This window comes from Bombina bombina, unplaced genomic scaffold, assembly GCF_027579735.1.
Source record: "Bombina bombina isolate aBomBom1 unplaced genomic scaffold, aBomBom1.pri scaffold_1026, whole genome shotgun sequence".
NCBI lineage: Eukaryota > Metazoa > Chordata > Amphibia > Anura > Bombinatoridae > Bombina > Bombina bombina.
In genome coordinates this window covers 1-110,643 of record NW_026510723.1, presented here as the reverse complement: position 1 = coordinate 110,643, position 110,643 = coordinate 1, and the positions used below count along the sequence as shown (strand labels likewise).

Sequence of the window (110,643 nt, the reverse complement as noted above, 5' to 3'; positions counted from 1 at the left end):
GATCTAAGTCTCTTCTCATAATGGTTTCCAAAGATAAAATCCAAAAGACTTCTAGTTTATTTAACTTTTCCTCCCTGTTACCACCCCTCTTCCAAATAGGAACATGGTCAGTCCCTTGAATAGTTAGCTTTGTAATGTCAGAGTTATGTAGTGTTTTAAAGTGTCTGGACACAGGGGTATCAGAGAACTCATCTTCAATTGACTGAAGATGTTCCTGATCTTTATAGGGGGTTTAATTTTTTCTACATACTGTTTTTCACAAATTAAACATGTTAATAGATACACCACATGAGTGGTAAAACAGTTTATATAGAAATTGATTTCATGTTCCTTTTGTGTAGTGCTAGATCTAAACCTATTGCCCTCCGTTACATGATTACATGTTTTACAGATATTTTTTCTGCATTTGAAGAAACCCTTTCTTCCCTTTAACCAACTTTTGTAAGTTTTAATTGGTAAGTCAGATGGAGATAAATAATTGGCTAAGGTTTTTCCTTTTTTTAGATACAAATTCCACCCCTTCCTGGACAATTTCTTTAAGGATCGGACCACATTTCAAACTTTTTGAAACAATTTTAGATGTAAACAAATATGTTCGCAAACTTACTTTGCAGAAACATTTTTATGGTTTGGATGGGCAGATGTCACAAGAACAACAGGATTGCCTAGAGGGGCATAATGATATAAGTGATAAATCTAATGACATTATCTTTTTCTGAAATCTGTTCTGTGAAAGACCTACAAGAACTAGGGTAGATGAAAAGGAAGTTAAACATGGCCACCGAAAAAAAAAAGCACATTTTATCCTATACATACACGTCCCAAAATTATGGACATTTTTCAAAATACAGTAGAGGATAAACTTATAATACTTAGTGATTCAAACTTGAGCAAAACTAGGAAATATTCTAATTTAACACACAAAGAAAAGCAAGCTTTAAAAAATTAACTGATAATGAAAATCTTAATCAGACCTTCAGACAAGGGTGGCAATGTGGTTATTTTAAATAAAGCAGACTACATTGCCAAAGCCAAAAGACAACTCAGTGATATAGAGGTGTTCTGTAAACTTAAAGATAACCCCACGCAACAATACAAAAATGAAATTGTAGGAATTGTTCTCATAGCAAAACACAACAACATAATTACTACATCAACTAAAGAGGCTCTTATACCATCAAATCCAGTAACTCCCATTTTTCATTACTTTCCCAAAATGCATAAAGACCCAGTAACACCACTAGGGCGACCAATAATCGCAGGAATAGACTCATTAAATTAGCCTCTTTCTGATCTTATAGACATGTTTCTACAACCACCAGGGAAGGGCCCGTTGAGTTATATACAGGATACTATTGCATTATTAAGAAAATTAAAATAAGTAAAATGGAAATCGAGCTACAGATTCTTAGTAGTAGACATTGCCTCATTATACACCTGCATTCAGCACGACGAGGGTCTGACAGCACTTGAATTCTTTTTTTACTCTTACAGTAATTAAGAACCAGCTACTAAAACATTTCTATTAATAGCGTATAGAATATCTTCTTACACATAAATTCTTATGTTTGGCAATGAATATTATCTCCAGAGACATAGAACAGCCATGGGGGCCAAGTTTGCCCCCTCCTACGCCAACCTTTTTATGAGTTGGTGGGAGCTGTTCCACGTCTTTGGAGATAATAATCCCAGATATATAGATGATTTGTTTTTTGTTTTTGATGGAGATTCTGCTGAAGTTGATCTATTTTGTGAATATTTGAATGATATTACATTTGGAACTAAATTTCTAGGAGAACACAATTCAAACTCTATTCATTTTTTTTAGATTTAACCATTTATGCAAATGAAGTAAAAGGTACAATAGATACAACTCTTTACAGAAAGCCTACTGCAGGCAATACCATTTTGCAATTTGATTCATGTCATCCTAGACATGTTCTAAGAGGAATCCCGAAGAGAAACTGTATTGATTAATTACCACAAAACTTTAACAGAGGGGTTATGAAGAACAAACATTAACAAAAGTTAGAGATAGTATTGAAGAAATGCCTAGAGAAGAACTTTAGAGTATAAGAACAAAAGGTCCAAACAAAATAATAAAAACATAAATAAACAAAAACCTAAGTTTATTACTACCTACAGTACTGATTACAATAAAATCTGTAAGATTATTAAGGAAACCATTCCAGTATTATACTCTGACCCGATCCTTAAATAAACTGTCCAGAAAGGGGTGGAATTTTGTATCTAAAAAAGGAAAAAACCTTAGCCAATTATTTATCTCCATCCAGACTTACCAATTAAAACTAACCAAAAGTTGGTTAAAGGGAAGAAAGAATCTTTTCAAAACGCAGACAAATTATCTGTAAAACATGTAATCATGTAACGGAGGGCAAAAGGTTTAGATCGAGCACTACACAAAAGGAACATGAAATCAATTTTTATATAAACACTCATGTGGTGTATCTATTAACATGTTTAATTTGCGAAAAACAGTATGTAGGAAAAGCGAAATGCCCTATAAAGGACAGGTTTTAGAACATCTTTGGTCAATTGAAGATGAGTTCTTTGATACCCCTGTGGCCAGACACTTTAAAACTCTACATAACTCTGACATTACAAAGCTAACTATTCAAGGGATTGACCATGCTCCTATTTGGAAGAGGGGTGGTAACAGGGGAGGAAAAGTTAAAAAAAACGAGAAGTCTTTTGGATTTTATCTTTGAAAACCAGTAGTCTTCAAGGACTCAATTGAGAAGAGACTTGGATCTCTCTACTTAAAAATACACAGTATATTTTCCTTTTATCTCCCTTTCCCACCCTTTTTCATTCAGTATCATACATATTACACAGATTCTCGTTTGGGGTTGTCTTTCCTCTGTAAAAGCTGGAATATAAGTTCTTGTATATGAAACCTACATGTATTTGTCACTTAAATTATTCCTAATAATACATCCATTAGGTACGATTTAAGTTTATGCACCTATTGTCTGATTGTGACATGTATTCTGTATATATACAAGTTAAATCAGAGTGTTATTTGAATATAGAATGTTTTCTCAATTTTTGAATATAATTACATTCAGGTTAAAATTAGTGCTAACTTAGGTGATGTTTAGAATATTTAAGCTTTTACAAGCAGTTTCTTTAATATCACATAACTTGAATAGATTAGTCCTATTCAAATGACTATTTAAAATAGCATTATCATGTTTATTGTTTTGTATAGGTTTAGTTTGCTTTAATTCTCTGTAAAATATTAAATAATCCACTATTCATTGAGTCTTTACCTTTAAATGCAAAGCGCTTCAGAATTCCATTGTTAGCGCTATATTTACAATCATGAAATGCTTATGATGCTTTAAATCACTGTTTTCTCTGTTGTAAATTATTTGTACCTACTAATGTATCAAAACAAATTGCCCCAATAATGCATAAACAATCCATGTTGAGTTACTTTCTTATATTGAGCAGTCAAGCGGTTGTTTTTCAAATATGAGTAATATGCCTTTAAATTTTCAAGCTATAAATTAAGGTTTGAACAGGTCAGTAATCAAGCAGTGACCAAGTGAGCATGCTCACGAAATGCGTCTGTGTCTGACTTTGTTTGCACAACAGGTTGGTTTTATCTGTGTGCTATCTGTGCTGTATCATGCTTTTAATTTTTGCTAAATACATTTTTGGACTTTTAAGTACGAGCGGATCCAGGTTTCTTTACCGCAGTGCGCTTTACCTTGGACTTGCATGGAAGTTGTATATCAGGAATGTCCCAACTCCCTATCTCTTGATTTGTAAGTTTCACAATCTTTATTACTTTTAGCTCAAAACACAAATTTGAATATTTACATGTATGTAAGCAAGCACTTATCTTTTTTTTTTTTCAATATAATCTTTATAAAAGTTTCCAAACTGCATTATCTGCAACAGAAGTATTAACATATTCAGTAACATAATGAGGCATATAGTAAGTATCAAGTATAACATTTTCAACTAGAATGATTTTATCAACAGTGCTTGACTGGTACTAAGACGTACATGGAATTGGAGGAACCCCATTTTTATATAATGTATGTACTGGAGATATAATAGTAACTCCATATCACATTAAAGTGAAGGTAAAGTTTTACCTATCTCTATACACAAATTAATTATTCCCAGTTTAAACAATATTATCGCTAACTTCTTTTCCCCAAACAATTATATATTTAGAAAGTAATCATGTTTTATATTTCCCTACCGTGCCGCTCCTGACTCCTCCCATCAGTAATTTCCTTATTTCCTTATTTCTGCCTGAATGACATATAGAGCAGCCCAATCTGCTCTATATCCATCTCTAAAGCGTGTTCATGAGGATACAATGAACTGCGCATGCGCATAGAGTCGTCTACTGTTAGCAAGGCGCATGCGGTAATCCTCTGTTTTTCACAAAGGGCAGGCGTCATTCGTCTCAGCTATAGATATCCTACATACATTTCCAATAAGCATGCGCAAAACTGAATCATGCTTGTCTTACAAGACTAACAAATTCTAAACGCATGCGCAGATCATCCAGAAGCCGGATGACATAAATTGACGGCTGCCTAACGGCCAGATTACAATTGGTTGATAAAAAAACGTGACCTGCAAGAATAAAGAAGAAGAAAACACTGGGTTGAATTTACGGCTAGAAAAAAGTTAAGTATAAACGGCGAAAACTCACTTTATACTTCTAATTCATTTAGGGGGACAAGTAAAAATAGATAAAGAGAAATAGCGAACTTTACCTTCACTTTAAGTAGAACAAATATCTTCCTATAATATTCTTTCCTACTATGACAACTAGGGAACTACTCATGGATCCCGTTATGAACATTGGACTTGACTTACAATTTTAAGGACATTTATCTAGAAATTTGATCTGCCTTGGAGCAAGAAAATATAGACAAGTTACATAATAGACTTATATAACAGTATTAGACCCCTCAATTGTTTTACCTCATACTTAATGTTGAAAACAGAGAGATAGCGTGCTAGATTTTAATTGGCTTCACAATAACCAATATTGCGACCATGCTAAGTTTATATGTGTTGAGTTTTTGTGAATGAAGACCTAGGGGTCAATTTAAGTGCCAGGGGGACATGATTAGCTGTAGCGAATCATGTCCGCCGACATCGCTAAATGCTGACAAGCATACGCTCTCTGCATTTAACATTGCACAAGCATTTCTTGTGAAATGCTTGTGCAATCTTCCCTCCTGCAGATTTGCATCCAATCGGCCCCTAGCAGGTGGTGTCAATCATCCTGATCAGATCTCGATGGTTAGCAGTTTGCAGCCTAAAAGGTGGTGGAGAAGTTAAGGAGTAGCGGTTTTACGACAGCTGCTTCTTAACTTACATTTCAGTTGATCCTGAAACTTCGGGCGTTGAAAGCAGCATCCGCTGCTTGTTAAATATACCCTCTAGTGTAAAGGGTAACAAAATGTGCACTAAACACAACAAAAATACATTAAATAAAATTAGACACTCATATCTAAACTATCTGATAAAAAATATTCATATAAATATAATTTTTTTTATAAGGGTTAACAGGTATATGGCATATGACCCTGATGGGTGATTAGCCGCGCTTTACAGGTACCCCATACATACATACATACATACACTGTACATGTATATATAGTTATATATACTGTATATATATATATATATATATATACACACACACACATAAATACATATACAAATACATAACTAATAAAGGGTCTATATATATATATATATATATATATATATATATATATATATAAATATATATATATATATATATATATATATATATAGTAGAAGGGGTGTTTCCAACATCGCCTTCCAAAAGAAACTCATTGTGTCTAAAAATACCCAAATGAGTGAACTGTGTTTAAAGAGTAGCAGTATTGTTACTAATCTGCTCACCTGTAGGATCACAGGGATCAATGATCAATGATGAAATGTAATTAAAAGTTTCCCATCCAGGTGCAGTTTTTCTTCCCAGGTGGAAATCATCCTCTTGTTTATAAATAAGAAGACTGAGCAGTCTAATTAAAGACTGGGGTGGTAGTGTTGGACTCCCCTTCTGTTTCCACTCTGTATGTGTGGACAGAGGGTAGATAGAAGGGGTTTTCCAATTTACTATGAGCTGATGTGTGTGTTTGAATAAAAAATAGACTTTTTTAGTAATTTAAAAAAAAGGTAAATAAAAATAGGAATAAAAATATATAAATAATAAAAAATATGTTTAAGAACATATTGATATATTGGGGCTGCCTAAAATGCTGAAGATATATATTAATAGTAATATACTAAAAAAGATGCAAAAACAGTGCAAGATGCTACTGTACTGACCGCTAGCGAGTAGGTGCCTGGCGGCAAGTCGGACACCGGATGTGACATCACAAACGTGCGTCACGTGCCTTACCGCGTTTTGTGAGCGTCCCAGCTCACTTCTTCAGAGGAGTACAATCTGATGACATCCATTTAGCCCTTAAGTAGGCTGTTAATTGCCAATCAGGAAAGTTGATTGTAGCAATACGGACTAATTTATGCGATGAGTATTTACCATCTTAAGCTACATTTAAAGTGCAAACCGATGATTGTGGGCGAATTTTAGAATGGATCAAAAGGAAGTTGTGTAAATTGTGTTTGTAATTTTATTGCATTAAAATTGTGTCATCAATTATTAGCCTTATTACATATGATTGTAAATATATGTGTTTTAAAAACAGCGGTATTATAAAAATGTTTACTTTTTACTATATTCTATGGTAAATTGTCAGTCTTTTAGTGGAATTAGATTCAAGACGGTCTGTCACGTTTGCATGGTTACATATTATATATAATGTTTAATGATTCATCTATTGGAGAGTAAACTATACATTATAAATATGATGTGTATACACTGAAAAACGGTTTTGTGCTTTCATACTTTTTTGCTACTTGAGAGACGTTAGATTTAGCATACTTTAAAGAATAGATAGGTTAAATAATATATATATTATTCTATATATATTGTTTTATATTATAAACACTAAAACTCATGCAAATCACTTTAATTCTAATACTAACGACTTTCATAATCATAAAGGGGATACGCGATTTGAAAATAGACACCAAGAGTTTAATAGATTCCAAAAACCCAGTACCGATCAAAACAATCATGAACAAACACATTTTTTAGGCTTAAGAGAAAGGAGAGAATCAATACAGAAACCATACATTCCACCAAGATTCAGGGCAGAAAGACAAGAAACAGTCTTTCACAATTTCCAAACACTACAGAGATCAACCCCACAAGAAGGATAAAAAGAAAGTGGGGAAGAGGATGTAGAGCAGGAAAACAAAAACAAGCAAAGAAGAGAAAATTGGCAAACAAGACAGGGATCAGTTTGATTTCAAATGAATTAACCAAAGTAAAAAAAAACGTTATCAAATAGAGAGCTAACAGAGGGAGAAGAAAACCTCCTGAAGAAAGGTCTTTCTTTTGCCCCAAGCAAAAAAACAGATGCCTTATCATTATTTGTTGACTGTAAAAAATATAACAGGAAAATAATCCTACAACGACACTTTCAAAAGAATGACAAGGGACAAAAATAAAGTTTAACAACTTCCTCCCAATCAGCAGCAAATATAGAAACAAATAACATTGTTTCACTAACACAAAGTAACTTACCTACATTAAGTCTTTTACAGTCAAGAGATCTAGAAACATTTGAAACAATAGAAGAAGATAAAATAATCAAACAGAGTAACTTTAGACCCAAGTCTGTGTTTTATCTAAATCATTCAAAGGGCCAATATGTATCACTCTTTAAAGATTATCGCCTAGATTTAGAGTTCTGCGTTAGCCGTCAAAAGCAGCGTTAAGGGGTCCTAACGCTGGTTTTGGCCGCCCGCTGTTATTTAGAGTCAGTCAGGAAAGGGTCTAATGCTCACTTTCCAGCCGCGACTTTTCCATACCGCAGATCCCCTTACATCAATTGCATATCCTATCTTTTCAATGGGATCTTCTAACGCTGGTATTTAGAGTCTTGGCTGAAGTGAGCTTTAGAAATCTAACGACAAGACTGCAGCCGCAGAAAAAAGCCAGGAGTTAAGAGCTTTCTGGGCTAACGCCGGTTTATAAAGCTCTTAACTACTGTGCTCTAAAGTACACTAACACCCATAAACTACCTATGTACCCCTAAACCAAGGTCCCCCCACATCGCCGCCACTCTAATAAATTTTTTTAACCCCTAATCTGCCGACCGCACACTGCCGCAACCTACATTATACCTATGTACTCCTAATCTGCTGCCCCTAATATCTCCGACCCATATATTATATTCATTAACCCCTAATCTGCCCCCCCAACGTCGCCGCTACCTTACCTACAATAATTAACCCCTAATCTGCCGACCGGACCTCGCCGCCCCTATAATAAATGTATTAACCCCTAAACCGCCGCACTCCCGCCTCAAAAACCCTATAATAAATAGTATTAACCCCTAATCTGCCCCCCCTAACATCGCCAACCCCTAACTTCAAGTATTAACCCCTAATCTGCCGACCGGACCTCGCCGCTACTATAGTAAATGTATTAACCCCTAAAGCTAAGTCTAACCCTAACCCTAACAACCCCCTAAGTTAAATATAATTTAAATCTAACAAAATAAAATAAATCGTATTAAATAAATTATTCCTATTTAAAGCTAAATACTTACCTGTAAAATAAACCCAAATATAGCTACAATATAACGAATAATTATATTGTAGCTATTTTAGGATTAATATTTATTTTACAGGCAACTTTGTATTTATTTTAACCAGGTACAATAGCTATTAAATAGTTAAGAACTATTTAATAGCTACCTAGTTAAAATAATTACAAAATTACCTGTAAAATAAATCCTAACCTAAGTTACAATTAAACCTAACACTACACTATCAATAAATTAATTAAATAAACTACCTACAATTATCTAAAATTAAATCAACTAAACTAAATTAGAAAAAAAAACAAACCCTAAATTACAAAAAAACAAACACTAAATTACAAAAAAACAAACACTAAATTACAAAAAATAAAAAAAGATTACAAGAATTTTAAACTAATTACACCTACTCCAAGCCCCCTAAAAAAATAACAAAGCCCCCCAAAATGCCCAAAATGCCCTATTCTAAAATAAAAAGTTTACAGCTCTTTTACCTTACCAGCCCTTAAAAGGGCCTTTTGCGGGGCATGCCCCAAAGAAAACAGCTCTTTTGCCTGTAAAAAAACATACTATACCCCCTCCAACATTACAACCCACCACCCACATACCCCTAATCTAACCCAAACCCCCCTTAAAAAACCTAACACTAAGCCCCTGAAAATCTCCCTACCTTATCTTCACCATGCCGGGTATCACCGATCCGTCCAGAAGAGGCTCCGAAGTCTTCATCCTATCCGGCAAGAAGAAGTCCAGAAGAGGCTCCGAAGTCTTCATCCTATCTGGCAAGAAGAGGACATCCAGACCGGCAAACATCTTCATCCAAGCGGCATCTTCTATCTTCATCCATCCGACGAGGAGCGGCTCCATCTTCAAGACCTCCGGCGCGGAACATCCTCTTCTCCCGACGACTACACGACAAATGAAGGTTCCTTTAAGGGACGTCATCCAAGATGGCATCCCTCGAATTCCGATTGGCTGATAGGATTCTATCAGCCAATCGGAATTAAGATAGGACAATTCTGATTGGCTGATTGAATCAGCCAATCAGATTCAAGTTCAATCTGATTGGCTGATTGGATCAGCCAATCAGATTGAGCTTGCATTCTATTGGCTGATCGGAACAGCCAATAGAATGCGAGCTCAATCTGATTGGCTGATTGAAACAAAACAGAAATAAACTTTTTGGATGTCCCTATCTTCATTGAAAACAACAAGATCGAAACCAAAATCTATACCAAAGACACAGACACAAAGGGTTATCTCCAGGCCACCAGTAACCATCACAAGAGATGGATAAACAACATCCATACCACAAATTTCAGTGTATTAAACGCAATTGCTCAAAAAATAATGATTTCGAACAAGCTACAGTCATTTTAAAACAGAAATTATACAGCAAGAAATATAAGAAATATAATAATATCAACTGTAGATATGGCCTATAAAAGAGTAAACTTGGTTGAAAGAGAAGAATTACTTATAGCCAAAAACAAAAATAAATTAGGGAAAAAGACTGGTGAAACAACAGCTTTACCTTCAAACCAGACACCTAGATTTATAACCATGTTTAACAGTGGCACCAAAGATATTGAAAAAATACTGAACAAGCATTGGTACATTTTAAAAAGAGATCCCCTATTGAAGGAATCATCACCAGAAAGACCAAAAATCACTTATAAGAAAAATCTGAATTTTAAGAATATATGAGCACCGCTTAATTAAAGACCAATAAAACACAGAAAAAAGAAAATTGGCTAACAACTAACACAAAAGGGTTCTATAAATGCAACAGAAAAAACTGTGTATGCTGTAAACACATCAGCAAGAACAAAGAAGAAAATAAATGGATTACTGATGGGGAAAATAACAAATACAAAATAGAAAGTTTCATGAATTGTAAATCTCAGTATGTTGTCTATCAACTAACCTGCAGCTGCAATGAATTCTACATAGGAAGGACAAAGAGAACCCTATAAACTAGGTTCCTTGAACATATAAAAAATATTACTAGTGACGAACCCGAATAAGGAATAGGGACCCACTTAGAAGAATTTCATAATAAAAATGGAAAGGAGCTAAAAATAAAAGCTGTTGAACATATACCACATACAGGAGGTATGAATAGACTACTACAATTAAGAAAAAGAGAGACCTTCTGGATATACAAGCTCAGAACCAGAAAACCATATGGGCTAAATACAGATATAGATTTAGCAGCCTTCCTTTCCTAATTGTGGAAAATCTAAAGGGAATAGTCTTTATAGCGCACACACTATGGAATAAGACTTTGGCATTTTGAACATAATAATTAATTAATATATCAATATGAATGTATACAGGGAGTGCAGAATTATTAGGCAAATGAGTATTTTGACCACATCATCCTCTTTATGCATGTTGTCTTACTCCAAGCTGTATAGGCTCGAAAGCCTACTACCAATTAAGCATATTAGGTGATGTGCATCTCAGTAATGAGAAGGGGTGTGGTCTAATGACATCAACACCCTATATCAGGTGTGCATAATTATTAGGCAACTTCCTTTCCTTTGGCAAAATGGGTCAAAAGAAGGACTTGACAGACTCAGAAAAGTCAAAAATAGTGAGATATCTTGCAGAGGGATGCAGCACTCTTAAAATTGCAAAGCTTCTGAAGCGTGATCATCGAACAATCAAGCGTTTCATTCAAAATAGTCAACAGGGTCGCAAGAAGCGTGTGGAAAAACCAAGGCGCAAAATAACTGCCCATGAACTGAGAAAAGTCAAGCGTGCAGCTGCCAAGATGCCACTTGCCACCAGTTTGGCCATATTTCAGAGCTGCAACATCACTGGGGTGCCCAAAAGCACAAGGTGTGCAATACTCAGAGACATGGCCAAGGTAAGAAAGGCTGAAAGACGACCACCACTGAGCAAGACACACAAGCTGAAACATCAAGACTGGGCCAAGAAATATCTCAAGACTGATTTTTCTAAGGTTTTATGGACTGATGAAATGAGAGTGAGTCTTGATGGGCCAGATGGATGGGCCCGTGGCTGGATTGGTAAAGGCCAGAGAGCTCCAGTCCGACTCAGACGCCAGCAAGGTGGAGGTGGAGTACTGGTTTGGGCTGGTATCATCAAAGATGAGCTTGTGGGGCCTTTTCGGGTTGAGGATGGAGTCAAGCTCAACTCCCAGTCCTACTGCCAGTTTCTGGAAGACACCTTCTTCAAGCAGTGGTACAGGAAGAAGTCTGCATCCTTCAAGAAAAACATGATTTTCATGCAGGACAATGCTCCATCACACGCGTCCAAGTACTCCACAGCGTGACTGGCAAGAAAGGGTATAAAAGAAGAAAATCTAATGACATGGCCTCCTTGTTCACCTGATCTGAACCCATTGAGAACCTGTGGTCCATCATCAAATGTGAGATTTACAAGGAGGGAAAACAGTACACCTCTCTGAACAGTGTCTGGGAGGCTGTGGTTGCTGCTGCACGCAATGTTGATGGTGAACAGATCAAAACACTGACAGAATCCATGGATGGCAGGCTTTTGAGTGTCCTTGCAAAGAAAGGTGGCTATATTGGTCACTGATTTGTTTTTGTTTTGTTTTTGAATGTCAGAAATGTATATTTGTGAATGTTGAGATGTTATATTGGTTTCACTGGTAAAAATAAATAATTGAAATGGGTATATATTTGTTTTTTGTTAAGTTGCCTAATAATTATGCACAGTAATAGTCACCTGCACACACAGATATCCCCCTAAAATAGCTATAACTAAAAACAAACTAAAAACTACTTCCAAAACTATTCAGCTTTGATATTAATGAGTTTTTTGGGTTCATTGAGAACATGGTTGTTGTTCAATAATAAAATTAATCCTCAAAAATACAACTTGCCTAATAATTCTGCACTCCCTGTACTAAAATTAAAAAAATATAACATGTTCCCATTATTTTATAATATAAAACAATATGAATAGAATAATATATATATTATTTAACCTATCTATTCTTTAAAGTATGCTAAAATTAATGTCTCTCAAATAGCAAAAAAGTATGAAAGCACAAAACCGTTTTTCAGTGTATATTCATAATGTATAGTTTACTCCCCAATAGATGTATCATTAAACATTATATATAATATGTAACCATACAAACGTGACAGACCGTCTTGAATCTAATTCCACTAAAAGACTGACAATTTACCATAGAAAATAGTAAAAAGTATAAATTTTTCTAATACCGCTGTTTTTAAAACACATATTTACAATCATATGTAATAAGGCTAATAATTGATGACACAAGGATAATTTACAATAAGTCTTTTTAATACAATAAAATTACAAACACAATTTACACAACTTCCTTTGATCCATTCTGAAATTCACTCACAATCATCGGTTTGCACTTTAAATAAAACTTAAGCTGGTAAATACTCATCGCATAAATTAGTCCGTATTGCTACAATCAACTTTACTGATTGGCAATTAACAGACTACTTTAGGGCTAAATGGATGTCATCAGATTGCACTCCTCTGAAGAAGTGAGCTGAGACGCTCACGAAATGCGTAAGGGACGTGACGCACATTCGTGACATCACATCCGGATATCCAACTTAGATTTATTATAATAAGAGTTTAGTTAGAATGTTAGAGTTAGATAGGGTTATTATACTTAATATATATATAATATAATAACGATATTAACTATATGAACCCTAATATAATTAGGGTTAATATAGTTAATATATATAATATAATAACTATATTAACTATATTAACCCTAATTATATTAGGGTTAATATAGTTAATATAGCTGGCGGCGGTGTAGGGGATTAGATTAGGGGTTAATACATGTATTATAGGTGGCCGCGGTGTAGGGGGATGTAGATTGTAGGCAAAAGAGCAGTTTACTTTGTGACAAAGCCCCGCCAAAAGCCCTTTTAAGGGCTGGCAAAAGAGCTGTTACTTTGGGGCATGCCCCGCAAAAAGCCCTTTTAAGGGCTGGCAAAAGAGCTGTTACTTTGGGGCAATGCCACGCAAAAAGCCCTTTTCAGGGCTATTTGTAGGGTTAGACTTAGGTTTAGTGGTAGGGATAGTTTAGTATTTTAGGGGTTGAATAATTTAATATAGATGGCGGCGAGGTAGGGGGATTAGATTAGGGGTTAATAATTTTAAAATAGATAGCAGCGGGGTAGGGGCTCACTTTAGGGGGTAGGTAAGGTAGATGGCGGCGGTGTTAGGGGCTCACTTTAGGGGGTTATAGATTTAATATAGCTGGCGCCGGTTTAGGTATTAATAACTTTATTAGGTAGCTGCTGTTAAGTTGTTAATACATATTTTATTGTTAGGCTAGTGAGGGGGGGATAGCGGATAGAGGGTTAGACGTGTCGGGCTATGTTAGGGAGGCGTGTTAGACAGTGCGGATGATTTAGACTTTAGTCAGGTTTTATAGGCGCCGGCAGTTTCTAACGTGCCGCAAGTCACTGGCGACGCCAGAAATTTGTACTTGCGCAGATTTCTGGACATCGCTGGTTTGTCAGACTTACGGCACGTTAGCATCTGACGGCGCCATATATGGGATAGCTCGAGTTGCGAGCTGAAACTGCGGGCGACGCCGGTTCCCTCGCTTGCGCCGCAAACTGCGATCTATATCGGATCGCGCCCCATTTGTCTAATTGTGTTCATGTAATATATACCGACTGTGCAAAGCCACTGGGAAACTTCTCAATTGTTGGGTTTTCTAATGAATTAGATTTGCTTTACATTTGAAAAAACATTCGGCTAGATTTAGAGTTTTGTCGGTAACGACCCGCGTAGCTAACGCTGGCTTTTTTCTGGCCGCACCTTTAAAATAACTCTGGTATTGAGAGTCCACAGAATGGCTGCGTTAGGCTCCAAAAAAGGAGCGTAGAGCATATTTAACGCAACTTCAACTCTCGATACCAGAGTTGCTTACGAACATGGCCAGCCTCAAAAACGTGCTCGTGCACGATTCCCCCATAGGAAACAATGGGGCTGTTTGAGCTGAAAAAAAACCTAACACCTGCAAAAAAGCCGCGTTCAGCTCCTAACGCAGCCCCATTGTTGTCTATGGGGAAACACTTCCTACGTCTGCACCTAACACCCTAACATGTACCCCGAGTCTAAACACCCCTAACCTTACACTTATTAACCCCTATTCTGCCGCCCCCACTATCGCTGACCCCTGCATATTATTTTTAACCCCTAATCTGCCGCTCCGTAATCCGCCGCTACTTACATTATCCCTATGTACCCCTAATCTGCTGCCCCTAACACCGCCGACCCCTATATTATATTTATTAACCCCTAATCTGCCCCCCACAACGTCGCCTCCACCTGCCTACACTTATTAACCCCTAATCTGCCGAGCGGACTGCACCGCTATTATAATAAAGTTATTAACCCCTAATCCGCCTCACTAACCCTTCAATAAATAGTATTAACCCCTAATCTGCCCTCCCTAACATCGCCGACACCTAACTTCAAACATTAACCCCTAATCTGCCGACTGGAGCTCACCACTATTCTAATAAATTTATTAAACCCTAAAGCTAAGTCTAACCCTAACACTAACACCCCCCCTAACTTAAATATAATTTTAATCTAACGAAATTAATTAACTCTTATTAAATAAATTATTCCTATTTAAAGCTAAATACTTACCTGTAAAATAAATCCTAATATAGCTACAATATAAATTATAATTATATTATAGCTATTTTAGGATTAATATTTATTTTACAGGTAACTTTGTATTTATTTTAACCAGGTACAATAGCTATTAAATAGTTAAGAACTATTTAATAGCTAAAATAGTTAAAATAATTACAAAATTACCTGTAAAATAAATCCTAACCTAAGTTACAATTAAACCTAACACTACACTATCAATAAATAAATTAAATAAAATACCTTCAATTACCTACAATTAAACCTAACACTACACTATCAATAAATTAATTAAATACAATACCTACAAATAACTACAATGAAATAAACTAACTAAAGTACAAAAAATAAAAAAGAACTAAGTTACAAAAAATAAAAAAATATTTACAAACATAAAAAAAATATTACAACAATTTTAAACTAATTACACCTACTCTAAGCCCCCTAATAAAATAACAAAGCCCCCCAAAATAAAAAAATGCCCTACCCTATTCTAAATTACTAAAGTTCAAAGCTCTTTTACCTTACCAGCCTGAACAGGGCCCTTTGCGGGGCATGCCCCAAGAAATTCAGCTCTTTTTCCTGTAAAAAAACACATACAATACCCCCCCAACATTACAACCCACCACCCACATACCCCTAATCTAACCCAAACCCCCCTTAAATAAACCTAACACTAAGCCCCTGAAGATCTTCCTACCTTATTTTCACCATACCAGGTATCAACGATCCGTCCTGGCTCCGATATCTTCATCTAAGCCCAAGCGGGGGCTAGACATCCATCATCCGATGGCTGAAGAAGTCCAGAAGAGGCTCCAAAGTCTTCATCCTATCCGGGAAGAAGAGTAGATCCGGACCAGCAACCATCTTCTTCCAAGCGGCATCTTCTATCTTCATCCGATGAGGACCGGCTCCATCTTGAAGACCTCCACCGCGGACCCATCTTCTTCCGATGACGACTTCCCGACGAATGACGGTTCCTTTAAGGGACGTCATCCAAGATGGCGTCCCTCGAATTCCGATTGGCTGATAGGATTCTATCAGCCAATCGGAATTAAGGTAGGAAAATTCTGATTGGCTGATGGAATCAGCCAATCAGAATCAAGTTCAATCCGATTGGCTGATCCGATCAGCCAATCAGATTGAGCTCGCATTCTATTGGCTGATCGGAACAGCCAATAGAATGCGAGCTCAATCTGATTGGCTGATTGAATCAGCCAATCGGATTGAACTTGATTCTGATTGGCTGATTCCATCAGCCAATCAGAATTTTCCTACCTTAATTCCGATTGGCTGATAGAATCCTATCAGCCAATCGGAAATCGAGGGACGCCATCTTGGATGACGTCCCTTAAAGGAACCGTCATTCGTCGGGAAGTCGTCGTCGGAAGAAGATGGGTCCGGGGTGGAGGTCTTCAAGATGGAGCCGGTCCTCATCGGATGAAGATAGAAGATGCCGCTTGGAAGAAGATGGTTGCTGGTCCAGATCTACTCTTCTTCCCGGATAGGATGAAGACTTTGGAGCCTCTTCTGGACTTCTTCAGCCGTCGGATGATGGATGTCTAGCCCCCGCTTGGGCTTAGATGAAGATATCGGAGCCAGGACGGATCGGTGATACCTGGTATGGTGAAGATAAGGTAGGAAGATCTTCAGGGGCTTAGTGTTAGGTTTATTTAAGGGGGGTTTGGGTTAGATTAGGGGTATGTGGGTGGTGGGTTGTAATGTTGGGGGGGGGTATTGTATGTGTTTTTTTACAGGAAAAAGAGCTGAACTTCTTGGGGCATGCCCCGCAAAGGGCCCTGTTCAGGGCTGGTAAGGTAAAAGAGCTTTGAACTTTAGTAATTTAGAATAGGGTAGGGCATTTTTTTATTTTGGGGGGCTTTGTTATTTTATTAGGGGGCTTAGAGTAGGTGTAATTAGTTTAAAATTGTTGTAATATTTTTCTTATGTTTGTAAATATTTTTTTATTTTTTGTAACTTAGTTCTTTTTTATTTTTTGTACTTTAGTTAGTTTATTTCATTGTAGTTATTTGTAGGTATTGTATTTAATTTATTTATTGATAGTGTAGTGTTAGGTTTAATTGTAGGTAATTGTAGGTATTTTATTTAATTAATTTATTGATAGTGTAGTGTTAGGTTTAATTGTAACTTAGGTTAGGATTTATTTTACAGATAATTTTGTAATTATTTTAACTATTTTAGCTATTAAATAGTTCTTAACTATTTAATAGCTATTGTACCTGGTTAAAATAAATACAAAGTTACCTGTAAAATAAATATTAATCCTAAAATAGCTATAATATAATTATAATTTATATTGTAGCTATATTAGGATTTATTTTACAAGTATTTAGCTTTAAATAGGAATAATTTATTTAATAAGAGTTAATTAATTTCGTTAGATTAAAGTTATATTTAAGTTAGGGGGGTGTTAGTGTTAGGGTTAGACTTAGCTTTAGGCGTTAATACATTTATTAGAATAGCGGCGAGATTCGGTCAGCAGATTAGGGGTTAATAATTGAAGTTAGGTGTCGGCGATGTTAGGGAGGGCAGATTAGAGGTTAATAAATATAATATAGGGGTCGGCGGTGTTAGGGGCAGCAGATTAGGGGTACCTAGCTAAAATGTAGGTGGCGGCTCTTTGCGGTCGGCAGATTAGGGGTTAATTATTGTAGGTAGCTGGCGGCGACGTTGTGGGGGGCAGGTTAGGGGTTAATAAATATAATATAGGGGTCGGCGGTGTTAGGGGCAGCAGATTAGGGGTACATAGCTATAATGTAGCTGGCGGCGGCGTGCGGACAGCAGATTAGGGGTTAATAAGTGTAGGTAGCTGGCTGCGACGTTGTGGGGGGCAGGTTAGGGGTTAATAAATATAATATAGGGGTCGGCGGTGTTAGGGGCAGCAGATTAGGGGTACATAAGTATAACGTAGGTGGCAGTCGGCAGATTAGGGGTTAAAAAAAATTAATCGAGTGTCTGCGATGTGGGGGGGCCTCGGTTTAGGGGTACATAGGTAGTTTATGGGTGTTAGTGTACTTTAGAGCACAGTAGTTAAGAGCTTTATAAACCGGCGTTAGCCCAGAAAGCTCTTAACTACTGACTTTTTTCTGCGGCTGGAGTTTTGTCGTTAGAATTCTAACGCTCACTTCAGACACAACTCTAAATACAGGAGTTAGAAAGATCCCATTGAAAAGATAGGATACGCAATTTACGTAAGGGGATCTACGGTATGGAAAAGTCGCGGCTGAAAAGTGAGCGTTAGACCCTTTTTTGACTGACTCCAAATACCGGCGGTAGCCTAAAACCAGCGTTAGGAGCCTCTAACGCTGGTTTTCACGGCTACCGCCAATCTCTAAATCTAAGCCATTGAAAGCCAATGTGGAGAGCCTGACACATTTCTACTATTTGATTGAAATAGACACCTAAGATTGTTATGCAGGAAATTACCTGTTTTTGAATCCATAAACTTGCTTGAACTGTATAATTTGAACCTTTGTCATGGAAAGTGCACACAAAGCTGTTAGATTGTTGGGTTTGGAATGTTGCCAAGAAGAAAAAAAAAAAGAAAAAAAAGTGCAATGTCCTTTTAAAAACTAAGATTATTATGTATTAGATAACTTACAAGTATTGATTTTTAAACTCACATGAACTGTTCTGCTTGATTTCACAAAGCTACACACAGTGTTATTGGAGCATTAGCTATAGAATGAGGCTATACTACTATGTGCAACACCCACCTCATCTGTATTATAAATATGTCCTCTCAAAAAGAGCTTTACATTTATCACAGTAAAGGGGAGTCCAGAAAATATTAGCAGCAGGATATACTCTGGGTAAGAGCATTTATAATGGATTCCTTTCCAGCTGTTATTTTTGTACTTACATAGGTTTATATTGAACTAATTATAATTAACATTTTAGCATTTAAAATTAAACTTATATTAATGATATTTGCTTTCTGATTATATCATTCTTGTGTGCATATTTGTAGAATTATTATTATTTTCATTAATAATATTCTTTTTGCTATAATTTTATATTTTTTAAAAAAAAAAATGATTGCAGAATAATATAAAATAAATATGTCGATTGTCTGATAGCTCCACAGACAGAATAACAATTTTGTAATAACATAAAAGTCAAAAAGATCTTTTGTCTACCCACTATCAAAATCATGTACATATATGAATTTATTCAACATAGTTTCCAACAATATAGACATTGTAAAATTAATTATTATTATTATTATTATTATTATTATTAAATCTTTTGTGTGATATCATTCTCCCATTCTTATTTAATTCATTCCTGTAACCTATGTTCTGCAATACAATTTTCATTATTATAATTAACATTTCTTTGTATTGCACAGTAAAATTCCGCACAAAAAAAAATGTTTTGTTCCAGGGCATAAATTACATTTGTTACATATGTATAGAGCTGCATATTTATTTTAATTGTGTACATACTCATCATCAGTATATAGCACACTATATTCATTAAGTATAAATACTCACTGTTAAACAATTCAGCATGTTCATTTTTAGTGATTAGATACATTGCATTCTTATATTGAGTAGCAAGTTTGGTATTAGTGTTTAAATACTCAACATCATTATAAATTACCAGAAAGTAAACAGTATTATTGTGTAGCTTGATGTGTTTCTTATCAGTGCATAGATACCTGTTATTATTTTATAGCATAATATAATTATATGATTATCGCTGTTTACATATCATTATAAAGCTTTTCTGTTTTTACAGTGAAAACTCTCCATGATTTTACAGTGCAGAATGTACATTATAAGCAAATAGATTGTCAGAAGACAAGATCATTTGACAACCCAGCATGTTTGTACACCCAGAATAGTTATAACGCACAGAACATTTATTGTTAAATAAGAAGGAGAAAGCACAATTGGCTTCTATGTCATATTTACAAGGACAAGTATGGAAGCTGTAGTAAGTGTTAGGTAACAAAGGGCAGCAATGTCATATAATCCAAAAAAGCTAACTTTTTTAATAAAAATAGAGAAATCAAATAACATTTTTAAAATTAAAAAAGAGAAATCAGATGTTTTTTTATTGAAGCCACTGTGTAGAATCTCGCACCAATTTCGCTTCCTGCAAATGTGGTGCTCTCTCTGTATGCCACAGATACTATAAAAGGCATCTATCTGCCAAAATCTGCCTATAGTACCTGTTATTAGAAACCTGTCCATAACACCTGTCAGCCAAACCCTGCCTATAGTTCCTCTCAGCCATACCTTGCCTATATCATCTGTCAGCCATAACCTCCTTATAGCTCCTGTTAGTAATAAGCTGCCTATAGTACCTGTTAGGCATAATCAACCTATGGTATCTCTTAGATGTAACCTAGCTATTGTACCTGCCAGTCATAACCTGCATGTAACTCCTGCTAGCCATAGGCTGCCTATAGTACCTGTTAGGCATAATCAACCTATGGTATCTCTTAGATGTAACCTAGCTATTGTAACTGCCAGTCATAACCTGCATGTAACTCCTGCTAGCCATAAGCTGCCTATAGTACCTGTTAGGCATAATCAACCTATGGTATCTCTTAGATGTAACCTAGCTATTGTAACTGCCAGTCATAACCTGCCTGTAACTCCTGCTAGCCATAAGCTGCCTATAGTACCTGTTAGGCATAATCAACCTATGGTACTTCTTAGATATAACCTTGTAACTCCTGCTAGCCATAAGCTGCCTATAGTACCTGTTAGGCATAATCAACCTATGGTACCTCTTAGATGTAACCTTGTAACTCCTGCTAGCCATAAGCTGCCTATAGTACCTGTTAGGCATAATCAACCTATGGTACCTCTTAGATGTAACCTAGTTATTGTACCTGCCAGCCATAACCTGCATGTAACTCCTGCTATCCATAAGCCGCCTATAGTACCTGTAAGGCAAAAGCCGCATATAGTACTTCATAGCCATAACATGCTAAATGTACTTGTTAGCCATTACCTGCCTATAGTACATGTCAGCTATAACTTGCCTATTGCTCCTGTTAGTCATATCCTGCCTAAAGCATCTGTCAGTTAAAAACTGCTTATGGATTCAGTTTACCATAACTTGCCTATAGTAGCTATCAGCCATTACCTGCCTTTAGTACCTGTTAGGCATAATCAACCTATGGTATCTCTTAGATGTAACCTAGCTATTGTAACTGCCAGTCATAACCTGCATGTAACTCCTGCTAGCCATAAGCTGCCTATAGTACCTGTTAGGCATAATCAACCTATGGTACCTGTTAGATGTAACCTTGTAACTCCTGCTAGCCATAAGCTGCCTATAGTACCTGTTAAGCATAATCAACCTATGGTACCTCTTAGATGTAACCATGTAACTCCTGCTAGCCATAAGCTGTCTATAGTACCTGTTAGGCATAATCAACCTATGGTACCTCTTAGATGTAACCTAGCTATTGTACCTGTCAGCCATAACCTGCATGTAACTCCTGCTATCCATAAGCTGCCTATAGTACCTGTAAGGCAAAAGCCGCATATAGTACTTCATAGCCATAACATGCTAAATGTACCTGTTAGCCATTACCTGCCTATAGTACATGTCAGCTATAACTTGCCTAATGCTCCTGTTAGTCATATCCTGCCTAAAGCATCTGTCAGTTAAAACCTGCTTATGGATTCAGTTTACCATAACTTGCCTATAGTAGCTATCAGCCATTACCTGCCTTTAATACCTGGCTTTAATAGCAGTTTGTTATAACCTGCCTATAGTAGCTGTTAGCAATAACCTGTCTATAGGTCGATTCCATCATAAACTGTCTAGAGAACTTGTAAGCCACACTGCCTATAGTATCTGTTGGTCATAACCTGCCTGTACTCTGTGTTAGCAATAACCTGTGATATCACCTGCTAATCATTATCAATCAGCTAACCATCTGCCTTGTGGTACAGAAGTTGTCAACAAATGATTGCTCGTCTGACTACTGTTGGACTCTAATTTCAGTTCACCTATTTCCTGTCTCTGGCCTTGAGCCCATATCTTTAGAACCTCTCAGCAAACAAATCATTGGCAATATCTTCTTTTAATAACACCTTAGTCTTTCTAGTTGTATTTGCTTGCAACATATGAGTTTAATAAGATCTCAATTAGAAATTGAACATTGCTATATTATTTGTGTATATAACACATTATTATTATTATTATTATTATTATTATTATCATAATTTATTTTTATAGTGCTGTCAAATTCCACATCTGAATAATCTCAATACACCTGTAGATTATAAAACCTTCACAATAGGGCTCTTCTCATCTTGTTTCGTTTAGTCTGTTTTGTGTATTCGTATTTCTTTTTTACCATGAATCAGTATCACCATGTACCCTTTCTCGTATACTACATGCTACAGAATGGGGACTTTTTACTAATACATTTTCATAAAAAACAGTTAATTATTTGATATCTTAGATATAATTAAAAAAATGTTTCCTTTTGCAGGTGTTGCTGAAGACAGACATGTTTTTTACTGATCCAATCACACTAGTCCTATCTATTATTATTTGCCTATGTTTGATATGTCTTCTGTATGGCTGGAATAACAATGTTTACAAAAACTTCCCTCCTGGACCAAAGCCTTTGCCATTAATTGGAAGTTTGCATCTCATAAACCAGAAGGAACCCTTTAAAACTTTTATGGAGGTAATTTATTTAAATATAAATTGAAATTTAAATGTAATAAATAATATTTAGCTGATCACAAACGTTTAGAAAAATGTCAAATTATTTATCTATAAAAATCTCCATAGACTTCGGTGGTGGTTTTCTGTAGGAATTTTTTTTTCATAGGATTGTAATCAACCCCACTGGGTTTTAGTAACCAAAACTATTGTTATCACTATTATTGTTGGCATGTTATATATGACAAGTGATTTATTGTTGTTTCTCTGAAATATTTATGGTAGCATGAAAACAAAGTGCTGTGAATGTCTAACGGCTTTGGAATGTTTTAACTGTTTCCAGCTTCTGACAAATTAAGGCTAATATTAAACGGACAGTAAACACACAGTTTGAGAAATGTCTAATTATGGGATAGATTACAAGTGGAGCGCTAAAATTTTAGCTCTATTGAGCACTATTTGCTCTTAAGGTAAATCAATAGTGCTGGTATGTTATCTCTGATATTACAAGTTGAGAGTGAAAATATAGCACACGAACAAAAGACCCGGGTACACTAACATCTGTATCCATCTAAGGCGAAATTTATTTTTCTCCTTAGACTTTTATGGGGAGCTAAAAATAAGCCTTCTAATGTTTTTTCTTGATAGCTAACCTGAAGGTGCGCTAGGACTACTGTAATAAAGCCAAAAGGTGTGTTAAGGATACTTCATATACCTATGTTTTTCACTTTCATTTTAAATATATATATATATATATATGAGCAAAATTAGGTACCGGCACACTCTTAATGTAGCTTTAAACAAGAAATTTTATTGCAACAAGACTAAAACAGCAGGTAAGCGCCTATCATTAGTGATGTTGCGAACAGTTCTGCCGCGAATAGTTCGCAGCGAACATAGCATGTTCGCGTTCGCAGCGGACGGCGAAAATATGCGATGTTTGATCTGCCCCCTATTCGTCATCATTGAGTAAACTTTGACCCTGTAGCTCACAGTCACAAGACACATTCCAGCCAATCAGCAGCAGACCCTCCCTCCCAGACCCTCCTACCTCCTGGACAGCATCCATTTTAGATTCATTCGGAGCCTGCATTGTTAGTGAGAGGAGGGACAGTGTAGCTGCTGCTGATTTAATAGGGAAATTGATAGCTAGGCTAGTGTATTCAGTGTCCACTACAGTCCTGAAGGACTCATCTGATCTCTGCTGTAAGGACAGCAACCCAAAAAGAACTTTTTAGGGCTAGATCATCAGTCTGCTTTTTTTTTTTTTTTTTTTTCCCTGTGTAATCTAATTGAAGCCTGCCTGCTAGCTCAGGCTCACAGCGTATACTGTGCCCACTTGCCCAGTGCCACCACTCATATCTGGTGTAACAGTAGTGTACATTTAAAAAAAAAAACAAAAAACTTTTTTTTAATTTGAAATAATAGCAGTCAGTTTCCTTCACACGTGTGCGTTTGAGGTCCTGCCAGGGCACAGTGTGACACCAGTGCAAGTCATATCTGCTAAAACAGTAGTGTACATTTTAAAAAAAAAAATCTTTTTTTAATTTGAAATACTAGCAGTCAGTTTCCTTCACACCGTGTGCGTTTCAGATCCTGCCAGGGCACAGTGTGACACCAGTGCAAGTCATATCTGCTAAAACAGTAGTGTACATTTAAAAAAAACAACAACCTTTTTTTAATTTGAAATAAAAGCAGTCAGTTTCCTTCACACCGTGTGCGTTCCAGGTCCTGCCAGGGCACAGTGTCACACCAGTGCAAGTCATATCTACTAAAACAGCAGTGTACATACATTTAAAAAAAAAAAAAACTTTTTTATTGTGAAATAATAGCAGTCAGTTTCCCTCACACGTGTGCGCTCCAGGTCCTGCCAGGGCACAGTGTCACACCAGTGCAAGTCATATCTACTAAAACAGTAGTGTACATACATTTAAAAAAAAACAACCTTTTTTACTGTGAAATAATAGCAGTCAGTTTCCCTCACACCGTGTGCGTTCCAGGTCCTGCCAGGGCACAGTGTCACACCAGTGCAAGTCATATCTGCTAAAACAGTAGTGTACATACATTTAAAAAAACAAAACTTTTTTATTGTGAAATAATAGCAGTCAGTTTCCCTCACATGTGTGCGCTCCAGGTCCTGCAAGGGCACAGTGTCACACCAGTGTAAGTCATATCTACTAAAACAGTAGTGTGCATACATTTAAAAAAAAAAACAACCTTTTTTTACTGTGAAATAATAGCAGTCAGTTTCCCTCACACGTGTGCGTTCCAGGTCCTGCCAGGTGACAGTGTGACACCAGTGCAAGTCATATCTGCTAAAACAGTAGTGTACATTTAAAAAAAAAAACAAAAAACTTTTTTTAATTTGAAATAATAGCAGTCAGTTTCCTTCACACCGTGTGCGTTTCAGGTCCTGCCAGGGCACAGTGTGACACCAGTGCAAGTCATATCTGCTAAAACAGTAGTGTACATTTAAAAAAAAAAACAAAAAAAACTTTTTTTAATTTGAAATAATAGCAGTCAGTTTCCTTCAGGGCACAGTGTGACACCAGTGAAAGTCATATCTACTAAAACTGTAGTGTACATTAAAAAAAAAAAAAAACCTTTTTTTACTGTGAAATAATAGCAGTCAGTTTCCCTCACACGTGTGCGCTCCAGGTCCTGCCAGTGCACAGTGTCACACCAGTGCAAATCATATCTACTAAAACAGTAGTGTACATACATTTAAAAAAACAAAACAACCTTTTTTACTGTGAAATAATAGCAGTCAGTTTCCCTCACACGTGTGCGTTCCAGGTCCTGCCAGGGCACAGTGTCACACCAGTGCAAGTCATATCTGCTAAAACAGTAGTGTACATACATTTAAAAAAAAAAAAAAACTTTTTTATTGTGAAATAATAGCACCCAGTTTCCCTCACACGTGTGCGCTCCAGGTCCTGCAAGGGCACAGTGTCACACCAGTGCAAGTCATATCTACTAAAACAGTAGTGTACATACATTTAAAAAAAAAAAAAACCTTTTTTTACTGTGAAATAATAGCAGTCAGTTTCCCTCACACGTGTGCGTTCCAGGTCCTGCCAGGGCACAGTGTCACACCAGTGCAAGTCATATCTGCTAAAACAGTAGTGTACATTTAAAAAAAAAAAAAACCCTTACACTACCTGAATGATACAACATCATACCTGATGTTTTAAAGCACGTTATTCCAAACAATTTAGGAATGTTAGCTGATTTATGCCCTTAATGGATTAAAACCAGACTCTGCATCAACTATGTAATTTTCCATGGGAGTTTGCCATGGATCCCCCTCCGGCATACCACAGTCCAGGTGTTAGTCCCCTTGAAACAACTTTTCCATCACTTTTGTGGCAAGAAAGAGTCCCTGTGGGTTTTAAAATTTGCCTGCCTATTGAAGTCTATGGTGGTTTGCCCGGTTTGCCGGTTCGCGACCTTTCTTCTGAAGTTCGCGTTCGCCGTTCGCGAACGCAAAATTTTAGGTTCGCGACATCACTATCTATCATGTTTTGGCATATAGCCTTATCATAGACATAACCTCCATTAAGAACTGGTTGCTTTTTAAACAAAATGCTAATATCTCATTGGTCAATGCTTGGTCATATGACATTTCAAACAAGAATTCTTAAAGCTACATAGACAATTACAAGAACTCAGATGCAATAATAAATACTTAATTAACAAGGTTCTGGTTCTGCAATTTCCTGAAATATAGATACATTGATACATAATTGTAACATATTTACAAGCGTATGGGTGATATAATATATCCTTAGTATTATTTTTAATTATATACTAACTTGATACATGTATATAGTCGTGATAATGGTCGCCATTCATAAATGATCATACCTAAACATTGCAAGTAGAACATTTGTTTTAGATTTTCTATCCTAGTTATTTATGAAATGGCATTATAACCTTCAAGTGTCACCAACTAGTATATGTTTTATCCATAGCTATAATGTTACTAAGCTTATGATTGCCGGATAAATTGCTTTAAGATATATATAATATAATATAAATAATCTTTTATTGAGGTTGTGCGCAAGAAAAGATAAACAAACAATGTCATGGGAGAAGTGACAACAATTACATGTAAAACATTACAATGATGCATATAGAAGACAAAATGAGTACTAAAATATAAACATCTGAAACCTCTATTATGTAATTATGATTGCTCTTAAGAGTGACTAATGAGCAGGCCACTTATGGGCTCATTGATATTGGGAGCACTGGTAAGGAATGTTAGTCAAATTGAAGACCCTTTTGGGTCTAATGGCACTTAATAAGTATAGGAATAGGAAAATTATCAGTGGGTAGGCACCACTTGGAAGTAATAGGGGGTGGGCATATTGATAAACAGGTTATCTGTGTTTTACATAGCAATTAAAGATACATACTTTGACTATAATCCCAATAAAGAAAATGGGTCCTGGAATGAACACGTCCTCTAACTACGGGTCTAACGATCTATAAAGGTACTGTATATCTGAGCACATAGGTCAACCACAAAGTACTCCTGCTTGGTAAATAATTTGTCATCAGGCTCCCAATGGTACCAAGGAACTTAGTACAAGAGTGCTATGTTGTAGATAGTTTATCCAACTGCTTGTACAGAGATAGATGCCATCCTATAGGGCAGTGATTTTCAACCAGTGAGAGATTGTCAGGTGTGCCGCCATCGCAGAGGCAGAGTGACAGGCTCATCAGGCAGACGTCATAATTTACAACATGATATATTTACACTCATTCACAAACAATCATTATTTGTCAATATGTCATGTATTGTAAATGAATCATTAGGTGAGCGGCTGCCCTGCTTTGAGCAGAGTAGACTGAGGATGCTGGTGGCAGTGCAGTCATGACGCCGATGATGCTATTGACAGGTGGAAGTTGATTCTGCTTAAACATGTTAATTTGTTCAGCTTGGTGAAGGGACGAATTTAGGGCTGACATTGGCTTGCTCTCTCCGCGGGTTCCTTCTCCCGTCTACTACTTGCTGGGAACCAGGTGAGGTTAACAGGGCCTATTAACCCATTATGATAATGTCCTTAATTTAATAAAGTGCTAGGTAGAACACTCTCACTGAATGCTATAGGTGTGCCCATGCTTTTTGTCTCATTCTGGAGAATATAAAAAACAAAAATCCAGATCGCAAACCAATACGAACTCACAAATATTACATAACCTTTAACTGAGCATGTATGCTTATGTTACGTTACAACGGTTACATTATAAAAACAGATTGACCTATAATTGTAGTGCAGTCATATTGTAATTTTAAGTATTTTATGAAAAAACAAACTCAGCAAGGATAGCGATGTACCTAAAAAAAGAAAGTAAATTGTACTAAATAAATAATTTCCATGTCAACTCTCCTCAGATGCACTCAACAAAGAGTTGTCCCCCTTTAAAGCTAATTAACAGAAACCCAACATTCCCCCTTTTTTCAAGTAATAGAAGTACCCCCAAACAATACTGGACAGCATTTTTATGTAAAAAGCACGGAATGAAAATAGGAAATAAGTAAGCTTTGTGACTACTGCTAGGCCGGGAACCAAGCCATGATATGCAGCTAATTACAGTAAGTACAATAAAACTTACCATGAAATTCATGCTGAAAAAATTGATTTTAAAAACCAAAACATTAAGCAGAAATGTTCTACCAAATTTGGTGTCGCAGATGCACAAATATCCATTTTACATTACTTCAGAAATTAATGAGGCAAATCCACTATGCATGGGCGAAAATCCTCCCAATTTATTTTTTCCCTTACTGGCCTGAAAAGATGGAATGTGCAGTCCTGTTTAGCAGTCATGAAGATTCTTCTTAGACCAAAATGCATGACAACAGAAGACAGCCTGAAAGATCAAAGCTTCATAGCAGTAGGGCTGGAGCTCAAGTTTGGAATATAACAACCTAACTTTATGAGTGAGGGAGAGGATTGCAATTTAGTACAAGAGAGGGTGAACAAGCAAGGGAGAGGATTGGATAGAATGCAAGGAAATTGTGAAGAATTGTGTGAGTGCATGATGTGTATACATAAAAAACGGATGTAAAAAAATATGTTGCATCTGTATAGTTTGTATGAGGCATGGCATGACAGCACAGTACAGTGTGTGTGTGTGTATATATATATATATATATATATATATATATATATATATATTTATATATATATATATATACTGTATTAGGCTACAATGTGTGATTTTTTAAAATTTTGGGATGGGGGGGTGCCGCAGGATTTTTTCATGTAAAAAAATATGCCATGGCACAAAAAAGGTTGAAAATCACTGCTATAGGGAACAAACTTAACAGCTGATGTCTGACATAACATAGTGGTCCCCAAAAATGGATAGTTAACAAATAATGTCATGACATAGATGACAACATTTACATGGAAAACAATACCATGATGTATATAGAAGACAATATTAATGCTAAATTATAACCATCTGAGACCTCCATTGTGTATTTATGATTGCTTTTATGAGTGACTAATGAGCTGGCCACTTATGTGCCCTTTGATCTTGGGAATACTGGTTAGACATATTAGTCCAATTGAAGACCCTATTGTGACTGATGGTACTTAATAGGTATGTAGATAGAAATATTATCAGCGGGCGGACACCGCTTGGAATTGAGGGGGGGGGGGTGCAGGCTGATAAGCAAGTACCATGGGAGCCAGGAGGACAACAAGATGATAATATACCTCTAATACCGCTACGGTACCTCTGTGTATTACATAGCAATTAATGATACATACTTTGAGTATAACACAAATAGAGAAAATGGGTTCTGGAATTAATATGTCCTCTAACACGAGGTCTAATAGATTATAGAAGGTATTATGTAGTTGAGCGTTGCGGTCAGCCATGAAATACCCTTACATGGTAAATAAATTGTCATCAGGCTATAAATGGTACCAAGCAACTAAGTGTAGGAGCTCTGTGTTGCAAATAATTTATCAATCTACCTGTATAAAGATATAGGTGCAACCTTAACCACTGATTAAAAGACACCAAGTGAGATTAAATAATCAACCTGAGTTGTCAAGCATAACAGACAAATGTATAGTTGTTATTATGAAGGCATTTTATAAAGTGTAATGGTCAGGCCGCTTCTATGATATCCCTTGTAGGGGTCTTATATCTCTAATCTGCATAATAATATGTCGCACACATGAAAAGCTGCCCAACTATTATTAGACCTTAAATATTTTAGCCTACTTTGGTTTTGTGCAAACCAAGGTATTTTGGGATGTGAACTTAAGCCTTAAAATATAGTATAATACAAAACACAAATAAGAACAATTCATATTATGAATTAAAGATAGATAGTTCCCTATCTACCTAAACAACTGTTCAACATAGTAAATGAGAACCACTCAGAGTTTTGCAAACAATACCTTTGGGAAGGAAAAATATTGTGAAATGTCCTCCACAGAGTCTGAAGTGAGACTGCTTCTAACCCACACCTCGCTTATTAGTATTGTTCTGTTAGGCAAGTGCCAACATATCACTGAGGATATGTGTTGTATACGGAGCTGGATGACGTAAGTATCCCACCTCGTTGAAATGATCAACTGTGGGCTCCAGAGCTCTAGGTAGCAGGGCTGAAACTCTCACCCTCCGGTATGGTGCGTTAGACTTCTTCGGTGGCTCCGCTAGCTGTGCTTGATGTCCGTGAGAACCAGGAGCTGCCATAACTACAGCAGGTCCGATTGCTTCTTCTGTCGCAGGGTGTGAAGCTCCAGAGCTCCATGTATACCGACTGTTAAGGAGAGTGTGAAAATGCAGATGGTGAGAGCCACTCAGGCCCCCCCCGTGGGTCGGCCTCATCCCTCCAAGAAAGTGCAGAGAGCAGATCCCCCTCCACTGTCGGGATGTAATAGGTAGGTGTAGGTCAGGGTAGTTGTGTTTTGTTGACAGCTAGCGTGACAGAGTATTGCTCACCATGGTTGGGCAGCCAAACTGCTTGACAATGCACTGCTGCAGATGCACCTGTCTCCAGGGAAGTTGTTGCTATACTCTGTCTCTCTATTATTACAGATCAGTCATTAGGGTGTATGGTTATTAGCAGCGGAAAGTGTAGAGTCCCAACCGCATGCCTCTGGTTATTTATTGAAGTGCATGGATTCGGGGTGATATAGCTTAATGGTGGGCCCTCTATTTCTCTTCCTTTTATTAGCAAAGTCAGGTCATCAAAGCTATGTTGCATTTGTCGTTCAAGATCAGCAAAGAGGATGTACAGCATTGTGTGAAATTCCTCCCTGTGTAGTATCGCCATACTGAGCTATTTTAGCCCCGTGCTTGGGGGGATCTGGAGTAATGCGTGGTAGGCCGCAGCTTGATGTCTCTTCAGTCTAGGTCGGTATTGGAAGAATGTAGATACAGTAAATCTCTTATGAATTTGTGCAGCTTGGAACCACAAATCTGTATATGAGCTCGGAAAAGAAGGATTTTGTATAGTTTAGTTTATATGCAGTAGATTGGGTAGAATTATTCCAGAGCTTTAGAAAATGCGACCTATCATGGCCGCTGCTTAGACACGCCCCGATATATTTCTTTTTAAACGCATAGGAAACAAATTATTTATACCTATGTATAGGAGGAATGGTGAAATTAGAACATATGATACTGTCTATGTTAATAATGGCATTAACAATTCCTATCTCTGGTATCATACTAAAAACAATAATAGGCTAAGGATACTAAAATAAATATGTCCTATTATGTGCACTAAATCAGTTTAACACTGGATAAGCTCCTTAGAATAGCAATTCTTAAAGGATACCAACAGTGAAGGTGATAAGTAAATAAAAACTTGATCAAATTAAACACATTATTATTTATTGTTATTTATTATTTATAAAATATTTTACCAGGAAAGATACATTGAGATTTCTCTCATTTTCAAGTATGTCCTGGGTACACAAAACATTGCATTGATACAATGGGTAAAATAAAATACAAAAAACAATAATAATACACAATATATGCACAAAAATTTAACATAGAACAGGTAGGAAATATATAATCAACAATGACAGGTGCATTCTGTTTTGAGATATGTAGAGAGGGATCTCTTAAAGGATATTAGGCATGGGGAAGGTTTGAAAGTGTGCGGGAGGTCGTTCCATAATTGTGGTGCTCTGTAGGAAAAGGAGGATCGAGCTGCTTTCTTTTTGTATTGAGGCAAGCTAAATAATGTGCTGGTACTGGATCGGAGGTTATTGGAGGTGGGAATAACCGGTGAGAGCATACTGCTCAGGTAGGGTGGGAGCTTCCCAGAAAAGCTTTTAAACACAAGGCAGGAAAGATGGAGGGTGCGTCTGGATTCCAGCGACAGCCAGTTTAGCTCTTTTAGCATGTCACAATGGTGGGTCCTGTAGTTACATTGTAGCACAAAGCGGCAGAACGAGTTATACAATGTATTAAGTTTATTAAGGTGAGTTTGCGGTGCTGGTGCATATACTACATCCCCATAATCCACGATTGGCATCAGCATTTGCTGTACAATCTTTTCCTTTACAGTAGGGCTGAGGCAGGATTTGTTTCTGTACTGGGCACCTATTTTTGGATAAAGTTTAAATGCCAGTTTTTCTATATGGAGGCCAAAAGATAGATTGGGGTCTAACAACATACCCAAGTATTTAAAAGAGTGGACTGCGGTCAGTGTGCAATTTGATTTTGATTTGATGCATAGATGGAAATTTTGTAGTTTGTGTAGTTTAGGTCCCATTCAAAAGATCATTGTGACAGTTTTGTCAGTGTTTAGGATAAGAAGAGTTACATAATGCAAATGTGGCAGATCAATATGCAAATGCATATGGCAAATATGCATGTGGCAGATCAATACATGTATAAAGCTTTCAGTTGCCTTACAAAAATAGTAATAAATGATGTCTGTTAGTAAGTCATATATATATATATATATATATATATATATATATATATATATATATATATATATATATATATATATATATATATATATATATATTTATATATGATACTGTCTCTGATATTATTCTAAAACTAATGAGAGTACAAGGATACTAAATATATGTCCTGTTATGTGCACTAAGTCAGATCAACTGCGTGCTTGCTCCTTAGAGTAACAATTCTTACAGGATTCTAACTGTAAGGGTGATGAGTAAATAAATACTTGATCGAAATAGACACATAGGTAAATGCATGAGGTGGATCAACACATATATAAATCTTCCAGTTGCCTATCAAAAACAATAATAACAAATAAATTATGCCTTTTAGTAAGTCTAATTATGTTACACAGAATATATGGACAATTTACTCCCAGTAGTTTATGATATCGTATATGGAATTGTACCCTTTAGGTACCCTGGTACACAGAGGGAAAATCCATTATGTTTCTCTTTTGTGAAGAAGTTTTATCATACTGCCACCCCTTTTGGGTACAATCACCTTCATAATGATCATCCACCTAAACATAGAGTTCCAGTTCTTAATGGAGGTTATGTCTATGAGTAAGAATATACGCAAAAACATGTTAAATGCTTACCTGCTGTTTTAATGTTGTTACAATAAAAGTTTCTTGTTTTTAGCTACATTGAGAGTGTGCCGGTACCTAATTTTGCTCTCATTCTGGATTCCTCTCCCACTGGGCAACTCTTATATTTGAACACGTTTACCTGGACAGTTTGGCACAATAACAGCAAACGTGTTTGTGAGGCACAAAGAGAAAGCAGCTGGTTGTCACAGCGGAGGAGATCATTTGGAAGAATACAAGCAGCAAAAAACACCTACACAGCTGAGAATACGGGTCAGGATGCAGAAGAATTTGTACTATCCCTTAGTGACTGGCAGTTACTGGACACGGAGGAGGTGAGCCTTTTCTGATCGGATCAGAAAAATTTGCCCTCCGGTAGGATTGATGTTAATCATCTACTTGCTGCAAAGACTGTGCACTCCTTCATAACGCTGTTCACTATTGCTGCTGCTCCCAATCAAGTCGACAACACTGAAATTGATATGTCTTTGCACTGATTGACTGTTTATGTCTTGGAGCCTGTTTAAAAGTGTGAAGCTCCTTTATATATATATATATATATATACCGTATATATATATATATATATATATATATATATATATATATTTGTGCTCATAAGTTTACATACCCTGGCAGAATTTATGATTTATTGGCAATTTTTCAGAGAATATGAATGATAACACAAAAACTTTTCTTTCACTCATGGTTAGTGTTTGGCTGAAGCCATTTATTATCAATCAACTGTGTTTACTCTTTTTAAATCATAATGACAATAGGAACTACCCAAATGACCCTGATCAAAAGTTTACATACCCTGGTGATTTTGGCCTGATAATATGCACACAAGTTGACACAAAGGGGTTTGAATGGCTATTCAAGGTAACCATCTTCACCTGTGATCTGTTTGCTTGTAATTAGTGTGTGTGTATAAAAGGTCAATGAGTTTCTGGATTTCTGACAGACCCTTGCATCTTTTATCCAGTGCTGCATTGACCTTTCTGGATTCGAAGTCATGGGGAAAGCAAAATGATTGTCAAAGGATCTGCGGGTAAAGGTAGTTGAACTGTATAAAACAGGAAAGGGATATAAAAAGATATCCAAGGAATTAATAATGCCAATCAGCAATGTTCAAACTCTAATCAAGAAGTGGAAAATGAGGGGTTCTGTTTACACCAAACCACGGTCAGGTAGACCAACTAAAATTTCAGCCACAACTGCCAGGAAAATTGTTCGGGAATCAAAGAAAAACCCACAAATAACTTCAGGTGAAATACAGGACTCTCATAAAACATGTGGTGTGGCTGTTTCAAGATGCACAATAAGGAGGCACTTGAAGAAAGATGGGCTGCATGGTCAAGTCGCCAGAAGAAAGCCATTACTACACAAATGCCACAAAGTATCCTGCTTACAATATGCCAAACAGCACAGAGACCAGCCTCAAACCTTCTGGCACAAAGTCATTTTGGAGTGATGAGACTAAAATTGAGCTTTTTGGCCACAACCATAAATGTTACATATGGAGGAGTCAACAAGGCCTATGATGAAAGGTACACCATTCCTACTGTGAAACACGGATGTGGATCGCTGATGTTTTGGGGATGTCTGAGCTACAAAGGCACAGGAATTTTGGTCAGAATTGATGGCAAGATAAATGCAGTTTGTAATCAAAAAATACTGGAGGAAAATTTGCATTAATCAGCCCGGAAGCTGCGCATGGGAAGTGTCATGAGGTGCAGGACACATGCAGGACACAGCAAAGATGGTACAACTCTATTTTATTGTAGAGCATGGGAACACACATCTGGTAGCATTGATTTCACTAAGTAACTGCAACACCGAGAAACGCACCTAAGCACCGCCCCCAAACTGGTTACATCACTTCCCACTCATATCACATCTTCCCCCTTTTCAAAGGACGAAGCATACATTTTTTTTTCATTTGAATATAAGAAATAACAAGGTATACAACAACAGTTTTGTATAGTATATAACAAATAACAAGTTACAGAAAATATAAACAACATGAATTACATCATGACTTGAACAGGGTAGACTACCCTAGTCCACAGTGACTATCGGATTATTCTGCTCATACTTCCTGTCACTGTTCTAACTAAAGTTAATCCCGATATCGGGCTGGAAGTTTCACCACTCTTCCGCTTGATGTAACTCTACATGAACTGTCCTCTGATACAGAAGAAGGTGATTGAGAGTCTGATGGAGGCAAAGACATATCCCCACTGTGATCTTGCTGAGGGGAAGGCACCCCTTTTAAAACAGGGGATACCACTGGCGGTGGTACTGAGGCATCCAGTTCCAAACTCTCAGGTACAGGCTGAAGGTGTTTTCATTCAGCTGCAGGAGGGTGGCCCCAATCCATAACTGCTCGCATCAGCACTAACCACAGTCTTTTTGGAAGGGTCGTAGAACCCCAACACTGGGGCAGACCCCAGCAGGGACTTGACCTGCATAAAAGATTCTTCCTGTGAAGGTCCCCAGACCCAGGCCACATCTTTCTTTAGCAACTCTGTGATAGGGTGTAGTATTGTGGATAAATCTGTAAGGAACCTGCCCACATAATTTACAAGGCCCAATATTTGTCTCAACTCATGTACATCAGAAGGACTTTTCATCTGTTCAAAAGCACAAATTTTCTCGGGGTTTGGCTTGATGCCATCCCCATTGATGATATGCCCAAAGTAACATAACTCAGCTTTCCTAAAATGGAAGTTCTCTTTGTTTAGCTTCAGCCCGGACTCTCTGATCATGTTCCTCCAATGTAGACCCATACACTAAGATGTCATCCATGACGACTGCCGTGCCCACGTGGTCTCTTAGGAGAGAACTCATTTCTCTTTGGAAGATATCAGGAGCAGAGGATATCCCGAAGGGGAGTCTGCAAAAGCAAAACTGACCTACCGGTGTAATGAAGGTAGTCAGTTTGCGGAACTTTGGATCTAGAGGTATCTGCCAGAAGCCGCTAGAAGCATCCAATATAGAGAAGAACTTCGCCCCAGCCAATTTCGGAGCTATGTCTTCAAGTGTCGGCAGCACATATCTCTCTCTCTTCGCCGCCTCATTCAGCCTTTTCAAGTCTATGCAGATGCGTACCTTCCCGTTTTTCTTCACAACAGGCACAATGGGGGCACACCAGTCAGTTGCTTCAACAACCTCCTCAATAACCCCCATATTCTTTTATATATATATATATATATATATATATATATATATATATATATATATATATATATATATATATATATATATATATAGTATATATAGAAATATATATTTAAAAATAAAAAATCATTTTCTTCTAAGTAAAGTATATAGGAATTTTGAGTATTTCTTTTAAAAACATAAAAAAAATTGAGGGAAGGGCTCAAATGTGTACATGTATGTGTTAATATGTATATAAATATGTATATATGTGCCATGTATCCATGTGTATTTGTTTATGAGTTTATATGTGTAAATATGTATGTGCACACTTACATACACATACATACACATATATACACATTTATACACATATTTACATACACTCATATATATATATATATACTGTATATATATATATATATATATATATATATATATATATATATATATATATATATATATATATATACACACTGTATATATGTATATATATATATATATATATATATATATATATATAAATCCTGCCCCTTCCACCTTAAAAACATCTCTATAATTAGACATTTCCTTACACAAGACACAGCTAAGATAAGATTTTAATCCACTCTCTCATCCTTTCCCGCCTCAGCTACTGCCACTCAATCCTCTCTGGTCTCCCTAGCTGCCGCCTAGCTCCTTTACAATCCATAATGAATGCCTCTGCCAGGCTCATCTTCCTTACACATCGCTCTTCATCTGCTGCACCTCCCTTCACTGGCTTTCAGTTGCCTCCAGGATTAAACACAAAATTCTGATTCTGACATACAAAACCCTAAACTGCACTGCTCCCCCCTATATCTCAGACCTTGTCTCCAGATACTCTCCCTCCCATCCCTTTCACTCTACTCACAACCTCCTACTCTCCTCTTCTCCTGTTACCTCCTCACATTCCAATTTACAGGACTTCACCAGACTAGCTCCCATCTTGTGGAACTCTCTGTCTCACTCCACAAGACTCTCCCCTAGTTTTGAACACTTCAAGCACTCCCTAAAAACTCTACTGTTCAGGGATGCATACAACCTACACTAACCTTTCCTAATTCCATTGCTATCCCCTTGAACCTCTTAGTATGTAAGCCTATGAGCCCAGCTGTCTGTAGATCACAGTCAGAGCTGACTACAACAGTGCAACTCTCAGCAGGGCCCTCTACTCATTTGATCCCTATAAATGTTACCTTTTATACCGCCTGTTTATAGAGCTGCAGAATCTGTTGGCGCTCTACAAATACCTGATAATAATATATATACACAAACACACTTTTGAGCCCAAGAGCTAGTAATCTCATGACATTTTTTTCAGATGGCAGCAAGAAGAAACAGGGATAGGCACACGCACAGACGCACACTCTCTCTTACACACACACATACACACACACACATATAAACACATATAAACACACACACATATAAAGACACATGAACACACACACATACACACATACATAAACACATACACACACATATATACACATACACACAAACATACACACACACATATATACATAAACACACATACACACACATACAAATATATACATACAGTATATACATACACATACACACATATATACATACACACACATATATACATACACACACAAGCAATGCATTACAGGCAACAAATATATAGCTGCTTTCCATTTTCTACTTCTCTAATTAAAAGCATACTAGGGTGTTAATTGACCTGCTGCCCTATGAGAAAAAAAAAATTAAAAGTATTTTTTATTTTTTTTAAATGTGATCTCTTCTGTGTGCCAATCCCCCCCCCCCCCCATCCATTGATTTTGAAGTGTATCCTGTTAAATAGCAAGTGTATTTTCATTATGAAATATATTTTTTAGCCTGAGGAAACAGCTCTTAGTCAGCTGAGAAACACGTCGCTTTTTATGAAAGTTTTATACATTTTAATACACTTGCTTGCCCTTTGGTGTATTTTTTTGTGAGTACATAATTGGGCTGTGCTGCTATTAGCCACCTGAGGAAGACCAGGACCTGCTGGGAGTTTTCCAGTCTGCTGGGCGACTGTTAGGTCCCAGCCTGCTGTTAATGCACCTGGAGGTGCATTGGATGTTGTAAGTTTATTCTTTACTTACTTGTCTCTCTGTTTTAACAATACTGGGCTATGTGCATATACTTTGTGTCCACATAGGATATCTACTATCAATCCCCTCAGGGACATCTTCTGGGTATCCACTTATCTTTGCATTACTAGGCCATGTCGGCGCCTTTGTTTTTTTCTTTTTTCGATTTGCTAAGTTAGCCTAGCCTGCGCAGCATTTAATTATAGCCCTATAACACTATCATTAAAGAGTCAGTTAGTAGTCTAGTTCATGGCCGTGCTGCACGCTGACGCCGCGCGTGCGTGTTGTGATGTGATTGACAGTGACTGTTGACATTGATCACACACACTGCGACGGATGGTCAGAGGAGCTCAGTGGAGCACTGGTGGAGATGACGAGGGAGGCGGAGCTCACTTGCCTTGCGCAGCGCAGCGCTGGCCTGCCACCTGTGCCTGCTACCAGTGAGTGGCTGACTCTAGTCTGACTGGCTGCCTACCTGATGACGTCACATCACTCACTCTGAGTGAGAGCCGAGGGAATGTCTCTACGTGACAGTCACAGGCGCTCACAGTCACTCTCTTCTGCAGCCAGTATACTAGCCAGCTGCCACCATCTGAGCCATGTGAGGAGGTGTGAGCCCGCTCGCAGTCGCTGCCCGCAGTCGCAGACAGTCTCGCAGATCAAATGACCAGACAGAAGAGACTGTGAAGTGAATGAAGTCGAGAGTGAGTACTCGTCTCGAGAGGGAGCAGGTAGGAAAATCATGGATGGGTCATCTGTGACAGCTAGCGCTAGGACACCAGATTGTTGAAATGGGTATTATGTGGGCAGGTCTGATATTTCTTTCTGTAACCCAAAATCCAGACCCTGCAATCACTGGGGAATTCTACGTGTCTTATTGTGCAACACTAGGAGGCTCTTTGTATCACTTGGCACTTATTCCTGCTTCCCGCCTTTTTAACACCCCTAAGCACCTGTTTCTGTAACTAAGGGATAGCCCCCATTCCCACATCAGGGGGCGCATAATATTTGATTTGAGCAAATGTAAAAAAAATGTTTTAAGCAAAGCTTAAGGATATAGGAATTGGATGTACAGAAGTTAAGTCTCTCTCTCTGTGAGAATGAATGACTGGTGCCTGGGATTGGGACTGTGGCTGCTGGGTCACTGGGTGGTGAGAGAACCTGTTGAGATTGGTGATGGTGAATGAATCATATGTAATTGGTAATTGATGTCACTTGTAGTTTTGTTGCTCTCAAAGTATCACCTATTGTTTTTTAGGGGTAAATATTTTAGTCCCATGGGTAAATTAATAGTGTTCACTGCTTGTTACCTTGCGTTACTTAGCTCACAAGGCTTATTTAAGATATGTGCATGTGTGTATAAATGTGTTTAAGTGTGTGTAACTGTGAATGTGTGTGTGTATATGTGTGTATAAATGTGCATAAGTGTGTGGGTGTGTATAACTGCATGTGTGTGTGTGTATAACTGCGTGTGTGTGTGTATGTGTATATGTGTGAGAAAAATGTGTATAACTGCATGTATGTGTATATAAATGTGTTTGTGTGAATGTATGTGTATATGTGTGCATAAATGTGTATAAGTGTGTGGGTGTGTATAACTGCATGTATGTGTGTATAAATGTGTATATGTGTGTTAAAATGTATATAAGTCTGTGGGTGTGTATAACTGCATGTATGTGTGTATAAATGTGTGTGTGTATATGTGTGTATAAATGTGTATAAGTGTGTGGATGTGTATAACTGCATATATGTGTGTGTGTGTGAGTGTGTGTGTATATAAATGTGTATACGTGTGTGGGTGTGTATAACTGCATGTGTGTGTGTGTATAAATGTGTGTGTGTGTATAACTGTATGTGTGTGTGTGTGTGTGTGTATGTGTGTATAAATGTGTATAAGTGTGTGGATGTGTATAACTGCATGTGTGTGTGTATAAATGGGTGTGTGTGTGCATAACTGCATGTGTGTGTGTGTGTGTGTGTGTGTATGTGTATAAATGTGTATAAGTGTGTGGGTGTGTATAACTGCATGTATGTGTATATAAATGTGTATAACTGCATGTGTGTGTGTGTGTATAAATGTGTGTGTGTATGTGTGTATAAATGTGTATAAGTCTGTGAGTGTGAATAACTGCATGTATGTGGCAATTGAAAAAGGAGCCGGAGTGCACCACAGAGTGAAAAATAAAAATGGAAACACTGTGACAGACAGACATGGAGGCTGCAAACAGTCTGACGTGTTTCGTGCCCTGTAGTAGCACTTAATCATAGACTACACAGGTAGGTTACTAGTCCCCTTAAATAGGACAGCATGTATACACCTGATATTAATAAGCAGTAAATGTGAATTCATTTAAAAACAAATACAGATCAACACAGCATACATTTACATATCCCTCCTCCTCTATGATGCTTAATGTAACAAGAAATTACATAACATTCCTGTTCGCAAAGGATGGGGCATATTTCGCCCCCACCGCTGTGCCACAGCGCTGTAGGTATTAAATAATGTCAAAAATGAAAAAATTAGCAGTCAACAAAAATTAAAGTACTGCACATAAATAAACCTTGATATCCATGTTATAACTAAAGAATTTATCTAGAAAATAACGTACTGCCAGAATACCTTCTGTATGGGGTATGGAGGTATATAATGAAGCTATATCCACAACTATCCAATTGAAACCATCCTACCACTTGATATCCTCTAGACACCCAATCAAATGTTGCGAATAGCCAGATTTATTGTTGATCTTATCTTTATTGTGGATATATCAATGAATGAAATAGAGTTTCAAAGGCTAACCAGATTCCTTAATGATAACAACGTGAACTTGAGGTTTGTTGGGAATTATAACAGTTTGAAAATATATTGCTATAGCGAATCATGTCCGCCCACGGTCACAATGTTTTACTATTTGCACTCACAATTGTCCAAAACACCTTCTGGATTATTTTACATTATTATATTTTATTATTATTTATTTTATTTTTTCCCCAAAAGTTTTTTATTGAGACAAACAAACGGTACAGTTAAGAACCTATGGAAATAGGTTTACATCACAATTTAAATCAATATAGGTGTACAGAGTTCTTGCAAATATAAACATTATAAGCAATAAAAGGACTTTTATGTAAGTTATACCGAGAATGTGGCATAAAGTATGAAAATAAGGTTCTTCTATATAAGACTTCATTGTCTCATTTTCTATATATAAGGCATAAAATATTATATCATGGATAGTTATATCCATTATATAGAGAGGTCAGAATTGTCCCTTTATTAAGTCATTATCATTTGCATAGGGTGTAGAGGTTTCAAACCTGAGAAGATATGACCCAGGGGGAGGTAGGGAGGAGGGAAAGGAAAAAAAAAAGAAAAAAAAAAAGAGAAGGACAATAACTATCCTTAAGGCTGTGGTTCCATTTTTAAAGTCTATTCTGGGAATTTTGTGAGCCATGGGGCCCAGGTTGCTGTGAAGAAATCTACTTTGTTTAAGACCCTGTGAGAGTATTGCTCCATTTGTCTGATACATTTTATAATGGATAGAATCTGTGAAAAGGATGGTGGTTCTCTATTTTTCCAGGACTTAGCTACGGCTAGTTTAGTAGCCATGAAGAGGTAGATCGTCAGAGCTTCTGTTGGTGGGCTTAAATGTGCTGTTTGCATGTGTAATAGGGATACTTCTGGCAGAAAAAGGGCCTAATATCAAGTTCATTGAGGACCTCATAAAGCTTCTTCCATAGTGGCTGAATTTTGGGGCAGGACCACCATATATGTAAAGCTGTACCTGTGCCGTTACATTGCCTCCAGCATTTAGGGGAATGGGTATTGTAAATTTTGTGCAAGGTGGTTGGGACTAAATGCCATCTAACCAGAATTTTATAGAATAGTTCCCATGTGGCACAATGTAGAAGTTTTTTGATTAGAGAGATTTGTTCATTCCAGGTACCGATGTCAACCGTAAAACCTATTTCCCTTACCCATGCTTGATGCTGTGAAATCTTCTGTTGTGTAAGAGAGTTAAGAAGTAGGTTATAGTGAAAAGATAAGGAGTGTTTAATGTTATGAGCCTGAGTCCATTTATTTTGCCAATGTGACAGGGATCTGAGTGTTTGTTTAGGATATCCCCAAGAACGTAACCAAGCGCTCAAACGAAATGCTTCAAATCATAGTCGAGCCGGGAGGTAAAATTGATTGCAGAACTGAGGGTGTGAGAGCCACAAATCGTTTTCATAGAAGTCCGTTACAAAGTGAATCTGTAGGTTCTGCCAAAATTCCGGGTGGGAGTCCAGAAGACAGTGTAAAGCGCTGGCTAGGGTAAGGGCCGGGGATGTATGAGGGGCTATATTCGGGGTATGCCTGATTTGATCCCAAAACTGAAAGGTATCCTGTAAAATGGGGTGTATTTTGTGGAGTTCCTGGGGGGTTATCCAGATAAGATCAGGGGGTGAGAGGTGTGGTGGAAGAAGGGAGGTCTCAATGTAATACTAGCCTGGAGATCTTTCTACATTGTTCCAACCGAGGAGGTGTGATAGCCTAGCAGCATTATAATAGAGGATAAGATTAGGAAGATATAGGCCTCCTTGAGCAATTGGCCTCTCTAATGTATGTCTGGATGTCCTGGGGCGTTTATCTTTCCAGACGTATGTAGTGATTAGGCTGTGTAATCTATTAAGAATGGGTCTGGGGATATTAAGTGGTAGGCATCTAAATAGATAGGTTATCTTGGGTAAGAATTACATATTGATTGCCGCAATTCTTCCCAACCAGGAGATCTCTCTGAACTCCCACGTATTAAGCAATTTACGGAATTTTGGCAATCTTTCTGTATAGTTTAGGGCAACAGTGATTGTGGGGTCCGGACTTAAAAATACCCCTAAGACTTTAATTGAATCTGAGTTCCAACGAAATTTATATAATCTCTGGAGATCAGTGAGGTCTTGGGTAGGCACATTTATGGACAAGGCTTCCGTCTTAGAGATGTTGAGTTTGTAGTAACCCATCAGACCAAAAGTTCTGAGAGTAGTAAATACAGCAGGTAGGACTCCTTGGGAGAAGTCAAGAAGAGAGTGACATCATCTGCATGAAGTGAGATCTTATGGGATCAATTACCCAGGGATAGACCTCTAATATAAGGGTCTAATCTGATGGCCTGAGCGAGGGGGTTCAATAGCTAGGGCAAATAAGAGGGGAGATAATAGGCAGCCCTGCCTAGTGCCATTGGATATACTGAAAGTGGTGGACTGAAAGCCTACTCCTCTGACTTTAGTGGTAGGGTGTGTGTATAGAGCTTGTACGGCTTGAATGAAAGAGTTTGGGAGTCCAAATATTCTCATGGTCTGCCATAGATAATCCCATCTGACCAGGTCGAAAGCCTTTTCTGCATCCAACGACAGGGCCAGAAACGGAGTTCCCTGTCTAGAGGCCACAGAAAAAACACCCAGAATACGTCTGGTAACATCTGGGCCTTCTCTATGTGGGATGAATCCCATCTGATCTGTGTGAACTAAAAATGGGATAACTTTCGTAAGTCTGTTAGCTAATAATTTAGCGTACAATTTGGTATCCAAATTGATATTGGGCGGTAACTACTACATTCCTCTGGGTGTTTTTCTGGTTTCAGGATCGTCACAACAGTGGCCTCCAAAAATTCTGTATTAAAGGAGCCTCTATTCATGACTTCCTGGAACATTCGGGATAAGATGGGAGCCAATAAGGGCAGAAAGGTTTTATAAAATCTGGCTGTATACCCACCCGGGCCTGGTGATTTACCCAATTTCAGGGATTTGATGACCTTCTGTAACTCTTCTAAGCTAATTTGGGCTGTTAGGGCGGATGTGTCATTGGTTTCTAATCTAGGTAGTTGCAGAGTGTCAAGGAATTCAGATATTTCTACTGAGGGGAGAGAGGGGACGGTTAGGTCAGACTCTATGTTATAAAGTACCTGGTAAAAGTGCTTGAAAGTATCTCCTATATCTTTAGGGGAGTATATCAAATTTCCAGTTTCATTTTTAATTGCTAAGATTTTGGATTGGGCTGTAATGTGTCTACGTTTCTGCGCTAATAGGGTGGAGGCTTTATTGTCTTGGTGGTAATCTATAATCTTGAATTTCTCTAGCATTGTGTGTACTCTCTGTAGTTCTAATTCTCAAATTCGCTTAGAAACAGCTATGATTTCGTCATTAATAGAACTGGAGTAGGAGGCGTGGAGTTTCTTCTTCAGGGTTCTTAACTGAATAGACAGCGCAGCCAGGGAAGCCCCTCTTTTTGTACATGCCACTGTCTCAATCTGAATAAAATGTCCTCTCAAGACTGCCTTAAGTATGGCCCATAAGTTCTCTGTGGAAGTTTGGAAGTTATCATTTATACTGAGAAATTCTGATATCCTTTCTTGGAGTTCAGATTTAAAGATAGGGTCCGTGAGGATCCAATCTTGTAGGCGCCATGAGGGAGGGGAGGTATTTGTTATGTATGGGCCAAGTAATAGGTTTAGGGCGTCATGATCTGACCAGGATATAGAAGAGATTTTGATGTAAGAGATGTTGTCTAAGAGCTGGGAGCTCGTGAAGAAATAGTCATTGCGGATGTGTGATTTATGTGGTGGAGAGTAAAAAGTGAAGTCTTTCTCTTGTGGGTGAAATGATCTCCATGCGTCATATAGGTTGTATTGACCAATAAGAGTCCGGAAGGCCCTAGAGAGGGATTGTGTGGATCTATCAGGTGTTGAAATCCTGGGATCTGCTCTATCTAGGGTATGATCCCATGTAAGATTAAAGTCTCCCCCCAAAATGAGTTCCCCCTGTTTCAAGGCTGACACCGATCCAAGGAGTTTCCGAAGAAAATGCATTTTTTTAGAATTAGGAGCATAAATGTTCACTAAAGTAACCAGATGGCTATTTAACTTACAAACAAGAATAATAAATCTGGCTTGAGGATCAGATTCCTCATATATGAGATCATATGTAATATTTTTGCTAAGAAAAATGGCTACGCCTCTAGATTTAGATTGGAAGGGGGCTTGAATGACTATAGGATATTTTTTGGAGGTGCATGTGATGCCTAAGGTGGCAGTGCAGTGGGTCTCTTGGATGAAAGCTACATCCGTTTTGGTCTTGTTTAGGTGGTTAAAGAGTAGGCTGCTTAGTAGGGGAGTTAAGTCCTTGTGCATTTAGCGAGAGAAGGTGCAAACCTTCCATGTTAGGGGGGATAAAGGTGGAGAGCTAGGGGATATTAAATAGAGAGGGAAGAGAGAGAGGGGAGAGGGAGAAAAAAAAGGGGGGGGGGAGGTGAGGGGGGAGATCCTCTCCCTGGGTCTCAGAAGGCTAAAAGGGTGATGTGGAGATTCAGGTAGGCACCCTCTGCTATGATAAAGGGTATATATAACTATATTGTGACTTATAAGAAAGAATTAGAAATATTTAGCGGTCAGGAGCCACTTTAAATAAAAAGAAGGTCAAGAACCAGGTGTGGGGGGCGGAGAACTAATGGGCTAACCTATATAAGGCTAGATGTTGTAAGGTGGTAGAGAGCTGACAGGAGAATAGATATGTTCAAAGTGAATTCTAAGGGGCCTATCTATCAAGCTCCGAAAGCTTGATGGCCCGTGTTTCTGGTGAGTCTTCAGACTCGCCAGAAACAGCAGTTATGAAGCAGCGGTTACAAAAACAGCTGCTCCATAACCCTGTCCACCTGCTCTGAGCAGGTGGACAGGAATCACAACAATTCAACCCGATCGAGTACGATTGGGTTGATTGACACCCCCTACTGGCGGCCCATTGGCCGCGAGTCAGCAGAATGCGGCGTTGCACCAGCAACTCTTGTGAGCTGCTGGTGCAATGTTAAATGCGGAGAGCGTATTGTTCTCCGCATTCAGCAATGTCTTGCGGACCTGATCCTCACTGTCGGATCAGGTCCGCAAGACATTTTCTTAAATATGCCTCTAAGTGTAATGTGTAGTGAATGAGGGGAAGGTAAAGGGTACCGGAGAAGTTGATTTCCCCCAAATAAGAAAAGGTGTAGTATAAAGTTAAGGAAATCTAGAGTAAAGACCCGATTTGGGGATTATCTTAAATCCACATATGGGTAAAGCGGATGTAGAGTGTAAACTATCTAGATATCAGTTCTGACTAAAACATATATGAATTCCTATGTATGGAGTCGTCAATATGTGTATTCCCAGAATCCTAATCCTTTATTTCAACTAGTGTGCATTGTCCAAGTATACTGATGAACCTATAATGAGAGATACTGGTGGGAGATGTCTTTACAGGGGGAGTGAGTCCATAATTTTTGGTAGATATCAGGATCTCAAGTTTGTCTGAAAGGAGACCTTTGGTGTGAAGAGGGGGGAGTAGGCCGAAATGTCCATGGGATAAAAGTAATGTACATGACTCCAAAAAGTAGATTATAGAACTTAAGTAAAGTAACCATCAGTAAAATGAATAAGTGGGGTAGATTGGGTATGGGGGGTAATCCCAAACCAGCAGACCAAAGTGGGTGAAGCGAGTGTTGTCTGTCAGGTGCTTTAGGAGATGAAGGTAGAGGTTGTATAAAATTGGTAAACTGTTTAAAGCTAATTCTTACATAGAGGGGAGTCATAAAGTTAGAACTTGGAGGTATCAGAGTACATATCTTGGTTCCAATTATAATGAAGTGAAGGTTGAGTGATTTCGAAGAGGGGGAATTCGTAAGGTATAGTATATCTCATAGAAGGGTATGTGTTTATGCCGTTAGCTGCTAAGGGGGCTTCTTGAGAAGGTAAAGGAACTTAGTCACTAGTAAACTTGGTCTGCGGGTTTAGTATGAGAAGGAAAAAGTGTAATAAACCATACAATAAGATAAACATCGTAAATAATAACATATTAACAGTGAAGTGACAAGAGATAATTAACATCTGAATAAGGCTAGCGAGTTCTATAGTGTTAGATATATAATTCTATTTTAGCTGTTTCTATTGAAATAAGCTTAAGAGATTTTCCCATACATATGCTAAAACTATAGAGCATCTTAAAACATATTAAATAGGTTGTGTATGGTAAGGGTTTCTAAACCCCTATTTTTATAGGATACAGATATAACATAACAATGAGGTAAAATCTACATAAGAGCTATTAGGGGGTAAGATTTGTACCCGTATATGAGCTCCACATGTACCTGTAGATTGGTTTCCTCTTGATGAAATGTATGCTGAAGAATCTCTGGACAAAGGAGCAGTCAAGGGGTAAGTTATGTAACCGTACGTAGGCTCCTATTTATAATGGGTGAGGAGCTCAGTCCAGTAAAAAAACGAAGACGTAAGATCCCATATGGGGATTTTTCAGATGGTTAAAGGTCTGCCTCGAGGAGTCAGTGGGAGAGTGATCAGGTCATGCAGAGCTATTTTTGGGTAAGATATGTACCCGTGCGTGAGCTCAGTTTACTCATAGTCTGAAATAGAGTTCCGTGGATGGAACATACTATGGTGTGAAATATTAGGTGATGTCCTTCGGTTGTAAGCAGTCTTTTCTTTTGGCCTGTTGGGTATTAGCTAATTGTTGTGGCTGCCATTCCAAGGCAGATGTGTTCAAAGATTTGGGGCCTTCTGCAGGCCTATGATTCAGATCTGAGGAAGAGGACAGCCCGAGGGTATCAAGCATTTTCAAGCCCTGTTCCAGCGATGAGATCATGTAGGAATGGTCATCATATTGGAAGAAGATCTTCACAGGAAATCCCCATCTATATTTCACGTTATGCTGCCGTAAGACTTGTGTGAATTGTTGAAAAGTCCTTCTTTTGGCAAGGGTGTGTGGGGATATATCTGGATACATTTTTATTTTTTGGTATGGCTCTTTAAAGGGTTTATTGGTAAAGGAGGTTCTCAAGATTTTCTCCTTAGTAGTGTAGTAGTGGAGTCTAAGGATGACATCCCTTGGAGTGTCAGAGGTCGAGTTGTGAGGGCGGAGGGCTCTATGGGCTCTATCTATCAGGAGTTCTTGGGCTGGAGATGGCCCGAATAATTCCTTAAACAGACCATGTAGATATTCCATGAGCCCCGCCATACCTATATCTTCCGAAATCCCTCTGATTCTCAAGTTGTTTCTATGGGATCTATCTTCTATGTCCGCTAGCTTAGCCTCTAAATCGGAGATTTGCTCCGCCAGGTTCTGAGAGTAGGAGAGTAGATTGGTGTGGTCTACAGTTAGATCTTCATGTTTCCTCTCCAGTGCCTCAGTTCGCTCACCAAGCGAGGAAATATCTTGCTTGAGTTCACCAACGGATTACCGCAGATCCTGGTGGAGGGATGTATAGTGGGTGTCCATCTTATTGGAGAGAGCTTTAATGGAGTCTAAGAAAGTTGACTGTGACAGGGTGGAGCGGTCTTTATGTATGTTATCAGGTTTGGTATTTCTGCTATAGAAGGCAGTGGAATCTCTGGAATCATCATTTGAAACTTCTTGATCAGAAGTATTTTTACTATTAAAGTGATCTGTCAGAGTCCTTTTAGGGTTCTCCTGATGTTTTTGTTTTTTCTTCATAGCCTGTGCCATAATTATAAATAGTGTATAATGTGAACCCAGCAGGCTGCTGGGCTCTCCAGCACTGACAAATCCAGACCATTCTGCACCGGATTCCGATCTGTGTGGTGGTCAGTTCTTCTAATGTAACCGCTCTGTAGCTATTGTATGTCTGTGCCGGTCTCCCCTCCTCAGGTATGTGATCCGTAGTGATGGTGACAGATGAATCCAGGAAGCTGTCCTCAGCGGTCTCCTTGTCTTTGAATTTACTGGTTCCCTTGGGCAGGGTGAGTAGGTTCTTCACCGGTGCAGAAGGATCCGGTATGAGGGAGAGAATCTTGACCAGCCAGGCGTAAGGTGCTTGACTCTAGGCAAGCCGGAGCCCCTGGGTAGCGAGGGGAGAATCAAACAGATCCTCTCAGAGTAGATTTGGTCCTTTCTTAATAATGCCCGTAATGCAGGGGGCCCTGAGGTATCTGTGGATTAATTTCTTACCCTCTTTATAGGCAGAAAAAGGCTTTTTTGTCTAATTTATGAGCGGAGCTCCTATCTTATGTGACCGCTCTCAACGGTGGTTAGCTCCGCCCCCCCATATTTTATTATTTTATATCCTAAATCATGTGATAGCAGAATTGGCTTGATATAAAGCATTTTTGCACACCACTTGTTTCCTATGACTGAAAGACACCACTAAAGACTGACGATAGATTGATATAACTTGAAACAGTTTAGTAAACCTTCTTCTTCAGAAACAAAAGTGTCACAGTGCATATTTATATTTAGTATTTTATTATAGAATTAGAACTTCTAGCAACAGACTCACAGGCTGATTTCTATCACATTATTGCTGCAGTGCCGTGCAGGAGATTTGTAGTCAAACCAGTGTTCTGTCAATTTTTGCTACCCTCTCATTGCTCATGCGCGCAGATTACGTCACTGCATTCTACATATGTTGTAAAGCATTGTGGAATGCAGTGAGGTATGTGTGCACAAGCGCACTGAGAGGGGTAGATAAATTTGATGGGTAGATAGCATATCTCAATGCTTTTTCTATGCATGCAAGCTGCGCAAGATTTGCTATCTATCTGTCATATTTTGCTACCCTCTCTGTGCACATGTGCGCACATACAGTATCTCACATTTTTGTAATTATTTTATTATATCTTTTCATGTGAACACTGAAGAAATTACACTTTGCTACAAGGAAAAGCAGTGAGTGTACAGCCTGTATAACAATGTAAATTTGCTGTCCCCTCAAAATAACTCAACACGCAGCCATCAATGTCTAAACCATTGGCAACAAACGTGAGTACACCCCTAAGTGGAAATGTCCAAATTGGGCCCAAAGTGTCAATATTTAGTATGGCCACCATTATTTTCCAGCACTGCCTTACCCCTCGTGGGCATGGAGTTCACCAGAGCTTAACAGGTTGCCACTGGAGTCCTCTTTCACTCCTCCATGACGACATCCTGGAGCTGGTGGATGTTAGAGACCTTGCACTCCCTCACCTTCCGTTTGAGGATGCCCAACAGATGCTCAATAGGGTTTAGGTCTGGAGACATGCTTGGCCAGTCCATCACCTTTACTCTCAGCTTCTTTAGCAAGGCAGTGATCGTCTTAGAGCTGTGTTTGGGGTCGTTATCATGTTGAAATACTGCCCTGCGGCCCAGCCTCTGAAGGGAGGGGATCATGCTCTGCTTCAATATGTCACAGTACATCTTGGCATTCATGGTTCCCTCAATGAACTGTAGCACCCCAGTGCTGGCAGCACTCATGCAGGCCCAGACCATGACACTCCCACCACCAAGCTTGACTGTAGGCAAGACACACTTGTCTGTACTTCTCACCTGGTTGCACGCTTGACACCATCTGAACCAAATAAGTTTATCTTTGTCTCATCGGACCACAGGACATGGTTCCAGTAATGTCCTTAGTCTGCTTGTCTTCAGCAAACTGTTTGCAGGCTTTCTTGGTGCATCATCTTTAGAAGAGGCTTCCTTCTGGGACGACAGCCATGCAGACCAATTTGATGCAGCGTGTAGTGTATGGTCTGAGTACTGACAGGCAGACCCCCCCACCTCTTTAACCTCTGCAGCAATGCTGGCAGCACTCTTACATCTATTTCCCAAAGACAACCTCTGGATATAACGCTGAACACGTGCACTCAACTTCTGTGGTCGACCATGGCAAGTCCTGTTCTAAATGGAACCTGTCCTGTGAAACCACTGTATGGTCTTGCCTACCGGGCTGCAGCTCAGTTTCATGGTCTTGGCGATCTTCTGATAGACTAGGCTATCTTTATGTAGAGCAGCAATTCTTTTTTTCTGATCCTCAGAGAGTTCTTTGCCATTAGGTGCTATGTTGAACTTCCAGTGACCAGTATGAGAGAGTGTGAGAGCGATAACACCAAATTTAACACACCAGCTACCCATTCACACCTGAGACCTTGTAACACTAATGAGTCACATGACACCGGGGAGGAAAAATGGCTAGTTGGGCCCAATTCGGACATTTCCACTTAGGGGTGTACTCACTTTTGTTGCCAACGGTTTCGAAATTAATAGCTATGTAGTTATTTTGAGGGGACAGCAAATTTACACTGTTATACAGGCTGTACACTCACTACTTTACATTGCAGCAAAGTGTCATTTCTTTAGTGTTGTGACATGAAAAGATATAATAAAATATTTACAAAAATTTAAGGGTTGTTCTCACTTTTGTGAGATACTGTACACCACTGCATTCCACACATTCTTTACAACATATGTGGAATGCAGTGACTTAAAGTGTGCGCATGCGTAATGAGAGGAGTAGCAAAATTTGACGGGTAGCAAAAATCGACAGAACACCGGCAGCTTCTTACAGACCTAAGCACTATCACCTCATTGATAAACAGAAAAACAGAAAAGGGAACAAGAGCGCAACCTCGATTCAAGTGTGTTTATTAGAGTTACACATAAAGCGCAAAAAACAATAATGCACTTACAGGATAAAAATGTTAAACAGCATAAGAAGGTATACATGCAGGTGTACAGAAACCAAGGTCATCCGCCAAGTAAATTCACTGCAGTCCCACAGGGTGAAGTCTGGACCCCAATGTCAATGGACCCCAATGTCAATGGCCTTCATAAGTTCCGCTTTCTAGCAGGGCACCACTTTTCTCTATTTCCATAAACGCATCCACACTAATAAAATTGTAGTCCACGCTCAGCACCTCTGCCTCTTTAGACTGTCGGGTGGTACTTTGAATTTCATATGAGCATTAGATTTTTCTGACAAATTTTTAAATTTCCTTCCTGCTCCCTGTATCAGACTTCACCCTGTGGGATTGCTGTGAATTTTTCATGTCTTTGTTGGCTGAGAGAAAAAGAACTCAGCATCAGTGGAGCAGCACCTAGATATCGGACACGCTATTGAGTGATGTCATCATCTGGATACCTGGGTTCATACGCCGAACAACACACCATACTCCTCTGTGGAGTTTTGACTCAGCGTGTATACTACTGGGAGGAACGTCACCACAGATGAAGATTCAGTCGGCATTATCATAATACACAGTCAGAAAATGACACAAAGCAGAGCCAAGTGGGGAGAGGTATTGTGCCGGTATAACACCGGATCTCATTTTAATCTATTCTGTGGCACATATTGGACATTATTTTGATGAGAACTTCCCATTATCACTGATTCTCAATTGTTAATATATATTTTATATTTATTATCTATATTATTGTCTTTGGGGATCTTTAGCGCAGAACGTGTTTTTATACTTGTTCATTGATAAACAGAGCTGTACCATGGGCAGCCAAATCTGCTGACTTTAGCAAACTGCCCCGGGACAGAAAGGGTGAGTTTTAAAAAAAGTAGTAATAACCTAATTTGAGAAATCTTTATAAAAACAAAAGTTTATATGACAGACATGTTGAAAATAGCAGCCCATTTTTCTGTCGTCCCAACAAATTTCAAGGTCGTCCGGTACCACTATATGTTTTTCAACCCCTGTATATATATATATACAGTATTACAAAAATATTCTTAATGCATCTTCGGATTTAGATAAATTCTCCAAGCACACCCTTGTTTTAGCCCTTAAGTAAAAGAGAGAAACGCTCCATAGAAGTCCATGGGGAAAGGGATATTTCATGGTCTTCTTTTTGCTTTGAACTTGTAATATCACTGCTATTAATTACCCTTGAGAGGTTTTAGCTCTTTACATCATTAAAACATTTTTGCCAGTGAACTTTTATACAGAGGTAACAGTTGTACAGATTACTTTTTTGTTAGTTCAATTTACATGTAATCAGTTTTAACCCCTTAACCACCGAATCGTACCCCATACACTGCTGGCCGTTAAGGGATTGCCAGGGTATATAAGCGTGGCGGCAAGACCACGATATTATACCTTCCCTCCCTCTTGCAGGCTAGATAAAATAGCTGAGCACTTCTGCATTCTGACAACCTCATACTGTTGCATCATAACAGCATTGATAAGTTGCATCAATGCTAGTTTACCAGTAATAAAAGAATGGGATCAATGTACTAAGCAGCGTATGCTGCTTTTGAGGCCTTGTTGGGCAGGCTTGCTTTCCGCAGTGTAAGAAGAAGCAGTCATACAAGCTCTGCTTCTTACCCTCTCTGTTGCCTCTGAGATGGTGGAGATAAAACCCCTGAAACATGTTCATTGACAGTTGATTGACAGGCCAGTTGTGCAAGAGTAGTGGGATGCATTCCAATGGTACATGCTGGCAGCCCATTCTCTGCGAGGGTGGGCCGACAGGTTTCAATGTCAGGAATCTTGTTCACCAACGTTTTAGTACATGGGGTCTATTTATGAAGCTCCGAACAGAGCTTGATGCCCTGTGTTTCTGGCGAGCCTTCAGGCTCGCCAGAAACACAAGTTATGAAGCAGCGGTCTAAAGACTGCTGCTCCATAACCTGTCCACCTTCTCTGAGGCGGCAGACAGATATCGCCGAAAATCAACCCGGCCCAATACGATTGGGTTGATTGATACCCCGTGCTAATGGCCGATTGGCCGCAAATCTACAGGGGGTGGCGTTGCACCAGCAGTTCACAAGAACTGCTGGTGCAATGATAAATGCTGACAGCGTGTACTGTACTGTCGGCATTTATCGATGTGCGGCGGACACGGTTCGCTATAGCGGATCATGTCCATCCGCACAATGATAAATGGACCCCAATGTCTGTTTCTAAACAAAAGACCTATTTTTAAAAAATTTTTTTGTTATTTAAATTTATAAAAGGTCATTTAAGACATATAGGTAGGGATGGGCGAATGTTTCTAAAAATTTGAAATTTAAAACGAATTTTGATACATGTTTATATAACATTCTAACATTCTATTTTCGAATTTTCGTTTTAGAATTTTTCAATAAAATTTGAAAATATTCGTTCGAATAATAGAATGTTTAGCTATGTATTCATTCAATTTCGAAATGTAACATTCAAATTTGAAATAGTATTTCTAGTCTGCAACTGTGTTTAATGAATGTAATATTCGAATTTGAATGCTACATTCGAATTTGAATGTCACATTCGAATTTGAAATAGTATTTCTAGTTTAATACTGTGTTTGAAATGTGATATTCGATTCGAATGTGATATTCGATTTGAATGTGACATTCGAATTCGAAATAGTATTTCTAGTCTAATACTGTGTTTTATAAATGTAATATTCAAATTCAAATGTGACATTCGATTCAAATGTGATATTCGATTCGAATGTGACATTCAAAATAGTGTTTCTAGTCTACAATTGTGTTTTATAAATATAATATTCGAATCGAATGTGATATTCGAATGTAACATTCGAATTTGAATGTGACATTCGAATTCAAATGTGACATTCGAATTCGAATGTGACATTCGAAAACTGTAAATAACATTTGAAAATCGAATTTTTAAGAATATTCGTTCTTATCAACATTCTATTATGTAAATCGAATTTCTACAATAACATTCGTTCTAACATTCAAATTCGGATATAAACACATTCGCCCATCCCTACATATAGGCCAGGGGAAGAGGCTGGTTAGTAAATGTGAGAATTTGGCATTTTTGGAAGAGGCAGGGACAGTCTTAGTTTTCCCTGAAAGAAAATGTGCATAATAACTACATGGAGGGCAGATATATGTCCAAAATTGTGAGCATTTCACAAATTTCAGGATAATCAGAAACTCTATTATTACATCTGGTATTTTATCAAATCGTAGTTGTTAAAATTAGGATCATTAATGTAATAAATTGTTTCTTTTCAGCTATCTGAAACATATGGTCCTGTGTACAGCATCCAAATGGGAATCCAGAAAGTTGTTGTACTCTGTGGCTATGAGACACTAAAGGAAGCTCTAGTAAACTATGCTGATGAGTTTTCCTGGAGAGCGCAAACACCAATTTTTAAAGATTGGTCAAGTGGACATGGTAAGCTTTTTTATTTATCCGACTGGGTCATGCAACTGTTACTGGCAGTTCTCTGTGGCTCCCACACAGGGTTAAAAATATAGATTTGTAAGGTAGGTAGTGCTAAAATTACATGTTCTAAAAAATTTGTGCATGTCATTTTTGCACTACAATGTTCATTTAAAGAGCCATAAAAGTAACAAAAATGACGCTCTATTACATTAGATGCATTTCATTTTAAGACTAGTGACCCTGCACTACTGTATATTTAACCCCAGCAAAAGGGTTAAATACACAGTAGAAATACAGACCCAATTAGCTGCGCTAGTCGGATTAGCGTCGGTTTCCGCTTGGGAACAGCAGCGCTCTGTGGGTCCCAAGCGGTACTACTACGATAAATTAATTAATACCACCAGAAATATTTTTGCAAGGATTCTGTTTTTAAGATGTCATGGATAACATTACCAGTGACAATTAGATCAGTGGTAAATCAATGTTGCAAAAATGTTTCTAATACTTCTTGAAAAACACTGTTGAACATTTCACATAGTATTAAATCTACCCAAAAAAATCTGAGATTTTTAATCTTGCTTTATATTTTTATTCAAATCTAAGAATCTTTATAATTTTTTCATGGTTAAAGGACCATTAAAGGGACATGAAACCCACATTTTTTTCTTTCATTTATTCAGATGGACCATGTGATTTTAAACAACTTTCCAATTTACTTACATTATCAAATTTGCTTCATTGTCTTGGTATCCTTGGTAAACCAATGAAAAGAGACATTTCTGTGAAGCCACCAATCAGCATCTAGCTCCAGTAATACATTGCTGTTCATGAGCCTCCCTAGGTATCCTTTTTAACTAAATATACCAAGAGAATGAAGCAAATTAGATATTAGAATTGAATTGGAAAGTCGTTTAAAATCACATGTTCTGTCTGAGCCATGAAAGATAAAATTTGGGCTTCATATCTATTTAAGGGCCAGATTACAAGTAGATAGTTTTTTAATGCTCCTGCTCGAGCATGAACTCCTCTAGAAGTAAGCTTTTTGCGCGCGCCAGGTACTACTCATATTACCAGTAGAAAGTAAACTGCTAACCCGATGAGTGTAAAACGCCAAACCTAAAATATCACGCAATATCAATGGAGCAAAAAAGTGGAAAAAAAACACCCAACTCTCACACCAACCCGATAGCATATTATCGAGTGCGCTATCCCGGCGGTAAAGGGAATTAAACACTAAGGGCGAGATTACAAGTAAAGCACAATGGACTTCGCGCTAGCGCAATGGCAATTTCACTATACATTTTTCTGCCGCTGATATTACAAGTCGGTAGAAATCACCATTTTGTAATAGTCTTTTCCGCTTTAATCCATACTGCTCTGGTAAACTGTTTTCCGAAATAAAAAAAGTAGCACAAAATACAATAAAAATACATTATAAAGTACACTTACACAGATAAACTACACTATTAACCCCTAAACCGCCATCCTCCCACACTGCAAACACTAAATAAAAGTATTAACCCCTAAAACCCCATCCCCCATATTGCAAACACTAAATAAAAGTATTAACCCCAAACCGCCAACCCACACATCGCAAACTATCTAAATAAACTATTAACCCTTAAACCGCCATCCCCCAAATCGCAAACTAACAAAATAAACTGTTAACTCCTAAATCCCCATCCCCCCACATCGCAAACTAACAAAATAAACTATTAACCTCTAAACCGTCATCCCCCCACATCGCAACCTAACAAAACAAACTGTTAACCCCTAAACCAACATCCCTCACAACGCAAACTATATAAATAAACTATTAACCCCTAAACCGCCTTCCCCCACAACGCAAAGTAATAAATTAACAACTAAACCCCCTAACCTAACACCTCCTAACAACCCCAATTAAAATACCCATAAATAAAATAAAAACTATACTAACTACCTAAAAAAAGAAAAACTTACCTGTAAAATTAAATTAAAACCTAAGCTTACCCTAAAAAAAACTAACATTACTTAAAAAAAACTTACATTACCAAAAATAAAAAGTCAACATTACAAAAAAAAATAAAAAAACGAACATTTATCAAAAAAATCTAAAAACCTACAAAAACAAAAAATAATTAAAATTACCAAAAATAAAAAAAAATATTCCTAATTTAATACCCCTAAAAAACCACCCCAAAATAATAAACCCTATTCTACAAATAAACTTATAAATAAAAAAATCCTTCATCTTAAACCCCCCCAAAAAAAACCCACTAAATCCAACCCCAAAATTGGTCCTCACTAATGGTGTTGGGCGGCTCTCCATCTTCATCCCGGCGGCGCTCCATCTTCATCCATCACGGCTCCATCTTCTTCCATCTTCATTCCGGCCACAGTCCATCTTCTATCTTCATCCCAGTGGCGGCGGCAAGGTCAGTGACTACGTCGGTCCTCTTCTTTAGACTATCAACACAGAGGTCCTCTTCATGCAGTCTCCAGCCACACACTGAAGATTGAACGCAAGGTACCCCTTTTATATAGGGGTACCCTTGTATTCCTATTGGCTGATTTGACTCTTCAAATTCAAATCAGCCAATAGGATGAAAGGAAAAAGCATAGCCGCTGACCTCGCTGCCGCCACCGGGATGAAGATAGAAGATGGACCACAGCCGGGATGAAGATGAAAGAAGATGGTCATGCAAATCTGTTTGTGAGGGAGCTATAGAGCTGATGATATCAGTAATCACTTACTGTAAATAAAAATATAAAAAACATTTATTAGCAGCTTAGAACAGTATAAAACAACTTTTCTGTAGATAGGGACGTCTTCCTTTTAAATAGATATACAATGTATCTTAAGAGATAATATGCAAGTAAAATATTTAAACTACAGGATTGAGAAAAATATAATTCAAATGTTACAAACTCGGATTATTATGCTTGTTATCCTACAATAAAAATCTCCTTTAGATTTCTACCACCAAATTTGAGGATCTTAAACCAACTGTAGTCCGTCTTATTAAGAGGTCAGAAAAAAGTTAACACAGTCCATCAACATGTGGCTCGGAACTTGATAGTCCCGGCATTGGAGTTTAGCAAACGGAGGTTAAACTACCAAAGTTAAAGGATCCTTAACACACTGATATCCGTCTCAGTTTAAGATCAGCAATTAATAACATAGTCTCTTAACATAGTATTCGGTACCTCTGTGATACACGGCAGTCTATAGTAACAGGAGGGTGTTGGCAACCATGTTGCTCCTTCAGTGTGTTGCTCCCAATGCGAGTTCACCCCATGTGACCGATGGCATCTGACGTCACCTATCATTACCTCTCTGATACAGCCATTTCAGATAGCGATATTTCAAAACCAGACTGGTATGCTGTATTTTTTTCCTAGAGTTGTTGGTCCTGCCCTTAGTGCAATGCATGCAGGAATGTGTAGAAATAAATTAACATACGTTCAAAGCAGCAATGAATTAACCTGGGTTTAAAAAGTCCAAAGGATAAAAAAAAATAATATGAATTAACACAACAAATGCCACTACTTTCGACGCGTTTCATCCTGACCAGGGCTTTAGCAAGATAAGTGTTGTATATGAGATATTAAAAAGGACCCTCTGTCTTCTCATTGGTTAAGATCCTTATTGGTGAATTTATTAACTGCCTGTATCAAAAGGTGGAATCAACATAATTTTGTATTAAGGTGGTATATAGTTTAAATAGCTATATTCCCCAAATGCAAAGAATTACAATTATTAATATATATTCAATTAATCATTTTTGGACAGAGATGAGTAAATAGATACACACAGAAATAAGACCATATGTTGCATTACATAGTTACAAATTACTAAAGCCAATCGTTCAAGAGTGAGTTATTCATACAAAAAAGGTGACAAATCTAATTCTGAGTTTAACCCTTTGGGGAATAGGATGTTAAATTTATAGAAGATCAATTCTGCCTCCTTAATAAGGAGCTTATTTTCTATATTCCCCAAAGACGGACTACAGTTGGTTTAAGATCCTTAAATTTGGTGGTAAAAATCTAAAGGAGAATTGTATCGTAGCATAACAAGCATAATAATCTGAGTTTGTAACATTTGAATTATATTTTTCTCAATCCTTTAAACATTTTACTTGCATATTATCTCTTAAGATACATTGTATATCTATTTAAAGGGAGACGTCCCTATCTACAGAAGTTATTTTATACTATTTCTATGCTGCTAATAAATGCTTTTTATATTTGTATCTAAGTGATTACTGATATATTCCGCTGTATAGCGCCCTCACTAACAGGTTTGCATAACTATTTGATTAACAATTAGAAGGAATTGTTTTCTGTGAGGTATGATATACTTAGCCTTGGCGCACTACTATACCTTTTTTAAATACTGATGGAAGAAAATAGACCCACCATGGATGAAGATGGATTGCCACCGGGATAAAGATAGAGTGCCGCACATCATCACTGGTGAGTACCAATTTTGGGGTAAGATTTTTTTTTGTTGGGGGGGGGGGGTTTAACATTAGAGATATTTCAGTTTTATTTGGGCAGAAAAGGAGCTGAATGCCCTTTTAAGGGTAATATCCCTCCAAATACCTTTTTCGGGGCAATGGGTGATTTAGTTTTTTTTTGTTAGGATTTTTTTATTTTGGGGGGGTGGGGGGTTGTAATGCTAGGGGGCACATTTTTTTTAGTCAAAATAGCTGTTTGTTTTAGGGCAAAGCTCTACAAAAGGCCCTTTTAAGGTCTAATGGTCATTTATTTGTAGAATTGTTTTTTTTTTTTTGGGGGGGGGGGCGTTAGGTGTATTAGAATAAGAACAATTTTTTTAATTTTTAATAATTTTGTTTATTTTATGTAAAGGTCGGTTTTGTTATTTTTTTTTAATGGTAGGTTTAATTATTTTTTTTGGTAATGTTAGTTTTTTTTTTTTAGGGTAAGCTTAGGTTTTAATTTAATTTTACAGGTAAGTTTTTCTTTTTTTAGGTAGTTAGTATAGTTTTTATTTAATTTATGGGTATTTTAATTGGGGTTAAGTTAGCCCCTTAAGGACCAGCGACGTACCCTGTATGTCGCTGGCCTTTTTTTGTGACTTGATTGTTTTATAGCACGGTCTTGCCACCAGCGTTGAGACTGCTCTATTCCACAAAGCCTGCTGGAGGGAGTGCATTAATAGCGTGTTCTTGCTAGACTTGTGCTATTATGTCCTGAAAAAACCCTTAACGACTAGTGACATACAGGGTACATTGTGGTCATTAAGGGGTTAAGGGGTGTTAAGATAGGGGGTTTAGTTGTTAGTCTATTACTTTGTGTTGTGGGGGGATGGCGGTTTAGGGGTTAATAGTTTATTTAGATAGTTTGTGATGTGGGGGGTTGGTGGTTTAGGGGTTGATAGTTTTTTTTAGATAGTTTGCAATGTGGGGGATGGTGGTATAGGGGTTAAAACTTTTATTTAGTTTTTGCAATGTGGGGTGGTGGTGGTTTAGGGGTTATTAGGCTAGGGGCTTATGGTAGGCTGTTATTATTGTCGTTTTCGCAAGTCGGGTGTTAGTTTTTTCACTTTTTTTTCCTCCATTGATTTCTATGGGAGAACACATGCACTCGCATGCAAAAACGCCACTAGCAATGTTTGCTCTTCTCGGGCTACCGCTAGCGAAAAAACATATTTTTTTCAACTTTTAATACAAGCTGATCCTGAGAAGCACAAAAAGCATTTAGCTAGTGGTGTTTTTGCTAGTTTAAAATTTAGATTTGCTGCGCGACTTGTAATCTCGCACTAAATAAATGTTAGTCAGATTGATATAATCAAATAAAAAAACAGACTTAGAAAAATATGTAGATGCAATTTTTAAAATTATATTTCTACTAGAATTGAAAAAATATGTGCTTAATGTCCATAACTGATGGGCACTGCCATGTTGCAATCTAGGGGCCAAATTACAAGAAAAGCACTAAATATCGCTGGCTTCAAGCAATATTAGCGCTACACTTTTTAATACCAGTGCACGATAATGTGCGCTGGTATTACAAGTTAATCACAATGCAAATTCAAGCTCGTGTTCCCATTGCTAGGAAGCATTACGCTCAGAAGAGCTCTCTTCCATTGGCTCCTATGGGAGCCTCATTCTGATGTCGTCAGAGACGGCATCAGAACCTCACGCTGCAAAGGGTGTAAGTGGCGCAGTGATGGGCAGCATTTTTAAATATATATGTATATGGTTATATACATTATATTCTTATGACTAAAACTAAATCAAAATGGCATTTTAGTCAAAAGACTATGGCCCCTATTTATCAAGCAGTCAACCGCAAATACGCTGGAATTCCGCTGCGTAATTGTGGAGAGCTTGATTCGCCTCATTTATCAAACCCTACAGACCGGCAAAAGTAGAAATCTGTGACGTAACATACGATCCACCGGACTCAGTCTGACCAATGTTCCGAATGCAAATTTAGCACTATCTGACTACTTTTGCTAGTTAACAAATACCTACCAGCTACGCTCTCGACTACTATTCTGGCCCAGCGTACCTGGTTTTCAATCCGCCGCCCTGGGGGCGGCGGATGCCATGGGAATCAATAGGAATCTGAAAGCAGCGAAAGCTCATGTTCGCTGCTGCCCGATATCCCATTGATTCATATGGGAGAATAAAAGTTACGTTTACACCTAACACCCTAACATGTACCCCGAGTCTAAACACCCCTAATCTGCCGCCCCCTACACCGCCGCCACCTACATTATACTAATTAACCCCTAATCTGCCGCCCCGACACCGCCGCCACCTAAATAAAGTTATTAACCCCTAAACTGGCAGCATCCCACATCGTCGTAAACTAAATTAACCTATTAACCCCTAAACCTAACAACCCGCTAACTTTATATTAAATATTAACTCATCCCTATTTTATAATAAATTTAAACTTACTTTTAGATTTAAATTAAACTATATTAAACTAATAATTAACCTACCCTAACTATTATAATAAAATTACATTAAACTATATTAAATTAATAATTAACCTACCCTAACTATTATAATAAAAATACATTAAACTATATTTAATTAATAATTAATCTAACCTAATTTTTTAAACTAAAATTACAATAAACTATATTAAAATAAAAATTAATCTAACCTAACTTTTATACTAAAATTACATTAAACTACAAATTAAATACTATATTATATATTTAAATACCTAACCCTACTCAAATAATTTAAATCTACACTAAAAAATTACTAAGTTACCAAAAACTAATAACTAAGTTACAAAAAATTAGAAACACTAAGTTACACAAAAAAATAAACACTAAGTTTAGACACTAAGACTAAAACTAAATCAAAATTTGCTGTCAAAATGAACACGTTATGCAATTTGTTATAATCAATCCATATCTATTTACTTCTCTTTTGTAAAAAAAAAAAAAAAAGAATAAAGTAAGGCTATCTTATTGTTTATTTAGGAAACTTGGTTTTATTTAATTTTAAGATAAAGACATGTTATATACCACAAAAGTTAAATCTGTTAAATCTGTATTGCAAGTTCAAACCTTAATACCAAAAATAAAAACAGGTTAATAAACCTTTACTCCAGGAGTATATAATGAGTTTGGAAGTTCTAGAGCAGTGTTAATTTTGTTGCTGAAATTTTTTCGAATTTGTGAACAATCAATTGATTCTTCCTATAGAAATAAGCATAACCCACGACTATAGGTTTAAGTTATGCTGTGCCTGTGCTAACTGCAGAAACTTTTTGTTGTGTTGAGTTACTTGATACTTGTTTTAATTATAAACAGAGAACTGTTAAGTTTTTATATTGGGTAATATGTGCAATGGCGTTACAGCCAATAGTCACAAGTTTTTTTTTTTTTATATTTTAAAGATGCACTTCTGTTTGTTTATGAAACTTAGTTTTATTTAATTTTAAGTTTAATAAAGACGCCATATATTACAATGGCTAGATCTGTGTCTGTATTGCATGTTTAAACCTTAATACCATAAATAATAACAGGTGTTATTTTTACTCCTGGAGTATATGAGCAGTTTGGAAATTATAGAGAAATGCTTAAATAATGCATTACACTTTAACTAAACCCCTTAGATTTTAGTCGACTAAAACTAGACTAAAACTAAAACAATTCAAATGACTAAAATACGACTAAAACTAAAGTGACATTTTAGTCAAAAGACTAAAACTAAGACTAAATTGAAATTTGCTGTCAAAATTAACACTGCTCTGGTTAGCATGCTTTATATGGACTTGTAATATCAAAGTTGCACACTAATGGTATCAAGTAGACATGTGCATGGCGAAAAAATTTGGTTCGGTTCGGAGCGATTCGGATTTTTTCGAATTTCGGTTCAGATCGATTCGAATTCAGAAAAATTTGAATCAATTCGGTTCGGATTTGTTTCGGATTTATTCGGATTTGAAAAAATTCAGCTGGATTCGGTTCAGTTCGGTTCGGAAATTCGGAATTTCAGTAAGTGTTAGGTGGGATGTGCTGTTTATTAGACTAGTATTATGTACTGTATATTAGGTGTAACCCATAGCAGAGTGATATAACCTAATATACTGTACAATACTAGTGTAATCCATGGCCATCCGAATCTACCGAATAAATCCTAATAAATCCGAACTAATTCGGATTTATTCGGTAGATTCGGCACTATTTTAATTCGGAAATTCAAATCGATCCGAATACCGAATTTTACGAATTCAGCCAAATTTCCGAATTGATCCGAAACTAATCGCACATTTCTATTATCGAGGTCCAGCGATATTGGTTATCGCACGCTATCATTAGAGAGCTACTTTCAATATACACCTTCATATTGCAATCTCAAGGTGTTTTACATCTCTTTAAATATAGAAGCAATTGGTAAAATATCATTACTTTATGCAGTTCAGGGAAGTGGCAACCTGCTAAAGTCCACTAAGGAATGAAGTGAAAGCACCGTGCCTTGGTACTTATAATCCGCTCCACTTAAAATGGCAAGAAAATGAGCACTTAAGAAACACCAAGAACATTTAATATGTAAAGGAGACTAAATGTAACTAATTATAGTTATCTGAGATCAGATTTATTATTGTTTTTTTAATTATCAGATTCTCTATAGATGTCTCCCAGTCCACATCTGTTAGTTAAAGCGCCATTGTTGTTTTATTTCAGGCCTTGTTTTTGCAAATGGGGAGAACTGGAAAGTCATGAGAAGATTTACTCTTTCAACTTTACGAGATTTTGGAATGGGAAAAAAATCTATAGAAGATAAAATTAACGAAGAGTCTGATGCCTTAATTCAAAGGTTTAAATCGTATAAAGGTCAGTGTCTGATTGTACTTTTGTACTCTTTTTACAAAAATAAACTGGTTCTATTACAAGCAAGTTTTACCAAACTAAAGACAAATTCTATGCATTTCTCATTTATCCATGATCACTTCATTATTTATATCCATCCATCCTCCTAATTCTTACTTTAAAGGAACATTCTAGTGTAAAGAATCAAATACTCTATTTTGTTAAAGAATGTTTTTTTGTATTTCTCTTTTTATCATGTGTTTTGTTCCCTTTAAAAGGGATCAGCATGTAGGCAAAGTGACACTTACAGAGCATCCGCTTTCTCCCTCTAAAGAGGATAAGACCAGTGATTGGAGCGTGATTGACTGCTTCCTCTTGGCTTGCAAGATTTATCTCCATCTGTATTTATTTTTAACACAAGTCTGTCCCTTTATCTTAACCCTCATCTTTCACGCTTCTTCCTCAATCTGTGTCTTATTGTAATTGCATTTGGCTCTTAAGATTTCATTACATTGAGTATAAATGTCTGCTGTATAATTTAAAGAACACTTAAATGTTCCTATAGTTAACACTGCAGAAGGTTTAAAGAGACATTAAACATGAAATAAATATCAGGCACTTCAGTCTAATTACGCGTGCCACAATGCTGGAACCTAGGTTACACTGCAGGAATCTAAAGGAGAGTTGCTGCATATCTGCAAACAGGTCAGCACTGGAATGTAATGAAAGCTAAAGGAAAGTGGGGAATGGCCTCAATACTAATACAATTTATTTAGTGTTTAATATCCCTGTAAAAAAAAAATTCTACAACAGAAAAGGGAAAGTTATGATTTTGATCTCTCTAAAACCTAATCCAATCTGTTGCTTGATTGCATTAATCAGGTACCATTACAAAACTAACCATGCAGTATTGTTACTTAAATGAATATATATATATATATATAAAACAAGTGGAAAGCCCAGCAGCTTAATTGAATGGATGCTTATTTATTTTTTTGTTATGCAATCTTATATATTTGTCAAAATCAGCTATTAATATGTAATAATAAAATAGTAATCTGATTTTTACTTTGATATTTTGCGAGCTAAAATGTGAACAATGCTAACTTCAATAAAATGACTTGCAGAAGTACGTTTATGAATTCTGAAATTTTTATTTGTATCTTAACTCCCTAAGAAAGTTTCTAATCATAGGAAAGGGGGTCTTAAAGGGATAGAAAGTAAAAAATTGAAATGTGCATGAATGCATTTCAGTTTTAAATACACACATTTTTTGCAATTTAGTTCCATTAGCAAAAACGCTTCTAGTAAATGTACTGTTTCTGTTGCATATGTACATATGCTGCTTGTAACTATAGGTTCAGGATTAAAATACCTTGGACGAGAGTACATATACGGCGCAGGCTTCAGCGCAAATGCTGCAACCCACGCCGCCTGTAATTTCACCTCGCACATTGGAGTATTACATATAGGGTGCTGGAAGTTCATAAAGTGCCGTAAGTCGGATAATCTAGCGATGTCCAGAAATGAGCGTAAAAACAAATTTCGCTAGTGACTTACGGCACTTTAGAAACTGCCGGCGCCTATGAATAATAAAATCTCCCGTAAGCATCTAACCGGCCTCCCAAAAATAAAGCCGACACGTAAAACCCCTATATCTTCCATCAAACCCACTTAGAAAAGTATTAAACCCCTAAATCGACAACCCCCGACAACGCAATATTCCTAATTAAACTATTAACCCCTATATCTGCCATCAAACACACACCTCAAGTTATAATTAAATTATTAACCCCTATATCCGCCATCAAACCCACACCTCAAGTTATAATTAAATTATTAACCCCTATATTCGCCATCAAACCCACAGCACAAGTAATAATTACATTATTAAACACTATATCCATCATCAAAACTACACCGCAAGTAATAAGTAAAGTATTAACCCCTAAATCCGCCAACCCCAACATCGCAAACTACCTAATAAAACTATTAGCCCCTAATCTGCCATTAACCCACAATACAATAAACCTATTAAAGTATTAACCCCTAACCCGCCATACCCACACAGCGCAATGCTAATAAATCTATTAACCCCTAAACCGTCAAATTACTTAGCCCCCTAACCTAACATCCCCTAACCTAACACCCCCTAAATTAACCCAAATTATCTACATTAAAAAATACTAAAGTTACTATTAAAATAAAAAACCTAACATTACTTTAAAAATAAGAAAAATAAGTTTAAATTAATCTAAAATTACGGAAACTAAAAAAAATCTAATATTACAGAAAATAATAAACAAATTATCAAAAATTTAAAAATTAAACCTAATCCCTAAGAAAAAAAAAAACACCCCATAATCTAATGCTAAACTACTAATAGCCCTTAAAACTGGCTTTTTGTAGGGCATTGCCCTAAGTTAAACAGCTCTTTTACATTAAAAATAAATAAAGTCCTCCATAACAGTAAAACCCCCCACCCACCGAACCCCCCAAAATAAAAAACCTAACACTAAAAAACCTAAACTACCCATTACCCTGAAAAGGGCATTTGTATGGGCATTGCCCTTAAAAGGATTTTAGCTCTTTTGCTGCCCTTAAAAGGGCATTTTGCTCTTTTACAAAGTGCCCATCCCTAATCTAAATAAAACAACCCCCCCCAAAAAAAAAAAAAAAAAAATAAGTCTAACCCCCAGGTTGGTACTCATGGTTCCTGAAGTCCTTAGGAAAACAAAGGGTAGGAAACAGCAGCCAAACAATTAGGCACAGGAGCCAAGAGGCAGCCACTTCATCTACATCAATGAAACTCCAAATGAAAGGGTGTTCCAGCTTTGGCAATTTGATATAAAAGACCTTTATTGTGCCATGGTCCACAAAAAAACAATGTTTCAGACCTACATTAGGTCCATAGTCATTTGCTATTGAATTGGCTATTCAAATCAGCCAATAGAATTTCAGTAGCTCTCATCCTATTGGATGATTTGAACAGCCAATAGGATTTCAGTAGCTCTCATCCTATTGACTGATTTGAATTTGAAGAATCAAATCAGCCAATAGGAATTCAAGGGACGCCATCTTTAATCACGCACCTTAAATTCCCTATTCAGTGTACGGCGGAGATCGTACGAAGAGGATCCTCCACACTCCATGGCTCCGCGGTCACCGGTCTTCAGTTCCAGGGTCGCCAGTCTTCAGTTCCAGTGTTCTGGTCAGCCACTTGGAAGAAGACAGGACCTTCTCCCCCGGACTTCAGGAACCGTGAGTACCAACCTGGGGGTTAGATAGGTTTTTTTTTAAACAAATTGGGGGGTTGTTTTATTAAGATTAGGGATGGGCACTTCGTAAAAGAGAAAAATGACCTTTTAAGGGCAGCAAAATAGCTAAATGCCCTTTTCATTGCAATGGGTAGTTTAGGTTTTTTAGTGTTAGGTTTTTTATTTTGGGGGATTCGGTGTGTGGGGGGGTTTTACTGTTGGGGGATTTTTGTTTATTTTTAATGTAAAAGGGTTATTTAACTTAAGGCAATGCCCTACAAAAAGCCCTTTTAAGGGCTATTGGTAGTTTAGCATTAGATTAGGGGTTTTTTTATTTGGGGGGGCTTTTTTTGTTTTCATAGGGATAAGGTTTAATTTTTAAATTTTTGATAATGTATTATTTATTATTTTCTGTAATATTAGATTTTTTTATTTTCCGTCATTTTAAAATTAATTGAAATTTATTTATTTTTATTTTTGAAGTAACGTTAGGTTTTTTATTTTAATAGTTAGTAACTTTAGTATTTTTTAATGTAGGTAATTTGGGTTAATTTAGGGGGTGTTAGGTTAGGGGGTGTTAGGTTAGGGGCTTAGTAGTTTTTTTATTTATTTGCATTGTGTTCTTTGGCGGTTTAGAGGTTAATAGATTTATTAGTTTTGCATTGTGTTGGTATGGCGGATTAGGGGTTAATACTTTAGTTTTTACTTGCGGTTTATTGCGTTGTGGGGTAATGGTGGATTAGGGGTTAATAATTTTATTAGTTAGTTTGGAATGTTGGAGTTGGCGGATTTAGGGGTTAATACTCTAGTTTTTACTTGCGGTGTGGGTTTGATGGCGGATATAAGGGTTAATATACTTTATTAGTTATTGCAGTGGGGGATTGCGGTTGACAGGTAGATAAATATTGTGCATGCGTTAGGTATTAGTTTATATTTTCAGGCAGTTACGGACGTTACGGTGCTCCCATACTCAGCACAAGGCTTGCTGCAACTGCCTTTGTGTTGCGAGGTGAAAATGGAGTAAGTAAGTCCTTGTGCTGAATAATGAATACCGATTTGCGACGCAGTCCCATGTTAGCTTATGGGAGTAAAAATTGCGGCCGACCGGTGAAATATACATGCCGCTATTATATGCAGTGCTGTATGTTGGATACCAAAACCTCATAAAAACCTCATAAAAACCGGCTGCAGCGGCTTTTAGTGCTGTGTATTGCATCAGCGAAGACACAATTTGTGTCATACAAGCTACTGCTGACTCTCTAAGAAGGTGGTGGTGAATGATGGTGCATGGGGAACTCACAGCATAAATGCATATACCGTTGAAAAGCAATAACAAATTTAACTAGAATAATTTATGTTAAAGGACGTATATTACAAAAATGCTTCCGTTTGATATTTAAATGCACCCATGCACATTTTAATTTGTACCTTTCTATCCCTTTATTGTTTACTGGCTGCTATTTAAATTTAATTTGTTTCATGTGTATTTGGGATTTTCACCTGGGGTACATGTTTTGTCTTAGCTATTCAGTGTTTGTTAAATAATAAAATAAGTGAAGTGTTACATACCTGACTACAGCCAGAGGCGTAACTAGAAGCCTCAGGGCCCCGGGGCAAGAATCCATGAAGCCCCCCCCCCCCAACTTGCAATACATACATATATACATACACACACACACACACACACAAATATATATACATATATATATATATATATATATATATATATATATATATATATACTATATATATATAATTATATATATATATACAGCATCTCACAAAAGTGAGTACACCCCTCACATTTTTGTAAATACTTTATTATATCTTTCAAATGAGACTTTGCAACAATGTAAAGTAGTGAATGTACAGCCTGTATAACAGTGTAAATTTGCTGTCCCCTCAAAATAACTCAACACACAGCCATTAATGTCTAAACCTTTAGCAACAAAAGTGAGTACACCCCTAAGTGGAAATGTCCAAATTTGGCCCAATAAGCCATTATCCCTCCCCGGTTTCATGTGACTTGTTAGTGTTACAAGGTCTCAGGTGTGAATGGGGAGCAGGTGTGTTAAATCTGGTGTTATCGCTCTCACACTCTCATACTGGTCACTGGAAGTTCAACATGGCACCTCATGGCAAAGAACTCTCTGAGGATCTGAAAAAAAGAATTGCTGCTCTACATAAAGATGGCCAGGGCTATAAGAAGATTGCCAAGACCCTGAAACTGAGCTGCAGCACTGTGGGCAAGACCATACAGCGGTTTCACAGGACAGGTTCCACTTAGAACAGGCCCCGCCATGTTCGACCAAAGAAGTTGAGTGCACATGCTCAGCGTCATATCCAGAGGTTATCTTTAGGAAATAGACGTATGAGTGCTGCCAGCATTGCTACAGAGGTTGAAGGGGTAGGGGGTCTGCATGGCTGTCATCCCAGAAGGAAGCCTCTTCTAAAGATGATGAACAAGAAAGCCTGCAAACAGATTGCTGAAGACAAGCAGACTAACGACATGGATTACTGGAACCATGTGCTGGGGTCCGATGAGACCAAGATAAACTTATTTGTTTCAGATGGTGTCAAGCGTGTGTGGCGGCAACCAGGTGAGGAGTACAAAGACAAGTGTGTCTTGCCTACAGTCAAGCATGGTAGTGGGAGTGTCATGGTCTGGGCCTGCATGAGTGCTGCCAGCACTAGGGAGCTAGAGTTCATTGAGGGAACCATGAATGCCAACATGCACTGTGACATACTTAAGCAGAGCATGATCCCCTCCCTTTGGAGACTGGGCTGCAGGGCAATATTCCAACATGATAATGACCCCAAACACACCACTGCCTTGCTAAAGAAGCTGAGGGTGAAGGTGATGGACTGGCCAAGCATGTCTCCAGACCTAAACCCTATTGAGCATCTGTGGGGCATCCTCAAATGGAAGGTGGGGGAGTGCAAGATCTCTAACATCCACCATCTCTGTGATGTTGTCATGGAGGAGTGGAAGAGGACTCCAGTGGGAACCTGTGAAGATCTGGTGAACTCCATGCCCAAGAGGGTTAAGGCAGTGCTGGAAAATAATGGTGGCCACACAAAATATTGACACTTTTGGGCCCAATTTGTACATTTTCAATTAGGGGTGTACTCACTTTTGTTGCCAACGGTTTAGACATTAATGGCTGTGTGTTGAGTTATTTTGAGGGGACAGAAAATTTACACTGTTATACAGGCTGTTCACTCACTACTTTACATTGTAGCAAAGTGTCATTTCTTCAGTGTTGTCACATGAAAAGATATAATAAAATATTTACAAAAATGTGAGGGGTGTACTCACTTTTATGAGATACTGTATGTATATATATATATATATATATATATACATACATATATATGTAGATACATACACAGACTCACACACACACACACACACACACACACATATATATATATCTACATACACACAGACATACACACACACATACACAGTGGATATAAAAAGTCTACACACCCCTGCTAAAATGTCAGGTTTCTGTGATGCCCAGACCTGTACACTTATGCAACCACATTATTTTAGTTTTGTTTGTTTTTACTTCCCTCCACCTAAAAGATTTCAGTTTGTTTTTCAATTGAGTTGTACAGTTTATAGGTCACATTAGAGGTGGAAAAAGTTCTGAATTTTTTTTATCTTTGTTTCTTTTTTTTACATCACATAAACCTGACATTTTAACATACACACACACACACACATATATATATATATATATATATATATATATATATATATATATATATATATATATATATATATATATATATATATACGTTTATATATATATATATATATGTACAAACAGGGAACCAGCACTCTTTTTTGCTTCCACAACTGCCGGGGTGCGCTTACAAGCATTCAATATACACAAAACAAAGAAGGCACTCTCCGTTTACATCTGTCGTTTAATGGTGACCATTAAACGACAGATGTAAACGGAGAGTGCCTTCTTTGTTTCGTATATATATATATATATATATATATATATATATATATATATATATATATATACACACATGCACATACATACATCAGACATCCCAACCTGCAAAAACTCATTTAAGGGAGGTGGGTTCACCCGTAACTGCACTGCCACCCCCCCTCCCAGTTATATATTGGACACCTTGAAACCCTAAATAAGATAAAGACTTATCATTAAAGTAGCTGTCATGAGATGCAGGACATATGCAGGACACAGCAATGATGGTACAACTCTATTTTATTACAGAGCATAGCAATACACATCCAGACAGGTTGATTGTACTAAACTAACTGCGACACAGACACCGGACCTAAGCCCCGCCCACCAGCTAGTGACATCACATCCTGCTATCATCACATCTTCCCCTTTTTCAAAGGCAAAGCATACATTCGCATATATTAAATAACAAAGTACACCAACAGGGTATACAACAACATTTTGTTTTAGAACATTATAAGAACAGATGGATTAGAAAACATGAACAAATAAATTACATCCTGACTTGGACATCGGGGTAGACTACCCTAGTCCACAGTGACCATGGGATTATTCTGCCCATACTTCCGGTCACTGTTCTAGCTAAAGTCAGTCCCTGTATCGGGCCGGAAGCCTCACCACTCTTCCGCTTGATGTAACTTTGCATGAACTGTCCTCTGATACAGAAGATGGTGAACAAGAGTCTGCTGGAGGCAAAGATATATCCCCGCTATGATCTTGCTGAGGGGAAGGCACCTCTCTTAGAACAGGAGATCCCACCGGCGGTGGTACTGAGGTATCCGGTTCCAGACTCTCAGGTACAGGCTGAAGATGTCTTCGGTTACGGCGTGTAACCGTCCCTCCCTCTGTAAGGACTGTGTAAGACCTTGGTTCTGGAGAGCGGCCCACTACCGTAGCAGGCGTCTTCCATTTCTTCTCATCATCCAGTTTAATTCTGACACTTTGGCCCGCTTTCAGTTCCTGTAAAGGCCTGACAGAATGTCTCCTGTCGTAGAAGAAACGATAACCCTTTTTGGCCTCTTCATCCCTCCTAAGGACTTCGTCCCGAGGAACAGGGCCAGGCGGCTTGAAGACACCCACTGAGGGTAAAGTGGTGCGAATCTGGCGTCCTAGCATCAGCTGTGCCGGGCTAAACCCGGTGGCTTGAATGGGCGTCGCCCTGTATGACAAGAGGGCTAGGTACGGTTCAGATTGCTTTAGGATGAATTTTGTTGTTTGAACTGCCCTTTCAGCCATTCCGTTGGCCTGCGGATAATGTGGACTTGACGTGGAATGTACAAAATCATATTCCCTGCTGAAAGCACTGAACTCTGTAGAAGCGAACTGCATGCCATTATCACTCACCAGCTCCATTGGAATGCCCCAGCGGGCGAACAAGCTCTTCAGGCGAATGATAACGGCCTGACTTGTGATATCATTCAGGGGTGCTATTTCCAAATACCTGGAATAGTAGTCGATAACAACAAGAAACTTTTTCCCGTGCAGTTCGCACAAATCAGCAGCTATTTTCTGCCACGGCCCCGCAGGCAGCGGAGTAGACATTAAGGGCTCCCTTCTCTGAGTAGGCCGGCGTTCCCGGCAAAAGGCACATTTAGACACATGATTTGCAATGTCGGAGCTGATCCCAGGCCACCACACAGCTGTAGCTGCTCTTTCTCTGCACTTTGTGATGCCTAAGTGCCCATCGTGTATCCTGTTCAACATCTCCTTCCTCATGCTGACAGGAATTACAATACGGTCTTGGAACAGCACCAACCCCTCCAGCTCCGTGAGCTGCGACCTCTCTGGCTGGTAAGCATTTAAAGACATCCAGGCTGCCCGGCTCTCGGGCCAGCCATCTCTTATGTACCTTATAACTTCTTGCAGATCTGTGTCCAAATATGTCTCTTTCTTTATCTCTTCCAGTTTCCTTGAAGAAATGGACTTAGAGGCCAGAACTGAATCAACATACACTTTTACATCCGACTCTGTGGAGGATTCTTCAGCAGCAGCCAGCGGGAGCCTGGACAGTGTATCCGCCACAACCAGCTGCTTCCCCGGCACATGCACTGCCTGAACATTGAACCTGAGCAGTCTCATTAAAAGTCTCTGGCATCTCAAGGGTGTTTTGTCGATGTCATAAGAATTGATAAGAGGGACTAGCGGTTTGTGGTCAGTTTCCAGACTAAATTTCTCCAAACCCACTAGATAACGCTGAAAGCGCTCACAGGCCCAAACTGCAGCCAGGCACTCTTTCTCAATTTGAGCGTATTTTGACTCCGCAGCCGTCAGTGTGCGGGAACAGTAGGCGATGGGCTGTAGTTTGTTGTCATTCAGCTGCAGAAGTGCAGCCCCCAACCCATAACTGCTTGCATCAGCACTAACCACAGTCTTTTTTGAAGGGTCGTAGAACCCCAGCACTGGGGCAGACCCCAGCAGGGACTTAGCATGCAGGAACGCTTTTTCTTGTGAGGGTCCCCAAACCCAGGCAACATCTTTCTTAAGCAACTCTGTGATAGGGTGCAAAACTGTAGATAAATCTGGAAGAAACTTGCCCACGTAATTTACAAGGCCCAATATCTGTCTCAGCTCATGTACATCAGAAGGGCTTTTCATCTGTTCGATAGCCCGAATTTTCTCGGGGTCCGGCTTGATGCCATCCCCGTTGATGATATGCCCAAAGTAGCATAATTCAGTTTTCCTAAAATGACATTTTTCTTTATTCAGCTTCAGCCCAGACTCTTTGATAGCCTGCAGCACACAACTCAAACGCTGATCATGCTCTTCCACTGTAGATCCATACACTAGAATGTCGTCCATGACGACTGCTGTGCCCACGTGGCCACTCAGGAGAGAACTCATTTCCCTCTGAAAGATCTCAGGAGCGGAGGATATCCCAAAGGGAAGTCTGCAGAAGCAGAACCGACCTACCGGAGTGATGAAGGTAGTCAGTTTGCGGCACTTTGGATCCAGGGGGATCTGCCAAAAGCCGCTAGAAGCGTCTAATGTGGAAAAGAACTTCGCCCCAGCCAACTTCGGGGCTATATCTTCCAATGTCGGCAGCACAAATCTCTCCCTCTTCACTGCCTCATTCAACCTTTTCAGGTCCACACAGATGCGCACCTTTCCGTTTTTCTTTGCAACTGGTACAATGGGGGCACACCAATCAGTTGCTTCAACAACCTCTTCAATAACCCCCATAGACTTCATGCGCATGAGCTCTTTCTCCACTTGAGGCATGAGCGGGAACGGAATTCTACGAGGAGTAGAAATACTGTACGGGACTGCGTCACTTTTAAGTGCTATACGGACAGGTTTGCAGCTCAGTAGGCCCAACTCGCCAAACATATCTTCAGAGATCTCATTCACTCTGGCCACGAGGCCCAAGTCACAGGCTGCTTTTCTGCTCAATAAACTGTTAACACACTGACCTCGGATCACATGCACCCACATGGTGAACTTCCTTTGTTTGTACTCACAGCTGGCAAGAAATTTCCCCACACAATCAATGCGGCCACCCGGACTATGAACATTTGTAGTAACCTTCGCCAGCTGGGGCTGTCGAGGCAGTTTCATAAATTCAGCAAAAGACATTACAGTGATATCTGCTCCTGTGTCAATCTTAAAATCAACTTTGGCTCCCATTACAGTAAAAGTAACTTTCCAATCTTCCTCTGAGCTTGTCCGTTCCACAACAGACCCCACAAAAGACACTTCCTGACCCTCCTGGTCACTGTCCACCTGCATCTCCTTAATGTATTCAGTTTTACACACCACTTCAAAATGGCCTATTCTGTTACATTTTCTGCATCTTTTATCTCTGGCCGGGCATATAGCACTCTGATCATGAGCCCGGTAGCACCGTGTGCATCGGCCATGTTGCGCCCATCCACTTCTAGGCCTTTCCAATACTTTAGATCTACCGCTCACACTGTGCCTTTCACTAGTAATATTCCTAGACTGTTGCACTTCATCCACAATACTCTCAGACCTCAGATCAGCACTTTGCTTTTTCACCAGTTCACTCTGGCGGGCCATCCTAATAGCCCCGTCTAACGTTAAATCAGGCTCTAACTGCAGCTTCAGGGAGACTTCAGCATCTGCAATTCCAATAACTATTCTGTCTCTGATTTGCTCTTCTTTAGCAACACCAAACTCACAGAATTCAGCTAATTCATACAGGCTGCGCACAAATGACTCCACAGATTCTCCCACACGCTGATTACGTTTGTGAAAACAAGCTCTCTCATGAATCACATTTCTTTTGGGCACAAAGTGGGCACTGAGTTTATCCATAACTATATCAAAGTTAACTTCGTCCCCTTCTTGGAAAGTAAAAGCATTGAACACTGGCTCTACATCTTTCCCCATAGAATATAAAAGAGAATTAACTTGTACTTCACCACTCTCCTTGTTCAGTTTGGATGCAATCCTGAAGCGCTGAAACCGCTGACGCCATGTGGGCCAAGCTGCAGGCTGAGAAAAGTCAAAAGGCTCAGGTGGGGTAAACTTTGACATCGTCATCATCAGAAACAGAAGCGTAGTCCAGAACTTCTGACACCATGTCATGAGATGCAGGACATATGCAGGACACAGCAATGATGGTACAACTCTATTTTATTACAGAGCATAGCAATACACATCCAGACAGGTTGATTGTACTAAACTAACTGCGACACAGACACCGGACCTAAGCCCCGCCCACCAGCTAGTGACATCACATCCTGCTATCATCACAGTAGCTACCCACTAAAGTCACATTAAAAAAAAGTAGCTTTAATGCACAACCACATACAACAAACCTGTTTTCCAGTGATTGTACGCTTGTTGGATACTTAAATATTTTAGAATGCAAAGTTTAATTACGTTCAGTAAATAATATAGTATTTGTGTTTTTATTTTATTAGAATAAGTGGGGGCTTTTTGGTTACTGGTGCATGCTTTGAGGGTTCTATAACGTCCCAGCAACTAAAGGCATTCCTTAAAGAAACACTTTTCCAGATTTGGGCCACATTGGATCATGGTACTTGGAGTTTCAGGGAGATTGCATTCCATTTGCTGGCATCAGGGAGCTGCTATTACAATCAAGGAGACTCCCTGAACTTCAGGGAGAGTTGGGATGTCTGCATACACACACATGCACACACACATATATACACACACACTCAGGTAACTGCAGCTTATGTCAGTGTGACTGTGTGCTATAAACATTAGGAACCCACCCACAGCAAGTAAGAAGGAAATGGTTTAAAAAAATGGTCTTAAAACTCTTCTCAGTAAGAAGATAAGACAGCTGCTGGTTTAACAGTCCCTACTGGAATTAGGAGGGTTAATTACCAGAAGTGGTTCCCGACTTACAGTTCTTTTAGAGAGAGGCACAGATCAACTGCCCAAACAGGCTTCCCAGATTTATTTGCCGAGGTGACTGTCAGCTCAATACACACAATAAATAACAAACTCAGTACACCACATGGACGGTTATAATCCTGCAGGGCAGCCAAGCCATAAACTCACAGCTCTGTTAGAGAGGCGCTGCAGCAATGTTTGTGCGCACTTTGATCAACAGGCTGTTTAGATTTATTTGCCGAGGTGACAAATACAATTGCCTCGCTAAAGGCAGTGTAGGGCACAATTGGGCCTGGAGCAAAGCTAAGGGTTAAAGCCGTAGGGAGAGATAGGAGAAGAGGGCTGGCTAGGGAAGTTAGTTGCAACAATGTTGCATGCAAGGGAGGGGCCCACTACTCACCTTAAAAGTGGGGATCATCAGCTTCCTGGCCCTCTTCTTCCTGGAATCCGGTGCAGACGAGTTCTTTCTGTTATTGTTCAGGGTAATTCTTCATTTCTGTGAACAATGCAGCGATCCAGACGATCTAAACTCCCTCCTCAGCGCTTCCACGAGTTGGTGTTTGAGAAACCTGGATCTGGAAAACAGAAAAAACAGATAAGTACACAGGATGACATTGAAGAGCTAGATGACATAATTCCACCTACACAGTACACTACTGAGACTAGGCCTAGTACTAGTATAGCACAGACAAACATTATGAGTCACACAGTTAGCAGGTTAGATATCCATGCAGCAGGTGAGGGGGTGGAAGGAGACGATTCAGCCTATGCCTCAGTGGCAATGGCTAGGCCGGATGAGCAATCAGCCTGTCTCCAAGCAACTGGCCCTCAGGCTAGGCCTCAGGCTTCCAGTCCACCTTCGGTAGCTTCACATGTACCGGTTGAGGCCTATGTTGAAACCTCAATTACCCCTTTAGCTAGGCCCAGGTTAGATAGGGGCTCAACACGTGGTGCAAGTGCAGGCACTGAGGCAGATTTAGCCATTACACGGGGCCCCTCTCTATTAACCCCCGCAGATGCCCCTGAAAATTTGGCCTCGGCGCCGGCGCAGCATGCCCTCTCAAGAGCTGGGCCCGCTTCTGTGGTGCTTTCGCCTGCGCAACAAGCCCCTGTTCTGCCATCATTAGACCCCCAGCCCGTCTCCACACCGCAACAAGGCTTACCTGAAGTAGCGGTATCCTCCCTCATGTCCGCGATTCCTCCGTCGGCGGTCTCGGCGGTGTCTTCCATCCTGGCGTCTTTAGTTGCGGCGATGTCCCCGGTGGGTATGCAGGCTCCTCCGTCGGGTCCTCCAGGTTCTCCGGCGGGTCCTCTGCTCCAGCTCCACGCGGCGTCGGTGTCCGGTCCTCCAAACCAGGCCGCGGGTCCTCAGGGTCCAATGGTAAGTGCGCAACCGGAAGTTCCGGTCACGCGCCCATCCACTTCCGGTTCCGGTTTCAGCGTCGGGACTTCGCGGGAACGGTCGCATCCTCTGCAGCTCCAGGAAGGTGAGCACCATGAGAGGATGGCGGCCGGGGGTGGGTTATGGGGCCGAAGGGGTCCTCAAGTTCGGCAACGGAAGGCGCCATCTCGCATTAATACCAGGTTGCAATTTACTGGCAGCAGGGCTCAGGATCCAATTAGCGGGGTCACGCATAAAGGCCTTAAAAGTAGAAGGGGGGCTTCAACGAGAGCTAACAGGTTGAACCCCTTAGGTAGGGGCATGTTAGCGAGAACCAGGGCGATAGATTCTCAATCAGATTTCAATCCAGGAGGGCTAATAAGTGCGATTGAACCGCAGGGTCAGCACGCCCAGGCTCAGGGACAAGTTAATTTGGCGCGCCAGCATAGCGCTCAGGGTCAGCTTATTGCGGCGCAGCAGCATACCGCACAGGGGCAAGCTAATGGCGCAGTTCAGCACAATAGGTTACATTATCAGCAAATTAGGGCAGATTCTCAGCCAAGTAGTGCGACATCACCCCACATGAATGTACGCGCTGTGGCGCAGTTAGGGATGTCTGGTATGAATGCACAGGCTGATCCTTTGAGTCTCAATATGAATGCACGCGCTGTGGCGCAGTTGGGGAATTCTAGTGTGAATGCACAAGCTGAACCTATGAGTGTTTCGAATGTGAGGGTAAGTAGAATTGCAAATGATGCTTTGAATGTGTTACCAACATCACGGTCACATGAGTTAAGGGACAATCCTGCTTCATTAGTTCAGTTACAGGGTAGGAATGTGAATGTGGGGCATGAAAGGGCAAATGAAATAGGACAGGCAGGCTTACATGCAAATAATAGGTCAGGCTTGGGTCCTATTAACCCCCCCTTTGCCGGTGTCCGTAGTGCTCGCGACCTGTTTTCTTTTTTACAGAACGCATCTCAAGGGGATCTGAGCATGGAAGCAAACCAGGTTGATAGGCCTTCGGCTTCGGCGGTTATTCCACAGGAGCAGGCGGATGCACAGCAGCGTGAGAGCACGGCTGATTCCTTGCAGCAGGACAGCGGGGCGGTTCCTGGTCCTTCCACCTCCGGTATGGAGCATCAGGACGGCGCAATGGCCATTCCTGGTAAGCCCTTTACATTTACACATGACCGACATGACCAGGTTGACTCATCCCTGTCTGAATCTGAATGTGACAGTGACACTTCACTTGGGCTAAGGGGTAAGGGTCAGAAGCGCATGTTTGCCATGGTAAAGAAAATGTGGCAGGTAATGCAGTCAGGCGCAGTCGGCAGCATGGCGCAGGCGCAGCTTGCGGTAGGTTCCCCAGAAGCTGTGCAGAGCACCACTATAGTGGGGGACAAGCGTCCACCTATTAACTTAATCCCAGAAAGGAAAGTGGCCTTACACGGCGATTCTTTCCCATCTTATACTCCATCATTGCACGGTCATTTGAAACCAAGGACAATTAAAAAAATACAGCAGGGCAAATATGTGAATATATTTGAATTATCTGCTGAGGCTTGTAGGCAGCGAGAGAAGAGCGCGGACGGTACTGGACCTAAACGGTTTAAGCGTCCTGAAACTTTTGAGGAGTGGCTAATCTGCTTTAGAGTTTTCTCCTCTTGCTACTTGGAGAAATACCCGAGCCAATGCCACGCTATCCTTAAATATACTGATAATATCCATTGGATTCAGAGGAAGTTTGCTGAGGGGGCCTGGAGAGATTATGATGCTGAGTTTAGGCAAAAGATGGCGGGTAATCCTGTGCTCACCTTCGATACAACTGACTCACATCTTTGGCAACGCCTAGGCCCGCAGGGGTCACCCTCCTCCTCCATTTCCTCTAGCAATCAGTCCTTTCGTGCTTCCAAAACGAAGCGCAGAGGTGGTACCTGCTGGGCATTTCAAGATAATAAATGCGACAGAGGTAATTCATGTGCGTTCAGGCACGTATGCCGATACTGTGCTGGATCACACCCCGGGAGCGAGTGTGCCAGAAAAAAGGATTCAGCACCCGGTAGAGCTCAGAACAAGCTCTCTCTTGTTCCTAAAGGCCCCAACACCGGTGAAGGTGCACGCCCTTGAGCCATGGCTTAGGGTGTACCCAGATTCGCGCGCAGCGTCTTTGTTATTTCAAGGGTTTAAGGACGGTTTTCGTATACCTGTGACGAAAGCCATTAAGGGTTCCAGAGGCTATCGTAACCTCAAATCAGCTTACCAGCACCCTTCGGTTGTTAGGGTCAAGCTGGACAAGGAGATATCTATGGGCTGGGTAGTGGGTCCTTTTTCCTCGCCACCTTTGCCGAATCTGGTCATTTCACCACTTGGTGTAGTACCCAAGAAGGAATTGGGAAAATTCCGTCTAATACACCACCTATCTCACCCTAGGGGCTATTCCGTCAATGATGCTATTGATCCGGAACTCAGCTCAGTGCGTTATCAATCCTTTGATAGCGCCCTGGATTTGGTGCGGGGGGTGGGCGCAGGAGCCTTGTTGGCAAAGCTGGACATTGAATCAGCCTTTCGCCTGCTGCCCTTGCACCCTTCTTCCTTTTATTTGATGGGTTGCAAATTCCAAAAAGAATTTTACGTAGATAGGTGCTTGCCTATGGGCTGCGCCATCTCTTGCGCCTTGTTTGAAACCTTTAGTACATTTTTGCACTGGGTTTTGGAGCAACAGGCAGTTAATAACCGCATTGCTCATTATCTGGACGACTTCCTCTTGGTGGGGAGTCCGGGAACTACTGAATGTCAGCAGCTGATGGACTCCATGAGAATCCTTATGCTGCAATTCGGTGTCCCACTGGCTGAAGACAAGACTGAGGGCCCGGGCACTTGTATTACATTCCTGGGTATCGAAATTGATACTGTCGACAGAATTTGTAGGCTGCCTGATGGCAAAGTACGGGATATGCTTGAGGCGGTTGAAGCGGCTGTTTCCATGGCGACCATCACGCTTAGGCAGCTACAGTCATTACTTGGCCTTTTGAATTTTGCAGGCAGAGTTATCCCCATGGGGAGAGTTTTCAATCGGAGATTGGAAGCTAAGCTGAAGGGCAAACTCAGGCCTTCTGAAAAAATTTGGGTTTCAGAAGGCATGAGAGCTGACCTGAGAGTCTGGAAGACTTTTCTTCAGGACTTCAATGGGATCCGATTATGGCGATCTGAGCCCATTTCCAGTCAGTTGTTGCATTTATTTACTGACGCCGCGGGGTCGAAGGGTTATGGGGCGTATTTCCGGGGGGAATGGAGTGCAGGCCCTTGGCCGCCAGAATGGTCGGCCAGGGGCTTAACACGTAACCTTACCCTTTTGGAGTTTTTCCCTATCGTTTTGGCGGTTGAACTTTGGGGCAATCAATTTGCAAACAGGACGATTAATTTCTGGACAGATAATCTCAGTGTCGTCCACGCGGTGAACAGTCTTTCGGCCACTTCCGCGGTTGTAGTTTGTTTACTGAGGCATCTGGTCTTACGCTGTCTTGAACTTAATATCCAGTTTCAAGCGCGTCACGTCCCGGGGGTTAATAATGTATTGGCAGATGCACTATCCAGGTTTGATTGGGTGACGTTCAGACGTTTGGCCCCTCATGCTGCATTAGAAGGCTTACCTTGTCCTGGTTTCCTTTGGCAGCTTCTCCGTCCTGGATATCCTTGCTCCCTCTAGTGCGGGCGTCCCTTGCACCTAGGACATGGTGCTCCTATGTCAGGCTATGGCGGGAATGGGAAGACTTTTGCCGGTGTCAGAATGTGGAGGCGATTGAAGCGTCTCAGGACACAGTATGTGATTGGCTGGTGAGTCTTTGGCGAAAGGGTTCGCGGCAGGGGGCGGTTCATTCTCGGTTGGCCGCCTTGTCATTCTTTTATCGTACGCTTGCTTTGCCGGATCCGGGCAGTTCTAAATTTGTGCGGCAAGTTGTCAAAGGTTGGGGCAAGCTCCAACCTCAACAAAAGGACTCTAGGGAGCCCATCACGCATGACCGGCTTGAGCGGCTGGTGGTCGCTTTGCCGGACATCTGCGCAACGCATTATGAGTTTTTGTTATTTAGAGCTGCGTTTTTATTAGCCTATTCGGCTGCGCTTCGTATAAGCGAGCTCGTGGCACCGTCCAAATCATGCACTGACAAAGGCCTTCAGTTCGGCCACGTCAGAGCGGGAGAAGATTCACTGTTAATTTATTTGCCCAGATCTAAGACGGATCAAGAGGGCAAAGGGGCATGGATCCCTATTCCTCAGTCTAACGGTCTCTGCTGCCCGGTGATGGCGGTTAACCAGTTTTTAGTACACAGACCAGAGGAACAGGGTCCTTTGTTAATACATGCGAACCGGACTTCTCTATCTTTGTTCCAGTTCCGTAGGGTGCTAGCGAGGACTGCTGCGCACGCTGGTTTGGATGTGTCAAAAATAGCCCCCCATTCTTTCCGCATAGGGGCAGCTACTAATGCCGCGCTGCAGGGTTCCTCCGCTGAAGCCATTTGCCGTTTGGGTAGATGGCGCTCTAATAAGTTTAAAGGTTACATTCGACCGGTTGTTGAATAATATGTTGGTTAGTGTGTTTTGTTTTCAGTACTAATCTCGTGTGTCTTTACAGGACCCGTCAGCGGCGCTAAAAGGATATGGATCGTGGGGCACTCCTACGTTCATTGGGCCTCCATTCGTAGTTCGGCCCTTCCGGGGGGGCAGAATTTAGGTTTCCCTCTATCCCAAGTGTCAATTAGATGGGTAGGTGAGAGAGGGATGTGTTGGCCAGCGCTTCCATCGCGCATCTCAGAGGCCCTAGTACGCTGGGGTAAACCTCATGTCATAATCCTTCATTTGGGTGGCAATGATATGGGCGCCATTCCTGTCTTGGAGCTTATTAAAATCATGCAAGCGGATATTGCATGGATCAGAGCTCGCATCCCGAACGTGTTGGTCGGTTGGTCCAATATAGTTCCCAGGTTGGAATGGCGTCACATGTCTTCCCACAGCGCCGCTTACAAGGTTAGGAAGAAGATAAACTCTTCAGTTGGTAGAACCGTCACAGGTACTGGGGGATTTGTGGTTAAACACGAATCTCTAACAGCCGACAAGGTCCATTATTATAGGAAGGATAGGGTACATTTGGAGACAGTTGCCCTAGATATTTTTATAAAAGATATCCGTAAGGCCATAGTAACCCTCCTTTAAGTCTGGTTGGGTTGTGTTTGTCCTTTATCGGTGGCGGCACAGTTATCATCTTAATGCTATCTGGTGGCGGGAGGTAACGGCCCTGTTGCCTTGGAAAGGGGGTGAACAGGGGGAGTGATGACCAATCTAAAAGTGTGAGGGGTGGATAGCCTCATGTGCACGTGAGGTGCCCCTCCTTCCCCTTGCGGGTGGGTCACGTGATCTCATTAACCCCTTAGTAGCAATTTTTTCTATGAGCAGAGGTTCCGCTCTGCTGCAGTTTCCGTTTGGGCCGTTTACCTTCTGCTGTGCCGGGTTGTCATTATAGTAATTCGTTCAGCCGCCATCTGACCTTGTTGGTTACCACAGTTACTTAGTTTAGTTAATAAATGTTTAACCTGTGACGGTTAAAATTTTACCCACAAAAAGTTGTTGTGTTTTTATTTATTATAGTATAAGTGTTTTTATTTATTATAGTATAAGTGTTTTATATTCTATTCTACGGCTAGCGACCGGTAGGCATTTAATCCCTTAAGGCAGTGTAGGGCACAATTGGGCCTGGAGCAAAGCTAAGGGTTAAAGCCGTAGGGAGAGATAGGAGAAGAGGGCTGGCTAGGGAAGTTAGTTGCAACAATGTTGCATGCAAGGGAGGGGCCCACTACTCACCTTAAAAGTGGGGATCATCAGCTTCCTGGCCCTCTTCTTCCTGGAATCCGGTGCAGACGAGTTCTTTCCCCTCCCTCCCTTCCCTGTTATGAGATGGCTTCCAAATTTATGTTCTAGGCGCTAAGTCTGCCTTCTCAGGCTAATTTAGTAGCCACATTATTGATTGAGCATTTTCAAATTTTAAATTTTGTCCCCTAGTTGGGCGACGGGTATGCCTATTCAGGCTAACTTTGTCAACCTATTTAGTTATTGGTCTACCATATCTGGCATACCTGGCTTCTGGCGGCTGAGTAGCGGATCCCTTTGTAGGGGGTAGTCCTTATTTCCATGCCCGTGCGGCGGGAGGTAACGGCCCTGTTGCCTTGGAAAGGGGGTGAACAGGGGGAGTGATGACCAATCTAAAAGTGTGAGGGGTGGATAGCCTCATGTGCACGTGAGGTGCCCCTCCTTCCCCTTGCGGGTGGGTCACGTGATCTCATTAACCCCTTAGTAGCAATTTTTTCTATGAGCAGAGGTTCCGCTCTGCTGCAGTTTCCGTTTGGGCCGTTTACCTTCTGCTGTGCCGGGTTGTCATTATAGTAATTCGTTCAGCCGCCATCTGACCTTGTTGGTTACCACAGTTACTTAGTTTAGTTAATAAATGTTTAACCTGTGACGGTTAAAATTTTACCCACAAAAAGTTGTTGTGTTTTTATTTATTATAGTATAAGTGTTTTTATTTATTATAGTATAAGTGTTTTATATTCTATTCTACGGCTAGCGACCGGTAGGCATTTAATCCCTTACGGCTCCCATCAGAATAACCACCATGCAGTCCCTTGACCTGTACATACACACAGCTATTCTTGGAAGTCCTTGACTGCGCCTTATACAGTACAGGAATTACTATGTCAGCTTTGTTTTGCCGAGCTCAACAAATTCACCACGCACTGGGAGGCTAACAGTTCTTTTAGAGAGGTGCTGCAGCAGCTGCACTGATCAATGTCTTTGAACACTTTGATAAAACTGGCTGCTCAGATTTATTTGCCAAGGTGACTATCCATGTTTAGTGCGTGGTGCATTTGCTGAGCTTGGCAAAACAAAGCTGACAGAGTAATTCCTAGTAGGCAGCAGTGACTGCGTGCCCTCCAAGATGATAGAACCGGTCCCAATGGCGACCCTTGCCCCCTCTATAGTTACGCCCCTGACTACAGCAATAACTTACTAACTTACCTTCCTCTCTCCCCATTCAATCCAACCTAAATGCCTCTTCCAGGCTAATCCACCTTTCCTGTATCTGCTGCCCCTCTCTGTGAGTCCCTTCACTGGCAAGTTATTCACAGCAGATTTAAATTCAAAATTCTCACCCTGACCTACAAAGTCCTTACCAACAGCGCTCCCCACCACCTGTCCTCACTAATCAACAAATATACTCCAGCCCATCCCCTAAGGTCAAACAGTGACCTGCTCCTTGCATCTTCTATTGTCACCTCTTCCCACACTAGGTTTCAGGACTTCTCTTGTGTGGCACCAACCCACTGAAATGCAATTCTACATGCTGTCAGACTTTCCCCTTATCTGTCCTCCTTTAAATACTTCATAAATATATTTTTGTTCAAGGAAGCCTATCACCCAACTCAGTAACAAATGAATTCCACATAATATTTGCCCTCATCCAACTCTGTACTAACATCATTCTCACCCTTGCAATACTCACCTCCTGTTTCTCACCCTCCTATCCTAGATTGTACGTTCCCACGGGAATAGGGCCCTTAATTCCTCCTGTATTTGTTTGATAAATTGTGTCTTCTCTTACAAATATTGAATTATTGTGCTTTTACCATTTGTAACCATGGACAGCGCTGCAGAATTTGTTGACACTATAAACAAAGAATAATAATAATAATAATAATACATTTTGTTCATGTTACTTGATTTTTCCTGTTAATAATTAAGGCTGGTATTGCAGATGTACAATACATTGTGATGTATCATTGGCATTTTTCACAGTTGAAACAACCCCCTTCAAATCTTAAAAATTTCCTCAGCCCCATTCATCCTAAGGCAACAGCCAACAACTCTTCAAAAATTATCCCTTTTTTGTCATATTCAAATTACCTGAATACCCCACCACTAAAAACCCCAGAGACAATTATTCTCCACCCTTTTGAGCTGTTGGACTCTTTTGTACTTTAGCAATCTCAAGAGGCTTCATGAAAACCTCTAACTTAATATATTCCTATTATACCTTCCTGGACACTCATGGTATAGTCATGAGGGTCTTTTTTAAAGTTGATTAAGGCTAGCACTATTCATCTTAACCAAAGGAAAAAGGCATAGAGATCTATGTCTTCAAAAATATTATTCATGAATAATTCATTAAATAATTAAAAGTGTGGCTTCAGTGACAGAACTGAGTACTAGTCTGGTACATACATTTGTTATTTTACTGTTTGAAGCCTTAACGGGACAATCCGGTCAAAATTTAAATGCACATAGATCATCTGCATCTTTGGATAGAAACATATTTGCAATATACATGAATTGGCAAACATGCTACTAGTAAAAGTTATCATTTTATTTATCATTCTTTGCACGTGCATGTGAAGCATAGCTTGATATTCTCAGTGCATCAGCATTTTAAATTCTGCAGCTGTGCAGAGTGTCAGTGGGGCTTGTATCAAGTCTGCAATTAACAAATGGAGTCATTACCAGATGGTACAAGCACCTTAGGCTTTCTCTTCAAGTGCTGTGTTTAAAATGCTGGTGCACAGTGCATACTTAAATACACTTTTGAAACAGCTATAACTTTTATTAGAAGCATTTTTTCTAATACGTGTATATTACAAAAATGCTTCTATTCAAAACTTAAATGTATCCAAGTGAATTGCAATTTTGGCTGGAATGTCCCTTTAACACTTTCATAAGTTTAGATATTTTATGACAACATATCCTAAAGCAGTGTGACTAAGTTACACTTAAATATTATTTAATTTAATTAATTGCAGGACAGCCTTTTGAAAACACCATGATTATGAATGCTGCTGTTGCCAACATCATTGTTTCCATATTACTTGATCATCGATACGATTATGAGGATCCCGTGCTGCACAAGCTTATGAAAGTAGTAAATGAAAATGTAAAGCTTTTGGCAAGTCCAATGGTCATGGTAAGTTCTTGCTTTGAATGTGATTAGAAGATAATTCTGCACTTAGCAAACATTAAAATATTATTTCACTAGATTTCCAAATATCAGCTGTTTTACCCTATATTAGTCTGAAGTATTTTTATTGTCAAACACAAAAATCCTTTATTCTAATCAAAATATATGTATCATTGAGATTAATGGATTGGTCACCTGTTCTAGTGATACACTTCACCTATCCTTATTGTTAAACATTGGGTTAATATTGATTTTGTTCATCTTACCCCATCTGCTGCCTGAGTTTCCTTTACTTTTTAGTTGTGCCTTTTTCATTTATTATTATGCCATTGAAGTCAAATAATAATTTCATGATTTAGATAATGTGTCCAATTTAAAAAGAAAACTTTCCAATTTACTTATAATTCCATTTATACTTTCACTGGGTATCATTAGTTGGAACCTAGCTCCTTCCATAAGAACATATTGAGGTGGGCATAGGATATATATGGAACACTGTAACAAACAATGGCCTAGACCAGGGATGGCCAACTGGAGGCCCATGGGCCTCATGCATTTCTCTACATTAGTTTGTGTGGCCCCAGAAGGAAAAAAAAAAAGGGAATGTGTTGCTTAGTTTTTAGCGCCCCAGGAAAAAGCAAAACTAAAAATGTGTTCTTTAGGGAACTCTGGGCAAAGTGGCCAAAATTCAAACTCCAGGAGAGAACAGAAGATAGAGGGTACCCTGCAACCTGACCTAAATCTGGCCTTGGGCACCTGAAAGTTTTAGGAAATATATTATTATTTGTGAGTAGCCATACATTTATTTGCAGTCCTTGGATTTCTAAAATATTGATTTGAAGCCCTTAAAGCTTCTAAAATACTGATCTGTGCCCCCCCCCCCCCCCCCCCCCCCCCCAGGTGTTAGGAAGTTTGCAATCACAGAGCTAGATAATATGTTATTTACATGACTTTAGCAACTTAAATTTATTAAAATGTATTTCTAATTGTTTTTTATTTACGTATTACAAGTTGTACAACGCATACCCGTCACTGATTCGATGGATACCAGGAACTCACAAAAAATTTAAGACAAATATAGATGAGTTTCATAGTTTTATTAGAGAGACCTTTGTAAACAGCAAGGATCAAGTGGATGCCAATGACCAAAGGAACCTTATTGATGCATTTTTCGTCAAGCAGCAAGAGGTAACATAATCTAATTTTTTCTTTTTATGTAGCTGTCTTCATCATGTAGCAGATAGCCAACATATTATATCATCAGTTATAGTGATATATATTTTTATCACTCTTGAGCTCTAACTACGCTCAAGGTAATACATTAGCGATTCCAGATTAGTGCTGGTATTATAAGTTAAAAGTAAAAAGTTAGCGTGTGAGCAAAACACTCAAGAGCACTAACTTCAGGACTTTAAAAGTGGCAACCTTGCTAACTCCCTCTCCTCATAGACTTCTATGGGTGTGCTAAAGAAAGCCTTTTCTATTTATCACTTGTACGCTAACCCGAAGATGCTTTAGGAACACTCCAAGTTCCGATGATCTTCAATTAGAAGAATATATTATTTTTAGGAAAATATACAAATATCTGGTAAATCTGTTTGTGACACTTGGCCATAATGAGTAAAAAAAAGAAGTAATTTTCCAGGAAAAATGTAATTGTTAAAGTAATGAATGCTATTGTAATAAAGAGAAAATGTAGGAATTTTAGAAAAAGTTGTAGAAAATAGCTCACATACTGTATGTAGGGTTTCCACCCAGCCTGTATGTTGTGATGTGTCCTGTATTTTTAAGATTTAGGTCAGTCTAAAAAACAAACAAACAATAAATATAGAAATAAGCCCCCTATCATGGTTAAATGTCTATGTAAACAAATTATTTTTTTAAATTATTTTTATTTTTTGAGTTATTATGTACGATTACCTATGCAAATCAGCATAGCTGATTTTTTTCCAAGAAAGATGGCAGGTCCTATCTCGTAGCATAATCTGTTCTTTGATATTGAAATCTTCCATTGACCATGCACTAAACTATAGAATGCACTGGGGTACAGTTTGTTCAGTACATAAATGCTTAATAAAAAGCATATAACACGCATATATATGCATGTGTGTGCATGTGTCTCACAAAAAACTACTGCTAGGAATGACTTTAAGGATGTCTTTAAATTAATAAATGTATATGAGTTGTATATCCTTAAGTGCCTAATCTTGTGATTTCTCTGGATGACCTGGTAAGTCACTCTAGATCCTAACTCAAAACTTTGATGTTTTGACCAGATGTGAAAACCACAATGGCACAAGGGTCTGTCCTTGCAAGTTGCCATATGTATCCTAAACCTGTTGTGCACAGGCAAAAAATTTGGTATGTACAAATCTTTTGCACCAAATATTCAGAAATGTAGTTTCTCAGATATGTGGCTGCCGTACTATTCAGTATTTGTTTAGATTTAAATGATACGAATATTGAATGTTCATGGAACAATTACATTAGTTTTTGTTAAGTGAATCAGGTGCAGAACTATCATTGGTGCAGCAGGTTTAGTGGCACCAGGGCCCAGGTGCTGGGTGGCCTATAGCACTAACATCCTCTGTTGAGTAGGTCCACTACTGAAATCAAAGTGAATGTTCTTTTTCTACAGGTGAAAAAGTTCACCTGTAGCCTTATACTTACCTCTAGCGCACTGGAGAGCCGTGCTAATCCAGAACCTTCTTCACAGAGCCATGGGGTGGGCTTATATGTAGCTTAGCGTGGCAGATCCCATGTGTTTATGGACCTTCGCCTTTAGTGCAGGCCCTGTGATCCGCATGCTAGAAGTACGTTTTTTCTAACCCCTAAGCTAATTTAAATGAAACAAATGAATACTGATTAATTTGTCTGTATTTCAGCTACTCCCATGGAACACCTCATGTTAAGCCGACTAACAGAGGTTTGGGGAACGCACTTTACAATATGGAAAATAAAATGCATTGAATTTTGTATATTAATATGAATTTGACAGCATTGTTTGCATGTATAGCATCGTTTTATTACAATTTCTACTATGTCCCTTAAAGGGAGAAGTCAAGTAAAAATTAAACTTTTCTTATTCAGATTGAACACTCAATTGTAAACAACTTTCCAATTCACTTCTGTTTTTTTAAATGTGCACAATCTTTTTGTATGCACACTTTCTGAGGCACCAAGCCCTACTGGGCATTTGCAAGATTCACAGAATATACGTATATGCATTTTGTGATTGGCAGATGGCTGTCACTTGATATGGTCGGAAGGAAACTAATCTTAAAATTTGCTAGAAAGAAATCTACTACTCAACTACTCATTTGAAGTTCAAATGAAGATATTTCGCATTATATTCTTATTATGCATTTACTAATATGTATTAGTGGTCCTTTAAGCAGTTTTTTTTCTGCATAATTTAAATGCAAATTTACATTTTTCCATAAAACACAATTTTTGCAGAACAAAGTTGTTACAATTTTTATTGTGATTAAACAATAGACTTTTTTTTACTATGTATTTTAATTGCAATATTTCATTTATTTGTTTTATACCTTTTTTAAAAAAGGATTTGTGTTAGCCCTAGTGCAATGTATATATCACCTTCACATACTTAAAGGGACAGGCTACCCCTGAATTTTTATTGTTTAAAAAAAATAGATAATTCTTTATTACCCATTTCTCAGATTTGCATAACCAACACAATAATATTAATATACTTTTTACCTCGGTGATTACCTTGTATCTAAGCCTCTGCAGACTGCCTTTTTAAAGGGACAGTCAAGTCCAAAAAAACCTTTCATAATTCAAAAAGGCCATGCAATTTTAAACAACTTTACAATTTACTTTTATCACCAATTTTGCTTTGTTCTCTTGGTATTCTTTGTTGACTTGAAAGCTAAACCTAGGAGGTTCATATGCTAATTTCTTAGACCTTGAGGGCCACCTCTAATACAAATGCATTTTGACAGTTTTTCACCACTAGAGGGCATTAGTTCATGTGTTTCATATAGATAACATGAGCTCACGCACGTGAAGTTACCTAGGAGTGAGCACTGATTGGCTAAAATGCAAGTCTGTCAAAAGAACTGAAATAAGGGGGCAGTTTGCAGAGGCTTAGAGACAAGGGGGACAATTTATTATAGTGCGAGCGGACATGATCTGCTGTAGCAGATCATGTCTGCCGCACATCGATAAATGCAGACAGCATATGCTGTCAGCATTCAACATTGCACAAGCATTTCTTGTGAAATGCTTGAGCAATGCCACCCCCTGCACATTTGCGGCCAAGGGGTGTCAATGAACCCGATCATATCCGATCGGGCTGATTGCTGTCCGCCGCCTCAGAGGTCTCGGACCACCGCTGCTTCTAAAATTCCATTTCAGGCGGACCTGAAGTGGAGTGGGTCGGAAGCAGCATCCGCTGCATCATAAATTGACCCCAAGGTAATTACAAAGGTAAAACGTGTATTATTATAATTGTGTTGGTTATGCAAAACTGTGGAATGGGTAATAAAGGGATTATCTATCTTTTTAAAACAACTAAATTTCTGGTGTTGACTGTCCCTTTTATTTAGTTCTTTTGAAAGATTTGCATTTTAGCCAATTAGTGCTGACTCATAAATAACTCCACGGAGTTAGCACAGTTTTTATCTATATGGCCCACATGAACAAGTACTATCTAGCTGTGAAAAACTGTAAAAATGTACTGATAAGATGGGGCCTTCAAGGGCTTAGAAATTAGCATATAGACCTTCCTAGGTTTAGCTTTCAACAAAGAATACCAATAGAACAAAGATAAATTAGAAAGTGGTTTAAAATTGCATGCCCTATCTGAATCATGCAAGTTTAATTTTGACTAGACTGTCCCTTTAAAAGCAAGGAGACACACTGTTCTCAAGGTAAAAACTGCCTTTATAGAATTCGGACAGGGGCTTGATAGTGCTGGCGAGATTTCTTAGAATATCTCACAAACCCAGAGAGCTTTAGATAATCGGGCCCCTAGTGGGGTATAGTAGAAGCATAATATCTGGGTCACACATTTATAGTTTTGTACATGGCTGGCTAAGGGAAATCGATTTTTAATATGTAGTTATTTGTCTCTCATTTATTTCACTATGTTAAATATAATTTCAGGAAAAGCCAATTTCTGGACAATATTTCCACAATGAAAATCTAATGCATCTTGTATCTGATTTATTTGCTGCTGGAATGGAAACAACATCCACAACTCTCCGATGGGGTTTATTGATTATGATGAAATACCCAGAAATTCAAAGTAAGAAAATTATTTTTATTTTACATATATATATATATATATATATATAGAATAGAATGGAGAGAGGTGATGATTTGAAACAAGACTTGCCAATTTGAATTTGGAGGAATGTAAAACAAATTTTAAATATTCATTGGGCCCCATTTATTAAAGCCCGGAAGGATGTATATCAACAGATTCACACTCTCTAGGTTTAAATAAAATGTATTAGGTGATGTTTTGGGGAGCAAGACTCCCCTTCCTCAGACCTGATTTGATACCAAAACTGCTGTTAATAATGGTTAGCATAATTTCCTTAAAATCTGTTATATTTTATTTTGCACACATTTGTTCAAATGAGTTAGTACTTGAAGTGTGAAGTGGACATTATAGAGTTTTACAAAGGTTATCTCTGCCAAATTGAGCTTCAAGGGCCAGTAAACAAAGAAAATAATGTTATATAATTCTGCACATAGTGCAGAATTATATAACATTATACCAGTGCTAGAGTTATATAACCTAATATTGCCTGCAAAGTTTTATTAAAAAATAGTGTTTTCCAGACCCGCTCTCTGTGCTCTTCTGAGCGGGTCTGTTTTCTACACAGAGCGCATCTGGCCAGCTGTCTATTCACAGCCCGGCCCGACCGCGCCATTATACACAGTGCAGCTCGCTCTTGCTCTGTCTGACAGCGGGAGCGAGCTGCACTGAGTGTAATGGCGTGGTCGGGCCGGGCTGTGACTAGACAGCTGGCCAGATACGCTCTGTGATAAAAACAAAACCCTCAGAAGAGCACAGAGAGCGGGTCTGGAAAACACTATTTTTTAATAAAACTTTGCAGGCAATTTTAGGTTATATAACTCTAGCACTGGTATAATGTTATATAATTCTGCACTATGTGCAGAATTATATAACATTATTTTCTATGTTTACTGACCCTTTAAAGGGACATGAAACCCAATTTTTTTCTTTCATGTTTTAGAAAGAGCATGCAATTTTAAACAACTTTCCAATTTACTTCTATTATCTAATTATCTAATGTGCTTCATTCTCTTGCTATCATTTGTTGAAAAACATATCTAGATAGGCTCAGTAGCTGCTGATTAGTGGCTGCACATAGATGCCATGTGTGATTGGCTCATGCATGTGCATTGCTGATTCTTAAACAAAGAATACCTGAAAAATGAAGCAAATTAAATATTAGAAGAAAATTGGAATGTTGTTTAAAATTGTATTCTCTATCTGAAAAACAAAAGAACATTTTGGGATTTAATGTCCCTTTAATATGTGGATGGGTGCTGCAAGGACTTGATTTACAACCAGGCTAAAAGAGCAGCAATGCAGTGCCAATATATTTATGTTATTTAACCCCTTATTTATAATCACATAAAAAGTATACCAGTGAGGTGAAATATATATGTATGCAGTGGTATTGCATATATAACTTCAAAACTACATTACAGAATCTGCTTAAATGTTACTACTATAAACAGGTCCCCTGTCCCTTACTTATATCAGCTTAATAGAAAAACAGCTCTTACCTTCTTGGTTTCCTTTTGGCTGTAAATTATTCCTGTCACTGTTCGTGTCTGTGCTTGACCCCACATCGTCAAGTTGTCATTCCACCCAACCCACAAAACACACATCACACTTTCTGTATGGGATTGAAAGGCTACAGCTCCTTTATTAACATAACAAATAAATATAAATAACATTAACTTTTCAACCAATCACAGTGCTTGCCCCCACTATTCACTCCACAAGTCCCGCCCCACTCAGGGGAGGGGCTACCACCATTAAACCAACCCCCTGCTGATAAAACATTTAGTACCATCCACATCATTACAGGCGTAAGCCTCTACCAACCAGAGCAAGCACCCCGCCACCACTCACCCCCCATATGAGAACCGCCACCCAGAGCCAAGGCCTTTTCAATTCCTTCCTTCAAAGTGAAATTAAAGAGGTGTAAGCCCACCTCATTCAGGTGAACCCCATCCTTCAAATAGAAGCACTTCCCCGATTCTCCCTCAAATTCTACATGCCTCAAACCCACACCCCCAAACCTTCTCACATATCCACTCACCATCCTGTTAATCTTCCGTCTGGAAGCCTCCAACCTCCCTGAATCCCAAGCTGACCTCCATAACAAATGACTCTCAATCTCAGACCACACTATTATCAAACCAGGGAAGAGCTGCCGTAAGCAGTCCATCCCCCTCTTAATGTCATCCACTAACTCCTTCTGGGACATGAATCCCAGGTCATTCCCACCAACATGTATAACCAGAATCTGAGGGGGAGAAAACAGTCTGGCATTCTCCACCACCATTCCAACCAGCTGACCCCACTTCATACCCCGAACCCCAAACCATCTCATCACCACTTGCTCCCTAGGCAGCCCCAATTGAGTTCCATCTTCCTTCACAGCGGCAGCCTTCCTGGCCCAAAACACGTATGAATGCCCGATCACCCAGCATCTTGCATCCCTGCCAAGAAAATAAAGCTGTGTCAGCTGCCACCACTTTTTTAATTAGACCCTCATCCGTGGGCCTGACATACCCCCAGAACCTCTCAGACCGCCACCTACCAATCCTCTTAATCACTGCCAAATCCAGACCCAACCCAGCAGCCTCAGTCACCGCCCCGATTCTAAATGAATGGGACCCAAATTTCATACCCCCCAACCCTAAGGCCCCCAATGCCTTCCGGAATTCTGATATAAATTGAAATTGTGACAATACAGGCCCATCCTCTTGCACCAAAAATGGGCCACTCCTCCCGGGTGGAGGCTGAGGTAATGTCGGACAGCTGCAACCGGGCAACACAGCCCACCCATTTCTCTCAAGCTGATCAAACATCCTCTCCCCGACTGGTCAGTCTTGGACCTCCTCAACCACATCTCCACCTTCCCTTCCTTTAAGACCACCTCATCCCTGTGGATGCCCCATCATCCTTCCTATTCCGTCCCACTAACTCTGATACCCTGAACGCCCCAAAAAAGGCCAAAATATACGCTGTCTTAAACAGTATCTCCTCAAACCCCGAAAAACATAAACCCTTCAAACAACCTGTAACCTTTGCCAAGATCACAAACATCACCAGTCTTCTGCCATCCTTCCGCCCTTTTCCTCGACACAAACCTCTAATCGCCATCCTCACTACAAACACCTTTGTTAAATCCTCCAACCCCAACAATGGGAAGAAAAAGGCTAATGCTGCCACCCTTTTCCTTACCTCAGAGGGCGACAGCCTCTCCTCCCCTCACCTCTTTACCCATGACAACAAAACCCCCAGCTGAATTCTCCCATCTCCCATCAAATGTCTTCCTTCTTCCAACTCACACCATTTTCTCCACACACGGACGTTTGCCCTCCACGTGGTATGAGTCAGGGCCCCTTGAATCAAACTGATCACCCTGGGCCACCCAAACTCCACAGGGCCCTCGTGCAGGGCTGCCCCCTTCCTCGTCTGCTTCCGGCGCCACCAGACGGAACCGATCCCACTGCAAATTGGACCAAGAGTCAGCTATAACATTCAACTTGCCCGGAACATGAATAGCCCTGAAAGATACATTGTTGCGCTGGCATTCCAACACAAACACTCTCAATAACCTCACCACCGGCGGAGAATTGGCCGTAAGCCTGTTAATAGCCATGACTACCCCCAAGTTGTCTGAGTGAAAACTGACCCTCTTGTCCCTCAAAATGTGGGACCACACCCGTAGTGCGACAACCAGAGGTAAAAACTCTAAGAACGTGAGGTTCTTCATCAATCCGGCTTCCCCCCAGCTGGGAGGCCATGCCTCAGTGCACCACCTACCCTGCAAGTATGCCCCGAACCCATGGGCCCCTGAAGCATCCGTGTATAAACACAAGCTTTCATCAGACCAACCCACTTGTATAATCAACCTTCCATTGAATTCATCCAGAAACGTTAGCCACACTCCCAGGTCTTCCTTCAGCTCCTTCTTCAATCTGATATGGTGCCTTGGCTCAGACACCCCCACCATTGCCAAAGACAGTCAATGGCAGAATACCCTGCCAATCAGAATAATCCGGCAGGCAAAATTGAGCTTACCCAGCAATGATTGAAGCTGTCACAACGTGACCTTCTTAGAGGCCAACGCCTCCCCCAACACCTTCCTAAGGTCCTCCAGTTTGTCCTCTGGGAGTCTGCACTCCATAAGGATGGTATCCAGCTGGATACCCAGGAAACTCAACGAAAACACCGGACCCTCCGACTTATCCGCCGTGACTGGGATCCCAAAGTCACGCGCCACCTCACCGAAGACCTCCACCAAGTGCTCACAATCGCCGGTTCCAGCCGCTCTGACAAATAAGTAGTCATCCAAATAGTGTACTACTGATGATTTTCCAGACTTCCGCCTAACCACACATTCCACAAAGGATCTAAACTTTTCGAAGTATGAGCAGGAGATGGAACAACCCATCGGGAGGCACAGGTCCACAAAGAACAAACCCTCAAAATAACAGCCCAGCAAATTATGGCACTGCGGGTGGACCGGCAAGAGCCGGAAAGCTGATTCCACGTCTACCTTGGCTAACAGCACCCCAGGCCCCGCCACCCGAACCAGTGACACCGCTTTATCGAATGAAGTATAGTTCACCGATACCAATTCCGGATCAATGCCATCGTTAACAGACAACCCCTTAGGGTGTGAAAGATGATGGATCATACAAAACTGTCCTGCACCCTTCATGGGTACCACCCCCAGCGGAGAAATCTGCAGCCCCACCAGCGGCAGCTATTCAAATGGTCCAGCCAACCTCCCCAACCCCAACTTCCTTGTACAACTTCTCCCTTACCACAGAGGGAAATTCCTAGCTGATTTTCAAATTGCCCCCAAAAACCTCCACCCCTTGTTATTTGTATGGAATAATAAAACCTGAACTAAACCCTGTCAACAATAATTCGGCGTTCGCCGTGTGCCCTCGCCTACTGGCGTAATCCCTTAACAACGGCACCATCCTTTCTACCCTCACTGGGGTCCGCGCTCGCATTACCCACATCTCCTGGCTCTCCCCCTGCCTCGCTTTCTTGAAACATTTTGCGAAGGAATAGATTCCTCCACACCCTGAGCACTCGTGCTTGTATTTGCACGATGCCCCAAATTGTCACTGCCCTTCATTAAACTGAAAGCAGAGGCCCTTGCGGATAACTGTCAAGGTGTTTCCGCTAGCTCCCCCGCTTCCCTTCCTTGATTCGCCAACCAAAAGGACTGACCCCCCCGCAGAGGCGTCATAATCTCTAAACAAATACCCATGTCCCTATTGTCCCAACGCATTACGGCCCTCACCGCCATCCGATCATCGTACCGCCACCAGGCCATCCCACCGTATGTTTTATATACACTCGCAATCTCGTCGTAATAACAAAACGAAGAAGACCCTTGCTCCGGAAACTTCTCACTTACCACGCTTGCCAGTATGCAAAACACCCTCGACCAGTTCCTAAATGTCTTGGGCAGCTTCCTCCATCACTTCTTACTCTCCTCGTCCTCCTTCTTCCCCTTCTCCTTATCATCCTACTTCACCTCCAGCATGCGATCCAAGGGAAGCAGCGACAGGATCTCCAAAAATTCCCTCTTCCAGATCTTCTCCCCCATCTCACTGGGGAGGTGGATCCCCAACGGACCCACCGAACATAAGCAAGGCCTCCTCAAGGCACCTTCCGGCACCTTCAATGTCTCTCCACCACTGCCAGCCACCCTACTTCCCATAGCTACCGCACCTCCACCCGGCGGTGGGGGGACAGCCTGTACCTCTCCTCCCGTCTGGGCCCATGCTGCTGCTAGTGACCCCCCAAGCCCCTTCAACTTCTCCAAAGTGGCAATAAACCCCTTTAGCCCCACCAATAACACCTATCTTTCATAAGACGAACCATCATTCACCCTAGGAAGCAGCTCAGTCGCCTCACCTGTCAATTGCACCGCTGTTGCAGGTCCATCTCTCCTTCCCGTGTCTGCGACTCCCCTGTCTGGTCTACTGCTCCAATCCCGTCTGGGACCCCCAGGTCTACTGACCATTTCTTCTCTGTCTGCCTCCACGAGGTGTCTCACTTGCCCTCTCCTAGCAGGTGACCTCCCTCTGCCATATCTGCTCCTGTACCTGGACCTGTCAACCCTGGCCCATGTTGGCGATACCACCTCAGTTCCTCTAGTCCTCCTGCTCCATGGCGACCTGGACCTCCTGCGCCCTCTAGAAGAGTCCCGTCTCCTCAGGGGGGTAGTATCCGTCCCCGTCCCAGGTCCGGAGCTTGCAGCCTGTGATGAAGAGGCACCAATCAAATCCCTCCCCCTCTGCCCATCAGCCCCCCTCTCCCTCCTCCCGCCCCCTTCCCTTTCTCCTGTCCCCTCCACGTTGCGGGGACAACAAACTCAAAAGCTGCGCCAAAGTAGACATATCCCCTACCTGGCCAGCTGTTACCGCTCCGGTTGATGTCCCTTCCATTGGGTCCTCTTCCTCCGTCCACAGCTCCTGATCCTCCACCACTTCCTCATCCCTGGCTTCGCCAGAAATTTCTCCCCCAGTCGTAATGGCACTTTCCTCTGCAAGACACAAAAACAATCATCAACGCTCCCATCTCACCTCCATCCTCCCTTGCACCCCTGCCTATCAGGCCCCTCCCCACAGGTATTATCATTTCTGTGTCCCATATATTTTTTCTTTTTTTTTATAAACCCCCCACCCCCCTATCCCTCTATGTGCCCCGCCACTCCCAGGGCCCCCCCTCTTCCCCAGCCCCCCCACAGGCCCTACCCTCATATCCCACCACCCCCACCATCCACACCCATTGGGCAGGTACCATGCTCAGCTTGCTGGTTCAACTGCCCCCTTAACACTTGCCACCCTACTCTCTTCCACACCGGGCCTCCCCTTGCCCTGTAAACCCACTTTTAATGCCAGACCCCTTGCCCCTACCTATATCCTTGCAGTCCCCCAATTCCCCCATCAGCACATACCCATACTGCCTACCTATTTCCTTCTGTGTATTGCTATCACTACGCATGGCCAAAATCTCCTCTTTTCCCCTTTTGTTCCTTTTTTTTTTTTTTACTTTTTATTCTTTATTCTTATAGGATCCCCCCCTGGGTTGCCCAGGTTGTTTCCCCCTGTGCCCCCTCCTAGTCCAGCCTTCCACCCCGCCTGTTATCCCTCAGGCTCATGCACTCCTACCTCAGCATCGCCCCCCCCCCCTGACATCCCTCACCCCCCGCCTCCCCAAAATTATCCACCTGCTGCCCCACGGTGACATCCAGCTCACCGCTCCTACCTCCTGGTCCCTCTTGCCTCCCCACCGACCGCGCGTCTCCAGCTCCACCCCGGCCTCCCCCGCTACCAGGCTTCTGCCGCTGTAGGCCTCCCCAGCCCCTACCCTCTTACCTGACACAGGCATCTGTGCCCCGGATCGACGAGTCCTCCGTCTCCCTCTGGCTACGTTGGGCCCCAGCTGAGGCTGCCTGGCCATGACGTCATCCTCCTCCTCTGTACTAGGCCGCAAGCCCCGCCCTGGGCCTGGCCGTGCTTCCGCTTCCGCTATTCGCTGCTTTCCAGCCTGCTCACCACCGGCAGGTCCTCTGCTTCCCCTCCTAGGCCTACTGGCGCCAAGATCCAGACTCAGACGTTCTGGAGGCCTCGACTTCCGTGCCTGCCGTCCACTCCTCCTGGTCAGCAGACTCACTGGGTATGGAAACTGCCATCTCCACTCCTGGGCTGCCTCCCCAGCCGTGCTTAACTGCTTCCTTATCCAGCTGACTCCTTCTGCCTGGCCACCTGCATCAGTTCTGACAACAAGGCCTCCATCTCAGGTAAGGAAAAACAAATTTTCCCCACCGTGCTGCTCCTGATAAAATGTCTGCTGCCACTTCCTGATGTGGGTTTATAAACCACCCCTACTCAGCCCAACCCCTTGTCCTCTCTCTCACCCCATGCCCTGCTTCCTAGTGGGGTCACATAACCCTTTCTTCCACTCTCCTCCTTCAGGGTTATTACTTTCTCACATCGCCTGTGAAAAAAAGCTACCTTGTCAAGATTAGCTACCTCTACGTGCACATGCTAACAGTAACATAATCACACTCCATATATGTTTGAAAGGAATGTGTGGAATGTGATTATGTAATGACCAGCATGCACAGATGCAGGTATCAAATCTCTACAAGGGACTGATCTGCTGCTTCCATTCCATTGTTAAAGTGGGCACAGACATGTACAAGTTCCAAGTTCAAATTTCTACAGTCCTATTGTTCCTTCTGAAATGCATAACATTTTTGACTGGTAGCAATTCATTAACTGTATAACGTAGCCTAAATATGGGGGCTGCATAGTAGCTTTATTATCGAGGCTCTGAGGCCCCGGGCCCCTCCTGCCTTGTATTCTGTAGTAGTGTGCTCTGCCACAATAAAAAAAAGTGTGTCAGTCAGACTCCAGGAAAGCAATGTAACTGTGTTAAAGCGTCCTGGATTAGGGTGCATTTCTCTGCCACAGTAACCAACAAAAAATATTTCCCTCAAGGAAAAAAAGTAACTACTGGCCCTGATGCCAGTGGCCCCTTTAATCCCCTGATGCCCAGCCTTGCTGACAACAATTTTACAAGAGTTTTGCAACTCAAGAGTAGTTCAAGTATACTTCTTTGGACTAGGCTGGTGGTATCCATGTTCCTGGTTTCCTTTAGTCTTGCAAATTAGGGAGGGATATAAAGGAGATTGTCATATGATCTAACCAATCACTCTGTAGAATGTTGCAAGCTCAGGTAAATATTACCATACTTTATTTATAAAGCTCCAACAGATTCCTCAGCGCTGTCCATGGGTAACAAAGATAAAAGGACATTACAATATGAGACACCAGACAAAATGTAATAAACAAATACAGGGGGAATTAGGAGCCCTGTTCCCGTGGGAATTTACAATCTAAATGGGTAGGGGGGTGAGAAACAGGAGGTGGGGACTGCAAAGGTGGGAATGATGTTAGTGTGGAGTTAGATGAGGGCAATTATTAATCAAGTGGAATGCATTAGTTACTGATTTGGTGATAGGCTTCCCTGAACAAGAAGGTCTTTAGGGAGCGTTTAAAGGAGAAGAGGTTGGGGGAAAGTCTGACAGCTCGAGGAAATGTGTTCCAGAGGGTTGGTGCCGCATGAGAGAAGTCCTGCAGTCTAGCATGGGAGGAGGTGATGGTAGAAGAGGCAAGGAGTAGATCGTTGTTGGATCTTAGGGGACAGGCTGGAGTATATTGATGAATGAGGACAGGTGTGGGGGGGGCTGTATTGGTAAGGGCTTTGTAGGTCAGAGTGAGAATTTTGAATTTAATTCTGCTGTGAATGGGGAGCCAGTGAAGGAACTCACAGAGGGGTGCAGTGGATACAGAGCGTCAGAAGATGTAGATTAGCCTAGCAGAGGCATTTAGGATGGATTGAAGGGAGGAGAGGTGGAAGAGAGGAAGACCAGTTAGTAGGTTATATGTGAGTAAGAGCTGGGGTGAGGGTAGAAGAGAGAGAAGGTATTAGATGTGAAGGGATAGGGTCAAGTGGGCAGGTAGTGAGGTGTGAGGGAGACATTAGGGAACTCACTTCATTTTCAGTGGTTGGGGGGAAGGTACTGAGAGTGGTGGAGTGGTTGTCGGGGGTGGAGATGGAAGGTTGCAGTCTTGTGGTGGGATGTTACTTCGGATGGTAAGTGTTTTTGTTGAAAAAAGTAGCCTGCCAAGTACAAAAAATTAAACGTTCTAATTATTAGAGCATTTAATTGTTGCACTATTGCTTGCATATAATTATAAGCCTTGCAATTGGTTAAACACATAGTTATAGTCAGCTCCAGAGCAGCAATGCACTTCTGTCGGTAGCTGTGAGCACATCTAGTGAGCCAGTGACAAAAGTAATTTCTGTGTAATCACCAGCCAGAAGAGCATTGCTGGTCCTGAGCCTACCTAGGTCTGCTTTGCACGCTATATCTGAATCATGAAAGTTTAATTTTGACTTAAATGCCCCTTTAAAGGGATATGAAACCCAAACATTTTCTTTTGTTATTCAGACAATGTATACCATTTTAAAAACTTTCCAATTTATTTCTATTATCAAATTTACTTCATTCCCATGATATTCTCTGTTGAAGAGACACCTAGGTAAGTGTCTGGACCACTACATGACAGGAAATAGTGCTTCCACCTAGTGCTCTTGCAAATTGATAACATTCTTGCAAAGCTGCTGCCATATACTGATCCAGACATGTGCACACTCCTAAGCATAGGTCCCTGCTTTTAAACAAAAGAACAAGAGAACGAAGACATTTTGATAATAGAAGAAATTTAGAAAGTTGTTTAAAGGGACAGTCTATGATAAATTAAACTTGTAATATTTAAATAAGGAATGCAATTTAAACAGCTTTCAAATTTACGTTTATAATCAAATATTGCTTTGTTCTATTGGTATTCTTTGTTGAAAGCTAAACCTAGGTAGGCTCATATGCTATTTTCTAAGCCCTTGAAGGAAGCCTCTTATCTCAGTGCATTTTGACAGTTTTTCACAGCTAGAAAGCGCTAGTTCATGTGTGGCATATAGATAACATTGTGCTCACTCCTGTCGACTTATTTATGAGTTAGTACTGATTGGCTAAAATGCAAGTCTGTCAAAAAGAACGGAAATAAGGGGGGCAGTCTGCAGAGGCTTAGATACAAGGTAATCACAGAGGTAAAAAGTATATAAATATAACAATGTTGGTTATGCAAAACTGGGGAATGGGTAATAAAGAGATTATCTATCTTTGGAAACAATACCAATTCTTGACTAGACTGTCCCTTTAAGTTTGCCTCTCTAGCTGAATCATGAAAGAACAATTTGGGGTTTCATGTTCCTTTAAGCTTTTAGTTCACAAATAACTGTGGGCAGACTTGATGGGACTCCTGGTTCTTATCTGTTTTTATGTTTCAACCATTTTTATTGAAAGTGCCTTGATGTGAACCACTGGATTTTAAAAGTTAAAATGAATAATATATTTCTCACAGAAAATGTACAAAATGAAATTGAAAAAGTGATTGGATCTGCCCATCCTCATATGGAACACCGCAAAAAAATGCCGTATACTGACGCTGTGATTCACGAAATTCAAAGATTTGCTAACATTGTACCAGCCAGTGTTCCACGTGAGATCACACAGGATGTAGTTTTTAAAGGCCATGTTCTTCCAAAGGTCTGTAGAAATGTAATTCCTTCTATATATATATATATATATATATATATATATATTAGTAAAAAAAAAATCTTACTAAAATGTCTGACTTATTAAATAATATATACAATGTTTTATTTATATTGTATTAGTGTATAAATACATTTATTTCTTATATTATCCCCAAAAAAAGAAAGCTATTGGAAAAGCAACACTATGGTAGTGCAGAGATCTTGTATCCAGAAATAAAATGAAGGGGCTGGCTCCCTAGATCAGGGGTCAGCAACCTTGGCCCCCCAAATGCTTTGTAACTACATTTCCCATGATGCTCAGACAGTCTAAAGAGCGTCTCAGCATCATGGGAAATGTAGTTCCAAAATATCTGGGGGCCTAAGGTTGCTGACCCCTGCCCTAGATGACATGTAAGCCCCTGGGGAGATTTCCCTGGTTGCAACTGTGTTGCTTGTTAGTGTATGTGGGGGGGGGGGGGTGTACTCACCATACTAAAAAGGACAGTATACACTCATTTTCATATAACTGCATGTAATAGGCACTACTATAAATATTAATATGCACAGATACTGATATAAAAATCTGGTATAAAATCTTTTAAAAACTTACTTAGAATCTCCCAGTTTAGTACTGTTGATGATGTTAGGCTGGGACAACAAGAAGGGCAGACACTCCCCCCTCCCCTCTTTCCTGCATATGAAAAGACAGCTAACATAAATAGGAGCCAGCAGTAGTCTGTATACTCGCGTATACATCTGAAACTGTGGGGCTTGGTTAGGAGTCTGAAAATCATCACAAAGTTAGTAAAAAATAAACAAAACTATACATTGTTACAAAAACATTACCAGATGGCAATAATAAATGGATCATCTGCAAAACATTTAGGCAAAGAACAATCTAGGGTACAATGTTCCATTAAGTGAAGGGAGAAGGCTTTTCTTCCTCTTTTCTTCTGTATGCCGGGGAGAGGTTTGACCCAATCGCCCTCCCCAGGTTTAAAGAAAAACAACAAAAAACTGAAAAAGGAGAAATGTAGTAGAATGAGACATTTGGAAGAAAATGACATCTGACAGGTGGCGGCGATAGAGGATAATGGCTCCCGTAGGGTTGCTGGCATAGGTGTAGGCAAGGATAAGGGTTAGTTGGCCTAATCATAAGTTAGAGTGCTCCTGGGGAGTAGTTTGTGTTATATGGCACATTACCTCAGTGCCTTATGGGTTGAAGTCATTACAATAGTAATGTTCTAGCAGCGGAAGTTCAAGGCCCAATCTTTGAGCACAGGTTCCGCAGGGGTGACAGTCGAGCTAATGGGCGGCCCCCAGGTGTGTTGCCCCGTCCCACGGGCCTGCAAGCTGAAGAACCCTTAGGGCGTCTGATACTGTATTATTTGGGGCTGTGATTCAGACTCGCACTGAAGTAAATCTGTGCCCTGGACCTCTAGATGTTTGGGGTTTAATATGGCCTCATATGCCACCAACTTCTAGTTAAATGACTTCAAGAAAAGTTAATTTTGGTTTATTTATTGAATAAACCCCATCTAAAAAAAAAAAAGGTCTTTTACCCAGCTCTGTGTGTCTGTTTTTATTTATTATTTTGTTTTTCTTTGACTAAGGTTATAGGGGTTGGAATGTATGAAATGGGGAGCTAAGCACCAACCTTTGAATTTCATAGAATTTACATGTGTCACAAAATATGTTTCTTCTTTGATTTTTCCAAGCATCTAAAATATGTAAAAACTGTTATTAGCTTGTGGGCTGCATTAAAACAGATGACAGGCCTGGTATAGCCCCTGAATGATAGTTTGCTTATGCTTGGAATGTTAGCAAATAGGTCTTCCTCAGTGTGTGCACACGGCTCATACACAAAGGCATAAAGGAGGGTGTGGGGTTTTACACAAAAAGCTTCCTACCTTGCTAAAGAGCTAACTCCCCTGGCAACTCTAGTTCTGCAATATGCTCATAACATTCACCTGTTAATAATTCCCTATTTATATACAGCATAACTGTTAATTTGTAAATATTCATAATTCAGTTGTGTACTATCGATTTTAAATCATTTTCTCTTAATTTAGTCAACATATTTATGTGATTCAAATGTCTACAATTAAACAATATTTATACTGAAAGTAGCACAAGGAGAACTATTTTATTTTAGTTTGGTCATAATAGGGAGAAAGATTAAGTAATAAAAAGGTTATTTGTATATTACTTATGCCTTGAGCTGTAGGCCCAGTTCTCAGTACTTTATATCTTTGATACAGCTTTCTTTCCTAAGATAACTCTAGGGTAGGTTTTCTAAAACCTGTCCTCGTGCCTCCCTAACAGGCCAGCTTTTCAGGATTACATTGAGTGTATTTTTTAAAGGTTTATTAGCTGTTTAATATTGACAAAATAAGTGTAAAGTTGTAACTTAGGTTACCTTCTCTGCTGTGGCCAATTAGGGACAGTTATAAATAGGTCACTAGAGTGTGCAGCCAATGGCTGTGTGGAATATAACAGTCTTCTGCACTACCATGTCCAAAGGAAATGAAAAGCGCACAATTTCAGAATGGAATTACCGGAAAAGGGGACAAAATAAATAATGAATGTATATTGCAGGTTTTTTTTGTATATATGATGAGTCATTTTATATAACCTTCTGAAAGTGTTTAATGTCTCTTTAATAACCATGTAAACTAGTCAGCTGATTATTTCACTTATGCTACATCTCAGATATCCTTAAAATCTGTTTTGTTAGGTAGTGCTGAGGACAGGTTTGAAAACCCCTGGACTAGAGGCTCCAGAGAGGTAAATCTAGTTCTGCTAACAGAAGATAGCTAGCACTTTGACTGAGGAGTAATTTAAACCACTGCACTTCTCCCTGTAGTGCTTTTTAGTGACAGTCAATCATCACTACAGTTTTTAGTGTGCCCAATGAAAAACTCCCCTGGCAAACAAAGCAGTGAAGACTGCAGTGGTGGTTATAGGCTTCCAATGTAGAGAGAGAGGGCAGCCTATAACAGGAGAAATATGTCAGTTGTGCAAACATTCTTTTCAGGTGCTGGATCTATGCTCATTCCTCTATGCTGTATTTGAATAACAGTTGATAGTAAAAGGCAAAAGTTAGGCACATGCCAGGTAGGGGGTTCTCTCCAATTTTCTCTTCACCCCCCCCTAACCCCACCGCTTCAGTTTACACTTTATACTATTCAGTTTGGTCCTTTTATTTTACTAGTTTGTCTGCTATGAAACACTGTGGAAAGGAAGGAAAATTGACAGATTTACTGTTTAAGTGGAACTAAACTTTATATTTAGATAACAATAGCTGTATTCAAGTCAGATAAAGAGGCCGAATTATCAAATGTCTGTCGGACCTGATCTGACAGTGCGAATCAGGTCCGACAGACATCGCTGAATACGGAGAGCAATACGCTCTCTGTATTCAGCATTGCACCAACAGCTCACAAGAGCTGCTGGTGCAACACCGCCCCCTGCAGACTCACGGCCAATCAGCCGCCAGCAGGGAAGTGTCAATCAACCCGATCGTACTCGATCGGGTTGAATTGTGGCGATTCCTGTTTCCTCATCAGAGCAGGCGGACAGGGTTATGGAGCAGCTGTCTTCATAACTGCTGTTTCTGGCAAGCCTGCAGGCTCGCCAGAAACAAGGGCCCTCAAGCTCCATTCGGAGCATGATAGATAGGCCCCAAAGTGTGCGCCCCTTTCAAAATAATTTGCTATAGGTTTGTGCTTTATTGAAAAATAGGGGATAAGCCTGCCCAGAGGGCACTCTTATTTAAAATTACTGAAAAAATAAACAAAATTATCAAAAATAAAAAAATTAAACCTAATCTAATTCCACTATAAAAATAACCCTCCCAAATAAAAACACTTCCTAATCTAACAATAAACTACCAATAGCCCTTAAAATTGCCTTTTGTAGGGCATAGCCCTACGTTAAACAGCTCTTTTACCCTTAAAAAAATTACAAAGTACCCCTTAAAAGTAAAGGGACAATTGTATGTGCATTGCTGCCCATTAAACAATAAAAAAAATCCCTAATATAAAAAAAAAAACACCCCAAAAGAAAACAAAACAACCCAAGTCTAACCCCCAAAATAGGTACTCACAGTTCCTGAAGTCTGGCGGCGAAGGTCTTCTTCCAGGCGGCGGCATCTTCATCCAGCGCGGAGCTGGACCAGTAATTGCGGATCAGGACCGGCGGTTGCGAAGTAGGACCGGCGTGGAGGATCCTCTTCATGCGGTCACCGCCGCATACTGAATATTGAATGCAAGGTACCCCATTTAGGTATCTTGCATTCCTATTAGCTGAAATGTTGAAATCAGTCAATAGGATGAGAGCTACTGAAATCCTATTGGCTGTTCGAATCAGGTTTTTTTAGACTTTAACTGTTAGTGGGGACTTTGTAATTTTTTTAGGTTAAAAGAGCTGTTTAACTCAGGGCAATGCCCTACAAAAAGCCCTTTTTAAAGGCTATTGGTAATTTAGTGTGAGATTTGGGGGTTATTTTTATTTGTGGTTCTTTTTTATATGGGTATTAGTTTAGGTTTAAATTTTTTTTTTTTTTTTTTTAATTTTTTATTTTGGATTATTACATTTATTTTTTTCTAGTGTTTGTTTTTTTTGTAATGTTTCGATTTTTTTAATTTTTGTAATAGGGTTTTTTTATTTAATCTTAAATCTTGTAAAATAATTGGGGTTTAATTTATGGGGTTTTATGGGGTTTTAGGTTAGGGGGGCTTAGTGATTAGATTATTATTTTTTTGCATTGAGGGGGTTGGCGGTTTAGGGGTTAATATTGTAATTAGGTAGTTGGCGTTGTGGAGGTTTTTGCGGTTTAGGGGTTAATATGTGTAATTATGTAATTTGTGTTGTGGGGGTTTGGCGGTTTAAGGGTTAATATTTTAATTTGCCGATTAGGGGTTAATTACTTTATTATTTTGCGACGTGAGGTGTTGGCGCTTTAGAGGTCCATTTTGCATTAGGTATTTGTTAATATTTCTTTCTGGCGGTTATTTTTATTTTTTTGGTAATACTTTGTTGTGGGGCGGTTAGGTGTTTTTTGGTTAAATACTTTGTGCAGGGTGTTTATGTTTTTTTTTTGTTAATACTTCGGGGTGGGGCGGTTAGGTGTTTTCTTTGTGCGGTGTTTTTTTGTTGTTAATACTTTGTTTTCAGCGGATAGGTTTTTTTTTTTTCTTTTTTTTTTAAATCTTTTATTGAGGATAGAAAACAAACACAATTACATATTAAACAGAATGTCAGATATACACATCGTGATAGATACAGTGCACTTAAATGGCTATAGTCCTCATTATTCCCCCCTTATATTGCTATTGCAGGTCACTCTTGGACCTAATAGGCTATTCTTAATGTACATCCGGGGGTTAAGTTAAAATAACAAAGAAAATAAACATACAAACAATTGAGTATATACGTTATACTCAAGAGGCCAAAACCAAACCTTTTGTTAATAACGCTTAACTAAATTAAATTATGCAGAGCCTAGTCTAGTACTTACAAATTTCTTTTATATAGAAGGAGCAGAAGAAGACACATTTGAGAAGGTGTAAAGAAGTGAAGATGAGAATGTGTGACTTGATGAGTATATAGGAAAGAGGGGGGGAAGGGTATACCAATGCGCCAGTAATGAACCTTGCCTAGGATACAAGGTTAAGTCGCTATCTTGGGCATACTGAAATATGTGACTAAGTGGTAGCAAGTGAGAAAAATAAGAATGAAATGTCTAAATTCCCTAAGGGGGGGGTTGTAGGTATATGTATATGTGGGTATCATGTTGGGTGCATGAGAACAAGAGAATAATAGATATGTAGATCAAGAAGGAGTTCCACCATGCATACAGAAGTGATATATTAGTCATAGTAGTGAGGCTTGTGAGGCTATTTTAGAAATGACTTTCTTATTCCCCAGGTAGGTTATGATTGCCCGTAAAACTTCTAAATTTATAGGATTCAGAGCCTCTTACAACAATGAAACAGTCCCCAGGTCCCCTGTTTATTCTAATAGTACAGTCTCCCGCGGCTCCGGCCGCAAGCCACATGGAGAAAGACATCTGGGCACTGAACTGTTGTAGAAGAGGGGAGGGTGAAACA

General features: G+C 39.8%; 1 protein-coding gene across 1 annotated transcript; it reads left to right on the top strand.

Annotated features, from left to right (window-relative positions):
* Positions 1 to 19,074: 19,074 nt before the first annotated feature.
* On the top strand, positions 19,075 to 104,555 carry LOC128643345 (cytochrome P450 2C5-like; the record flags this gene model as incomplete). Its single annotated transcript, XM_053696275.1, has 8 exons — positions 19,075 to 19,213; positions 22,870 to 23,070; positions 55,661 to 55,823; positions 64,984 to 65,133; positions 87,929 to 88,089; positions 89,095 to 89,271; positions 93,217 to 93,358; positions 104,356 to 104,555. Coding segments are annotated over exons 2-8 (1,176 nt in total), but the record flags the coding sequence as incomplete, so codon positions are not given.
* Between the last annotated feature and the right edge of the window lie 6,088 nt (positions 104,556 to 110,643).